This window comes from Pristis pectinata, chromosome 9, assembly GCF_009764475.1.
Source record: "Pristis pectinata isolate sPriPec2 chromosome 9, sPriPec2.1.pri, whole genome shotgun sequence".
NCBI lineage: Eukaryota > Metazoa > Chordata > Chondrichthyes > Rhinopristiformes > Pristidae > Pristis > Pristis pectinata.
In genome coordinates, this window is record NC_067413.1 from 101,417,628 (window position 1) to 101,539,523 (window position 121,896).

The window sequence follows — 121,896 nt, forward strand, 5'->3', positions numbered from 1 at the left end:
TTCAGTTCCGCAAGCCATAAGGTGAAACATGACTAAGGGCTTCTTCAACAACCACCGTTGTCAGAAGATAAGACGTAGATGTAGAAAAACAGAGAGAGAGTAAATACGAAATCCAAATGTTCCACGATGGAACCCAAACGACACTCCAGTGTTTACTCGGTAGTGACTTCCTCACCCCGAAAAGCATCCGAATCGTGGTCGTCCACACACAAATACCTGTTTCCTTCTACAGGTCAGCAACAAAGTGAACTCCACCGGATTACTTCCAACTTCCATACATGGATTTCATTGGTAGACACAGTTATTGTTTCTCATCCATTGATAGAGAAAACTAGCAGGCTGGTGTCTCTCTCCCTTCTCTCTCTCTCTCCCCTTTCTTCTCTCTCTCTCTTTCTTTCCTCTTCTTCTTCTGCTTCTTCAACAACATCATTACGTCCTTTATCTTCTATTGACGTAAGCATGCCACACACACAAATACACACACACTCTCTATCTTAAAGGGACATTCACTGAGTCCGTAACAGTGGGAAAACAGAAGACTGGGAAACTTTTAAAAACCTGCAGAGAGAAACTAAGAAGGTCATTAGGAAAGAAAAGATGAATTATGAAAGGAAGTTGGCGGATAACATTCGAAAGGATACTAAGCGTTTTTTTAAATACATAAGGTGTAAAAGAGAGACACGGGTTGATATAGGACCAATTGATAACGGTGCAGGAGCTATTATAATGGACGATAAAGAGATGGCAGAAGAATTGAATGAATATTTTGCATCGGTCTTCACCGTGGAGGACATCAGCAATGTGCCGGTTAGTCAGGAGTCTCACGAAATGGAATTGAGTTCAGTTAAGATTACTAGGGAGAAGGTGCTAGGAAAGCTAAATGGGCTAAAGACTGATAAGTCTCCCGGACTGGATGAGGTGCATCCCTGGGTTCTGAAGGAGGTGGCTTTAGAGATAGCGGAGGCATTGGTGATAATTTTCCAGAAATCGATAGATTCCGGCATGGTTCCGGAGGACTGGAGGGTTGCAAATGTAGTTCCGTTGTATAAGAAAGGTGGGAGGCAGCATAAAGGAAATTACAGACCTATTAGTCTGACGTCAATGGTGGGAAAGTTATTGGAACCTATCCTCAAAGATGGGGTTACGGAATACCTTGAGGCTCAAGGCAAGATAGGTCCTAGCCAACATGGTTTTGTGAAGGGAAGATCCTGCCTGACCAACCTATTGGAGTTTTTTGAAGAAATCACAGGTAAGGTGGATAAGGGAGAGGCGGTAGATGTTGTGTATTTAGACTTTCAAAAGGCCTTTGATAAGGTGCCTCACAAGAGACTGATTAATAAGATGAGAGGTCATGGAATTACGGGTAGGATAACAGAATGGGTGAAGCATTGGCTGGTTGACAGGAAGCAAAGAGTAGAAATAAAAGGATCTCGTTCTGGTTGGTTACCGGTTACTAGTGGTGTGCTGCAGGGGTCGGTGTTGGGACCGCTCCTTTTTATCTTGTACATTAACGATTTGGATGATGGAATAAATGGTTTCATGGCTAAATTTGCGGATGACACCAAAATAGGGGGAGGAGTAGGGAGTATTGAAGAGATAGAAAGGTTGCAGAGGGACCTTGGCAGTTTAGGAGAATGGGCAAGGAAATGGCAGATGAGATTCAATGTAGGGAAATGTGCAGTTGTACACTTTGGAAGCAGAAATAAGCGGGCAGATTATTATCTAGGAGGAGAGAAAATCCAAAGCACAGAAGTACAAAGGGACTTGGGGGTACTCGTGCAGGATACCTTAAAGGTTAACCACCAGGTCGGATCGGTGGTAAAGAAAGCGAATGCTATGTTGGCATTCATTTCGAGAGGTATAGTGTATAACAGTAAGGAAGTGTTGATAAGGCTCTACGGGGCACTAGTGAGGCCTCATTTGGAATATTGATAAGGCTCTACGGGGCACTAGTGAGGCCTCATTTGGAATATTGTGCGCAGTTTTGGGCCCCACATCTTAGGAAGGATGTGTTGACGTTGGAGAGGGTTCAGAGGAGATTTACAAGGATGATTCCAGGAATGAAAGGGCTTACGTATGAGGAGCGTTTGTCGGCTCTTGGACTGTACTCACTGGAGTACAGAAGAATGAGAGGGGACTTCATAGCGACATTTAAAATATTGATAGGAAAGGACAGAGTAAATGTGGCTAGGCTGTTTCCCTTGGTGGGTGAGTCCAGGACCAGAGGGCACAATCTTAGAATTAGAGGGTACAGTTTCAAAACAGAGATGAGGAAAAATTTCTTTAGCCAGAGGGTGGTGAATTTGTGGAACTCCTTGCCACGTACAGCAGTGGAGGCCAGATCAGTGGGGGCGTTCAAGGAGGAGATAGATAGATATCTAAATAGTCAGGATATCAAGGGATATGGGGATAAGGCCGGAAATTGGGATTAGAATAGTTTTTTTTCTTCTTCTTCTTCCCCCATTCCCCATTTCTCATTTCTATTTCCCTTTCCTTGGAGCAGACTTGATGGGCTGAATGGCCTGCTTCTGCTCCTTTGTCTTGTGATCTTGTGAATCCATGGAGGGGATGCTGGTTTCTGTGATGTGCTGAGCTGTGTCCACAGCATTCTGCAGTTTCTTGCAGTCCCAGACAGAGCAGTTGCCGTACCAAGCAGTGATGCATCCAGATAGGATGCTTTCTATGGTGCATCGATAAAAATTAGTGAGAGTCAAAGGGGACATGACAAATGTTTTTAGCCCACTAAGGAAGTAGAGGCGCTGGTGAGCTTTCTTGGCTGTGGCGTCTATGTGGTTGGACCAGGACAGGCTATTTGGTCATGTTCGCTCCAAGGAACTTCAAGCTCTCAACCCTCTTGACCTCAGCACCATTGATGTAGACAGTTACATGTACACTGCCCCCCTCCCTGAAGTCAATGACGAGCTCTTTTGTTTTGCTGACATTGAAGGAAAGGTTATTGTCATGACACCATGTTCCTCGGCTCTCTATCTCCTTCCTGTACTCTGACTTCATCATTATTTGAGATACTGCCTACAATGGTGGTATCATCTGCAAACCTGTAGATGGAGTTAGAGCAGAATCTGGCCACACAGTCGTGAGTGTATAGGGAGTAGAGTAGAGGGCTGAGGATGCAGCCTTGTGGGGCACCAGTGTTGAGAATAATTGTGCCGGAGGTATTGCTGCCTATCCTCACTGATTGTGGTCTGTTGGTCAGGAAGTCAAGGATCCAGTTGCAAAGGGAGGTGTTGAGTCCCAGGTCTCGGAGTTTGGCAATGTTTGCTTGGAATGATAGTATTGAAGGCGGAGCTGTAGTCAATAGACAATAGTCTAACGTAGGTGTCTGTACTGTCCATATGCTCCAGAGATGAGTGTCGGGCCAGGGAGATGGCATCCACCATAGACTGGTTTCAGTGGTAGGCAAATTGCAGTGAGTCGAGGTTGTCTGAGAGTCTGAAGTTAATGTGTGCCATGAACAGCCTCTCAAAATACTTCATGATGGTGGATGCCAGGGCCACCAGGTGGCAGGAAGAGGTTAAAAATGTCTGCAAGTACCCCTGCCAGCTGACCTGTGCAGGATCTAAGGACACGGGCAGGCCAGATGCTTTCCGTGGGATCACTCTCCAGAAGACTGATCTTACTTACGTCCTTGGCGGTGACTATGGGTTCAGGGGTGGGTGAATGGTGAGACATTCCAATCCCTTTCTGTTCAAAACGTGCATAGAATGTGTTAAACTCATTGGGAAGGGAATCACTGTTGTCGGCAATGCTGCCTGACTTTGTTTTGTAGCCCATTATAGCATGTAAGCCCTGCCACAACTGATGGCTGGTCTGGGACTCGATTTTGGACTGGAATTGTCTCTTGGCATCCCTGATAACTTCATGGAGGTCGTATCTTGATTTCTTCTGAAGGTCAAGGTCACCTGAATTGTCAGATGTAGGAACAGAAAATAATTGATGTGGCTAATGAAAGTCTAGTCTTTGTATCCAGAGGATACAACATTAGGATACAAAGGTTATCAACTCTTCTGCGTTGTCCTAGTTACAAGAGATGAGCTGAGGCACCCAAAAGATTAATCAATAATTCCAAGTTTAGGAGATTTTGTTATTAGGTAAGAGTGTTAAGTAAAGTGGAGCAAAGCCAAGTATAGAGAGTTGCAGAACAGATCAGCAGCAGATCCAGCTTGAGGGGCTGAAGGGCCTCTTCCTATTTCTAGGACAATCCAAAGGAGATGACAACCCTGGAATTAGCTCACTAACAGAACTTCCAAGCCTTAAGTTACTGTGGTTTGGGGAGAATAGAATTCTTCTGACATCTGTTGTTTGATATTAGAACTGCAGTTTTCAAGCTGTAAATTGCATTGAAATTAACAGACGATAAATTCTCTTCAAAAACTGGTTAGTAGCATTTCCCCAAAAGAACATTCAATGTATACTCCTTTTATTATAACACTTGTAGAGAAGGTTACAATTTCAATAATTGTAATTTGAACCATGGCACAAAGGGATTTAAGCTTTCTCTTTCAGTCCTGATGAAGGGTCTCGACCCAAAACGTCAACTGTTTACTTCCCTCCATAGACGCTGCCTGACCCACTGAGTTGCTCCAGCATTTTGTGTGTATTGCTCCAGATTCCAACATCTGCAGAATCTCTTGTGTCTAAGCTTTCTCTTATGCGGTTTGATGTTTGGTGCAATAATGAGAAATTCCATTACCCTAGAATCAAACATTTCTGCAATCTGCATCCACCTACAAATATTTCCAAATGCTGTTGTGTTGGTTTCCTGCTTCTCATGGATGGAAATTATTCCCAGAGCAATGACAACAGAAAAAAAGTCACCATACAAAGTTCAAGTTTTGAATTGACATTAAAATGGGAGAATCTTTGTAGGTAGTCTAAATGCAACAGAAAATGTTTCATAACCAATATGACCAGGAATTGAACTAGTCTGAGCTGGAAACTTTCTGGATATTTATTCTTTAGGAACTCTTATCAGTTAAGCACTTAGAAGATACAGCAAAGCTGCCAGGCTTTGGATTTATCTCATTAATATCTGAGTGTGAATTTGTAGCAATCACAATATCTGATCCCATGTAAGATTTGTCCAAAAATTACAGAGACAACTGACCAGTATCTGCAAATATGAAGGCCCTACCCTCCTTCCACCCTGGAAACCTTACTGAAGAATTCTAAGAAATATCTCAAATTTAGAGCAGACTTTCTGGAAGATTTTTTTAACTACTACGTTGGAAAACAAACATTGACATTTCTTTTGTTAATTTTTGTTTACCAAATATTGTGATGTGAAGTGTATATCGTAAATCTCCAACTGGAAAAAAGATATGCAACAGCAGAATGATTGTTGAAAATATCAAAACCTAGGCAGCAGGTTCCAAGAAAAGCAGAAGAGCAATGGTGTGTAGTTGAGTTCACTGCACTCGGAGAAGACACAGGCTAAGTTTATCCACCTCTGTGCACGCTGGCCTGTGATCTTCTTCCCATTCACTTTAATAAGTGGAGCACCATGAAACGGTGAGTTCAGAATACCCCAACCGTAAAGAATTATGGAGAAGCAAAACGTGTTTCATGAGGGCATGTTTTTGATTAACCAGCTGACAGAGGTTCTGGTCAAATTAGAAGCAAAATACTGCAGATGCTGGAAATCTAATATAAAACGAATGTGTTGCTAAGTCTTGATGAAAAGTCATTGACTTGAAATGCTAACTTTGTTTTCCTCTCTGCAGGTACAGCCTGATCTGCTGAGTAGTTCTAGCATTTGCTGTCTTTATTATACAGGGTTTATGATCATGATCATGATTCTGCACTTTTTACATTATGAGAAGTAATTGTTTAAAAAAACAACAGACTAATGGAGTCAAAGAAAAGTCATTTCTGGAGATTCCAGACTTCTTTAAAGTTTACAAAGTCTACAGTGAGTGATGTCTCAGAAACTCAAAGAATTTGTGTTGAGGTCAAGGCATCTTGGGATGGATACCTTAGAAGCCATTTTCCTTCATCTGCAACTTAACAGGGAGATTGAGAAGACGTGCAGAGCTGAACAAAGTGCTAAAGGAGAAGGGAGAAAAGAAGGCCAAATGTTACGTCTTCTTTATGTCAAACAATTATATGGATCTCAGCAGGAGTTTTTCAGGGATCAATTATCTTATGTCCATGACTATAAGGAACAAAGTGTGAGGCATCCAGGAATTAGTAAGATTATTTTTTTTCCAAAAACTGCTTTATTATTCGCTCCAGATTCTCTCCAGACTCCAGCATCTGCAGCATCTCTTTTGCCTCCTTTTTCATTATTCACAACATTGAGCATATCAGCACGTTTGTTTTGCAATATCTCAAGATGCCAACATGACATCATTTTTTTTCTTTCCCAAACACCTCATTTGTGAGGTACTTGCGCAGTTGTTACACAAACCCCAGCCCCTCAGTGTCTACTGGTGGGAAACTCCTGGACTATGGTCCTGCACAGCAGCAGCATCAAGGATCAGTGCACCCCCCAGCATATCATTCTGTACCAGTTGATAGCATTCAGCAGTGGACAACTACTTGTGCTGGAAGACTAATAGGCTCTGGGGTGGCCAAAGTGCATCTATTTCCAATTTGATGAGTGTCCAGCAGCAATCAATTTTTGCCTCAGTATTTCCCTGGAAGCAAGCTCCTAAGGTACAGAGTCCCATGGTACACCGCTGTACAGCATGAATCTCAGCAAAGACCATTGCATTCTATTTCCAGACATCCTTGGCAAGCAGACCATCTCATCAACACCACAACCCCCACGAGGACAGTGTACAGCGGCCTTGAGTCTCCAGTTATACATAAAAGATCAGACAGGGTGGGTCTTCCTCGCCACTAGCCAGGCGAGGTCTTGGTGCATGTCTGAGAGTTCTGGTGATGTGGCATTCTTCCAGATGATTTTTGCTTAGGAAACCATCCAATTGAATCCACCAACTCTTTTTCTCACAGGGCCTCACAGACATTCCATGTGAACCACTGACGGATTGATTTATGTTCTTCCGCAGAAAATTTTCTGAGGTACAGGTGGTGCGGCACAGTCCAACTGAATGGAACCTTCCGTGACAACATGGCCTGACCCACCACTGGGACACAGTAGCACTGGCGTTTGCATATGCAAGGTCTATGCACAGTTTGCATATGCAAGGTCTATGCTGCTGGAGATCGATAATTCTGAGCTCCTGCTCATGTTTGAGTCTCAGGAGTCCCTTCGCAAAGGTAGTCATTAGAATGAAGGCAGATAGCAGTTTCTGGTTAGAAAACAGGTGCAGTTCAATGTAAAAATCTAGAAGCTGCTACTTTGGGTGAAGTTGCCCCTGCACTAACTGGCCAAAACCAGCTCCTCTCTGGCTCACTATTCAACAGTATTGAAATGTGCTGAAGTTCCCATAATGACGGTGGAATATGGACTAAACTCTGCACAGAACATTAAGAAAATTGAAAAGCCCCTCACTTTAGATCTCCATTCTATTTCCACTCTGACCTCAGTGTTTCGTTGTTTACACTGTTCCAGTGAAGCCCCCAAATAAGCTCAAAGAACAGCTTCATCCTCCAACATGTTACAACCCTCAAGTCCCAACAGTGAATTCAACAATTTCAGATATTGAGCCTTTTTAGTTTGTGTCAGAATAGACTTGCAGTGTTAACTTGGTTTTTATCTCATCGCAGTTGCTACTTCCAGAATTCTCTTTCATTGCAGATTTCTAACTGCAGCCTTTCATATCTCACCATCCAGCATTGTTTTACTTCCTTCTCTCCTGTCTTCTTTCTCCTTCTATCTGCGTATCCTTCTATCTGCGTGTCCTTCTATCTGCGTATCCTTCTATCTGCGTGTCCTTCTATCTGCATATCCTTCTATCTGCCTGTCCTTCTATCTGCGTATCTTTATATCTGCATATTCTTCTATCTGCATGTCCTTCTATCTGCATATCCTTCTATCTGCCTGTCCTTCTATCTGCATATCCTTCTATCTGCATATCCTTCTATCTGCCTGTCCTTCTATCTGCGTATCCTTCTATCTGAGTATCCTTCTATCTGCATGTCCTTCTATCTGCGTACCCTTCTATCTGCGTATCCTTCTATCTGCATATCCTTCTATCTGCATATCCTTCTATCTGCATATCCTTCTATCTGCATGTCCTTCTATCTGCGTACCCTTCTATCTGCATATCCTTCTATCTGCGTATCCTTCTATCTGCATGTGCTTCTATCTGCATATCCTTCTATCTGCATGTCCTTCTATCTGCATGTCCTTCTATCTGCATGTCCTTCTATCTGCATGTCCTTCTATCTGCGTATCCTTCTATCTGCGTATCCTTCTATCTGCGTATCCTTCTATCTACATGTCCTTCTATCTGCATGTCCTTCTATCTGCATATCCTTCTATCTGCATGTCCTTCTATCTGCGTATCCTTCTATCTGCGTATCCTTCTATCTGCATATCCTTCTATCTGCGTGTCCTTCTATCTGCGTGTCCTTCTATCTGCCTATCTTTCTATCTGCGTGTCCTTCTATCTGCGTATCCTTCTATCTGCGTATCCTTCTATCTGCGTGTCCTTCTATCTGCGTGTCCTTCTATCTGCGTGTCCTTCTATCTGCATATCCTTCTATCTGCGTATCCTTCTATCTGCGTGTCCTTCTATCTGCGTGTCCTTCTATCTGCATATCTTTCTATCTGCGTGTCCTTCTATCTGCGTATCCTTCTATCTGCGTATCCTTCTATCTGCATGCCCTTCTATCTACATGCCCTTCTATCTGCGTATCCTTCTACCTACATATCCTTCTATCTACATATCCTTCTATCTGCATATCCTTCTAACTGCATGTCCTTCTATCTGCATATCTTTCTATGTGCATATCCTTCTATCTGCATGTCCTTCTATCTGCGTATCCTTCTCTCTGCGTATCCTTCTCTCTGCGTATCCTTCTATCTGCATATCTTTATATCTGCATATCCTTCTATCTGCATGTGCTTCTATCTGCATATCCTTCTATCTGCGTGTCCTTCTATCTGCATGTCCTTCTATCTGCATGTCCTTCTATCTGCATGTCCTTCTGTCTGCGTATCCTTCTATCTGCGTATCCTTCTATCTGCGTGTCCTTCTATCTGCGTGTCCTTCTATCTGCATGTCCTTCTATCTGCGTATCTTTATATCTGCGTACCCTTCTATTTGCGTATCCTTCTATCTGCATGTGCTTCTATCTGCATATCCTTCTATCTGCATGTCCTTCTATCTGCGTATCCTTCTATCTGCATATCCTTCTATCTGCTTACCCTTCTATCTGTGTACCCTTCTATCTACGTGCCCCTTTACTTGCATGCCCTCCAGGCAGACCAGCTGCGATCAACAAGCCTTCACCATTGTCTCTCAGCTGGTACCACCACCTTTTTGTTTCATTCGGAATCTCTTACTGCCACCTGCAGCAGGATTCCACCACCACTACAACCACCCCCAACCCCACCCCCCACCCCGCCGGCTGCCCCCCAACCCTCCCCCCCGCTACCCCCAACCCCTCCATCCTCAGATTTTCTCTCTTCACTTACACAGCCTGATCTGCTGCAACTCTACATTTTACAGCATTTACATTCCTTTATTTTGTGCCTCATTCTGTCTCAGTTACTGTTTTTGTCAATTTATCAATCCAATAACTTTATCCCCATGGAAACTCTAGCCTCACCCTGTCAGACATATTCTTTATTTCCTATCCACCCTCTTAAACCAATCCTTATACCTTCTGTAACAGCAACAGTGAACACTGGGCCATCAGCTCCCACACAGTCGCAGACCTCATTTCCTCAGGAGATATTCTCTCAGTGACTTTCAGACTCAGCACAGCCCACTTTTACTTCCTGCCCAAGATTCACAAGCAGGTCTGGCGCATTGTTTCAGCTTGTTCTTGCCCCACTGAACTTATTCCTACCTTCACTTCATCCTTTCTCCCCTGGTCCAGTCCTGTAACATCTCTGATACTCTTCACTACTTGGAGGGTTTCCAATTTCCTGGTCCCAAATGGCTCATCTTTCCCAGGATGTTCAATCCCTCTACACCACCATCCTGCACCAGAATGTAGGCCCTCTGCTTCTTCCTTTAACAGAGGCCCAACCAGTTCCCTTCTACCAACACACCCATTTGCTTGCAGAACTTGTTTTTATATTGAATAAATTTTCCTTCAACTTCACTCATTTTCTTCAGGTCTAAGGTGTAGCTATGAGAACTCAGGTGGGTCATATGGAGCAGCCTATGTTTCAGTCCTATTCAGGGCTCCTCCCTTAAGTGTTTATCCAGTAATCGATGGCTGCATTGGTGCTGCTTTCTGCACTGCACAGGACTTGAAAATTACATTAGTTTTGTTGCCAATTTCCACTTTGCTCTTACCTTCACATGGTTAATCTCTACCTCACCCATTCACTTTCTGAATTTCGGTCTTAATCTCAGCAGGTGGACTAACAACAAACTTCTATTACAGACCCCCTTGGTTAACTTGACTAAACTTCCTCCCACCCTGCCTCCTGTAAGGTTGTCCCAGTTCCTCTGTCTCTGTTGTATTTGCTCCAATGATGGGACTTTCCACATTAATCCCTTTGAGATGTCTTCCTTCTTCCTGAACCATGGCTTCCATTCTATCATTGTGGACAGAGCTCTTGAAAGCATCTCATCCAATTCTGCACCGTCTGCCCTCATCCCCTCTCCTCCTGAACAGAGTTCCCTTGGTCCCTTAGGCAAGAGGTTAACCAGTGAGGAACGACACTCTGGAATTTAAAAGGATAAGGGGTGACCGCATTGAGACATAACAAGATCCTGGGAGAAGCATGATAGGGTAAATACTGAGATGTTTTCACTAGTGAGAGAGTCTTGTATAAGTGGACATAATTACAAGAATAGGGACTGGTCATGTAGGATGGAGCTGCATAGAAATTTCATACAGTGTGGTGAATCTCTAGAATTTTCTACCCCAGAGGGTTCTGGAGACTAGATCATTGGAAGTATTTAGGATGGAGGTACATAATTTTTTGAAAGGTTGGGGAATTGAGGGCTACGGGAACTGGTAGAGATGAGGAGTTGAATTTAGTATCGATCACCCATGATCACATTGAATGGTGGGGCAGGCTTGAGGAGCCTGGTGCCTACTGCTGCTCTTATTTTTTTCTGTTCTTGTGATCCTCGCCTCCCGCCCCAGCAGTCTCTACATTCAGTTAAACTTCCTTTGCAAATTTCCACCAGCTTCAACAAAATTCCATCATGCAGAGACACAAAAAGTTCTGCAGATGCTGGAATCTGAAGCAACACACAAAATGCTGGAGGAACTCAGCAGATCAGGCATCTGTGGAGGGAAATGGACAGTCTGGGTCCTGATGAAGGGTCTCGGCCTGAAACATTAACTGTTTATTTCCCTCCATAGATGCTGCCTGACCTGCTGAGTTCCTCCAGCATTTTGTGAGTGTTGGTATTGGTTTATTATTGTCACATGTACCGAGGTACAGTGAAAAACTTGTCTTGCATACCGATCGTACAGGTCAATTCATTACACAGTGCAGTTACATTGGGTTAGTATAGAGTGCATTGAGGTATTACAGGTAAAAACAATAACAGTACAGAGTAAAGTGTCACAGCTACAGAGAGAGTGCAGTGCAATAAGGTGTGAGGTCACAACAAGATAGATCGTGAGGTCATAATCCATCTCTTTGTTTCAGGGAACCGTTCAATAGTCTTATCACAGTGGGGTAGAAGCTGTCCTTAAGCCTGGTGGTACGTGCCCTCAGGCTCCTGTATATTCTACCCAATGGAAGAGGAGAGAAGAGAGAATGACTCGGGTAAGTGGGGTCTTTGATTATGCTGGCTGCTTCACCAAGACAACGAGAGGTAAAGACAGAATCCAAGGAAGGGAGGCTGGTGTCCATTATGCGCTGGGCTGTGTCCACAACTCTCTGCCGTTTCTTAGATCAGATATCATTAGAGTTGGTTTGAGACACAATAATCAGGTTTATCATCACTGACATATGTTGTGAAATTTGTTGTTTTGCAGCAGTAGTACAGTGCAAGACATAAAAATTATTATAAGTTAAAACAGTGCAGAAGAGGAATAACGAGGTGGTGTCCACGGGTTCACGGACCATTCAGAAATCTGCGGGCGGAGGGGAAGAAGCTGTTCCTGAATCACTGAGTGTGGGTCTTCCGGCTCCTGCTGAGACGGCAGGTGCTGGAACCTGGAGCAATGCAAAGTGCTGGACGAACTCAGAGGGTCAGGCAGCATCTGTGGGGGCAGAGGGAGAGTCAGTGGTTCTGCCGAAACCCTTCAGGCTAGTTGGTTTGAGAATGATTTTGAACCTTTTAACAGAGAATAAGTTGGAGAAGGGTGTTACTTTCTTTGGTGGATATATGAAAATAGGTGAGTTGAAAAATGTGGCAAAAAACAGATTTAAAGTGAAAATCAAAAAGCTGGAGACACTATAAATCTGAAATACGAACAGAAACAAAACAGGTAATGCTGGAAACACTCGGCAGGTCAGGCAGCATCTTTGGGGGAGAGTTTACATTAAGTCAAATGGGAGGTGAGGATGTGTTTGATAATGGAGCAGGAAGTTGTGGACACAGCCCAGCGTGTCATGGACACCAGCCTCCCCTCCTTGGACTCTGTCTTTACCTCTCACTGTCTTGGTGAAGCAGCCAGCATAATCCAAGACCCCACCCACCCGGGTCATTCTCTCTTCTCTCGTCTTCCATCAGGTAGAAGATACAGGAGCCTAAGGGCACGTACCACCAGACTCAAGGACAGCTTCTACCCCACTGTGATAAGACTATTGAACGGTTCCCTTATACAATGAGATGGACTCTGACCTCACAATCTACCTTGTTGTGACCCTGCACCTTATTGCACTGCACTTTCTCTGTAGCTGTGACACTTTACTCTGTACTGTTATTGTTTTTACCTGTACTACATCAATGCACTCTGTACTGACTCAATGTAACTGCACTGTGTAATGAATTGACCTGTACGATCGGTTTGTAAGACAAGTTTTCCACTGTACCTCGGTACAGGTGACAATAATAAACCAATACCAACACCGAGTCATTAACCATGTGAAGGTTATTAGTGCTCTGCTCATTGACTCCTCCCACTCCCTCTGGCCTGGGTGATTGACGTCTCCGTTGACGGGGCTGCGCCTTTAAGAAGGCGGAACACAGCGGGGTTACTCCCTTGTGATTGGTTGGGTCACCGGATGACGTGGCTTCAAGATGGTGGCGGAGCGCCGGGGCGGGCGGTGAGGAGCTGGTGACCCGCCGAGTCCGGTCCCCGGGCCCCGGCCCCGGCCGTCGCTCCCCTCCCCTCCCCTCCCCTCCCCGGCCGTCGCTCCCCTCCCCTCCCCGGCCGTCGCTCCCCTCCCCTCCCCTCCTTGGCCGTCGCTCCCCTCCCCTCCCCGGCCGTCGCTCCCCTCCCCGGCCCTCCCCGGCCGTCGGGCCCCCGCGATAACCTGATGTGGATCAAACGACTGGAGCTGTTGGTCTCGCTGCTCTTCACCGCTTCCTACTTCACCAACAAGGTGAGGCGGGGTGTCCCGGGGGGGGGCAGCGCCCGGGGGGGGGGGGGTGTCCCGGGGGGGGGCAGCGCCCGGGGGGGGGGGTGTCCCGGGGGGTGGGCAGCGCCCGGTGGGGGGGGGGGTTTCCCGGGGGGTGGGCAGCGCCCGGTGGGGGGGGGGGTGTCCCGGGGGGTGGGCAGCGCCCGGGGGGGGGGGGGGGTGTCCCGGGGGGTGGGCAGCGCCCGGTGGGGGGGGGGTGTCCCGGGGGGGCAGCGCCCGGGGGGGGGGGGTGTCCCGGGGGGGCAGCGCCCGGGGGGGGGTGTCCCGGGGGGGGGCAGCGCCCGGGGGGGGGGGGGGTGTCCCGGGGGGGCAGCGCCCGGGGGGGGGGGGTGTGTCCCGGGGGGGGCAGCGCCCGGGGGGGGGGTAGCGCCCGGGGGGGTGGGGAAGGAAGGGACTGGGGGGTGCCCGCTCTGTGAGGGCGGCGGGAGGCGGCTCTTCGGACCCTCGAGCCTGTTCTGTCTGTGAAAGAAATCCTAGCTGCCGTTATCTCAGCATGGTGTGACTGTATCCTCCCTCCCTCCCTCTGCTCCTCGGATCCAGAAACCCATTCTCCTCCGGGACACAGACTTCTCCCCCCTTCACCACACTGAGTGACTTCTTACTAATTGCTAAATGGCTTGCCCCGTGCTTTGGGATTGTGGCTCCTAGCTCCACACTACTCCACCACCACAAACATCCTCCCTGTATCTAACCAGCTGATCCTCCTGTAAAAATTTCATTGAGATCATCTTTCATTCTTCTGAGTTCTGGAGAACTGAATCTAGTCTACTCAATCTTTCCTTGTAATGATGTACCTGCCACCTCATAGATCTCTATGGTGAATTTTATTGCACTCTGTCTGTAACAAGTGTATCCTCCTGTGTCCAAAATTGTGTATACTGTTTTTGGAGTAGTCTCACCAAGTCCTGATACAATTGTAGTTGGATATCTTTACTCTTGTACTCAAATCTTCTTGCAATAAAGGGCAACATACCACTTGTCTTCCTCATTGTCTGCTGCATCTGCATGTTGGCTTTCAATAACTTGTGTATGAGGACAGCCAGGTTTGTCTGAAGATCATTTCCCATTTTCTCCCCATTTGAAAACTACTCAGCTTTTCTATTTTTCTTCCATACAAGTGAATAACCTCGTGTTTTCCACATTGTTCTCATTTACCATTTATTTCTCACTCACTTTGCTTATCTTTATCCACCTCAAGCCTCTTTGCATCCTTGTTGCTACTCAAAATCCCATTTAGTTTCCTATCATCAGCAATCATGGATACATTGCCTTTTGCCTACTCGGAATAGTTGGGATCCAAGAACCAATCTCTGCAGTACTCCACTAGTTACATAATGCCAACGTGAGAAGGACTTGTATAATCCTGCTTTGTTTCCTACCTAATAATCAACTCTCAATCCAGTGTGATAACCTGAATTCCCTCTGCACCAATATCTTGAAAACCTGCTGAACATCCAGGTACAGCATATTCACTGGTTTCCTCCTCATCTTCTCTACTGGATGAATCCTTATAATTCTAATAGATTAATCAAACATGATGTCCCTTTCATAAATACATGTTGACTGCTCAATCGTGTCATTGATATCGCATCTGTTATTATATATTCTAGCACTTTCCCCAAAGTCAGGCAAACAAGTTGGCAACTTTCCCACTTCCTTTCTTAAAGAGTGGGATCACATTTGTTACCCTCCAATACACAGGAACCATTCCAGTTGCTGGAGAATCTTGGAGGAGTATTCATTGCCTCTGTAGCCACTACCTTCTAAATTCTGGAATTGTAGATCATTAGGTCCTTGGGATTTGGGTAGTGTAGTGATTAGCATAATGCTTTACAGTGCCAGTGACCTGGGTTCAAATCCGGCCACTGTCTGTAAGAAGTTTGTATGTTCTCCTCATGTCTGCATTAGTTTTCTCTGGTTTCCTCCCACATTCCAAAGACGTACAGGTTAGGAAGTTGTGGGCATGCTATGTGGTGCCAGAAGCATGGCGACACTTGCGGGCTGCCCCCAGAACACTATGCAAAAGGATGTATTTCATAGTGTGTTTCAATGTACATGTGACTAATAAAGAGATCTTATCAGGCTCATTAACCTCTCTGGTGGTATTTCACAATTAACACCAATTTACTTTTTCTCATTCACTGGTTCTCCAGTATTTCAGGAGAGTTTTGTTGTTTGTGAAGAGACATAAGAACTTGGTTAATTCCTCTACCATTTCCTTATTCCTGATTATAAATGTTCCTACCTCTGTCTATAACTTGTATACATTTACCTTGTGGGATTTTTAAAAAATATACTTGTAGAATCTCTTAGTGTGTTTTTTGTTCCATGACATCTCATGTTCTATTATTAATTTATTTGTCACCCTTTGCTGATATCTAAAACACCACCAATCTTCATGCTTATTGCTCTTTCTGACAAGTGTATAATGCCCTTGTACATAATGCATTTCCTATTGTGTTTTTGCCTGAGATGAATGTATATTTATTGCCAGCCATTGTCCAATTTTATACCTTTAATGTAGCTTCCTAATGTACCACATCCAACCTGCCCCTTGTACGTTCATAGGTCCCATGTTTAGGTTGATAAGTCTGATTTCAGATTGAACTACATCACTTTCAAGCTTAATTGACCACATTCTATCAATATTAAGATATTTTCCCACAAAATTATTAATTATCCCTTTCCTGGTGCACAATACAAAATCTAAAATAACCTGTACCCTAGTCAGTTTCTCAACATGCTGATCTAGAAGTTCATTTGCAGCGAGGCCCAGAATAACTGCAGCGTGATCTGGGGTATTCCAGCATATGTCTTAGGCAGTCCCTTGGTGGGGGATGACTTCCAATCCAGTGCTGAGTTCTGGAGTGGGACATACAAACTCCCACATTTCCCATGATATCGAGATAAAGAACACTTTCTTTGAGCTTCTGTTGTTGTGTACTTCTCACTGCACATTTAAATCTACTCTTAAAAATTGTTTTTCCAATTTCGGTTTTTGGCCTTGGCTTCTGTAAAGTTCCTTAAAACATTTTCTTATGTTAAAGGCACTGTATAAATACTGTAAATTGTGCTGCTAAAGCTGCATTTGCAGATTTACAGAAAGGACAGACTTGTGTTCATGTGGTACTTTTCAAGGTCTTCGTGCATCCTTTATCAGTTTCCTGCCAATGGACCTTTACAATTTTATCACTATTATAATCTAGCCTCCCTCCACAGCCAACTCCAATGAACAACAAAAGTGACCAGATGATTTGATTTTGTGATGTTGATTGAGTGATAAGTATTGACCACTACACTAACTTTCTTTTAATTTGAATTGGCAACATAAAATAATTTACAGTAGAAGTCTTGATAATCCAGTATCTAGTTGTCGGGAAGCTCTGTTCATTGGTCTCAAGTATAAACAGTGGGCCCAGATTGTGAACCAAGTATGTGGCTGAAGTCTAGTGTCCAAAGTGTGAGCCAGTTATGTGGCTGGGTCTGGCATTGAGAACAGTGTAATTTTTTTTAAATGAAATAAAATTGTGTTGGGATATTAGTAGGGGAAACATCCAAAAGTCCGGAAAATCTGCTACTCCAGAGATACCAGAGTTGTACAGTTTTTACTGTACATCCACACAAGAGAACAAACTGGACCTTGGTTTAACCTCTCATACATACATTTGAATCTTCAGCAGTGAGTTAATCCAACTGTAATAAATTGCAGTGTAAGCCTATGTTTTTGTATTCAATTTCTGGAGTGAGATTTGAACACATACTTGAATGAAGTATGGCTAGCATTCAGTGCTGAAGGATTGTTACCTACAATGTCTAGATAAAGTATTAAAAGCAAAGGCTATTGAATAGAATATGTGAAAGTCATATGCAGTACTGTTAAATGTAGAAGTTACAGTTCCAACATCTGCTTTTAAAAAGTAACTTCTGTGCTGAATTAGGGGAAGACAATGCCATTGTTTCAATTAACAAAACTTGCCCATTGTTACCTGAACTGCACCACTTCAAACATTTGCAATTACTCTTGCTGTAAGTCTTAAATGTCTAATCAACTCGTTCTTTTTCAGTATGTCCTTTCAATATTGAAGTTTACCTATCCAACACTTTTTCAAGGGTATGTATTTTTTCATGGATGATATTGGAATTTTTGAGTAGGTTCATGATTTTCTGTGAAATGTGATTTATTCTCTTGCCTTTTTTGTCTTTTTACAGATGGCAAACAATTGTGGGAACTTTATTGCTTCAGGTGGCCTGGAAACTAGGATGGGTGGAGATGAGAAGCTCTTTTCTATGGTAAGGGGACTATGGTAATATTATTGACTCCAACTAAACCAGATTTTGTCTTCATTGCTTAGAATTACTGATTTAAATTTAATCACAATTAAACAGAAACTTCCCACACCTGTCAAATCACTAGATCATGTGAAACCATTTTCTGGAAAATGATCCAAGATCTCCACTTTGGCAAAACTAGGGATGCTGTCAGACAGCTGGCCTGAGCAGTACTTGCTGACTTAACCAGAGGTGTCCACATGCTGAGAACCAATTGAAAACACATCTGCTGTAGATGATGAGAAAGTTGGAATGTCATAGCAGCCCACCTACTTTTGGATGGCCATATGAAGATTAATTTCAGCTGATTGAAGAGAGCATGAGAAAATTTGCCATATCTATGATATAGTAAATATATAAACAGAAACAGCATGATTGACAAAAAAGAAAATTATTGATTTTGATACATTATAACAGTAACATTTGACTTTTTGTGTTAATGATGTCATTTAAACGTCGATAGGTCTGCCAAGATTTCCTGGTTGCCTGGTGTATTGATATTTGTTGGTAGTATCTATGCTGGTTCCCGGGCATTGTCTAAACTGGTAAGGATGTTTCTTTGTTCTGGGAAGAATTGGACATGCATATTACATTGATGCAATTTACTGATGTTTAAATATATTTTGTAGCAACAAAAGAATGTTTAATTGTATATTTATAACATTGATATAACAAATAATGTAAGAACAGTTACTTTATTTGTCCACATGTTTAAAATGTACTCGTATTTAAGCAATAGTTATCAACACTGAAATAGATTGTGATCTTATGACCAGATTTCACTGTTAGGGGAAGCGACCATGAATGTCAGTAATATTTAATCAGCATCAAGTTTCCTGAATATATTGAAATATTATATTTCAGTGATATGATAGGGACATTTAAAAGGCTCTTAGATAGGCACCTGGAAGTAAGAAAAACGGACGGTTATGTGCTGTGCAGGAGGGACTGGTTAGATTGATCGTGGAGTAGATGTTTACATAGTTTGGCACAACATCATGGGCTGAAGGGCCTGTACTGTGCTGTACTGTTCTATATCCCAGACAGGGCTTGCCTTTCTCCCATGAGCCTGAAGAGAGATTTGGATTGAACCTACGTGGATCTCTCAAATTCTGCTTGTTGTTTGGCTGTGGTCTAACAAAAAGCTTTGTTCATGCCATAAATTGGTACTAAAATTTTACTCTTGAAGTATGCTAAACAATTCTCTCTGGCTCTGCAAAGATTTGATATTTTATGCTGCTGCCATTCTGTCTTTGAACATATTTCCATACCTGTGGATTGTAAAGGAACAGGATCTTTTGGACTTCAACTAAATGCAATTGTGGGGGCGGGGCAGAGATGTTGAGTGAGAGGAGAAGGCTGTTTGAAATCCCAAGGCTATTGATGAACTTGGATAAGGCACGAGGAAGGTGGCAGAGAAAAGCACAACCTTAGTAAGAACACAGTACCTTGGGGAGTTTCTCCCAGTGGATCAGAGAGAAGTGGTAGATTTAGCTGATGTACACTTTTGACCTTAATGATAATATTGAACTTGAGCTTCCCACAGTTGTTGGACATGAGGTTGGAGACATGGGATAGGGTTTTAAGAAGACATCACAGATTACCTTTGTATACCAAAATAATCCAGAGATATTGAACAGTTGTAGCAAGTGAGATCAAAATACAATAGCACTCTGTAACTTGCAATGAACAGCCATAGAACACTACACAGAAAACAGGCCATTTGGCCCTTCTAATCTGTGCTGAAACTTTATTCAGCTAGTTCCATTGACCTGCACCCAGTCCTTAACCCTCCAGACCTCTCCCATCCATGTATCTATCCAATTTATTCTTAAAACTTGAGAGTGAGCCCGCATTTACCATATCAGATAGCAGCTCGTTCCACACTCCCACCACTCTGAGTGAAGAAGTTCCCCCTAATGTTCCCTCTAAACCTTTCCCCTTTCACCCTAAAGCCATGTCCTTGTACTTATCTCTCCTAATCTAGGTGGAAAGAGCCTACTCACATTTACTGTCTCTACCCCTCATAATTTTGTAAACCTCTATCAGATCTCCCCTCATTCTTCTATACTACAATGAATAAAGTCCTAACCTGTTCAATCTTTCCCTGTAACTCAACTCCTGAAGATCTGGCAACATTCTAGTAAATCTTCTCTGAACTCTTCCAATCTTACTGATATCCTTCCTATAGTTAGGTGACCAGCACTGCACATAATACTCCAAATTTGGCCTCACCAATGTCTATTACAACCTCACCATAACATCCCAACTCCTATACTCAATATTTTGATTTATGAATGCCAGGATGCCAAAAGCTTTTTTTACAACCCTGTCTACCTGTGACGCCACTTTCAGGGAATTATGTATCTGAACTCCCAGATCCCTTTGTTCCTCTGCACTCCTCAGTGCCCTACTGTTTACTGTGTATGTCCTACCTTGATTTGTCCTTCCAAAATGCAACACCTCACACTTGTCTGCATTAAATTCCATCTGTCATTTTCTGGCCCATTTTTCCAGTTGGTCCGGGTCCCTCTGCAAGCTTTGAAAGCCTTCCTCACTGTCCACAATGCTTCCAATCTTAGTGTTATCAGCAAACTTGCTGATCCAATTTACCACACTCTGATCTAGATCATTGATATAGACAACAAACAACAATGGACCCAGCACAGATCCCTGAGGCACACGTCTAGTCACAGGCCTCCAGTCTGAGAAATAATCATCCACAACCACTGCGTCTTCTCCCACACAGCCAATTTCGAATCCAATTTACAACCTTTCCATGGATACCTAGTGTCTGAACCTTCTGAACTAATCTCTCATGTGGGACGTTGTCAAAGGCCTTAAAGTCCATGTAGGCAACATCCACAGCCTTTCCTTCATCTACTTTCTTGGTAACCTCCTCAAAACTCCACAAGATTTGTTAAACACGATCTACCACGCACAAAGCCATGCTGACTATCCTTAATCAGCCCTTGGTTGTCCAAATACTTGTATATCCAATCTCTCAGAACACCTTCCAATAATTTACCTACTACTGATGTCAGGCTCACCGGCCTGTAATTACCTGGTTTACTTTGAGCCTTTTTTAAACAGAACAACATGAGCTACCCTCCAGTCGTCCGGCACCACACCCATGGCTAAGGACATTTTAAATATATCTGCCAGGGCCCCTGCAATTTCTACAGTAGTCTCCCTCAATGTCCGAGGAAATATCATGCCAGGCCCGGGGGATTTATCTACCTTTATTTGCTGTAAGGCAGCAAGCACCTCCTCCTCTTTAATCTCTATATGTTCCATGACACTCCTGCTTGTTTCCCTTCCTTCCATATCCACTATGAAACTATGCCAGTTTCCTGAGTAAATACTGATGCAAAAAAAACTGTTTAAGATCTCCCCCATCTCCTGAGGCTCCACACATAGCCCACCACTCTGATCTTCCAAGGGACCAATTTTGTCCCTTACTATCCTTTTAATATACTTGTAGAAACCCTTTGGGTTTACCTTCACATTATCTGCCAGAGCAGCTTCAGGTCATCTTTTTGCCTTCCTGATTTCCTTCCTTGGTATTTTCTTTCTTTTTCTATACTCTTCAAGTACCTCATTTGTTCCTAGTTGCCTATACCTGCTATACACCTCTTTTTCTTAACCAGATTGCCAACATCCCTTGAAAACCAAGGTTCCCCATGCTTGTTAAATTTGCCTTTAATCCTAGCAGGAACACGCAAACTCTGCACTCTCAAAATTTTGTCTTTGAATGCTTTTACTGAACCCATCCTTGCAAGAAAACAACGTATCCCAATCCACTCTTCTTAGATTCTTTCTCATTTCTACAATATTGTCTTTTTTTCCAATTTAGAACCTCTACTCAAGGACCAGACTTATCCATAATTAACTTGAAGCTAATGACATTATGGTCACTGGACCCAAAATGTTCACCTACACATACTTCTGTAACTTGACCTGTCTGGTTCCCTAATAGGAGATCAAGTATTGCATTCTCTCTTGTTGGTACCTCTATATATTGATTTTAGAAAACTTTCCTGAACACATTTGACAAACTCCAAGCCATCCAGCCCTTTCAGTGTGGGAGTCCCAGTCAATATGTGGAAAGTTAAAATCCCCTACTATTACAACTTTGTTTCTTACATTGGTCTGCTATCCCTCTATAGATTTGCTCCTCCAATTCTCTCTGACTATTGGGCGGTCTATAATACAACCCTATTAGTGTGGTCATACCTTTCCTGTTCCTCAGCTCTACCCATATGGCCTCTGCAGATGAGCCCTCCAGGCTGTCCTGTCTATGCACAGCTGTGATATTTTCCCTGTTTGTAATGCCATCCCTCCCCCTCTATCACATCTGAAACAACAGAACCTGGAACATTAAGCTGCCAGTCCTGCTCCTCCTGTAACCAAGTCTCTCTAGTAGCAATAATGTCATAATCCCAAGTGTCAATCCACCTCCTAAACTCATCTGCCTTACCTACAATACTCCTTCAATTGAAATAAATGCACCTGAGAACAGGAAAAGTATGACCACACTAATAGGGTTGTATTATAGACCGCCCAATAGTCAGAGAATTGGAGGAGCAAATCTGTGGAGGGATAGCAGACCAATGTAAGAAACAAAGTTGTAATAGTAGGGGATTTTTAACTTTCCACATATTGACTGGGACTCCCACACTGAAAGGGCTGGATGGCTTGGAGTTTGTCAAGTGTGTTCAGGAAAGTTTTCTAAAATCAATATATAGAGGTACCAACAAGAGAGAATGCAATACTTGATCTCCTATTAGGGAACAGCCTTTGATTTCTGTCTCTACCTGCAGTCCTCACATGACCTATAACCTCCTCCACCTCACTATCTGCTCTAACACTCTGGTTCCCCTCCCCCTGCAAATCTAGTTTACCCCCCCCCCCCCCCCCCCCCCCCCCCCCCCCCCCCCCCCCCCCCCAGAGCAGCACTAGCAAATCTACCTACAAGTATGTTAGTCCCCCTCCAGTTCAGATGCAAACTGTCCTGTCGGAACAGCTCCCACCTTCCCTGGAACAAAGCCCAATTGTCCAGAAACATGAAACAGCTGCTCACAATAAATATTCACTTCATAAGTCAGAATTAAAGGAGTGGAGAAATGGGGCCATGTTAGGAGAATGGGTGAAAGAATGACAAGTGGGGAATCAAGGGTGATTCTGCAGGTTGGAAGCAACAGAAATGTTCTAGTGAAAGAATGCCCAGAGACTAGATGGTTAGGATTTTGTAAACTGCAATGGTAAGTGGCTTGGGTGAGAGTTTTGCCAATGATTTGGAAAAAAGACCAGCTGGATCAAGATTAAAGTGAGTGGTTATGAACAGTTCACAGGAACTGAACCCTGCTGTAACCTGGGGATGACCTGTATAATGGCCCTATTAATTTCCCCTTTAATATTTGTGCTTAACTCAACTATCAAAAATGAAGATGCTTCAAGTATAATCTTGCTTAAGTGGGTCACTTCATGTGTGGATCATGAATGAACAGGAATATGAGCCTACCTGAATCACTTAGTTACAAATTTAAAGATAGCTATTCACCTCAAGTGCAAGATTATTATGGATGAAAAATGCTACTCAACCATCCTTAATTCATCAATGCAGCATATCCCTAAAGTCTCCCCATTGCTCCCTGCAATTAATTCTTACACAATTTCAGAATCTTGCTACCACTGCATAGATTGATTACTCTTGATATGAAGGAGCATCCCTTGATGCTGAAGCTGAATTTACATTTTACTAGTTGGAGTGTGTTACCTCGTCGTCCTCTCCCAGTGTATTTCAAAATCATGTTCTGGATTTACATTTATACCTGACATTTGTATTTCTTGATTTAAAAACAGCTCTCAAGTAACTCCTCCAAGGCTGGAAATTTCCAAGGTTCCTCAGACTTCCTGACTGCTTGCAGCATTTTACCTCACTTGTATCTTTGTGTCTGGAGTTGGTGCAGAAAAGGTTGAAAGCCAAGGATAACAAGCAGAGGGAACACTGAATGTTGAAGGATTTCAAAGGTTGGCTAAAGAGGGAAAAGGAAGCACACAGTAGGTATACAGAACTAAGGACAGGATAGACCTGCAAAGAATATAAAAAATGTGGGGAAATACTTAAAAAGGAAATTAGGAAGGCAAAGGTGTCATATTACTGGCAGACAGGATTCAGGTGAGTCAAAGGAGTTGTTGACAGTGTGTTGGTGAAACGGGCAGATGGAAATAACCAAAGACAGAAGGTCCTGTAAGGGACAACATGGCAATAGGAGATCGAAGGTGATGACATGGCAACATGGCAATAGGAGATCGAAGGTGATGACATGGCAACATGGCAATAGGAGATCGAAGGTGATGACAGGACTATTTTTGTGATTGGAAGCCTGTTACTAGTGGTGTTCCACAGGACCTTAGCTGTTTGTAATGTATGTGGATTAGGTGGTGTGATCAGTAAATTTGCAGATGATGTGAAGATTGGTGGAGGAATTGACAATGTGCAGGGTAGTTGGGCTACAGGATGATAGTGATGTGTTGATGAAATGGCAGGTGGCGTTTAATCCTGATAATTGTGAGGTGATGCATTTTGGGAGTACTAATGAGGCTAGGAATGGTAAGGCCCTAGGTAGTAGTGAGAAATGGATCTTGGTGTGCATATCTAAAGATCAATTGAAGGCAGGAGCACAGGTAGACAATGTGGTTAAGAATGGGATGCAGACCTTCATTAATCAGGGCATTGAATATCAGAGCAGAGAGGTTATGCTCTAATTTAATAAAACATCAGTCAAACCTTGGAGCATTGTGTGCAGTTCTGGTTACCACTCTACAGAAGGATGTGATAGTGTGAGAGAGAATGCAGGGGTGATTCACCAGGATATTACCTGGGATGAAATGCTTTAGTTCTGAGGAAAGACTGGAGAGGCTGGGTCTGTTTTCCCTGGAGGAGAGGAGGTTAAGAGGGGATATGGTTGACGTATATAAAATAATGAGGGGTATAGCTGGGGTAGACTGCAGGAATCTTATCCCCTTATCAGAGATGACTAAAACCAGAGGACATGGATTTGGGTAAAGGGGTAAGAGATTTAAAGGGCATCTGAGGGAGACTGGAATTGCACTGCTGCAGGAAGTGGTGGAAGCAGAGTCCCTAACAACATTTAAGAGGTGTCTAGACAAGCTCTTGAATTGCCTGGGCATTGAAGGCTGTGGACCATGTGATGGAAGATGGGATTGATACTGATTGGTACCCACTGGTTGGCATAGACATTGTGGGCTGAATGGCCTGTTTCTATGCTGTATGACTGAGCTGTACAGATTTCCACTAACTTGCATTCTACATTTTCATTTATGTAGTTCAACATTTTTGATCGATTGCATTTCCAAACATACCTCAAGGTCTTTTAACATTGCATCACCATACTCCAAGATCTGGGACTCAACACCTCCCTCTGCAACTGGATCCTTGACTTTCTGACCAACAAGACCGCAATCAGTGAGGATAGGCAGCAATACCTCCAGCACGATTATTCTCGACACTGGTGCCCCACAAGGCTGTCCTCAGCCCTCTACTCCCTATACACTCATGACTGCGTAGCCAGATTCTGCTCTAACTCCATCTGCAAGTTTGCAGATGATACCACTGTAGTTGGCCATATATCAAATAATGATGAGTCGGAGTACAGGAAGGAGATAAGAGAGCTTAGTGACATGGCGTCATGACAACCTTTCCCTCAATGTCATCAAAACAAAAGGGCTGGTTATTTCCTTCAGGAAAGTGGGTGGTGTACATGCACCTGTCTATATCGATGGTGCTGAGGTCGAGAGCTTCAAGTTCCTAGGAGTGAACATCACCAATAGCCTGTCCTGGTCCAACCATGCAGACACCACGGCCAAGAAAGCTCACCAGAGCCTTTACTTCCTCAGGAGGCTGAAGAAATTTGGCATGTCCCCTTTGACACCAACTTCTATCAATGCACCATAGAAAGCATCCTATCTGGATATATCACAGCTTGGTATGGCAACTGCTCTGCCCAGGACCACATGAAACTGCAGAGAGCACAGCCCAGCACGTCATGGAAACCAGCCTCCCCTCCATGGACTCTGTCTATACTTCTCACTGTCTTGGTGAAGCAGTCAAAGACCCCACCCACCCAGCTCATTCTGTCTTCTCTCCTCTCCCATCAGGTAGAAGATACAGGATCCTGAGGGCATGTACCAACAGGCTCAAGGACAGCTTAAATCCCACAAGTGATAAGACTGTTGACCAGTTCCCTTGCATGATGGGATGGACTCTTGACCTCAATCTACCTTATGACCTTATACCTTATTGTCTACCTGTAATGCACTTACCTGTAGCTGTGACACTTTACTCTGTATTCTGTTATTGTTTTTACTCTGTACTACCTCAATGCACTGTAATGAATTGATCTGTATGAATGGTATGCAAGACAAGTTTTTCACTGTACCTTAGTACAAGTGACAATAATAAACTAATACCAATACATGCTGAGTTTTGCCAAAACATTCACATTGATGTCATCTGTTTTTAAATTCTTGGATATGGTGCTTTCCATTATCATTCCATAGCTCTGGCATATTTTCCGTAAAATGTTGTGTGCTAGGCTAAATTTCTCTTATTGCATCTGTATTTTATTTGTTTTCCCTCTTTACAGCAGTTTTGCACCTGGCTTTGCTCTCCCTCTTGTTGACTGCCAGTACAATTGACGGATCTCTGCTTGCTTTAGCTAGTGTTTATTTATCATTTAACTTTTAAGATGGAAGAAAAGTGACGGCACCATAAAAGTACAGCAGCTACCCACAGGGCTGAGGAATTCGGAGACCGAATCCGGATGCTGTCCTCCACAAATTCCGATTTCAGTCCTTCAATTCTTGGAAATACCAGTAGGTGGAGTTCCAAGCACTTGTGGCTAAATTCAAGGGGCCAGTCTCCAACTGATACTACAAATAAAAATAGCTTGAATGTAACTATGATAGCTTGTATGTATACCTGTCCAAATAAATTCAAAGCCCTTTTTTCACAACCTAGGTTTCAAACTGGGTGGGGATAAAGGAATGTTGGCCTAGATAATTGTATAATAAACATTGGATGAAAATTATCAGTGGAGAATTATTTGGGGGTGTGTTGGTTGCGTGTAGCAAAACACCTCTCTGAAATGAGGTACAGCAAAAAATGACTGACGCTGCTGTTCCACACTTTTCATTATTTAAAATACAAATGTAATATTTTGTTAAATGGCCTTGCACTTTATTGTCTGCCTGCACTGCACTTTCTTGGTAACTAGCATTATATTCTGCACTCTGTCATTGTTTTTCCCTTTGTACTACCTCAGTGTATTTGTGTTTTGAAATGATCTGTATGGATGGCATGCAAAACAAAGTTTTTCCACAGTATCTTGGTGCATGTGAGAAGAATAAACCAATTACCAAAGAGGCAACTTCCTATTTGGTTACAAATTATTTTCTCAACAGCTTTTTGAGATTTGAGCCTTGCTGGTAGAATTCTGGCAGGTTTCAAGTGATGGCCTTGATCTTTTCACTTTGTTTTTTCCAGCCTATTCCATTCTTCTTCATGCTTCAGAATGCATCAGAGGTTATTGCTAACATCGTCCTGAAAATTGCCAAAAAAGAGGTACTAATTAACAATAGTAGCATTTTCATTTTTATAATTGGAGGATATTGAGAACTTTTAATTTATAAACATTCAAAAGGACAGGAAAGACCAGAAAGTCTACAAAATTCACCATGTAATCATGATGGATGAAAACTCAGTACTTTTTCCACCCATCATTTTTCCTTAATATATTAGATTTTGTACTGTCCCACTTTTGATTCCTGAATGAGAGCTCTTTTGTATTTTAAGAGAATGCTGATTCTAAGCTTCACAGCAAGTGATTACCAGATGGACATAACAAATGATACAAGAATATTTGAAAAGTCTTCTTGGAAAAGTGCAACTTCCCCACTAACACTCAATTGCTCAAAATAATGGAGGAATGTTCAAAAAGGCATTGAAAACCTCAAATCCATTTGTCTGGTGCATACGCAAGCTCTGTGTGTGAAAGAAGCACATAATCTCCCAAACTGTCCAGACCCACTTGCTCCATCAATCATCTCATACCCATCTTTGGTAGAGTCTGATCCCATCTTGGAAACCTCAGAACTTCAATGGAAACTAGTCATCCTCGATCCTGAGAGATTGTGAGAAGGTGTTACCTTCCCTACATGTAAAGATGTGGCACAGATAAGGTGGACTGTAACAGTCTTTTCCCCAGGGTAGGGGAGCCCAAAACCAGGGGGCATAGATCTATGGTAAGAGGAGAAATATTTAAAAGTGACCAGAGGGACAACTTTTTCATGCAGAAGGTAGTTGGTATATGGAATGAGTTACCAGAGAAAGTAGTTGAGGCAGGTACAATAGTATTTAGGTATATGGAGGGGTGGGGCTTAGAGGGATATGGGCTGAATGCAGGAAATTGGGACTAGCGGTGGGGGGCACCAGGGTCAGTATGGACTGGTTGGGCCAAAGGGCCTGTATCCATGCTTTATTTCTCTATGAATCTGTGTATTGCATTGAGCAAAAAACAACTTTGTTGTGTGGAGTTGCTTCAATGTGACTCTAAGTCTAAAGTGTGGAGTGATATTGCTCTCCACTGACTCTTCGTGCTCTGATGAATGTAAGGTGTCCTGGTCCTGAGGGATTGTGACAAAGTGGATGTAAAGTGGATCTTTCCCTTTAAGGGAGAAATCTAAATCTTGGATCACTGCTTAAAAATAAGGGATCACCTGTTTAAGATGAGATGAAATTTACTTCTTTCAGAGAGTCTTGAGTCTTTGGAACTTTGTTCTTCAAAGGGCAGTTGAAGCAGAGTCTTTGAATATTTTTATTACGTAGTTGGATAGATGCTTGACACGCAAGGGGGTGAAAGGTTACTCTAGATTGACGGGAATATAGAGCTGAGAATATAGTCAGGTAAAACCAATTTATTGAATGGCAGCACATGTGAGGCCAAGTGGTCTAATCCTGCTCCTTATTCGTATGGTCATTAATGTCTTAACTGTATGTAAGGAAGTTGAAAGAACTGTTCCACAGAAAATGCTGTTGGAATATGGAAAGCATTAAATGAAGTAGCTCTGTAAACTGAGTGATTTGACAGTCAGGAATGATTTAGATGAATTCTTGAAAGAAAGCATTAAGGAATATTTAGAAATAGCAATGAAATAGGTTTAGATCAAATAGTACCGTAGAAACAGCATCACCATAGGCACAGAAAGTTAAGCTTTCCTCCTGAGTTTGAAATCCTGTGTTTTACATTTCTACATATATAGAGTTTTAAGTGTTATTACATTTGTTGCAGTTACAAACTGTCTCTTCTTTCACACAGAAGCTGTCTTGCACTAAAATCAGCAGGTACTTTTATTTCTGTACCATTGCTTATATTTTGCCATTCAAGTAATTTGTCAGATGCTAAAGATCAGGATTGTCAGTGCATGAGTTTTTGTTGAGCATTGAGCTGTTTTGGAGAGTAGTGAGGGTAAAAACTGAGCAAACCTAGGAAAAGGGGAGAATTAACTGGGTGAACTCCATGTGCAAGCTCAAATCCTAAAATTCTGTCATCACCAAAGAGATTTTAGAAATATAAATATTTGGGCTGATTTCTTGAGCTTCTTGTTTATATATTCATTTGGTATAAATACTCAGTTTCTTGGCACATTTTCAGTGTGGTGTTATTTAATTTGATCAGGGCTTTTCTTGAAGCTCAGTGAGTAAATCCACTGCCTGATGTGTTACTGAGTTACATGACCAGGGATATGCTGGTTCAGTTTGTGTGTTCTCAGCTTACTCAGGTTAAAGAGATGGAGGTTATAATTCACCTCTGGTGCAAAGTGTAAGGATACCCCCTTCTAAATGTAGCAAGCTCTGAAAACTTTGTGCACAGGGTGAATAGAGTATATGATCACAGGCAACAATCATGATCATGCATTAAGCTATCAAAGCAAGTTACCTGGAAGTCTGCTGTTATTTGGGCAACTGCACCACTCCGAGTTGCTGTCAGCAGGAACATGGGCTAAAGCAATTTATTTAAAAAAGTGGATCCAGAAAAATTCCTTCATGCAAACTGTTTTTGGAACTGGAATTACTATCACATAAATTGATAGATGAATAATAATGGTCTTGTGGTTTGGGTTAAGGGCAGAAAATTATTATTGTAAAGACTTCTGTAGCAAACTGTGACAGAGCAAGTTTCATGTTGAGGTATCTGCTTCCTGTATTGAGAAACAGTCTAACAGAGCTACAAGTATCCTTAATTATACCATATTTTAAAAAAAAGTACAGTATTTTACCCTGAGAAACTTAAGTTGCTTGTTTCTTTTGATTAGATGTAACTACAATTGAAATTTGCTCATTTGTTCTCTCACATCTGTTCCTTTTAGCATGCTGGTGATTTTCACAGCTTCTACTATTCTGCTGTTGAATATCTTTAAGGTAAATGAGCATCTCTGTCCTATGCATTATTTCCCCCAGTCGGTATATATTAATATGTTAAACTGTGCAGATGTGTTCCCATAATGTAATGCATCATGTATTGTATGCATTTTTGTTGTGTTTTGGCTTGTGCTGTAATGCTGTAACTTTGAAAGAAAATGGTAGTGTCTATTAGCCTTTCATACAAATGAATTGTAGTATGAGAGGGAGGTCTTTCTGCAGATATGTTGGTGTGTGGTGGTATCACAGCTGGAATATTGCATGTACAGATGGGGTCTCCTTGCCCAAGGATGGATACGTACTAATGGGAATACAACAAAGATTTGTAGGATTGATTTATTCTTTGAGGGTCACAGGAATAAGTGATAATCGAGTTAAATGTTTTAAGGGGCTCGACGGGAAAGGTACCTTTTTTTCTTGGTTGGGTGTTGGAGGAGTGGTTGGGGGTGGAAGGAGTGGGTTTTGGGATAGGGGTCAGTCACAAAATGTGGACTGGGAAGAACAGAAAATTCTTCACTCAGTTTGCTGTGAATCTTTAGCATTCTGAGTCCCCCAGGAGATGTAAACGTTCTGAACATTCAAGACAAGGATGGATAGAGTAAAGGAATTAGACTTGGGGATAATGCAGGAAGGTGGAGGTGAGGTAGAAAGTCAGCCACAATTGAACGGCATGAATTGTTCAAAAGGCTGAATGACCACTCCTAATCTTTACATTCTTGTGTTCAAACACTTCTTGAATTGTGTTTAAAATTGAGTTATCCATTAGTAATCAAAAGATTTAATTTTCCAACAAATCAAAATAAACCTTGTTCATTATAAATTTTATAATCTATTTATGGGACTGATTAAATTGGGATTAATTACAATGGCCCACTCTATTTCTGTGTTTTTAATTTGTGGGGGGAAAAAAGAATCAAAATGAGTTGATAAATAATGTTTGAGTGCTACAGCATGACTCTCTATCTATTCCTATTCCATCCAGAGCATTTTTAAGAAACAGTACAGGGGCTCCCTGATTACAGAAGACCTGATTTACAGAAATCAATCTTTATGCAATTCTCCAATACATTTTTAAGGAATTTTTCAAGATAATAGTAAAATGTTTTATGGTATTCATTCACAACTGGATACAGTATATGTTCTATTGGTTTAATCGGAGGTAGTGTTAGAGTGAACATCGAAGATATTCGATGGAATGAAAGAAATAAAGGAAGTGTACTGCAGAGCAAAGTGACTTGGACAGCTATAGAAAACTGATTTTTTTTCTGACTTGTGGAAAGATCGGTTTATGGACAGATCTCAGGAATGGAACCCTTAACCTAACCAGGGACTACCTGTATTTACCCATATTTCTGTTGCTCTTCAGCCCATTACTGTTTTTTTCCACCTACTTGAACTTTAATTGGGCTTTTTCCATTTAGTTAAAATGACTCTATCCTTTAACACTTATTTCATATTTGATTTCGGCAACCCTTTTTTGTTATCATTTTGGTCTCCCAGAATCTCTTTAAATGTATGGAGGTGACTGCATTTCTTGCTTTAAAAACTTTTGTGAAGAAACTTCAGCCTATTAACAGTCTGAGATGTATGTTACAGTATACATATATGCAGTAGGTAGAATTTCTTTCCATTATTCTCCTATCAGTGAATCACAAGATGTAACAGCTGACTGATTAATTGATCATTGGCATATCCTGCTCCTAGAGTGTAAGGCATTCTTAAAGAATAAATTCAAACTTAGCTAAGAAGTGCTAAGTATACCCATCCCTCAAAGGTGAAAATTATGCACAAATTTTCATTGAACCTTATTAGCAATGATATTTCTGTGCAATGCTTTGAATGACAATTCAAATGCATTCGGGAGCTGAAGTAGGAACAGTTGCGTTTAGTTGGTGATGTATTAAAATTAATTTCAGTGCAGTCTGAATTAATTGTTTTGTGGATTTGAATGGATTTCTGACATGCAGTTTTAATCTTGTCTCTCCACGTGACCTCTGCTGAAAACCACAGCATGTTGTGTGGGCAATTACATGAGGGAGAAGCAGTGTCTTGTTACTTTAGGCTGCGGCAAGCCCATGCACTTGTGTGCTAATTACAGAGTATTTTAAACTCAAATGATTCTAATCAGGCCTCAAAACCCATGGCTCATAATTATTTTTGCATGATATGAGATTTCGATCTATAAATTCAAATCTTTTTGTGCTGCAGTCCTCCTGTGAAAATTACCAAGTCTCTGTGATTGCTAGCTGATGTCCCATGACACAAGTGAGAAACTTGTTCAGAATACTTTCCCAACCCTACCTTGGGACCATAGGGGACTATTTTAGGTCTCCTGTTGTTGCCATCTAAGTTTGACAAGTCAGTCTGTGGGATGAATTTTCTCACCATTGCAATTTTTAAAATGATCTAATCACTTACAATGCCATTCCAACTAGTTCAACATTAAATCAAGTTAACACATTTTTTGATTTCAGTAGTAGACCAACACCATATTACCTTTTTGCTTAAAATTAATCTGGAAAAACACCCAACCAAATTCTAGTAATTGTGACAGGAATTACCTGCATAATTTAGTGCACTAACTGTCAGGGACCTCTGGCTATGTATAATCCATAGGACCTAGGAGCACAAATTTGTGATTGCATGTGCATATGTAATCTGCATCCAATTATACTGCCTCTGAGAAATGCATTACTGCATAAAGTGTTTCTTTACTCTTTTTGAAATCTTTAATTTCAGTTTTATTGGTCAGAACTGTTGAGATGCTTAAATTGAAGCCAAGGTGATATATTTTGAATTTCGATGTTGCATGGATATTTCTGTATTCAAAAAAAACTATTTGTAACAAATAAGGTAGATATTTCCTTTCCATTAACTTTCTTTTGTATGAAAAGCCCTCTAAGTATTGTTGCTTATTGTAGAGGGAGAAAAATATCTTTTATTGGCATGAAATATTTTGGGTAAATTTGCAAATTGCTGTTTGAGTTTTGACATGGTGGAGTGGTGCACAGCATACTGCTGTGGGCCACAACCAACTCAAAATATTTTCCTTTCCAGCCCAACATAAACACACAATACATTTTGTAATTAATTAAACTGCCAATAGTCAGCTTCCACTCACTCTACTACCAGTGCTAGTTGGAAGCACAAAGCCAATTCCAAACCATTCAACGTGCATCTTTCAATGAGTCATTGACTGTGTAACTTGTACCTCATCTCCAAAAAAACCTCTCTGTAATCAGCAGTGATAGATTATATAATTAAACTCCTTTTGCTCTCATGATGTCCAGCAAATTTTCCAGTACAGATTGAAACATTGTTGGGTCAGTTGACACGCACCTTATTACGAGGGTGGCATGAGTGGAGGTGAGCAGAGAATCTCCAGCCCACTTGTCAAGATGCAAAAGGTATATGAATGTTGTTATTTTATCAGCACTATTGGTTGACATTTTAGCAGTAGGGCATACTTGGAAAATTGCAAGTATCGGGATAGTTAAAACCAAGTTTGAGAAGAATCCCTCTTCAATTAGAAAAGATCCCGATGTAGTTGGAAAGGCTCTGACTGCTCTGCCGATTGCAATTTCCTCTTTTACCAGAGCCTTCCACGCCCCCATTCAGGGGCACGGAAAGCTCTGGAAAGAGGGAATTGCAATTGGCAGGGAGTGTTTTTCAGGCCCTGAAGTATCTGCAGAAGCACTGTTATATCAGATCCAGGGAGGAGTCTTGAGCAGTTTGCTCAGTTTCCAAAGTAAATGCACTAACCTGTGCTTTGGATCTGAAATTTCACTGGTGCCCTTCTGGGGTAAGATGTTTGATTTATAGTTTGCTAAACCAGTAGTATCCATGTACGTATTCAGTTGTGCCCCACTCAGCAGTTACTTCGTTTGTGAACTGGATGGACTATATTCAGAAAGCACAAGCAGTTTAATGACAGTGCTGGGATTTTGAAGGTGAGGAGGGAGTGGTTGATGTTTACTGTACATCAAGCAAAGAGAGGTTCGCGCAGTTCAGACTTCTCGGTACCTCAGTGGCTTTGTATTGTAGTCAGAGAAGAAATTGGCCAAAAATCAAATCAAATTAACATGTAGAACTTTATGGTTGGTGGGGATGGTAAATTTATATTGTTGTAATAACTAATTTGTAAACCAGTGACTATTTTAATATCCCAAAGATTGGATTTCATTTGGATATGGACACAGACTGCTGTTGAGACTTGTAATAAAACCTAAAATTGACTTCTAGCAAATTATTGCTGTCTAATACACAAATTACCATTATTCCAAGTATTTTAAATAAAAAAACACATTGATTTTCTGTTGGTTGCAATCTGAACAGAAGCTATCTTGTAAATAACCTCTAGCATTTGTGCATTCATACACATGATCAAAATATCAATATCTAATAACTTTTGGTTAAAATTAAACATGCTTCACTGTGAAGATACGAGTGCAAATGCTGGAATCTGGAACAACAAACAATCTGCTGGAGGAACTCAGCGGGTTGAGCAGCATCAGTGGGAGAAACATCTGTGGGAGTACAGTGGAGACACGAGACCACAGACGCTGGCATCTGGAGCAGGGTTTCGACCCGAAACATCATCAATTCCTTTCCTCCCACAGATGCTGCTCGACCCAACGGGTTCCTCTAGCAGATTGTTTGATGCTTCACTGAGTGGCCATCAGTTCATTTTGATTGATAATCTGGCCTCTGCAAATAAAACGTACACTTGTGCGAGTGGTGTTGAGAAGATAAATGTAACATTTCTTAAAATTTGTATTGTTAAGTGGATGCAGTGTCTGAGAGATGTTCTAAGTGTTTCTATTATGTTATCATGTAGTTTGCATCTACTGCTGTTTCCTAGAATTCTCATGTGGGGGAGCTACAGTGCAATGAATGTACATTTCCATACATGAAAAATTGCTTCCTCTGTTTCAGTATGAATCAGGCAGCTTTTCCTGGGCAGTGATACACATTGCATGTGCTGGTGAGTTAAATTATTTTACCGCATATTATCAGTTCGTCTTTCAGAGATTAATATTAGTGGTAGTGTTTGTGGATGTTCTCTACTCACTAGATTTTTCTTAAAACATCTCTTGCTGCACTGTTTTGTATCCTAATTTGAATCTTGTGTGTAATTTTTGGGCTAATTTCAGAGACCCGGCTTCAGTCCTGATCTTGGGTGCTGTCTGTATAGAGTTTGCATATTTCCCCCTGGCCACGTGGGTTTCCTGCAGGTGCCCCAGTTTCTTTGCACATCCCAAAAAAGTGGATTGGTAATTGGCCACGTACGTTGCCCTTGGTGTGATGATGAACTGTAGTATCTGGAGGAGTTGATGAGAATATAGGGAGAATAAAATAGGATTAATATAGGATTAGTTGTTGATGTTTGGCGCAAACTTGGTGGGCCGAAGGGCCTGTTTCCATGCTGTAATTTCCTCTCTCTCACTCTCCAGCATACGGCAATGGTATTACTGAATCATATGATCAAACCTGTAACATGGGAATGTTTCACACTTTTAAAAATAACCCTGCCCATTGACAGTAATACTGATTACACTGTTCCATTTTATAATTATTTTGAAAACTAAACTGCCATGCAGCCAGGCTGATGCTCATGTCAGCAAGATGAATCTAAGTCAGTTTGTGACTTGATATTGTGAGATTTGCAGTTCTTAAATGTTGTAATATTCTTCCACATTTACTCCTGTCACCACTGTCTCCCCTTGATCCATTCTCGATGTAAAACTGCTCTTTTATGAGAACGATTAATTTTCTCCAGCATTGATGATAGGGTCACATGGGTCAATCATCCTGATGTTGCGGTGAAGGAAGTGATCTGTCCTCGAACATAGTGTAGTTTGTATATTCACATAAACCGTAGGAGAATCTCCACTGGAAATAATTGGTGAGAAATAAAATTATTTTCAATTATAGATCTGGAATGCACTGCCCAAAAATGAGTACCAGGACATTCACTAGTAGCTTTCAAAAGAGAAATTTGATACCTACTTGATGATAAACATTTATGGGACAAAAGTACAAGAGCAGAATTAATTTAATACATTTTTCAAAAAAACAATGCAGATATGGTGTGCTTAATGACCTGCACAATATGAATCTATGATTAGCCTCCTAAGCCACTTCAGAGAGCATTATATGGCCAGAATAAGGTGCCAGGAGGAAGTCCTGCATGCATTCACCTCCATAAGATCTCCCCTCATTCTCCTCTGCTCCAGGGAATAAAGTCTTAACCTATTCAACCTTTCCCTATTATTTGGGTCCTCAAGTCCCAGAAACATCCTTGTAAATTTTCTCTGCACTCTTTCAAGCTTATTGCTATCTTTCCTGTAGGTAGGTGACCAGAACTGCACACAATACTCCAACTCAAGCATGGTAGTGCAGCGGTTAGTCTTCCCACAATGCAACACCTCACACTTCTGTGCATTAAGTTACATCTCCCATTTTTCAGCCCATTTTCCTAGCTAGTCAAGATCACTCTGCAAGCTTTGATTGCCTTCCTCGCTGTCCACTACGCCCATAATCTTGGTATCATCAGCAAATTTGCTGATCCAGTTTACTACATTATCATTGGTATTGGTTTATTATTGTCACTTGTACCGAGGTCCAGTGAAAAGCTTGTCTTACAAACCAATCGTACGGGTCAATTCATTACACGGTGCAGTTACATTGAGTTATACAGAGTACATTGATGTAGTACAGGTAAAAACAATAACCGTACAGAGTAAAGTATCACAGCTACAGAGAAAGTGCAGTGCAATAAGGTGCAAGGTCACAACAAGGTAGATCGTGAGGTCATAGTCCATCTCATTGTTTCAGGGAACCGTTCAATAGTCTTATCACAGTGGGGTAGAAGCTGTCCTTAAGTCTGGTGCCTTCAGGCTCCTGTACCTGATGGAAGAGAAGAGAAGAGAGAATGTCCTGGGTGTGTGAGGTCTTTGATTATGCTGGCTGCTTCACCAAGACATTGATATGGGTGATAAACAACAGAGGACCCAATACCAATTCCTGTGGCACACCGCTAGTCACAGGCCTCCAGTCCGAGAGATAACCACCTACTACCACTCTCTGGCTTCTCCTGCTAAGCCAATATTGAATCCAATTCGCTATTTCACTCTGAATGCCAAGTGACTTAACTTTCTGGACCAGCCTCCCATGCGGAACTTTGTCAGAGGCCTCAATAAAGTCCATGTAGACAATGTCCACCACCTTTCCCTCATCAATCTTCTTGATAACCTCCTCAAAAAAAACTCTAAGATTAGTTAGATGTGACTGACCATGCACAAAGCCATGTTGACTATCCCTAATCAGGCCCTCTCTATCCAAATACTTATATATCCTGTTCCTTAGATACCTTCCAATAATTTACCCACAACTGACATCAGTTTATAATTTACCAGCTTATTCTTAGAGACTTTCTTTAACAACGGAACAACATTAGCTATCCTCTAGTCCTCTGGCACCTCACCCGTGGCTAAGGACATTTTAAATATCTCTGCCAGGGCCTCTGCAATTTCTGCACTAGCCTTCCACAAGGTCTGAGGGGACACCTTATCAGGCCCTGGGGATTTATCCACCTTCATTCGCCTCAAGACAGCCAGCACCTCCTCTTCCATAATCCAAATATGATCCATGACCTCACTACTCTTTTGCCTCAGTTCTATAGTCTGTGTCTGTCTCCCAAGTAAATACGAGTGCAAAAAATTCATGCAAGATCTCTCCCATCTCTTCTGGCCCTATGCATAGATCACCACGCTGACCTTCAAGGGGACCAATTTTGTCCCTTGTTGTGACCTTCGCATCATTCAGGAGACTGAGGGTTGATAGACAGGAGTTACAGGGAAGCAGTCACCCCTAAGTTGCAGGAGGCAGGTAGCTGGGTGACTGTCAGGAGAGGGAAAGGGAAGAGGCAGTCAGTGCAGGGTCCCCCTGTGGCTGTTCCCCTCAATAACAAGTATATTGTTTTAGATAGTGTTGGGTGGGAACAACCCACCAGGAGAAAGCCACAGTGGTCAGGTCTCAGGCATTGAGTCTGGCTCTTTGGCTCAGAAGGGAAGGGGGAAGAAGAGGTGAGTGGTAGTGATAGGCGAGCAGACAGGAGGTTCTGTGGACGAGAATGAGACTCTTGGATGGTATGTTGCCTGCTAGATGCCAGGGTCAGATGTTTAGGATTGAGTCCATAGCATTCTTAAAGGGAAGGGTGAGCAGCCAGAGGTAGTCCATGTTGGTACCAATGAGATAGGCAGGAAAAGACATAAGGACCTGCAAAGTGAGTTCAGGGAGTTAGGTGCTAAGTTAGGACTTCCAGGGTGGTGATTTCAGGATTGCTACCCGTGCCACATGCTAGTGAGGCAAGAAGTAGGAAGATAGTGCAATTTAACACATGGCTAAGGAGATGGTGCAGGGGAGAGGGCTTCAGATTTTGGACCATTGGGCTCTCTTCCAGGGCAGGTGGGATCTGTACAAACAGGACGGTTTGCACCTGAACTGGAGGGGGACCAATATCCTTGTGGGAAGGTTTGCTAGTGCTGCTTGGGGGGTGGTGGGGGGGGGGTGGTTTAAACTAGAGTTGCAAGGGGGTGGGAACCAGAGTGGGAAGGCAGCAAGTGGAGGGGCTGTGGGGAAAGCAGATGTTAAGCCTACAAGCAGAGACACATCGACAGGTTGATGAGCATGGTGGGACTAATGTTCTTAGATGCCTCTATTTCAATGCAAGAGTATTGTAGGTAAGGCAGATGAACTTAGAGCATGGATCGGCACGTGGAATTGTGATGTTGCAGCCATTAGGTAGACTTGGTTGCAGGAGGGGTAGGACTGGCAGCTCAGTGTTCCAGGGTTCCAATGTTTTAAATATGATAGAGAGTGAGTTACTAAAGGGGGAGGGGTGGCATTACTCATCAGGGAAAATGTCACCTCAGTGCTCAGAGAGGACATACTGGAGGGCTCGTCTACTGAGGCAATATGGGTGGAACTAAGGAATAAGAAAAGGATGACCATGTTAATAGAGTACTACAGCACAAAGAGGCCTTTTGGCCCATCTAGTCAACCCTGGCCTGGTTTTCTGCCTGGTCCCATCTACCTGCATCTGGACCATAGCCCTCCATACCTCTATGATCCATGTACTTGGAAGAGAGCCCAATGATCCAGAAATCTGAAGCCCTCCCTCCTGCACAGTCTGCTTAGCGATGTGTTAAACTGCACTATCTTCCTATTTCTTGCCTCACTAGCATGTGGCATGGGTAGCAATCATGAGTTCACCCCCCTGGAGGTCCTGTTTTTTAACTTAGCACCTAACTCCCTGAACTCTTTGCAGGATCTTGTCACCCTTCCTGCCTATGTCAATGGTACCAATGTGGACCACGATTACCAGCTGCTCACTCTCCCCCTTAAGAATGCTGTGGACTCGATCAGAGACGTCTCTGACCCCGGCACCTAGAAGGCACCATAGCATCTGGTAGTCTCGTTCTTGTCCACAGAAACTCCTATCTGATCCCATAACCAATGAATCCTCTGTCACTATGCACTCCTCTTTACCTCTGCTCACTGAAGCCTCCTGAACCAAAGCCAAATCAATGATGATAAAAAAAATAAAATCCTTACCTGTTCTTACCTATGCCTTCTCACTGAAGTCTTCTTTCCTAAAGAGCTGCTCTCACTCTCCACATCTGGGCCACTTACTCTGCCTCTTCATGCCGAACCAAAGCCTCAGCTCCCCACTCTAACACTGACCACTCCAACAATTATAGTTAAACTTCTTTTCCACACGCAGTGAGCATACAACAAAACAAATTATTTTTTGAAATAATTACAGAACAATTTAGGGTGCAGAGGAGAGTTATCAGAATGTTGCCTAGGATGGAACATTCCTGTTGTGAGGAGATGCTGCATAGGCTAGGTTTGATTTCCTTGGAATGGAGGAGGCTGATGGGGACTTGCTAGTTTATAGCATTCCATAACTTTGAAGGACAAAAATAGGGTGGATAGTGAGAATTTTTTCTCCATCATGGAGACATCTAAAACCAGAAGGCAGAGGATTAATAGGGTTTGAGGGGATCTGAGGAAAATAGTTTCACCCAAGGGGGTGGTTGCAGTCTTGAATGCACTGCCTTAGAATGTAATGGAATCAGGTATTCCTATATTTAGGTAGTATCTATAAGTATGGAAATGTATAATTTGTTTGAAGACTCCAATAGTATCTAATGTTGCAATTTTGCTCCTTATGCCAAAGGTATTCCGAGAGTTCAGTTTATAACATCACCCTTTTACTTTTTTCTGTGGGTTTATAGTTAGTCAACTGGTCCACCTGTGACTGGTTGCTCTAAAAATTCACATGATTCAAATCACTTCTCTCAGAATAACACTTTTAACAGCATTTGTATTGAGATAGAAGAGGTAAGGACAGCCTGAATAAAGTGAGTGCCAGCTCCGCTGTGCTGAAGCAGGAAAATGTTGCAAGGTTGAGGGACGAATTGGGAGAGAATGTGAGATCACAAGACAAGGGAGCAGAAGTAGGCCATTCGGCCCATTTGCACTGGGTGGGCAGATGAGACTACAGACTTGGATTGAGAAAAATGAAAAGGCAAAAAGTTGAAGGTGGAACTGGCTCTTTCCAAGGTGCAATGCCTTTAATCTGGATCCACAATGTCCAGTGAACTGCAGCACTGGAGAATGCTGAAGTAGCTCCCGGGGAACTCGTGGTCCAATTGGTTGTCTGAGTTCAAATATAATTTTTCTCCCTATGTAATCTGTTATGACAGTATGTAAAATGGATCAGAGGTTTAAAAATAATTAATTAAAGATTCTTCAAAAAGCATGTTTCTCATTGTTCTCTAGCTCCTAATATATTGTCTAATGTCAAGGCTTCAGCTTTTTTATTTCTCCCTAGTAGTCTCAAAGTAATATGCTGAGGGAGGTTCAGGGTAAGTTTTTAAGTCTGAGGAGAAAAATCAAGGCTAAAGATCAATGCATTAAAGAAAGTTATGTCAGGAAGGGACAGTATAAAAACAGTAATCCAACATCAGTAACTAAGACTATATCTGGGAAAGATGGTAAAGGGTTAAAATTAAATTCACTATCTGAGTGCAGAAGACATTTATAACAAAATAAATGAACTTATGACATAAATAAGGATAAATGGGTTTGATCCCATGGCAATTAGTGAGACATGGTTGCAGTGTGACGAAGATTGAGAATGATATCTTCAGAATGTATGATTCATGACTTCCAGAAAACAGGTGCAAGATGAAAAAGGTGAGGTAGCCCAACAAATGCAGCAGAGATGTTAGAACACACATCCATGACAATGAAGCCATATGGATGGAGCTATCAGATAACAAAGGGCTGCATACATCAGTGGGTATAATTTATAGGCTCCTGGGCAGGAATTATTTTGGAAGAACATTAAGATATTGTCTGTAATGAGGATAAATGGTACTTATGGGGGACATTAGTCTTCATGAAGACTGTGCAAACCAAAATAGTTTGGAAGATGAGTTTATGAAATCATTTGAAATTTTTTTTGGTAAACTGTGTCAAGGCACCACTAGGACACAAGTCAGTTTATATCCATCATGTAATAAGACAAGGTTAATTAGTATTATAAGTGATCCTCTGGGGAAACATCATAAGGCAATTTTATATTAAGCTTGAGTGATATGATTAGGTTCAAATTAGATTCTTTAATTTAACCAAAGTTAATTGCTCTAAAATTCAAAATTCTCAACCTTGTTTTCAAATCCCTTGATGGTTTTGAACCTTCCTGTCTGTAATCTCCTTCAGCACTATGACCCTCCAGGATATCAGTGTCCTTTATCAGTTCCATAATCATCCCTGAATTTAATCGCTGTATCATTGACAGTGGTGCCCCTAAGCTCTGGAATTCAGTTTCTAAACCTAAATGAATTAGTACGACACCTGTACCTCTATTTTTTGTGGATGCTGCTTAAAACCTACTACTGATCAAGCTTTCATTTATCTGTCCCAATATGTGCTTGTGTCACTCAGCATTAGATCTTGTTGGATGATGCTCCTGAGAAATACCTTGGGGCATTTTGGTGTTAGAGGTGGAGTGAGTTGTAGTGCAATAAGTTGCTGAATACCAGATGATTGGGGAGTTAGTGGGTTGAGGTGAATTGGAAAATTAAATTAAAATATGATGGTAGATAAGTAATGAAAACATTTCAATAAATAACTTGTAGTTCTCAGAATGTCAATACCCTTAAGGAATAAAATGACTGCTTGGAAACTGATACTGCCATGGCTGACTAGAGAACTTGAGGTAGTATTCAACACTGCAATGGTTCCAATGTCACTAATGATAATAATAAGCCTGGGGATTGAGAGTGTTTTAAAAATCAACCAGAATGGTCAAAAAAGAATGATGGTAAAACAGCAAGAAATGTAAAAGCTATTACAATCTGTCTTTATAAGTATTTAAAGTATGTGTTATTGAAAGTAAACATGTCCCTTAAAAGCAGAAACATTAAAAAAATATATTGGGGACTAAGGAGCTGGTGGAGATTAAATCCCACTTGGGGTATGTCCATATAGTTGAAAACAGAGTCAAAGAACATAAGAATTCTGGGGAATCAAGCATCTCTCTCCAGATCAACAAACATCTGGAGGAACTCAGTAGGTCCAGCACATTATTTGTTGCTTTGGATTCCAGCATCTGTAGTTTCTTGTCTCTCCATCGCTCTCCAAACGCTTCCTGACCTCCTGAATAGTTCTAGCTTTTTCTAATTTTATTTCATATTTCCAGCATCTGCAGTTTTTTATTTATGCATTACTTTGTTGATTGTTGTACTCCATTAGTAACTGTCCAGCAATAGCCCCAAAGTGTTGTCCAGTCTCCTCTAATGTGTGACTGTTTATCTTGTGTACCTATTGCTTATTCTCATTCAGTTACCTTACGTAGTGTTTATCCATTTGGAAAAAATGTCTGTCATCTGAAGAGCCCTCCCCTCCACCCCTCAATCTGTGCAGATTGGTGTTTGGTAATCTCTCTCCCTGAATCTTTGCACTGCCATGCCCCGAAACCTCCCAGCTGGTTCACTAATGTAGGCAGATTTTCAAATTGTTTGTACTTTGGAAATAAAAAGAAAAATTGAACATAACACACATTGTTGCAAGAAGCCAGTTAATGTTTAATTATCATAGAGTTGTGAATACAGCTTGGAAACAAGTCCCTCTGCCCAGCAAGTCCGTGCTGACCATCGACAACCCATTTACATTCCTCCTACCTTATTCTTCTGTATATTGTACAGGAGAAGCACTTTGTATTATAATGTGTATTTCTAGTCTTTTCTTCTGTCATTGTAGATACCAATACTCCAGTACTGACCCCTATAATGGTAGCTCAAACTCCTAAAGTAATTAATTTGTGTTCTGGTACTTGGGTGAATCTAAATGCCATTACTGTGAACAGCAGAACCTGCCTAGTTGCATGTGTCTCTTTTACCAGACGCTAAAATTACACTTTGCTCTTTGAACCTCTGTAATCCTTAAAGCTGCCTGTTTAAATTTGGTTTTGTGGATAGTAGGGGCTAATGGAAATGTCCATTCTTCGCGTGCAAGCCTAGATGGTGAAGCATATGAGGCTGGTCACTACTAGGGGCAATAAGGGACCTAATCCAAGCCCACAGTGATACACCCAGCAGGGGATTTGAATATTATCAGAAGTGGAACCATTGCTGATTTATCCACTGACCTACCCTGGTGGAACACATCTACAAACAGACCAGAGATCTTTTTGTTTGGGCTACAGTCATATGAGCAGGGCATTTATGAAATTGACCATCTCTGGAGCTAAGACTTTGGTTTATAAACATAAACTTGTGTGGTATTTGGATCACGTATACTATGGATATCAAACAAAATTTTTGTTTGGCTCCTATGCACCCTAATTGGTATGCTGGAATAGTGTTAATATGTTGGAGCAGTCACCATTTTGCTTGTGGATCCAGTGCATCTGAATTAATTTATGGCTGGTCCCTTATTGCTTGTTTTTGTGCATGAAAATGTTCAACTGTTGTTTTCTTCCCAGGGCCAGTCTCAGCAGGTCAGTGTAGGCTGAGTTGAAAGCCAGCACTTGGATAGGAGGATCAGACTGAGATCAAGCTGGTCCGGCATGTGGGGCGGATGTGGGTTCTAGTGGGAGGTTGGCCAGCAATGTTGTGAGCTGGCTGACTACACTGCACCATCAGAAATGGGATTCTGGAGACTGCCATCAGGAGGTTGGGGTTGTGCAGAAGGTAGGGGGAGGCTGTTTGGAAGGAGGGCATTGATGGGTTGGGAGAATATTAAGAGGCTATGGGAAGGGAGTGCTTTGGTATTGGGAAGAAAAAGTGTGATGGGTGGGGTGGTTAGCCAAGTACTTTACTGATGAGGAGTGATTTCAACCTGTGAGGTCCTGGTGCAGAAACACTAGATTGGGATCGCAGTGATGACCCTGACTGGAAGTGAGTACCTGGTGAACTTTTCTGGCTGGTTAACCCCATGAAAGAGGCCACTAATATGATTTACACTGGGTTAAATCAATTTTCATTCTCATCACATTGGGGAAAAAAAACAGTACTATGCAATTAAATTTCTTGCACTTATGTAGAGGAAGACTTACATTTATACAACATCTAATCACATCATTCAGAAAAGCTTCATTGTGCTTTGGATTCAGTGAGCTACTTTTTAACTACATTATCTATCATGGATGGTGGGGCAAAATGTTGGCCAGAACCTCTGAGATAACTCTGCATTAAATTGTTCTATAAGATATCTTTATTAGTCACTTGTACATCAAAATACACAGTGAAATGCATCTTTTGTGTAGAGTATTCTGGGGGCAGCCCACAAGTGTCACCATGCTTCTGGTGCCAACGTAGCATACCCACAACTTCCTAACCCCTACATCTTTGGAATGTGGGAGGCAACCGGAGCACCCGAAGGAAACCCACGCAGACACAGGGAGAATATACAAACTCCTTACAGACAGCGGCAGAATTGAACCCGGGTCGCTGGCATTGTAATAGCATTACGCTAACCACTACACTACTGTGCTGCCTTCCTTTGTGAACCTTTGTGAAGCACAGCATTCCCTCAAAACTGTACAGCCTAGATTGTCTACGTGTAAATCACCTGTGTATGGTGCAGTTGAACTCCTCTTGGATTGGTTACTCATTTATGCAAAAATTCACCTGTGGACACATTGCATGAGTTGTATTTGAAACAGCAGTCAGTAATTTCTTCTTTAATGTTAGTGATTTGTTAAAATTGTCACAAAGCATGTACCAATTCTTAACTTCCATTTGCTACTCTAAATGCACTTTGGCAATGTTTCTGAAAGCAATGTTTTTGCAATAGCAGATACTTAACATAATTCAAGATTCACTTCTTATGTGAAATAATATAAGGAATAACAGCAGTTTACATTTAATGTTCTTTTTCTGCAGGTGGATATAAAGTATTTCAGAAGTTAAAATCTTGTTCACTAAGGTAAAATAGTACAAATTTTTGTGCACACACTAGCTCAATACTTCAGCCGTTACCACTGATGCAGTACCATTCGGGTTTCTAATTGGCAATGAGAAACATTGGATAGAACAAATAACAATTGCATTGTTTCAGATATTTCATAAAAATGATGTGTTTGCAATTATAATGGCTTCTTAACATATTGAAACATCTAAATTTCACAAAAGTTATTTTTGAAAAGCAAAGGACACTGAAGATGCTGGAAATCTGAAATAAAAATAGAAAATAATGGAAAGATCAGGCAGCATCTGTATAGAGAGAAACCGAGTTAGCATTTCAGGTCAATGACCATTCATCAGACCTGTTCCTCATCGACCTGAATCATGAAGACTATAATAGGAGTAATGGAGTTATTCAGCCCAACTCGTCCATGCCAACCAATAAGCCTATCTAAGCTAATCCCATTTGCCTGCATTTGGCCTATATCCCTCTAAACCTTTCCTATTTATGTACCTGTCCAAATATTTTTTAAATGCTGTACATTTTATCTGCTTCTACCACCTCCTCTGATAGCTTGTTCCATATACTGACCACCCTCTGGAAAAAGGTTGCCCCTCAGATCCTATTTAAATCTTTCCCCTCTCACGCTAAAACTTCTGTTTCAGTCTCCACAGGTGCTACTTGACCTCAATTTATTTTTGCAGTTCAGTTATAGTTAAAGATAAGGAAGCTTTAATCAGAAGTGCAAAAGTATCCTTGAAATCATAACAAATACAATTCTTGGTGGACAACTGTTTATTCAGTTTTTTTGTTGTTGTTTAAGATACTATTCTCTTCAATACATTGTAATATTTAGGGGACTGGCAAATGTCCAAACCACTATGCCAAAATGCATTAGGAAGAACATTCATTCATCCTGTCTTGCAAAGTATCTACAGCACAGAATAACACCCTTTACCTCCAAGATCATCTCCAGTATATATTACAGAAGTATCCGGAGTCTCTTTATCTAATCTTGTCAATATCTCCTTCTGTTTTTACATCAAATGCTCATCTAGCCTGCTTGCTATTGCCCGCAACCATTTTCCACATTTTAACTCCTCACTACAGGAGAAATATCTTTACCCATTCTCCTGAATACCTCGTGGAGTCATTAATGACCATCCATTCTATGACCTGTGGTTCTGACAGCTCCTGTACTCTGCTGGCTAACCCTCCATCCACCATTCACTCCATCACTAGCACTTACATGCACCCTCAGATTATCGTCCACTTCAGCTCCTTCATCTGCTGAAAAGCTTGTGTATACCTTTATTACTTCTGGACTCAAGTACTCCAATATTCTCATTGTGCCTCCTACATTGACTTGAGTGCATCCATTAAATGTTGACCAGAAACTAAATTGCCTATTCAAAGTCACCTTTGTGTTCAATAACCTAAGCTGGCATCTGATCCCTGCAACAACAACTCAGTTTTAAAATTCTCATGTTTGTTTTTATATCCCTGCATCATCTTGCTGCCTCCTATCTCTATAACCTTCTCCAGCCTTAAAACACACCCCAACCTCCTCAAAATGTATCCACGTCATTCCAGTTCTACACAATCCCAGTGTTGTTCATTCCATCAATGGTAGCCAAGCTTTTATCTATCTTAGCCCCGATCTTGAATTCTTAGGCATTTCAACCACCACCTCCTTTAAAATGCTCTTTAAAATCTCTCTTCACCAAGATATTGATCACCTGTCCTAATATCTCCTTACAACCATTTCCTGATTTACTAAGATGTTTTGTTAAGTGGAATTTCATAAATGAAAGGTGGGCAAAATGCTCTTCCAGTGGATGGAGCTTGGCGTGCTATAGCGAAGAATGGTTTGTAAATTGAAGATGTGTACCCCAAAGAGCCAGTGGAATTATAGTGAAAATTTGTGAATTGTAGAATATCCATATGTGCTTCAGCGTTTAATTTTGTTTGATAATGTTCATGTAAAGAACATGTGGACACTTTGGTACATTAAAGGTGCTGTATAAATGTGAGTGATATTCATAACAATCCTTCACTGCTCCAAGTACTCCCCACCAGTTAGATTACTGCTTGTAGATATTTCAAATTATTCCAGGCTTGATTGCATTTTCTAGTGTCAAATACAAGTGTTGATCACTCTTAGCAAGCACTTCCTGCAAGTGGCTTCGAAATTACCTTTACTTTCACCCTGAATCACTAACTCCCTCTCGGTTGGAATAGTCTGATCCCATTTGCTTGTTTTTTTTCACCCTATTTTTCCTTTCTAATTTTATCTATAATTACATTATAAATGATGCAGCCTCTTCCTTCACAGTCACAAAGTAAAACAGTCCTTGCTCTTTACATAGTTGTACTCAGAATTAATGTTTGTTTCAAAAAATATTCTTTCAGACTGCATAATTCATGTGAAGGATGGGGCTATTGGATACTATCCTGCTGAATAGTGTACTTTGGTGAGGAGATTTGAATTAGCACAGAGGAACAGCTAGTTAGTATTTGAGTGGAAATTTGTATGAATTTTGAAAGGGAAACTTCACCTGCAGGTAGTTCTGCTATAACACGGCAGTTGCATTCCTAAGAAACCCTGCATAATAGAAAATTGTGTTATATAAACAATTGTGTAAGGGGGTTAGGGGCTAGAGAGCTTCATCTCACAATAACAAAGCTACTTTTCCTGCAGGATTTTTCAAAAATAAAGGTGTTTTTAATAGCTATGTTTATTTTGAAGGCCAATGTACCAAAGTAACACAAATCAGGGCATTGAGTACAGGAATTGGGATGTTATGTTGAAGTAGTACAAGACATTGGTGAGGCCAGATTTAGACTATTGTGGGCAGCTCTGGTCACTTACCTACAGGAAAGATATCAATAAGCTTGAAAGAGTGCAGAGAAAATTTACAAGGATGTTCCCAGGACTTGAGGACCTGAGTTACAGGGAAAGGTTGAATAAGTTAAGGACTTTATTCCCTGGAGCACAGGAGAATGAGGGGAGATCTTATTAGAGGTATGCAATGTTATGAGGGGTATAGATAGGGTGAATGCATGCAGGCTTTTTCCCCTCAGGTTGGGTGAGACTGGAACTAGAGGTCATAGGTTTTGGGTGAAAGCTGAAATATTTAAGGGGAATCTGGGGGGAAACTTCTTCACTCAGAGGGTGGTGCGAGTGTGGAATGAGCTGCCAGCGGAAGTGGTGGATGCGGGTTCAATTGTAACAGTTAAGAGAAGTTTGGATAGGTACATGGATGGGAGGGGTTTAGAGGGATCTGGTCCAGGTGCAGGTAGATGGGATTAGGCAGAAGATCAGGTCGGCATGGGCTGAAGGGCCTGTTTCTGTGCTGTAGTGCTCTATGATTCTAAGCTAAAAATACTAAAGGCTGTTACATTGTTTAATAGAGTGGTGTTGTGCAAGTATTGGTAGAAGTGATAGTCAATTTCCAATGGCCACCTCCAGTGAAACTAGCAGCCTGTGTTATTAAGAGACAATGGTGTCTGATTACTGTGGGGAGGTTACATGGAAAGAGTTTTCTTCCCTCAAGACAGCTTTTTTTTCTGCTTGTCAATTTCCAAAGTAACTGTTGAGTTGTTCTCCACTTCCCAATCAAAATCATGTTATAAACAGTTCTGCCCAAATAATACAAAGATTGTTCCCTAATTCATCAGTCATGTTATATCCAACCCGAGTTATGGAAACACTCTTTATAGCAGAACTACCTGTATTTGTATTAAGGATTTAAATTAATTTATTATAATGATGTGCTTGTAATGGATATCCATTCAAATATAGAGTTGCACCCGTTTTATTGGCCTTGGATTTGTTCCGATGCTAAACCCCTTTGCTAATGGAAATACTGACAAGGAAGGATATTGAAGTTTATATTTTCTCTTTCAGTGAACTTGAGCAGCAGTACCTAAGCTACCTTTACAGGTAAACATCATTGACTCAATATTATTGACTAAAAAATTCCTAGTTTGTGTACCATTTTGTGCCAGTAAACTTTTCACGTTCCAAGAAATTGAATATCTTAATGTTAGCTTCAGCTTGCATTCCATGGGGGGCATTGCAGTGACAATCCTCTGTTAGGTTGCCTCAGTGGCCTTTTTTCATACAAGCCCGTACAAAAGTAGGAGGCTCTTCACAGTAAAAAGTAGAAAATACTGGAAACACTCAGCATGTCAAGCAGCATCTGAGGAAAGAGAAACACATGATTGGCTTTAATGTTGCAGGCCATCAAAGCCAAGAACAAGGCCAGTTTCGCTGAAGTTGTGTACTTTCTCAATACAGATCATCGCATTGCAATAAATAGCATGATGACTGCTTTCCCTTTGCTAGGCCCACTTTCTGGCCCTAGTCTTGAGATGATTTTATCATCACTTTTGTTGCTGAGGCATAATTCAAATTGCCCAATTTACAGAAGCCATTGAGGCTTGGCCCTCTGGTTGCCTATGTACAGCATAATACTGGAGACTCATGTATCAACTAATCCATCATGGGCAGGTGACTTGGAAGCTGCCTGCTTTCAAGGTATTTTTGTGGCATTTGAGACATTAAGGAAAAATACAAATGTTTATTTTAAATAAATGTTATTTTCTATATCCTTCTTTCTGAAATTTGTTACTTCATAACATTGGGGGGAGAAAAGAATGAGAGAGGGGACTGGTTCTCAGCACATTATCATCTATAACCATATGTTTCTTGCCTTGCCAGTTTTAAAGCACAAATTCAGGGTGTGGGGTGAGGCCCATTCTGAAATTGTAAGTGGTTCCCTTCTGCCTTGTCATGTAAACAGTTAGACTGAAACTTCTCTCTCTCCCCCGCCACAGATTCTACCTGACCTGCCGAGTATCTCCAACGTCTTCTGTTTTTACATCGTTTCTAGCATCTGCAGTTTTTTTATTACTTGTTTTTGAAGCCTCTCTCCACTGAAACTTAATCATGTTCGCTTAAGGAGCAGGTACTTCAGTGCCTTTGCAACTGGAAGGCTTTTCAAGACACAGCACATCAGCTGTTAACAGCAGGCAGTAACTGGTTTAATGTCTATCCTTCACAGAATCTAATGACAGGATTTGGTCACTGGCTTGTAATGATTTCTTTAGATGACACTATTTCATTTCCTGCTCTTTAAGTTTAAAATAAAATGAAAGTATAGGCCTACAATCTACAATTAGCCTTCTCTTAAACGCAATTAGATCATCCTTTCAGTCTTGCTTTGAAGTCATTTTAATGTTCCCTCAATTCTTTGGGATGGTCCTGGTTCAAGATCTGTCCTCAGTCCTCTGTCTTGCAGTGGTACCCCACTGTCACAGGTTGCCAACCTGAAATTATCCTTGCTGCTTTCTGCCTGTAAGCAAATCCTGTATCCATGCCAATGTGTTACCTCCTGCACCATGGGCTCCCCTGTGATGTGTCACTCTTTGAATCCTGACGTGACCTCTAGAGATCCACTTCTTGACTCTGAAATTGTCACTGTGACCTTTCAAATTTTTCCTGCCATTAATCTCTCACTTACCTAATTCCTGTTGGAGCTTAACTTTCTTTCAACTTAGCTCCTGGTGCACAGTGCCTGGTGCTCAGAAATATGCCCTTTTTATACCTGCTTCTACAGAAAACCTAGCAGCAGGGAATCTATTATTAAGGAAGTGGTAATCAGGCACTTAAATAGTAGTGGGATTGGATAGAGTTGCTATTAACTTATGGAAGGGAAATCATGTTTGAGCAATCTGTTAGTGTCCCTTGAGCTTGAAGCTAGCAGGATAGATGAGGGCGGACAGGTTGATGTGGTGTGTTTGGACTTCCAGCAGGCCTTTGAAAAGTTGTCGGGCACAAGATTATTAAACAAAATTACCACATGCAATATTGGAGTAGTATACTGACTTGAACTGATGACTGGTTCACTGATGAACTGAGTAGGAATAAACAGGTCAGTTTTGGGTTGGGAGTCTGTGACTAGTGGGTCACTGCAAGATTTGACGCTAAACCCCAGCTGTTCACAAATCTCACTGATTTGGATGGAGAAGGTCAAGTATCATAAACCTAGCCTTGCTGAAGGTGCAAAATAAGATGGTAGTCTGGGCTGTGAGAAGGATGCGGAGAGCTTCCAGGGGATGTGGGTAGGCTAGGTGGATGGGCAGTTTGGAAAAATGAGTTCATCCATTAGAAAAGCAGTTGTTAAAATGCTAAGTGATTGAAACGTGTTAATGTTCAGAAGGACTTTGTACATTATTCACTGTAAGTTAACATGCACATACAACAAGCAGTTAGGAAGGCAAACAGTGTGTTGGTCTTAATTGCAAGAGAATTTGAGCATAAGAGGCTTCTTGTTCAAATTTCAAAGGACCCTGGTGGAGCACATGTGAAATACAACGTACAAGTCTGGTCTCCCTACCTAAAAAAAAGGATATACCTGCATCAGGGGGAGTGCAGTAAAGGAATTTGATTCTCTGGATGATGGGTTTGTCATATGAAGAAAGATTAAGTAGATGAGAATAAATCTCTCCTGCTGGAGGAATGAGAGGTGATCTCATTGAAGCATACAAAAACATTAATGGGTCTGCCAGTCAATGTGGTTTATCACTCCCCTGTCCAGGGCTCAGCCATTCAGAGGTGAAAATAACATTTCTTTATTCAGAGGATAGTGAGTCTTTGGAATTTTCTGCCTGAAAGGGCTGTGGAGCCTCATTTGCTGAGTAAATTCAAGACAGAGTTTGATAGATTTTTAGATAAATCAGGGTGATCAAAGGATATGGGGTTAATGCAGGAGAGTGACACGGAAGTTAAAGTTCATCATGGTCTTATTGATGGCTGAAGATCCTGCTCCTACTTGTTTCTTCTCTTAACTCTGCATTTGTAGGTCGATTCATTGATATTACTTCAGTTACATTATCAAACTTTGTATATGCACTACTGATCAACGTAGATTTTGTTTGTCACACTTTGCCCAACATTTGTAAACATTTCTCCATCACACATTCCTTTGTCCTGTTTACACTGTAGAAAATATTCTCCCTCCTTGCTGACTCTACTCTGCTTCCCAAAGCACACTTAGTTTTTAGTCAAAACAAGATAATGACTAGATTGATCAGATGAATGTGCAAATGATTTAGTCTTACTTTTCAAACTGATTAAGGTAGTGGATAACTCTACAACTTAACATTTATCTTTCCTTTAATTTGCAGTATGGTGTTATTGATCTGTGCTGCCTATCCTTCAGGTACATCTACTATTTTAATTGAAGCAAATTTCATTTTAACCATGTCACCGGAAATTCAGTGCTTTTTGGGTTATTTTAACTCATTTGATTATATTCTGTAAGTACACTATTTGCCATGCTTTTGATTTCTCCAATGTCCTTCACTGGAGTTTTATAGAAATTTAGGAATTTACATAGTGCAAATGTTCTCACTTGTTGCTATTTATCTGTATCATAAATTAATGGAACAAATGCAAAGGACAGACTTAAGTGGAGCGTTTTCTCCCTCATCCCCAGTTCAGTTGTGTTGTCTACAATGCAGGCAGATTCTGGGACCTCTGATTATTTCCCATTAAAGTTACTTGAAAGGATCCACTCCATGGCTCTGGTGTGAATCATGGTGTGTAAAAGAAAGTAAATTACATGTCCCCAATTCACAAAGGATATAAAAGCATTGGTGAGGGAGTGCGAAAGAGTTACAAAGATGAGACTGGAGCTGAAAGCTTTGTAACTGTAAGAAAAGTTTGAATAATATGCAGCTTTTTCTGTTTTAATTAAAAAAGGGAAAAATGAAGGTCAAGCTGAATTCTCTAATTTTGGGGACCTTGATAGAGTGAATGGGGGAATCCTATTCTGGAGGATCACACTTATAAATATCTTCAATAAATCTAATAAGAACATAGAACAGTACAGCACTGTATGGGCTCTTCGACCCATGATGTTGTGCCGACCTATATAAACCTTATCTGCATTCTATCGATCCCCCTCTCTACTTCACCTCCCATAACCCTCTACTTTTCTTTTATCCATGTGCTTACCTAAGAGTCTCTTAAATGACCCTATCATATTGACCCCTACCACCATCCCCAGCAGTGCATCCTAGGCACCCATTACCTCTGACATCTCCCCTGAACTTTCCTCTACGAACCCTAAACGGGTGACCTCTAGTATTGGCCATTACCACCCTGGGGAAAAGATGCTGGCAGTCCACTCTGTCTATGTCTCTCATAATCTTATATACCTCTATAAAGTCTCCTCTCGTCCTCTATCTCTCCAAGGAGAAAAGCCATAACTTGCTCAGCCTCTCCTCATAAGACATGCTCTCCAATCCAGGCAGCATTCTTGTAAATCTCCTCTGCACCCTCTCCAAAGCTTCCACATTCTTTTTATGATGTGGTGATCAGAATTGAACACAATATTCCAGATGTGGTCTAACCAGGGTCTTGTAGAGCTGCAACATTACCTCTGCTATTGAGCTCAATCCCCCAGCTAATGAAGGCTAGCATACCATACGCCTTTTTAACCACCCTATCAACTTGTGCAGCAACTTTGAGGGATCTATGTACTAGAACCCCAAGACCTCTGTTCCTCCATACTGCTAAGAATCCTGCCATTAACCATGTCCTCTGCCTTCAAATTAGATCTTCCAAAGTGTATCACTTCACTCTTCTCTGGATTAAACTCCATCTGCCACTTCTCCACCCAGTTCTGCATCCCGTCAATATCCCGTTGCAATCTATAACAACCTTCTGCACTATCTACTACACCACCAACCTTCGTGTCATCTACAAACTTACCAACCCACCCTTCCACTTCTTCATCCAAGTCATTTATAAAAATCACAAAGAGCAGGGGTCTCAGAACAGATCCCTGTGGAACACCACTAGTCACTGACCTCCAGGTCAAATACTCCCCTTCTACAACCACCCTGTTTTCTGTGGGCAAGCCAATTCCGAATCCACTCAGCTAATTTTCCATGGATCCCATACCTCATGACCTTCTGGATGAGCCTACCATGGGGAAACTTGTCAAATGCCTTGCTAAAATCCATATATGCCACATCCACTGTTCTACCTTCATCGATCTGTTGTGTCACTTCCTGGAAAAACTCAGACTCGTGAGGCACGACCTGACCTTCACAAAGCCATGTTGACTATCCCTTAAGTCCAGATGCTCATAAATCTTGTCTCTAAGAATCCTCTCCAATAGTTTGCCCACCACTGATGTAAGACTCACTGGTCTACAATTCCCAGGATTATCCCTTTTACCTTTCTTGAACAATGGAACAACGTTTGCCATCCTCCAATCCTCCGGCACCACTCCTGTGGCCAGGGAGGACTCAAAGATCATTGTTAATACTCCAGCAGTCTCTTCCCTCGCTTCCCATAGTACCCTGGGGTTTATCCTTTACGACCCTGGGGACTTACCTATCCTAATGCTTTTTAATAGCTCCAACACTGCTTCTTTCTTAACCTCGACATGCTCCAACAACATTTGCCTGTTCTGTGCTAAACTCACCTTCATTTAAGTCCCTCTCCTCAGTGAACAGTGAAGCAAAGTATTCATTTAGGACCTCCCCTCCCTCCTTCGTCTCCAGACACATTTTCCCCCTTATCCCTGTGCAGTCCTACCCTCACCCTAGTCATCCTCTTGTTCCTCACGTGTAGAAAGCCTTAGGGTTTTCCTTATCCCTACTTGCCAAGGCCTTCTCATGCCCCTTTCTAGTTCTCCTAAATCCCTTCTTAAGCTCCTTCCTGACTACTTTATATCTCTCGAGCCCTGACTGATTTTTACTTCCTAAACCTTAAATAAGCTTCCTTCTTCCTCTTGACTAAACCTTCCACCTCTCATTAATCATGGCTTCTTCACCCTACCATCTTTTCCATGTCTCAGTGGGACAAACGTATCTAGAGCCCCGTGCAAGTGGTCCCTAAACAATCTCCACATTTCTGCAGTGCATTTAGCAGAGAACATCTATTCCCATTTACACTCCCAAGTTCCTGCCTAATAACATTGTAATTTGCTCTCCTCCAATGAAATACCTTCCCATTATGTCTGCTCCTATCTTTGGCCATGGCTATGCTAAAGGTCAGGGAGTTGTGGTCACTATCCTCAAAGTGCTCGCCCACTGAGAGGTCTGTCACCTGACCAGGTACATTGCCTAGTACCAGATCCAGCATGGCCTCTCCTCTAGCCGGCCTCTCCTCTAGCCAGCCTGTCCACATACTGTGTCAGGAATCCTTCCTGTATGCACTGAACAAATTCTGCCCCATCTAAACCTTTTGCACTAAGGAGGTGCCAATCAATATTAGGAAAGTTGAAGTCACCTGTGACAACAACCCTGTTATTTTTGCACCTTTCCAAAATCTCCCTACTTATCTGCTCCTTATTGTCCCAGTGGCTATTTGGGGGCCTATAGAATACTCCCAATAGGGTGATTACTCCCTTCCTGTTTCTGACTTCCACCCACACTGACTCAATAGACGATCCCTCTATGATGTCCTCCCTTCCTACAGCTGTGATACTATCCCTGATTAGCAATGCCACCCCCCACCCCTTCTACCTCCCTCCCTATCCCTTTTGAAACATCTAAACCCCAGAACCTCAAGCAGCCACTCCTGTCCTTGTGACAGCCAAGTCTCTGTAATGGCCATATCATCGTAATTCCATGTACTGATCTATGCTCTAAGTTTATCAACCTTATTCTTAATACTTCTCATATTAAAGTAAACACATTTCAACCCATCTAACTGACTGCATTTATGCCCCGTCCCCTGCCTATCCTTCCTCACATTCTCTGTACACATCCCATCTGCTTCCACACCAACTGATCCATCATCTAATCTAACACTCTGGTTCCCATCCCCCTGCCAACCTAGTTTAAACCCTCCCCAACAGCTCTAGCAAACCTGCCCGCAAGGACATTAGTCTCTCTCGAGTTCAGGTGTAACCCGTCCCTTCTATACAGGTCGTATCTACCCCAGAAGAGATCCCCAATGATCCACAAATTTGATCCCTGCACCAACTTCAGCCACTCATTTATCTGCCTTATCCTCCCATTCTTTCCCTCCCCGGCACAGGCAGCAATCCAGAGGTTACTACCCTTGAGGCCCTGCTTTTTAACTTCCCTAAGTCCCAAAACTTGCTCTTCGGGACCTCATCCCTTACCTTACCCATGTCGTTGGTGCCAATGTGCACCATGACTTCAGACTGCTCACTTTCCCTCTTAAGAATACTGTGCATTCAATCCGAGATGTCCCTGACCCTGGCATCTGGGAGGCAACATACCATCTGGGAGTCTAGTTACCAATGAATCCTCTCACTATTGCACTCCTCTCGCCCCACCCACCCACCCCACCCTTCCTCTCTGAGCCACAGTGCCAGACTCCGTGCCAGAGCCACCCGGCTGCTGTGACTCTCCACCAGTGATTCATCCCCTCCAACAGCATCCAAAACAATATACTTGTTATCAAGGGAAACACCCACTGGGGTATCCTGTACTGACTGCCTGTTCCTTCTCCCCCTCCTAACGGTCACCCAGCTACCTACATCCCTCACCCTAGATGTAACTGTCTCCTGTTAACTCCTATCTATCATCTCCTCAGCTTCCCGAATGATCCGGAGTTCATCCAGCTGCAGCTCCAGCTCCCTGATGCGGTCTGTAAGGAGCTGCAGCTGGATGCACTTCCTGCGAGTGTAGTCCTCAGGGTCACTGGAGGTCTCCCTGACTTCCCACATCCTACAGGAAGAGCAGACTTCTGCCCCGACTGCCATTGCCACTGTTCTGTACAAAGAAAATAAAGAAAGAAAGAGAACCTACCAGAAGAAGCCTCTGCTCACCTACTCCGCCTCTTTAGCCAAAGCCTCTGCTCCCCACTCTAACATCGTGCACTCACACAATGGCCGCTCCACTTGACCCTAACTTTTTATTGGCAGCTGCTGCCTAATGATCCAATTAGCTATTCTTCAGGCCTATCAACTCACCACAGCAACAAGAACTACAAAAATGGGCCTACATTTTTAAACTGCTTCCCATTCTTGTTTTCGTTCTCGCGATACTTACCATGGCAAACGAGACTTCCTGCTCCCACGCTCGTACTACTCACCACAGCAACCAGTATGTAGGAAAAACCTCCGACCAAAGAATGGGTAGGATGTAGCAGTTTGCTGTCGGAGGCAGTAGTTGAGGTGAATAAGATAGGTGCATGTAAGGGCAAGCTACACAAGTACATGGGGAGAGAGGAATAAGTGGGTGGGTTTAGATGAGTTAGGGACAGGAGAGGCTTCGGTGCTGCATAAAAATCTGCATAGGTCCAATGCACTTGATAGCTTTTCTTGTTGCTGTAATATTACCACACAGGCACTTTAGAATGGGCTGATTTCCCCCCTTCACATGACTTCCCACTTCTGGCACTCCAATGAAAAATCAGGCAGAAGCTGCAAGATCTCACAATAATCACATTTAATCACATGATAGCAGAACTAGGGAGGAAATTTACCAAACACCTAACTTAAAAATGATCTAGCCACCATGTTGGAAAGTGCACAAGCAGAGGGTTGGGATAGAGTTTGATGTTCCTCCTCACTCAAGCAATCTACTGAATCGAATTTTAAAGGCTTGCACATGAACGGGTTTATGTCATATTAATAAATACAAGAAGATGTGCTGATTGATATCCTATGGACATTTGGATGTGTTTTGGCAATAACTGACAATTAAAACTATAAAAGAAAACAACCTCTGCAAGGGTGGCTGGAGGAATGTTAATATATTCGAGGTGCCTTGAAAGGAGCTTGCACAAGGAATGTGTATTACAGTCATTAAGTGAGAAAGCAATTTTTCCCCAGTTGAGCTTTCAGATTCAGCCTAAGATTTCTGGTATTTCTTTCTTTAGTGTCTCCTAAATATTTCAGTCTAAGGTTTCCATGAGTTTGTTCTGACTTTAAGAACATTAGGCACCTGCAAGCAGCAAACTAGGGCAAAAGGTTATTCAGATTTGAACAAAATCGAACTTCACCATTGGTTTTTAAAAGGAAACTTTGCCGGAAGATCGAAATGAACGGCTCTGGTGAGATTCCAATGACTATGACTGTTTTGGGTTGGGTCTTCAAATTGGCCACATGGGAGCCCTTGCTCACGTGATTTCTGGCTTCCTGCAGTGATCAATCATTTCAGCAAGGCAAAAGCTTCCCAACCATGTGTTTGCAATGAGCCATATCAATCATAGAAATAAAGTTCAACATAAACTTCAAGAATGTAAGAAATAGGAGCAGGAGTAGGCATTAGAGCCTACTCTGCCATTTAACAAGATTGTGGCTAATCTTTTACTTCAACAAACCTTCCTGCACTATCCCCATCTCCCTTGATTCCTTTACTATGCAGAAATTCATCAATTTATGTTTTGAATGCAATCAATGACTAAGACTCCACAGTAGTCGAAGGTAGAGAATACCAAAATACTGAGTGAAGAACTGTTTTTCTCATTACAATCCTAAATAGTCTGTACTCCTTACTTTGATATTGTGCCCCTAGTTTTAAACACCTCAACCAGGGGAAATGTTCTCTCTGCATTTATCCTACTGAGTGCTCTAAGAATTTTGTACATTTCAGAAGTTCATCCCTCATACTACTTATAGAGAATCAAGGCCCAGCCTACTCAATCTCTTATCATATGACAGAGCTGTCATTCCCAGGAATCAAGTCTTCCCTGCATTTCCTCTGTAGCAAGGTCCCCAAGGTGTGGTCTCACCAAGCCCCTGAATAATTGCAGGAGGATCTTTACTCTTTTACTCTAATTCTCTAGCAATAAAGACCAACATACTGTTTGCCTTCCTAATTGCCTGCTTCACCTGTTGCCTTTCACTGACTTATATACAAGGACACCTAAGTCCTTTTAAACATCAACATTTACCAAATTCTCACCATTTAAACAAAAAAATGGTCAGCAGTTCTGTTTTTCTTACTGATGTGAATATCTCATGTGCTTTTCCAGGTTGTACTTCACTTGCGTGTCGTTGCCATCTCGATTAGTTGCAGCTCCTTGATGTCTCTTTGCATTCTCATTGCATTTCCACTCGCACTTCCATCAGCAAACAAATGTTACACACGGTCCCCTCGGCCAAATTGTTAATATGGACTATGACTAGTTCAGGCCCAAGCGCTAATCGTCACCCCAGTCATAGGCTGCCAACCTGAGAATGATGCATTTATTCCTTCTCTTTGTTTACTGACTGCTAACCAGCTGTCAGTCTACCCCCAATTCCATGTGCTCTACCCTTCATAACCCTTTGTAAGATCTTCTGAACATTGGAATACATCATATCCATTGATGCTCTGTTGTTTACTAGATACACTCTCAAGGAACCTCAATTGATTAGTCAAACATGATTTCCCTTTCATGAGTCTATGTTTAGTGATACAACTTTGCTTGCTATAGATTTCAGCATTTTCCCAGCGCATGATGGCATACAAACAGGTTGGTCATTACCTGTTTTCTTTCTTGCTCCTTTTGTTGCTACCGTCCAATCTGCAGAAGCCACTCCAGAACTTACAGAATTTTTAGAAGATGATCCCAGAGCATCCACCATCTTTGGTGCCATCACCTTCCAAACTCTGGATGTAGATCATTAGATCCTTGGGATTTGTTATTTTTCAAGCTCATTAACTTCTTTAGTACTTCAATACTTATTTCTTTTATTTCCTTACTTTCACTGGATCCTCGGTTCTTAATTTCTTTCAGGGAGTTTTGTGTCTTCCTTGAAGGCCGTCACATTTGTTTAATTCCTCTGCCTTTTCATCATTAAGAATTCCCCCTCCTCTGTATGAGAGAGACATTTTGCTTTTACAAGTTTTTTTTTTCCTTTTTATATACCTATAGAAGCTCTTGTCATTTCAATTTATTAACTTTCTCGTCAATTTTCCTAATAATCAAAAGCCTCAAGCAGCGGTCGAAGCAGGCACTGCACTTCCTACATTTCACCAAAGAGGCAATTTGTAAGCCCTGTGATTTCCAAACGAAGAACCTGAAGCATTGATTGGCACAGTCAGATACAACTCTCAGCAGCTTTTGTGATGTTCCAGACTTTGCCCATCACCCAAGCGGCAGTGAGGGCCAGCATCTGACTGGCAGATGACTGTTATGTAGGTGGATTACTTCATAAGCATGAAAGGAGCAGGCGAGGCCATAGTGTTTTTTTAATCAAATAGCTGGTTTCTCAAAGTTCCTTGGAGTAATCAATACCACCCACGGATCATTTAAGGTCACTAGGGAGAACTTAAAGTGACCCAAATAAAAAGGGATAATTTGATGATCAAGGTCTCAAAATGTTGTATGTGAATGCAACATTTGTATTCATGTACAACTTACTGCTTCAGTGCAGGGTTTTCACTGAGGAGCCCTGACATAGGTTATTCAGGAAAAGTAATTTGTCTGATCCAAAAACAAAATCAGTTTGAAATTTGATTTTGAATTAAAAACAGAAAATGCAGAAACTGCTGGCTGAATTGAGCAGAAACACAGCTAACATCTCAGAATGATGACCTTTCATCAAAAGGTCATTGACCTGAAGTGTTGACTCTAATTGACCTAACACTTGACTAGTTATAGATGAGGCATTAGAGGTCTAACTCCATTTGAAGCACCATGTACTTCTGTGAAGTTGAAATTTGAAGCTCTAGCATGTACCTGGCAGGTTGTGGAGATGCCATTGGAATACTGGAGAATGACTGTGCTTGGGATGATTTGAAGTCATGCCACAGTATTCCCTGGACCAAGTGTCCAGGATTATCCAAATGTATTGTGCCTTATGTGACCTTGTTGTTGACAAAGCTCTGGATAAAAGGGATGGTCATTGGGAACCAGAGCAGGGATGCTGAGCCTGTAAGAAGCAGCTTTTGGACAGGGCAAGGATGTCAGCACATGATTCATGGAACTTATCTTTGCATAATTCACATGATGCTCCATCCTCCCAGCAGAAGGGGATTCAAACTTGAGATATTAAAATCAAGATTTATTTGTTTCCTATTGTCAACATTAATCTAAATCTTCAGTACAAAAATGGATAAAATTAGTTTCCTGTTCACGTTTGCTAGTGTATTAAGGAGGTTAACTTTTTATAAATATTCTTTTAAACTAGAGTGGGTAAATTTATTCAAAAATGGATGCAAATTGAAGTCTAAATTGTTCAACTTCTATCACACAGTCACTAAACTTTAGGAAAATGTGAGCTATTAATAAAAATGTGGCCAATATACTAATAAGTTGGACAATCCAGAAAAAGTGGAGAAAGCAGATAAGGAAAGAAATTTTTTTTTTTCCCCAGACACTTTGCTTAGCTCCAGTGACCGGACTCCTTCTATCTGATGTCCCCAGCCCTGGCACCTCCTGCAGTGTGACATCCCTTTTATGGTCTGATTAGCCTTGAGCTGAGACTCGTCAACTCTTACAGCCAACTGCTTCTGAAGCAAAGCTGCTGTTCTCTGTACTTCCAGGACTGAGATCCTTTGCTGCATCGTGCAGTTGGTAATGCGTCTAATGCTCTAAAGCTGGAGTCCATGGTGTTGTCACCTCAGAAGTGGCATCAGTGACATGGACTCTGAGCCAACACACCCGTGTATATTACCAACAAGCTCCCTGTTTTAGATGGTTGTCAAGTGTGGGATGTGCTCCTGAACTACATTGTTGTAGTTGGAGGATTAATTTGTGCTGCTGTAGCTGGTAGACATCTGATTTGAATAACTCTGTGGAGGTGATTATTACTGAGCAGAGCAGATTTTGAGATTGGGCCAAACATAGTTTCAAGCTCCATGGACTAACTGTGGTGGCACATATAGTTCAGGCCAGTCTCACCAGCGAAGCAAATTTATTCTACTCCCCCAAATATTCCACGCATGTGGTGCTATTGGAATTAGGTGCCTCAGAGCCATGACAGCTTTGAATCTTTTTGATGATGTATGAGGAAAGTCAGGATGACTGACTTGGATCCTTTCTTAATACAGGGAGAAAACTGGGTGGCCTGGAAATATTATGTTGACAGCTGTAAAGGGATTGGGATGGATGGTCGTTCTCAGCCATTGACCTGTATAGAAGCATTAAATGACAGAGTAGGTATTTAATGCTTGTTGGACTTTATCATCCCCACCTCAGCCTGTGCTATGGATATGACAGTCCATCTCCCATAGCTGTACTGCCTTATGAGCTTGGGATGTCCCATCCAGTCATTGTTTCCTCAGGTCCACTGTAAACATTCTTGGCCATGAACACAAAGGAAAAATATTTGAATCTGCCGTGAGCAATTCCAGCATATTTGTCCTTTACTTCGCTTGAGTTTGGAAAATTTCCCAGCTCATCAGGTTGGTACATTTCTTCTGGCACTGATGTCCTGATCTGGGGCTCAATGTTGGGCTCCTCAATTACTTTACCACCCTTGTTCCAGACAGCTACCCACTGCTGTGAGGTCTGCACCCGAGGCAATCTGGCTCCCTCCATGTGCTGTGGTTTGCTCAAAGGGAACCTGCAGGTCATCATGCACAAACTTTCAGGCTCTCATAGCTAATTCAAATTTATTTTGAATAGGTTACTGCAGGAAAGGTTGCATAATACTTTGATTGCTTGATAGGCTTCTTGCAAACACTTCCACTGCTCTTAAAACTTTGCAGTCGTAGTCAATTAAATGAATGAGGTTTTTAAACAGCAGATCACAAACTTCACTTATCTTAACCTTGAATATTAAATTAATCGTATCCATGCATTTCCTTCAAGCAGTTTATACATTGTTCAGATTGAAAACTTGTAACTGCTCTTGAAGCTGTTGCAGATTAAAATTGAATTTAAATCAATGAGTTGGATCAATCTAGTCTCTTTAATCTATTAGTGCATTGGTTATATTGAAATCACTCACTAATGTTATGCATTAAATCAATCAGTTTGATGCAGTTCCCTAAATCACTTAGCATGGTGCTCAGATTAAAATCGCTCATTCCTGCAGTACATTAGGTCAATCAGATGTCAGGCCATGTGGCATTATTTCCAGCAAGAGGAATGTTTTAAAGTCAGAGCCATACAGCACAGAAACAGGCCCTTTGGACCACCATGTGCATGTTGACCATCAAGATTCAATGGGCTGAATGGTCTAATTCTACTCCTATGATCTTATGGTCAAATACTTATCAACCGTAATCCCATTTACCAGCATTGGTCTATAGCTAACAATGCCTTGGAAATGTTCTTTCACCATTTTCACTTTAGCCTCACTTTGGAGGTCAATCTGAAAGTAAAGATTGACTTTTATCTGATTTATCCCTAGGTAACTTTAGACCTGATTGACTCTATCCTCAGGCATTTGTTCATTTTGCACTTTATACTGCTTCAGTGCACTGATTCACATGGGCACAACTGATGAAATGCAAATGAGCTGTGGTAGAAATTTCGGTCTTAATTTGTGCCCGCAGCCATACCCCAAAGCACTAAAATCAGAGCAGGTAGTCAGGATTCCAATCTTGGTGGATAAGTTCAGAACTCTGAGAAAACAAAGGACTGCAAATGCTGGAATCTAGATGAAAAAAAACAAAAAGATGCTGGAGGAACTCAGCAGGGCAGGCAGCATCCGTGGGGAAAAGCAGAACTCTGACTTTTCTATCATCTGGCAGTAATTGACCCAAACCTAGCTACGTAAATATAGGCCCTCAAAAACAGCAGTTTTTGTTTTGCAATAGTGGGATACTTGGAGATTAGCTCGTGTGCAGGGAACCTCCAGTAAACACAGTGTGCCTGACTCTGGGAATGTTTGCTGGGATTGTATGAAAGGGGGAAGGATGATGTATTCCCTGAGCCAGAAATTTGTAAGAAATTTCTGGGGGGCTGCTAGTAGGCAAATTATATGGTTGTTGCTATTCTAGGACATCTGATGTTACACCAGACTATATGGTGAATAATCATGCTCCCTTCAAAATCAGGACCCTAATATTACCTTTCATCAATTTCAACATGGGGTTTATTCTCAGATATAAAAAAGACAAGAATATCAGCCAAAATCATAGCATTGTGTATCTTCATGGTAATAAATAATAAAAGACACTCACACTCTATATTTTGAATGATTGCTTTTGCTATATACAAAGGTAGAAATAAAAGCCTCATCCACAATGTGTGCATTGATTTAATTAAATTTTGCGACTAGTACTGTAAGTGTATTGTTAAAGATTGGATATCAGTGCACTGTTTTGCTAAAGCTTTCCTCTTTTGCTTTCAGGTGATGCATTTGATGTCTTGACATTTCCATTCCTCAACTCTTACCAATTTCATAGTGGTTGTTGTGCAAGGTAATGAAATGGTATTGTCTTCCTCAGTCAATGTTGACATATTGGTTCTTTCACAAGTAACATTACAAAATAGCTCAATAGATGTTTAAAGGTGCTATTCCATTTATAAATATGAAGACCAATGACTTAACAGCATACTGTGGATATTAGGAAAACCATTTCAGGTAATATTTTAATCGTGGCTTATCCTTTGTATATTGAAACAAACGTACACTCTATTAAAAAAATTACTCAAAATTGGACTGCACAGAAGGAACCATTTAGCCTATTTCTCTGAGGGGTATATTTAATTTTTTCCTGTATTGTAGACCTATGTGAAATATACTTTATGGTAAACATGAATAACTTCTAATTATTAAAATAAAAATCGGCAGACTTGTCAGCGCTCTGCATTTGCACTGGAGTGAATACAATAACACTCAGTTTAAGTTACCTGGAACTAAATTATAAGACCCAGGTAATGCCATTAAGCTGCCAATAAACAGGTTGTGCATCCATGTTTGACTGGATACAATGTCGTTCTTAGTTACAGTCTATTCCTGCTTTCTGAATACAAAGTGATTGGTTGGAAGGCATAGATTGGTGTTTTGTTTTATCTGCGCATGGTCCTTGTATTGATACAGCACAAAAGGCAACTATTTGCCCCTTTGTATGTGTGTCAGCTGTTTGTCATAACTATCCAATTAGTCCCACTCACTGGCCTATTCCCCTTGGCCCTGTAGTTCTTTATCCTTCCAAGGATTTATTCCACTCCCTTTTGAAATTTTCTGTAGAATCTGCTTTCAGCAGCCTGTCAGCCGGTGCATTCCAGATCAAAGCAACTGTGTATTCAAAGCATTTCCTCATATCGCTGATGGTTCTTTTTGTCAATCAAAACCATTTGTGATTATGGACGCCACTAATATTCTCTTTTCTGTCCTAAGGGGAATAACACTCGTTTTTTCAGATACCCCACGTAGCTTTTCCAACATGGTACCAATCTAGTAAATATTTTCCATACCTAGAATGTCACACTTCATATCTACTATGATGCTCAGAATTTAAAGTACAAGTTACCAAGTATTTATAAAACTTTAACATAATGTCCTTGCCTTTGAGCACTGCACAATGCTAAAGCAGTGGCGCTGCACATTTGGGAATCAACTCAGCCTGTAAAAGAGCAACATTGGGCTCATTTTTTGTGCTTTTGCATCAATAAGAAAGTTTTATTCTTGAATTTTTGACATGATTTTCATTTGCCTTGGTATAATTTTTCCAATGCAAAGCTCACCAAGTGATGCAAAAAATAGTGCTTTGCCCAAAATTCATCCTGTGCGATTTTTCAGTCCTGTTTTCTGAAAACCAAAATTTTTATTTACACATTGAATAACCAAGTTTTATTCTTTTCCCTGATTTCATCATGTTTAAAAAGCCAGTGCTGAAGCTCTTTCATTGCCCTTGTTGAAATCTGTGACTAAACATGACCGTGATCACAGACGCATTCATGCTTGTGCACTGTTTTGCCCTTTAAGGTTAAGCTCACAGTGACTCAGCTTCCTATCCAGGCTGCTGCTGCTTATTTTAGCTACGTCTCACTGTTTGCTGCTTACTGCTGCACTGGGTGGTCCCCAAAACTGCATGTTCAAGGAAAGAAGAGGTCATCTACTTTTCTTTCAGTCCATAGGGGTGGGCAGAGCAGACATGGGTACTTGACTATCCTCTGACTCCATTAAAGCATTTTCCCAACTCCTGTTCCATAATTGCAGAATCCATTCATTAAGTAGAAATACTTCCCTATAGCTAGAAGACCGCTGCATGTATTGTCTTTTTGAGAGCTGACTGCAGAGATCACACTGAGTCTAAATGCTGGCAACTGTGAGAACAATATAGTAACAAGCTGCAGATGAGACACTTCCTGTTTTGTAGGGACACACTACAATGATTATTTATATACTTTGGAAGGGACACCCTTAATCTTTATGGGACTAGCACAGACCAAGTCAGAGTGAAGCTAATGCCGATTTAATCTCATTAATAGGTAATAAAGCATTTCTGAGGCTTTAATCTTTATTTATAAACCAAAGCACTCTGAGTGTACCATCAAAGATTTGTACATCTTATCACCTTTTTTTCTCTCTCATTAATCTTTTTACACAGGTATTAAATTTTGTCTGCCAATTTCACCAGTTTACATCCTCCTGAAGTCAATTATTATATCCCTCAATACTATACTTCTGAGTTCTGTGTCATCTGCAAACTTTAAAGTTATACTGTCCATGACCAGGACATTATTAATCAAAACAAGATATTTTTATTAGTCACATGTACGTTGAAACACACAGTGAAATGTATCTTTTGCATAGAGTGTTCTGGGGGGAAGCCCGCAAGTGTCACCACACTTCCGGCGCCAACATAGCATGCCCACAACTTCCTAACCTGTACGTCTTTGGAATATGGGAGGAAACCGGAGCACCCGGAGGAAACCCACGCAGACACAGGGAGAACATACAAACTCCTTATAGACAGCAGCTGGAATTGAACCCAGATCGCTGACGCTGTAATTGTGTTACGCTAACCGCTGCACTACTGTGCAAAAAGCACTAATCCTGATAGTGAACCCAATTATACATCTCTGGCTTCTCTCCTGTCTGTAAAGAGCATTACCGTCTGGGCCAGATCTGTATTTCTGCTGTCTTTGTCATTTTAATCCCATGGGCTTTAGTTTTGGTTGCAAGTCTATTACATGGCACTTTAAGAGATGTCTTTTGAAAGAGCAACCCTATATAAACTGTTGCTTTATGATAGGGCAGGCACGGTAGTGTAGTGGTTAGCGTAACGCTATTACAGCACCAGCGACCGGGATTCAATTCCATCCGCTGTCTGTAAGGAGTTTGTACGTTCTCTCCGTGTCTGCGTGGGTTTCCTCTGGGTGCTCTGGTTTCCTCCCACATTCCAAAGACGTATGGGTTAGGAAGTTGTGGGCATGCTATGTTGGCGCCGGAAGCGTGCTGACACTTGCGGGCTACACCCCAGAACACTACACAAAAAGATGCATTTCACTGTGTTTTGATGTACATGTGACTAATAAAGATATCTTAAAATCTTAATCTTATTGTGTGACCTATCTGCTTTCTACTGTTAACTGCTGTGGGAAGGAGAAATCATACTGGTGGGTAAAGAGAAGAACAATCCTTCACATTTATGTAATTTGCTATGTTGGCGCCTTTAAGGTGTAAAACCTATCAAGGACTTTTATAGAGAACGGGAGTAGTCACTAGGCCATGGAAAGGAGTGCAGAGAGAAGTAAATAAACATTAGCTTGAGGAGAAAAAAAGGTTTTGATAGGATTTTAAAGATGGAGAGTTTAAGAAATTCTGGAGAGTAGGTTCCAGTTCAGATGGAAACTCCAGCCAAAGGTATGGTAAATGTATCTTTGGATAAGGACATCTCTCAGAAATGGTCTGCTTCTTTGCACACTGAAATGGTGGTTTGATCCAAGGCATTATTCAGTAATGGTCTACACCTGCAGTTCTCCACATTGTTGAATTTTATGTCTTTGGACCTCAGTCTAGACACTTACTAATTGAGAACCAGACATTTCCCCACAGGAAAACAAAAACCAAAATACTTGCTGTTCAATTGCTGGGCTGGTCCTGCTTCTTAATAGCCTTCCAATACTGAGCAAAAGCTTATGTTTATAGGGTACTTTTCATAATGTGTGATACTTCCCATATGGTCAGTTAAGCAGTAGTAGAAGGCTTGGGAAAGAAGATCAAAATATTTTTTCAGTGAGGTGTTTAAAGGTACCAAAAACAGAACTGTGTATGGTGTAGCACCATTCCTCAAGACAAATCATGGTTAATGCTCAATTAAACTATGATGTTTTCATGACGTCAGTAGAATTTAAGTAAAATGGTCGGACCGAAATTCTTTCGTGTGTATGCTTTTGTTTTTGGAATTCACTGAGCTTATTATATAGAAAGATTCCAGTAAAGAATTGGAAATTTCATCACTATTCTGAGAATGACCAGTAGTGTTCCGCAGGGATCTGTTCTGGGACCCCTGCTCTTTGTAATTTTTATAAATGACTTGGATGAGGATGTGGTAGGGTGGGTTAGTAAATTTGCAAATGACAAAGGTTAATGGTGTTGTGGATAGTGTAGAAGGTTGCTGTAGGTTACAACAGGACATTGATAGGATGCAGAGCTGGGCTGAGAAATGGCAGATGGAGTTCAACCCAGAAAAGTGTGAAGTGATACACTTTGGAAGGTCCAATTTGAAGGCAGAATGCAAGGTTAATGGCAGGACTCTTAGTTGCACTGCACTTTCTCTGTAGTTGTGACACTCTACTCTGTACTGTTGTTGTTTTTACCTGTACTACATCAATGCACTCTGTACTAACTCAATGTAACTGCACTGTGTAATGAATTGACCTGTACGATTGGTTTGTAAGACAAGCTTTTCACTGTACCTCGGTACAAGTGACAATAATAAACCAATACCAATAGTGTGGAGGGACAAAGAAATCATGGGGTCCACATCCATAGATCCCTCAAGGTTGCTGCACAGGTTGATGGGGTTGTTAAGAAGGCATATGGTGTGTTAGCCTTCATTAGTTGGGGTATTTAGTTCAAGAGCCGCGAGGTAATGTTGCAGCTCTATAAAACTCTGGTCAGACCACACTTGGAGTATTGTGTTCAGTTCTGATCACCTCATTATAGGAAGGATGTGGAAGCTTTAGAGAGGGTGCAGAGGAGACTTACCAGGATGCTGCCGGGATTGGAGAGCATGTCTTATGAGGATAGGTTGAGTGGGCTAGGGCTTTTCTCTTTGGAGAGAAGGAGGATGAGGGGTGACTTGATAGAGGTGTACAAGATGATAAGAGGCATAGATCGAGTGGACAGTCAGAGACTTTTTCCCAGGGTGAAAATGGCTAACAGGAGGGTGCATTATTTTAAGGTGATTGGAGGAAGATATAAGGGGGATGTCAGGGGTAAGTTTTTTTACACAGAGTGGTGGGTGCATGGAAAACAGAGCTGGTGGAGGCAGATACATTAGGGACATTTAAGAGACTCTTAGACTCATGAATGATAGAGAAATTGGGAGCTATGTGGGAGGGAAGAGTTAGATAGATCTTAGAGCAGGATAAAATGTCAGCACAACATCGTGGGCCGAAGGGCCTGTACTGTGCTGTAATGTTCTATTAATTCACTTTAAGGATTTCCAAATAAAGTTTGGCTGCAGAATTAAATGTCTAATTCTGTAGAGGGATGACTTCCAGTGTTTTGATATGTACTTTATATTCGCAATACTTATCACTTCTGCAGCTGCTTAGAGTGAGATTGATCATTTACTTAGACAATTTTTTTCTGGAGACAGTGTGTTTCTGCTTGTGAAAGGCAGATAATTATCACTGTCTTTTCAACTTTCTAACTTGCCTTAGAATTGTGGCAATTTACATTGAAGAATTCATAACTAGGTTGAAATAATTTATTGTTAACTATACATATCTGTACCTAGTATGTTAGGCAGGTATTTAGGAGCAACATATTTATTCCAAGTAGTATTTGCTCTCTATTAGCTCAGCTTCAAATTCTCAACCATACTTTGGATAGGAAAAGCAGAGCAAGTACTTTCATCTTTCCATTCTGGAGTAGATTCAAACCTGGGTCTCCAAGGCAAGACCATCAATTCTTGAGTGTGAGATGTTCAGTCACAAATAAAGATCTGAGAGATGACCTTGTCTTAGAAATTAATTTGTGTGTACTTTTTTAATACATAATGAAATTGAATTGTTCTGTAAACATAAGTACCACCTTTTGGCATGCGTAGTAGAAATGGAAACTTTGAATCACGTGATCCATTGTGTGTAACATTCTTATACACCAAGGACATTGGATATGGAGGTTAGGACAAACGGACAAAAATCTTTCCCTCATTTTCAATGGAACAAACTGGCATGGGTCTCTGCTCCCCACATCTGGCATGGGTCTCTGTGCGCCACAACTAGAATGCGTGATTTACGTAAAGGTGAATTTGTAGGTCCTTGTGTTACAGTTATAAGCATGACAAAGCATAGAAAACTGTATGTGTCGTGTCGATTATAGGTCACCTCCCAATCTTTCTCATGTTCACAATCCATGTTCATTGCCCTACAGGCACAATCACAAACCCTTGACTGAACTGCTCCAATTGATTGCTGCAATTCTGTGAGCACTGTTAAACTGCAATCACAAATGGTGTTTAATAGTGTTCACAGAATTACCTGATCTTTATATTCATGTGATTCTCCCACTAGGAGATTTCAATTCCATCTAAGACATTGGAAGTCATTTTTTGAAAGTAGCTTATACCGAACTGACAAAGAACAAATACTTGTTGAAGCATGTATTCAGCTTTTGGATTCCAAACTGCCTGTCTCATTAGGTTATGAATGCATGGTGCTGCAGAACCTAAGGAAAGGGAGGGAATAGATGGCAGGTGAAAACATTTATATTCAGTCTAGTTCCATAGAAATCATCATTGCTGAGGAATAGAATCATGAGACTATTTAAATTGGAGAGGGAAAATAAACAGGAGTGGTGATTTGTATTTCAAATACTATTTGATATACTATTGAGAAATAATGATGGGGCAGTGCCAGTTTTTCTTCCTGATCATTACTTCCTGTTTTGAAGGCAGCTAGGTTTTGCTGAAATGAAGTATTCTTCACAAATGTCTTCTGACTTGCATACTTTGGTGGGTTTCTCCCCTATTCATTGTACTCGTGAAGAAAATTTATTTCATCATTTTTGCTAGTCACAAACCTTTTTATTGATGATTTTTAAAATGTTGATCTCCAGTCCACTCCTCTAGCGTTATTACAAAAAATGAAATTGATCCCTTTTCTATATTAGAGTTTTCTTTAATGGATAGTCAAAATCATCACACACTACTTTTGCCAGAGTCCAAATGTAACCATATTCTACAAACACAAATTCTTCAATTACCATTTTTACTTAATGAGAACATTAAGTGGGTAAACTGGAGTCTGGAAGAACTTTAGATCTGGGGAAAATAATGTCCCGTAGAAATGTTGAATATTTAGAGTGGGAAGTTGCAGTTCTCAAGTATTTCGGAGATAGTGAACGGAACCTGGGATTGGTGCACAATCAGCTAATGAAGGTAACAAACCCCTCTGTTTTACTCATTACAGCTAAAAGCACAGAGCCTCCGTGAGCAAATTAGGTGCAATAAGCTGTATTGTTCATGTCCTAAGGTTCAATATTTAGGTCTCACATGGGGCCCCAAAAAGTTTCCTCAATACTTAGTTTTTGGTTGAGGTTAATATTTTAAAGTTCTGTGTTTCTTTTGCCATCACGTTTTGCATAATAACAAACTGATATGGTGCTGTAACCAGTGCTTCATGTAAAGAGAGGATTTCTATTGCAGTAAGTAGTACTTTTCCTTTCTACAGTGGAATTCTGGGAGTGTCTCTACAATTGGTCTCTGTAAAGTTGAAGAACTGTGTGTCCTCAGTACGGTATGGTGCATGGATACTGGTAACAAAGGTATGGAAATTGAACTTTACTTTTGGTTGTTGTTTAGCATAAAGTTAATCAATGTTTGAATTTGCTAGCCATTAGATGTACACAACTGTTCTATCCTCTCAGATCTGATATCCCACAAATTGAACACCCATTCATTCTAATGTAATAATTCATCAGATGCCATACCACACTCTTTCAAAGGAAGTTTCCTTTCCTGAAATGGTGCCATGGCAACATTTCTGGGATTGGGCAAGTACATCATCTGCCCTGCTACACTCCTGAAGCAAAAGGTGAGTGAGCGAAGCCCAGAGGAAATGAGCTGCAAATGCAAATGGTTTGGGGACTTAGATGTTATATTACTTTGCCAGAATAAAACCTTAATTATAAGCCTTAATTGTGGTAAATGCTCACAGTCTTGCAATATAATGAAAATTAAATTAATCATTATGCAAATTCTTCCACCTAGCCCACAAGGATGTATAATCCAGCCCTTGGGTTACTAATAGTGTACTAGTTTGGGAATCTGTAAAGTACATGGATGGCATTCTTTTAATTCTGATTAATCCTGGGTACCTATTCAATTTCAGTACAGCATTCAATGACATACACCATGAAGTATGTTAGAATCTGTGATATAATGTGCATAGGAAACATTCATGCTGCAGTAGGCAAAGAATGTTGAAGCATTCTGCCTTTGTGATACTTAAGAGGAATTCCAAATTTCATTAATTAGTTTGAACCCAAATCTTGATTTCTTTACTTCACTGGTTCCTAATCATTCCTCTAATGGGAACAGTCTCCACTTACCTGATCTGAACCCAGCAAGCTTTTGTGCACCTCTGTGCAAACTCCTGTCAGCCTTCTCTGTTCCAAGGAAAACAACACCTGCTTCTCCACCCTATCCTTCTTTCTGAATTCTCTCATCTTGGAACCAGCAATTTGAGAGGAGTCTGTAAAGAATCTTTTATGTTAAAGATATTATATAAATGTTACACAATCTTGGGGAAAAATATATACATAACCTAGCAAAAGGCTAATAAGCCACAGATGACTTCTAAGGTTTTGAAAAGAAATGATGTGGCAGCCCATCACTTTGCAAATCCCTTTCCAGACTCCATTCATAGTGACATTGATGCATTTCTATTAATTAGCTATCTTTTGGCCAGTGTCCTGGAATTTCTGGCCTAATGCAGTTGTGGGAGTGCATTTGCCAAAGAGAATCCAGTGTTTTAAAGAGATGACCCATCTTCACCTTCTCAGGGCAACCACAGATGGTCAGTAAGTGCTCTAAACAGTTTTAAAAAATCAAAGGGACTGAAGTTTGACAAGACAGCTGCTTTAAACTATTTTTTTCAACTTTTCTCTATTTTGCACAGCATTTTATATAACTTTTTACTTTTTTGACATTTAAGAAGAAATGCTGCAATATCTGAGTTCCTACATGTTCTTTTATTAATCAATTGTATTGCTCTGCTTTCATATTAATGAAGAAAGTTGTCTCTTTTTAACCTGTGGGCATTGGCATGCAGAGGTCATGTGATATTTTTTGTGAGTGTTGTCAAGTTAAAGTTCTGACTTCTGTGAACTGCAGCAAGCTATTTTCTGTCACTGATCTTCATGGCTGGTGTTGTTGCCTTCCTGTAGATTATGATCTTACCATCGGTACATTTTAGAGTAGATTTCAGTTTTTTTTATAAACAGTTAATCAGTAACTTATGGCATGTGAAATAGCCTCACATTTACTTAATTTTTATTCACACTTCACTTGGGTGGGAGAAGCTGTGAAGAGCTTTGGAAACATGGTAAAATTAATCATCCAATTTCTGTAGACAGTGAAATCTGTCCAAGCTCATTACCCATTGAATGATCATTTACCGATAATGAACAAAATCTGCTTTCCAAAGCTACAACTTGTATTTTATACCATTAGCATCATCACTTGTGCTCTGTACAATCTGATTATGTCTATGACTCATGTGATGGTTCCTTGTTGCTGGAAGAATATTGGCTTAGTTATAACAATAAATGTGACATGCAATTAAGGTAATTTTTAGATGGATTAACAACAAATTGAGAAGAATTTTTTTTTCACCAAACAATGTTATGAGTCTAGAGCTCCCTGCCTGAAAGGTGGAAGTAAGAATCCTCAGCACATTTAAAAATAATGGTTGAATGACTATTTGATTTTCTGTAATCCACAGTCCTACCAAATAATAGCTGTGAAGTGGGATTAGGCTGGACCTATTTTTGGCCAGCTCATCAGTATGGTTGAATAGCCTCCTATATCATAAATTTCCATGATTACAAATTTCCTCTTTATTATATGAAAGCCCTGTGATGACAATTAGTCCTAATCAACATTATCTTTAAAGGACCTGAGGGCAACTTGAAACCTAATTTATCTATTCACAGCAAAAACTCCATGTGCCTATTGACCTTTCAAAGGATAGAAAATTGCAAGCAGCATTGTCCAGTCAAACACTGGTGATAAGCAGGTTCTCCACTGCTGATGTGTACTTTAGCACACTAGGCTACTGAGTAGTCATTGATAATCAGCTAGTTAGTTAACAGCCACTTCTGTGGTGCACAGAAATGTTAGTGCTTTAAACTTGTATTTTGTTTTTCAGTACTGTCAATGGAAAGCTGACATTCTGAAAGGAGCTTTGGTTTTGCGTAATTTATCCTTAAGGCAGACATATTGCTTTTGGGTGCTAACATTGGGGTGAGAGGAAGAAGAAGTTCAGATTTAAGGAGCAAAGAAACAAACTGCTGGAAGAATTCAGTGGGTCAAGCAACATCTGTGGTGGCAAAGGAGTGGTCAACGTTTCAGGTCAAGGCTTAGCATCAGGACTCAGTTCATTCAGTACTAAGTCAGAATTTAAGGTGATTGGCAAATGAACCAGAGAGGAAAAAAACCAGAAAAAAGGGTTAAGATGATCTGGAAAACACTGCCTGAACGATGGTAGAAGCAGATTCTCAAACATTTTTGAAATCATATTAGGTGAATACTTGAAAGAAGCTCAACATTGATGAGTAATGGGAAAAGATTGGATAACTCTTCAAAAGAGTTGGCAAAGTGTGAATGCTTCCCCCCCCCCCCCCCCCCAACTACCCACCTATAATTCAGTGAAAGAATATCAGAAGATAAATATCAGTTACTTGCAAAGCAACTGTGTTTAAATTGGGAAAAGTGGCCCCTAGGTTAGTCAAGCAGTAGCCTGACATGGTCATACTCAAAATATTGTACCTGATGGAAAATGTGCCAGACTCCTCCATCGTAACCTCAGTGTATGCCTTGTCCCACGGTAGGTACAGTAGTGTACCAGTGGGAAGGTGTAGCTGGGAGTGTCCTCAGCATTAACTCCACACCCCATGAAGTCTCGTGGCATTAGGTCAGTCAGCTTGATAGCTAACTACCTTTGTTCCTCAGCTGATGAATCAGTGCTTCTCCACTGCTTCAACACTTTAGGGGAAAAAAATTGAAAGCAGCAAGGGTACTGATTGAACTTTGAGTGAGGGACTTTAAATGTTGGATGAGTTCTGAAATGCAGAGCAGACTAAGCAAGCCAACATAAGGGATCTATCTCATCCTCATCAGTCTGTGGGTTGGTGCATGAAGGAATGGTAGAAATGATCACTGCATAATCCTTGTGGAGGCAAAGGCCTGTCTTCACATTGAGGACACCCTCCCACCATGTTGTTCAGCATATCCAACATGCTGATTAGACCTGCCAGTTCAAAACTGGGAATTCACAAAATGTTGAGTCCCATCAGCAACAGCTGAAATGTGTGCTATCACATCCTTAAATTTGCGACCCAGCATATTCCTCTCTCTATAGACACAGTCAAACAAAGGGATCCACATTCATGTACATCCTAAATGTTAATGTTCCTGCCTCAATCACTTTTCTCTGGCAGCTCATTCCATATACTGTCTACCCTCTGTATTAAAAAGATGCCTCTCAGGTTCCTATTAAATCTCTCCCCTTTCACCTTAAAACCGTGCCCTCTAGTTCCTGATTCCCCAATCCTGGAAAAAAGACTGCATATTGACCCTATCTATGCCCCAAATGATTTTCAAAGCTCTATAAGGTCACCCCTCATTCTCCTACGCTCCAGTGGAAAAAGTCCCAGCCTACTCAACCTCTCTCCATAACTCAGTCCCTCAAGTTCCGGCAACGTCCACGTAAATCTCTTCTGCACTCTTTCCAGCTTAATGACATCTTTCCTATAGCAGGGTGACCAAACTGAACACAATGTTCCCAATGTGGCCTCACCAACGTCCTGTGCAACTGCAACATCAGGTATGGTTTTGACAGTGAGAAGTTTACCACTTGGTTCCCATGTTCTCCAATTTTACTTGCGCTTCTTAATCTGCAAACAGCCATTTAGATTCTGGAGAAATTGATGGGGTGGATTCCAACAGTCTAGCACCAGCAGCATCGTCTCAGGTCAAATAGTTGATTGATTGTTTAGAACTAAAATAAGATTTTATTTCCACTTAAGAAGTCTGGAATGATTGGAATTTCCAACCACAAAATCAATGAATGCTCAATCATTATTTCTAGATCTAAGGAAATCCAGGGATATGGGGACAGAGTGCGAATGCAGATTTTAAATAGGGAGTCAGCAGTGATCTTATTAAATAATGGAATTGGCTCAAGGGCTGTGTGGCTTACTGCTGCTCTCAGTTACTATTTTGCCTGTCAAATACCCTCAGAATCTTCATGTTTCAATGATATCACCATGCATTCTTCCAAGCTCTGCTGAGTATGGGACACTATTATTCTCTTCTCACAGGATAAGCCCCTCTTTCCAGGAATCAATCTGCTGAACGTGAACTGCTTCCATAGCAAGGAAAGCCAGGGCAGGGAATCATGCTCATGATCTAGTGCTCACAATAGTGGGTTACAGGGAAATAATTCATAGGCCTTTGTATATTCAAATTCCATGTCTAGCATACACTTTTTGCAAATGTTAAATTCACTTTCAGACATACTTCTGGATCGTGTGAACTGGTTCAAAGTAAAATAGCAGTAAATCAGAGGGAACATCTGAGTTAAAGAGGCTCCAATAAATGACAAGAATGTAACTTCTAACTTAATATTTCTCTTTATTTATCCATAAATCTCTAATTTCCATTAAGAAAGTAGTGGCAAGCTTCCTCCTTGAACTGGTGCAGTCTGGTTATGAGAATGCTAATAATATAACATAAATGGTATGTCTGATGCACATTTCCTACAGATAACAATGTCACGCTCAGAAAAATGTCTGCTAAGAAGTGGAAGTAGTTACTTGAAATATGTAAAGGCTTCAGCAAAACACAACTTGTATTCATATATTTATGATGTTATAATGACAGAATGGCTATAACCCATGGCTGACCTTAACAATTATATACTTAAAATGAAAGCCAGGGTTCTGACCTGTTAACTAAAAAGCAATGACCTCACCCAGGATTTATGGCTGTAAAAAGACAAAGCTTCACCCAAGTTGCAGAATAACATGTTGTGCATTGCATAGCAATGCTCCATTCCTTCAAGCATTGCCTAAACCTATTTATTACACTATAAGCAAACCATGAGTCACTAATACTGCACTAAAGAAATGCATCGCACACTGTCTATGAGACTGTAGATATCAATTTTCTCATAGGGAAACATGAGTTCCACTTGATTCTGAATGACTCAATTATTATATTGGTATTGGTTTATTATTGTCACTTGTACCGAGGTACAGTGAAAAGCTTGTCCTACAAACCGGTCGTACAGGTCAATTCATTACACGGTGCAGTTACATTGAGTTAGTACAGAATGCATTGATGTAGTACAGGTAAAAACAATAACAGTACAGAGTAAAGTGTCACAGCTACAGAGAAAGTGCAGTGCAATAAGGTGCAAGGTCACAACAAGGTAGATCGTGAGGTCATGGTCCATCTCATTGTTCAATAGTCTTATCACAGTGGGGTAGAAGCTGTCCTTAAGTCTGGTGGTACATGCCCTCAGGCTCCTGTATCTTGTACCCAATGGAAGAGGAGAGAAGAGAGAATGACCTGGGTGGGTGGGGTCTTTGATTATGCTGGCTGCTACACCAAGACAACGAGAGGTAAAGACAGTCTAAGGAGGGGAGGCTGGTGTCCGTGATGCACTGGGCTGTGTCCACAACTCTCTGCAGTTTCTTGCGGTCCTGGGCAGAGCAGTTGCCGTACCAAGCCGTGATACATCCAGATAAGATGCTTTCTATGGTGCATCAGTAAAAGTTGGTGAGAGTTAAAGGGGACAAACCAAATTTCTTTAGCCTCCTGAGGAAGAAGAGGCACTGGTGAGCTTTCTTGGCCATGGCATTTACGTGATTTGACCAGGACAGGCTGTTGGTGATGTTCACTCCCAGGAACTTGAAGCTCTCAACCCTCTCAACCTCAGCACCATTGATGTAGACGGGTGCATGTACACCACCCCCTTTCCTGAAGTCAATGACCAGCTCTTTAGCTTTGTTGACATTGAGGGAAAGGTGGTTGTCATGACACCATTCCACTAAGCTCTCTATCTCCTTCCTGTACTCCAACTCATCGCTGTTTGAGATACGACCTACAATGGTGGTATCATCTGCAAACTTGTAGGTGGAGTTAGAGCAGAATCTGGCCACACAGCCGTGAGTGTATAGGGAGTAGAGTAGAGGGCTGAGGACGCAGCCTTGTGGGGCACCAGTGTTGAGAATAATCGTGCCGGAGGTATTGCTGCCTATCCTCACTGATTGTGGTCTGTTTGTTAGAAAGTCAAGGATCCAGTTACAGAGGGAGGTGTTGACTCCTAGGTCTCGGACTTTGGTGACAAATTTGGTATATTGGTAATGGAACAATAACTTAATGGGAAGAAAACATATTAAAAAAGGGGAAAATAAGAACTATAATCATGGCTTAATGTATGAGAAGAATCAAAAACAATAATAACTAAATAGCTACTAAAAGTATACTGTCAAGAAATAAAATAATAACTATAGAAATCACTCAATTTTTTTGAAAATCTTTACCTTTTTTTGATTATGAAGGCAATTAATAAGAAACTAGTAAGAAGTGGGGTAAGACCTATCAGGGTCAAAGATTTAAAGGCACAGGGCAATGCTGGATAAAGTAAATGAAAACTTTATATCGGGTTTTTACTATGAAGAACTGTACTGATAAACTGTTGGTAGTTTATCAATAAATACCCAGGATAGAGAGAGTACAGGTAATAGATGGGGTGAAAAATGATAGGATGGGCTGGAAAAGGTGGCTATGGTTATACTGGACAAGTCATCTGGTCCAGATTTTCCTACACTGAGCATTTCTGGAGTACTTAACCATATAGACATCAGAGAGTACCTTAATTCTGTGAAGGGTCATTGCCCTGAAACATTAACTCTGTTTTTATTTTTGGAACAATGTAATTCAGATTTATCACCATGTTAGTAAGTTTGAGTCAGTAAATGAGTTTCAGATTTTTCTTAAAAAAAAGGACCCAAATACATTCAGACAGCATATGTTTCTTCAGTAGAATGGTTGCTAAAAATGCATTAATAGGAACGATAGTTTGGCTCCTGGGTCTAAACGTCTTGTCCATTTCATACATCTGGGAAACAACTATTTAAAAATAAACACTTCTCAGCCTAAATGGCTATGTATGTACTTCCAGACTCCAACATGCTCCACCTCAGACTGGGATTGCATTCTGCAGAAGCCCACATTATGTATGTTTATCTCTTTTGAATGATGTAATGGAAAGATGATGTCATGATAAACATTACTATGAAATATTAGATTGGATGCCTTATATCTTCTATGGAGGAGGATGTTTCTGTTATGATTTCCAACAAGAATAAGGGAGATAGTTTTACAATTAACAGCAAATTACATCAACTAGAGACTATCGATAATTCAAAGGAATAGTGATAATTTAAAAAGCAAGAAATAACTTACAATAGTCATTAATGGGCAGTTTGGCTTAATCTATTTGCCCTTTAATTCTGATACTCACAAGTTGAATTTTTAGAAAGGGTTTTAAGAAAAATGCACTGTGGCAGTTCAGGAGATTATTTTTGGCTGACACTAGTGGCAAGTATTCTGAAGGGGAGATGGATCGAAATGGTGACCCATGCTATATGATTACAATGACTTCAATTATTCAATGTGATCTTGCAGCAACAATCATAAAAAAAATGCACAGGGTGATTTGATAATAGCATGTTTTTCAGCTTCATGAAATTGCAGAAGCTCTGCCTTTTATTTAAAACAAAACAAAAGAGAAGTTCCTCTTGAGTACCTTGAAGAAAATTCTGCTTTGGGAATCACAGACCTGGATCATATGTAATGTACATCAGTAATAGCAACTTCACTTATGTAGTGCTCCTAGCATTGTAAAACAACCCAATGCACTTCACAGGAGCATTATGAAACAAATTGGACCCAAGCCACGTAACTATTGTCCTATGCTAATACTTTGCAGTAATAATATAATGCAGCCTTGTCCACAGTAAGAGTAGAAATAATACATCCCCATGTAGCATGGATGTTTATTTTGCAAAATAGACTATTATTTAAGTAGACATTTTGGGTCTTAGATTACCTACTTCTGATTCTGTAAGTTTTAACAGCTGGCTATGTTTTTCTTTCCTCCTTAAAATCTAGTAAATGGAAGCTTGTGTTCTATGTGTTTAAATGTCTTGGTTCTGATTTTGGTTGTGACCATTAGTTACTATTTGGCTTGGCTACAACTGTTGGCTTGTTTTCTCTAGTGTAATAGAATTCTTGTTGATGATTTATAGATTATAGAAGTGTGTCATTAAATATTACATATATATGATATTGTTATAGATTACTGCTTTATCCCCACGTGGTGTATTGCCTATGATTCCTTATGATAAGGATACTAGTCTGTGAATCAACAAGGGGAAGGGAACAGGAGGAGTAGGTCAGAGGAAGAAGGGAATGGGGAAAAGTTAGATCAAACAGGTACAGAGGCTTTGGGGAAGGAGAAGCAGAATACAGGCTATAGAAGTAGTAAGGTAGATGGACTGAAGTGTGTTTACTTAAATGCAAGAAGTGTCAGGAATAAGGGGGATGAACTGAGGGTTTGGTTAAGTATGGGGGACTATGATATCGTGGCTGTTACTGAGACGTGGCTGACGTCAGGAGAGGAGTGGATATCGAATATTCCTGGTTTTCGGTGTTTTAAGAGGGATAGGGAAGGGGGGGAGAAGAGGAGGAGGGGTGGCGATACTGGTCAGGGACACTGTTACGGCTGTGGAAAAGATGGATGTTGTAGAAGGATCATCTCTAGAGTCCGTATGCGTGGAAGTAAGGAACAAGAAAGGAGCAGTTACTCTACTAGGAGTATTCTATAGGCCCCCCGGTAGCAGTAGAGATATAGAGGAGCAGATTGGCAGGCAGTGTTTGGAGAGAAGCAGAAATAACAGGGTTGTTATAATGGGAGACTTCAACTTCCCAAATATAGACTGGAACCTGCTTAGTGCCAAAGGTTTAGATGGGACGGAATTTGTTAAATGTGTCCAGGAGGGATTCCTGACGCAGTATGTCGACAGGCCGACTAGAGGGAATGCCATGCTAGATCTAGTTTAGGAAATGAACCGGGACAGGTGAAGGATCTATTGGTGGGGGAGCATTTGGGGGACAGTGACCATTGCTCCATAACCTTTAAAATTGTCATGGACAGGGACAGGTGCAGAGAGGACAAGAAGATATTTAATTGGGGAGGGGCGAACTATGAGGCTATAAGGAGAGAACTTGGGAGTGTAAAGTGGGATGTCCTTTTTGAAGGGAAATGTACCATGGAGATGTGGTCGATGTTCAGGGATCTTATGCAGGATGTTAGGGATAAATATGTCCCGGTGAGGCAGAGAAGGAATGGCAGGGTGAAGGAACCGTGGGTGACGAGAGAGGTGGAACGACTTGTTAGGGAGAAGAAGGTAGTGTACATGAGGTATAAGCAGCAAGGTTCAGACAGGGCCCGTGAGGAATATAGGGTAGTGAGGAAGGAACTTAAGAAAGGGCTGAGGAGAGCTAGAAGGGGACATGAAAAGGCGTTGGCTAGTAGGGTTAAGGAAAATCCCAAGGCCTTTTTCACTTACGTGAAGGGTAGGAGGATGGTTAGGGTAAAGGTAGGTCCGATTAAAGACAAAGGTGGGAGAATTTGCCTGGAGGCGGCGGAAGTGGGAGAAGTTCTCAATGAATACTTCCCTTCGGTATTCACCGAGGAGAGGGGTCTTGATGACGCGGAAGGGAGTGCTGGTAGGGGTAATGTTCTCGAGGTTGTAGATATCAAGAGAGAGGATGTGTTGAAGTTGTTAAATAATATGAAGACAGATAAATCTCCGGGGCCTGACTGGATTTTCCCCAGGCTGCTTTGAGAGGCGAGGGAGGAGATTGTTGAACCGCTGGTAAGGATCTTTGAGTCCTCGTTGTCTACGGGGATGGTGCCGGAGGATTGGAGGGTGAGGAATGTTGTCCCCTTGTTCAAAAAAGGTAGTAGGTATAGTCCAGGGATTTACAGACTGGTGAGCCTTACGTCTGTGGTGGGTAAGCTGTTAGAAAGGATTCTAAGGGATAGGATCTATGAACACCTGGAGAATCATGGACTGATTAGGGACAGCCAGCATGGCTTTGTGAAGGGAAGATCTTGCCTCACAAGCCTGATAGAGTTCTTTGAGGAGGTGACCAGGAAGATTGATGAGGGTAGTGTGGTGGATGTGGTCTATATGGATTTTAGTAAGGCGTTTGATAAGGTACCTCATGGTAGGCTTCTTCTTCAGCTCAGAGGCCAAGGGATCCAGGGAAGCTTGGCTGTGTGGATTAGGAATTGGCTTGCATGTAGAAAGCAGAGGGTTGTGGTGGAAGGAGTGCCCTCGGATTGGAGGGCAGTGACTAGTGGTGTCCCGCAGGGATCGGTTCTGGGACCTCTACTTTTTGTGATATTTATAGATGACTTAGATGAGGGGGTGGAAGGCTGGGTTAGTTAGTTTGTGGATGACACTAAGATCGGCAGTGCTGTGGAAGGACAAACTCCAGGGCAGAGTACTGGGTAAATGGCAAGGTACTTGGCAGTATAGAGGAGTAGAGGGATCTGGGGGTTCATATTCAGAGTTCAATGAAAGTCGCCCCACAGGTGGATAGAGCAGTTAAGAAGGCCTGTGGGATGTTAGCTTTCATAAATCATGGGATTGAGTTTAAGAGCCGCGAAGTGATGATGCAGCTTTACAAAACTCTAGTTAGACCACACTTAGAGTACTGTGTTCAGTTCTGGTCGCCGCATTATAGGAAGGATGTGGAGGGGTTGGAGAGGGTGCGGAGGAGATTTACCAGGATGCTGCCTGGATTAGAGTGTATGGAATATGAGGAGAGGCTTAAGGTGCTAGGGCTTTATTCACTGGAAAGGAGGAGGATGAGGGGAGACATGGTAGAGGTATATAAAATATTGAGAGGAATAGATAGACAGCCAGCGCCTCCTTCCCAGGGCAGCAATGCTCAAGACGAGAGGGCATGGCTTTAAGGTTATGGGTGGGAGGTTCAGGGGAGATGTCAGGGGGAGGTTTTTCACCCAGAGAGTGGTTGGTGCATGGAATGCACTGCCTGGGGTGGTGGTGGAGGCAGATACATTGGACAGGTTCAAGAGTTTGTTGGATAGGCATATGGAGGAATGTGAGATAGAGGGATATGCGGGAGGAAAGGGTTAGATAGTGTGAGGGTGGTTTGATGGACGGCACAACATGGTGGGCTGAAGGGCCGTGTTTTGTGCTGCTGTATGGTTCTATGGTTTTAAGATGCTTGTTTTACCACTAGAGTTTAAATCAAGGGAAAACTGATCAAATGAAAATTTTAAGTCTTCCACAATTGTATATATATTAAAAATAAGTATGGCCTGTTGTGAAGTTATGTTCTTTTTCTACAGTATGGATGCATAGCATTCTATAGCACGGTAACAGGTCCTTCAACCCACCATGACTAGACAACCTTTTTGCCCATCTACGCTAATCCCATTTGCCCACACTAGGTCTGTATCTGTCTACGGTTTGCCTATGTAAGAGCCAATCTAAATGTCTTCTAAACGTAGTGACTGTATCTGACCCCACTACCTCCTCTGGCAGCAAGTTCCAGATATCAACTGCTCCCTATGTGTAAAAAAAACTTCCCCTAAATCCCCTTTAAAACTCCTTGCTCTCACCTTAAACCTATGCTGCCTTGTTTTTGATGCCTGTGGGAAAAAGATTTTGACTATCTATCCCATCTATGCCTTCTGCCACTCACCAAGCTAATTTTGGATCCATTTAGCCAGTAGTTATTGTCGAATTGGCTTCTGGATGGGTGAGGCAAAACCTGTGGAATTATTAAAGCCCAATTTGATGCTGCAACTAGAGTCATTGAAATGTTTCTATATCAATAGCCTAGGTTAGAGCAAACAGCCATCTTTGACCATAAATAGTGAATAAAATATGCTTGTTTTATATATTAAAAAAATCCTTTGGCACTGTGAATGTTTTGTTAAGCTAATTGTAGTGCTTTTGTGTTTGAATATGTTATAGATTGATCTGGTTGAACTGACCAAGGGGATTTTCAGAATTGGGTCTTTCACTTAGGTTTAAGTAATTGTAATGTCTTCTATAGAAGAAAGCTTACTCATCAGGGAACAACATTGGCAGTGAAGTGAAAGAAATAAAAACAGAAGAGGCTGGAAGTACTCAGCTGATTTGCCGGCATCCATGGAGGCAGAAGTAAATTTAATATTTCGAGTCAAAGGGTCTTCTGAATAAGATAGATGAGGTGAATTTTTTTTCTGTCAGAGGGTCGTGAGGCTTTGGAACTCTCTTCCTCAAAGAGTGAAAGTGGAGCCTTTGAATATTTTGAAGTAGAGGTAGATGGATTCTTGATAGACATTATACTCCATTTGCCACATCTTTTCCCACTCACTGAACCTATCTATATTTCTTTATGGCCTTGCATCCTCTTAGCAATTTATAATACTTTCCTACCTATTCTTGTGTCATCAGGAAACTTAGCAAACACATACTTGGTGCCTTCATCAAGTCATTTGTATATATAAATTGTAAATAATTGAGGCCTCAGCATTGATCCCAGAGTTACACAACTTATTACAACCAACCAGAAAAAGATCCATGTCTCCAGCATAAAATGTATCTCTTTTACCTTTTATTGAAGACATGTTTAGTAACCATATATCAGAAAGAAAGGGAGAGAGGTCAGGTGCCAGAAAATGTCACACATTTGCTGGACTTCCTGATGGTATAATTACATTTTTAGCATGAATAATTCAGTAAAAATATGAAGCAAATGAGATTTAATAAAAGCTGTTACGTGTTAAACTTGACCACTGATTAACTGTATGAAGTTTTTTAACTAGGTGCATAATTGTGTTTTATTGTTGCAGTAAAAGTATCTTACCTTGATTTTGGTAATTTTCCTTTAATTGCTAAATATTTTCCTTATGGTAAATCATGCTAGAATTCTGGAGTAATGATATCAAAGTTATGGTGTCTAATCACTGTTATCTGCCTGTCACTGATACGTAATGTTACCATTGATTTGACTATTACGCTTTTACCATTTCTATAAAAGATAGAAACCATAAAAACATTATAAATGGTTGGGAGAGAATGGGTTAAATGCTGTAATTTGATTTCCAGGTTCTCCAGAGACTGATGTCATGTGAAGCTTGAAATTAAACCAAGCCTCGTTACCCATTTCACTCCCCATAATTCTGGCTGAAATAGTCTAAAAACAGGAAATTGTTGTGCTGGAGTTCTGTAATTAAAAAATGTAATTTTCCTCATTTGAGATTTTAAACAAGCATGATTCGTAGTCTCTAGGGTAGTTATACATCAAGTATAAGTGGATGATATCATCAGCTCAAGGTAGCTTGATACCTAAAGCTGCTGGAGATATCCCATACACTTGAACTTCATGATTGTAAAAGTATTGATTCAGTAAAATGAATATGAATGCCACCCTTCTAATTTTAGTGTCTTGACCCTAGTACAACCAAGTCAGGCATGGAAGTTTCCTTTCTTATTTGTTATAAAACAAGTTATAAGCATCCTTAACTTGGCTTCTACTGGACACAAGATGTCTATAATCAAAAACATGAGGGTGATTGATATAGGGCTAGAAATGCCTGTTGAAACAGAGTCTGACTTTTGAGATCAATCCCAATTTGCATTGGTCTGTATGAAAATGCAGAATGAGAAAATGCTTTTCAATTTTAGTAATTATGTCCCCTCCAATAATCCTTCTATAATTAGCTGTAGTTTGAAGGAAATTTGATAAATAGCATTGAAGCTTCCAAAGCAAATGAAACATTATAACTGGCTGCTCAACGCCTGGAGATAATTGAAGAGGATATTAATCTGAAGTTGCAACTCCCATTTAAATGATGTAATGTGTGTATGTATTAGGTAAAGTTGAAACTACTTTGAATAGTGATAAGAATGTCAAAATTGCTGCCAGCAGCAGTAGTTGAGAGTATTAGCATTTATTCATTTAAGAGGAAACCAGACAAGCACGTGAAGGTGGAAAGACTAAAATGCTGTGGCAATCGGGTTGAATGAATTAGGGTGGGAGGAGGCTCATATTGACCTTAAATGCAGCATAAAGCATTTGATCCATATGCCCTCTTGAATACTGGAGATTTAATGTAATTGCAATGTACATTGAACTACCAAAGCAAATGGCATTCGGTGGGTGCAACAAACAATCTGTTGGAGAACTCGGCAGGTTGAGCAGCATCTGGGTGGGGAGGAATTGTCAGCATTTTGAGTCAAAACCCTATATGGGACCTATATTTGACCCTGAATGTTGACAATTTTTTTTCTACCGCCACCCCCACCCCCCCCCCCCCCCCCCCCCCCATAGATGCTGCTTGACCTGCTGAGCTCCTTCAGCAGATTGTTTGTTATTCCAGAATCAGCATTTTCTTGTGTCAGCGTTCAGTAGGTAGTATTTTCATTTAATGGCTAGTCTCCTGGGAAAATGTCTGTGATTTCCCAAATTTTGTCAGCTCATTGTTAAAGAATATGCCCTTTAACAAAAGGTATGTCTGTATTTCCTTTCAGTCACTATTTAGTAACATATACCTACCAAATTACATCTGTCAGTACAATTGTTTGCAGCCTAGGTTCAAAGTGCTGCTCAACTTCAAGATAATTTGGTAATGGTGTTAGATTTGGGCAGCACAGTGACACAGCTAATAGAGCCACAGACTCTCAATGCCAGAGACCGGGATCAATCCAGACCTCGGTTGCTACGTGTGTGAAGCTTCCACATTCTCCTTGTAATTGCTCTGGTTTCATAGAACATAGAACAGTACAGCACAATACAGGCCCTTCGACCCACAATGATGTGCCGATCTTTAAACTTCACCTAAGACTATCTAACCCCTTCCTCCCACGTATCCCTCTATTTTAAATCCCTTCATATGCTTATCTAGTAATCTCTTGAATTTGACCAATGTACCTGCCTCCACCACCGCCCCAGGCAGCGCATTCCATGCCCCAACCACAATCTGGATAAAAAACCTTCCTCTGATATCTCCCTTGTACTTCCCACCGATTACTTTAAAGCCATGCCCTCTTGTATTGAGCGTTGGTGCCCTGGGAAAGAGGCGCTGGCTGTTCACTCCATTTATTCCTCTCAATATTTTGTACACCTCTATCATGTCTCTTCTCATCTTCCTTCTCTCCAAAGAGTAAAGCCCTAGTCTCTCCTCATAATGCATACTCTCTAAAGCAGGCAGCATCCTGGTAAATCTCCTCTGCACCCTTTCCAATGCTTCCACATCCTTCCTATAATTAGGCAACCAGAACTGGACACAGTACTCTAAGTGTGGTCTAACCAGAGCTTTATAGAGCTGCATCATTACCTCGCGGCTCTTAAACTCGATCCCAAAACTTATGAAAGCTAACACCCCATAAGCTTTCTTAACTACCCTATCCACCTGTGAGGCAACTTTCAGGAATCTGTGGATATGGAACCCCAGATCTCTCTGCTCCTGCACACTACCAAGGATCCTGCCATTAACTTTGTATTCTGCCTTGGAGTTTGTCCTTCCAAAGTGTACCACCTCAGACTTCTCCCCTCACACTTCTCCAGATTGAACTCCATCTGCCACTTCTCAGCCCAGCTCTGCATCCTATCAATGTCCCTCTGCAATCTTCGACAATCCTCTACACTGTTCACACCACCACCAACCTTTGTGTCATCTGCAGACTTGCCAACCCACCCTTCTACCCCCTCATCCAAGTCATTGATAAAAATCATGAAAAGCAAAGGTCCCAGAACTGATCATTATGGGACACTGCTGATCACAGCCTTCCAATCTGAATGCACTCCCTCCACCACAACCCTCTGCTTTCTACAAGCAAGCCAATGCTGAATCCACACGGTCAAGCCTTCCTGGATCCCATGCCCTCTGACCTTCTGAAGAAGCCTATCATGTGGAACCTTGTCAAATGCCTTACTAAAGTCCATGTAGACAACATCTACTGCACTACCCTCATCAATCTGCCTGGTCACCTCCTCAAAGAATCCTATCAGGCTTGTGAGACATGATCTGCCCTTCACAAAGCCATGCTGGCTGTCCCTGATCAGAGCATGATTCTCCAAATGCCCATAGATCTTATCTCTAAGAATCCTTTCCAACAGCTTGCCCACCACAGATGTAAGGCTCACTGGTCTATAATTCCTTGGACTATCCCTACTACCTTGTTTGAATAAGGGTACAACATTTGCCACCCTCCAATCCTCCGGTACCATTTCCGTGGACAACAAGGACTCAAAGTTCCTGCCCAAAGGCTCAGCAATCTCCTGCCTCACCTCCCGAAGCAGCCTGGGGAATATTCCGACATGTCCCGGGGACTTATCTGTCCTAAAATTTTCTAACAGCTCCAACACATCCTCTATCTTGATATCAACATACTCTAGAACATTAACCTTACCAACACTGTCCTCAGCATCATCAAGGCCCCTCTCCTTAGTGAATACTGAAGAGAAGTATTCATTGAGAACCTCACCCACTTCCACAGCTTCCAGGCACATCTTCCCACCTTTATCCCTAATCGGTCCTACCTTTAATCCCGTCATCCTTCTGCTCTTCACATAAGTGAAAAATGCCTTGGGGTTTTCCTTAACCCTACTCGCCAAGGCCTTTTCATGTCCCCTTCTTGCTCTCCTCAGGCCCTTCATAAGTTCCTTCCTTGCTACCCTATATTCCTCAAGAGACCTATCTGAACCTTGCTGCCTACACTTTATGTATGCTGCCTTCTTCCTCCTAACTAGATGTTCCACCTCTCGTCACCCATGGTTCCTTCACCCTGCCATTCTTTCTCTGCCTCACTGGGACAAATTTATCCCTAACATCCTGCAAGAGATCCCCGAACAACAACCACATCTCCATAGTACATTTCCCTTCAAAAATGTCATCCAATTCACACTTGCAAGTTCTAGCCTTACTACCTCATAATTTGTCCTTCCCCAATTAAATATTTTCCTGTCCTCTTTGCTCCTATCCTTGTCCATGACAATGCTAAAGGTTAGGGAGCGGTGGTCTCTGTCCCCCAAATGCTCACCCACTGAGAGATCTGTCACCTGACCTGGTTCATTACCTAATACTAGATCCAATATGGCATTCCCTCTAGTCAGCCTGTCAACATACTGTGATAGAAATCCCTCCTGGACACACTTAACAAATTCTGCCCCGTCTAAACCTTTGGTACTAAGCAGGCGCCAATCAATATTTGGGAAGTCTCCCATGATAACAATACTGTTATTTTTGCACCTTTCCAAAATCTGCCTCCCACGTTCCAAAGGTATGGAGGTTAGTAGGTTAATTGGCCAGTGTAAATTGTCCCTAGCATATAGGTGAGTGATAGAATGTTGGGTGGGGGAGTTGATGAAAATGTGGAGAGATTAAAAATGGGTGGTTGATGTTCAGTATGGACTTGGTTGGGTGAGGGGCCTGTTCCCATGCTGTATCTCTCTGTCAATAGATAAAGGGTTATGCCTTCATTAAGAGTTATGTCACTGGCCTTTGTTGGTGGGCTGTGACTTTATCTCCATTTTGAGTTGGCCTATTTCTACTTGGCATTAAGTTGAGTTTGTGCATGCTTTGGTCACATGAGCCATCATCTTCCCCTTGTGCCGTTGTTGGGAAGATGATGTAAGATTGCAGGAGATCTACAGCTAGCCAAAAAGGCAGATTAATCAGATATGGTGGAAACATGAAGTAGAAATTTGGAAGTAGTCAAGAGCACTTTTCAGTGTTATTGCCAGACAGATGTCTAGTTCCATAGTCTTTGCTCTATTCACTACTCTAAGCTCTCTTTGGGGGAGAAGTTACCATGCTTCCAGTACCTTTTATTTGTGGGGGGAAAGTGGTTCCCGATTTCACTCTTGACCTGTCCAGCTCTTCTATTGTTGTGGTCCATGCCAGACCAAAGCAGTTTATCTCCAATAAGTCCTCTTACTAATTAAATGCTCAGTTAGATCACCCTTATTCTCTATACACACAGAAATAAATGCCATGCCTAATCAACCTGTCTGCTTGAGCTCACTTGCAGGTGGTTGCTTACCTATTTGGTTGTCTTTGTGGTTTCACCAGAACTGTAACTAATATAAATCATTATTCTTTTTGGCATAGTTACAATTATATTGTATGAACTTATTCTTAACAGTCATCTTTAATATTACTTTCAACAACAGTTGCTATTGATTTTTTTGCTGTGCATACTGTTTCTAAGATTTTTGTTTACTTTTATTTTTTGGATATTATATCATGTTCCAAAAGCCAGAATTACATTTTGTTTGAAAATTCAATTAAAGAAAATTTCAAAGAATAAGAATACTAAACACAAAAACCACGACAATGGGGTAACCGAGTTCAGAGAATAACCACTCAAAGCCACATACCATAATAACAGGCTGATCAGTACTGATTCTGCCTCCACCATCTCTGAACCAAACCACAAAGGACATGTTGCATTACTTAAACCAGTCTTTATTTTCCCTTAAAATACTTAATGATGAGTATTGTTTAACATCTGGTATAAAAAGAAATTAGAAAGACCCATGAGCTAGACATGCACAACATTCATAACACTAATGACTCACTTGCCACATAAGAAAATTCAAGGTTAGTACATGCCCATTCTGTGCATCAAAACCTAATTGTCTTAAACAATGGTGCAGCTGAATACTTTTGGAATTGCTGGGTCATTGTATTCCTAAACAAAAACCAAGTTCCCTGATGTTGATTTTTTGTTTGAATCAATAAAAGTGAGATGTGTATCAAAAATCATTATTCACTGCCAAAGGTTAAGGAACCTCCAGGCACCACCTACCTCACTTTTCCTACTTAAGTGAGAATTCATCAAATGGTTCAGTAATGAATCAGTGAAATCTCTTCCCACCAGTGTGACTTTCTAATATTGTGAACAGGAGCTAAAGTTTTGAGGCCCAAATGTAGGCTGTACCAAATTTGGAAAGAGTTAGGAGATAAAATTAAATTAATCAAAACATCATGGGAAGATGATTTATCTTCCAAAAGCCCATACTGGACTGAAATGGGAGCACAAGAAGTGTGGATCTGATGGCCAGTTAGGACCTGTGTTCATACCCAGATTGCCTGAATAGCATTCAATTACTGTACTACTTGAGTAGCCAGTGACTTGTTTGCCTACCAACAAGAAGGGAATGGATTCTCTGAAGCTTTATTGAATGGATCTGTTAATTTACTTTTATTAAATAACTTCTGTAAATCATATTATACTAACAAAAGTGTGATAACCATTGAAAGTTAAAGGTTATTCTTTTGTTACAACAGCCAACAGTTAGAAGGTCAATAACATAGAATTCCTTGCTGTAATAGGAGCATCAATACCTTAACATTGGCAACACTTCCAGCAGGAATCCTGCTAGTAATACCATTTTGGGCCATTAATGGATGGACAACAGATACTGGCTTGTTAAATGTTATCTGTGTCCTGAGAACAAATGGTTTCCTAAAAATTGGAACCCTGATTCAATACAATATCTGGTTTCCATTGTTATAGAGTGCACTTCTCCTTAACCTCAGAAAATCACCCAACTATAGTGTAGCATTTCTCTCTGTGACCCCATTCATTATGGCTTCTCTTAGCAAGACCGGCTAATTAGTGTAACATCATGAGGATTTTTCTTCTGCAACTCATCTGCTGGAAATGATGCAGCCAATTACCAGTCCCTGGTAAGTTCCGTTCCTTGATTTGGTGTTCCTTCAGTGCCAGGCCAGAGTAGTGAGAATGGCTCCAGGGTCAGTGGTGTGTTCAGCTTGTGAGATGTGGGAGTTCTGGGAGACATCCAGTCTCCCTGATAACTACATCTGTACAAGGTACATCCAGCTGCAGCTCCTTACAGACTGTGTTAGGGAACCAGAGCTGCAGATGGATGACCTTCGGCTTCTACGGGATACTGAGGAGTACGTAGACAAGAGCTACGGGAAGACAGTCACCCCGAAGCTGCAGGAGGCAGGTAGCTGGGTGACTGTCAGGAGAAGGACCAAGAATAAGCAGGTAGTGCAGAGTATCCCATGGCCGTTCCCCTCAATAACAGGTATACTGCCTTGGATACTGTTGGGGGGGGGGGGGGTGGGGTGGGGTGTGGGAACCTACCAGGTGAAAGCTACAATGACCAGGTCTCTGGCACTGAGCCAGGTCATGTGGTGCAGTAGGGAGGGGGGGAGAAGAGGAGAGCGGCAGTGATAGGGGATTCCGTAGTGAGGGGGGCAGACAGGAGATTCTGTGGACGTGAAAGAGACTCCCGGATGGTATGTTGCCTCCCCGGTGCCAGGGTCAGAGATGTCTCAGATCGAGTCCACAGCATTCTAGAACATAGGACGTAGAACACTACAGCACAGTACAAGCCCTACGGCCCACAATGTTGTGCCGACATTTTATCCTGCTCTAAGATCTATCTAACCCTTCCCTCCCACGTAGCCCCCTATTTTACTATCATTCATGTGTCCATCTAAGAGTCTCTTAAATGCCCCTGATGTATCTGCCCCCGCAACCTCTGCAGGCAGTGCGTTCAGCGCACCCACCACTCTGTGTAAAAAAAAAACTTACCCCTGACATCCCCTTATACCTTCCTCCAATCACCTTAAAATTATGTCCCCTCGTGTTAGCCATTGTCGCCCTGGGAAAAAGTCTCTGACTGTCCACTCAATCTTTGCCTCTTAACATCTTGTACACCTCTATCAAGTCCCCTATCATCCTCCTCCTCTCTAATGAGAAAAGCCCTAGCTCGCTCAACTTATCGTCATAAGATATGCTCTCCAATCCAGGCAACCAATCAATCCAATCTGAAGGTGGAGGGTGAACAGCCAGAGATTGTGGTACATATTGGTACCAATGACATAGGTAGGAAAAGAGATGAGGTCCTGAAGAGGGAATATAGCGAGTTAGGTAGGAAGCTGAAAAGCAGGACCTCAAGGGCAGTAATCTCTGGATTGCTGCCTGAGCCAAGTGCCAGTGAGGGTAAGAATAGGATGATTTGGCAGATGAATGTGTGGCTGAGAAATTGGTAAGGGGGCAAGGTTTCAGATTTGTTGATCATTGGGATCTCTTCTGGGGAAGGTACTATCTGTACAAAAGGGACAGGTTACACCAGAACTGGAGGGGGACCAATAGTCTTGCGGGCAGGTTTGCTAGAACTGTTGGGGAGGGTTTAAACTAGTTTGGCAGGGGGATGAGAACCAGAGTGATAGGCCAGAGGTTGGTTCATTTAGTGTACAAGTAGATGCAGAGTGTAGAAAGACTGTGAGGAAGGAGATGCAGTTGAAAGGGCAAAAACTGCAGTCAGTTGGATGGGCTGAAGTGTGTCTGCTTTAATGCGAGAAGTATCAGGAACAAGGTTGATGAACTTAGAGCGTGGGTAAGTACGTGGAACTGTGACGTGATGGCCATTATAGAGACTTAGTTGTCGCAAGGGCAGGAATGGCTGCCAGATATTCCGGGGTTTAGATGTTTCAAAAGGGACAGGGTCAGAGGTAAAAGAGGTGGGGGAGCGGCTTTGCTGATCAGGGACAGTGTCACAGCTGTAGAAAGAGAGGACATCCTGGAGGGTTTGTCCACTGAGTCAGTATGGGTGGAAGTCAGAAACAAGAGGGGAGAGATCACTGTTGGGAGTGTTCTACAGACCCCCCGGTAGCAGCAGAGACGCTAAGAAGCAGATCGGGAAGCAGATTTTGGTGAGGTGCAAAAATAACAGGGTTGTTGTCATGGGTGATTTCAAGGGGATAGATGGGGCGGAATTTGTTAGGTGTGTACAGGAAGGATTCCTGACACAGTATGTGGACAGGCCGACGAGAGGAGAGCCCATTCTGGACCTGGTACCAGGCAATGAGCCTGATCAGGTTTCAGATCTCTTGCTGGGAGAGCATTTTGGAGATAGTGACCGTAACTCCTTGACCTTTACCATAGCCTTGGAAAGGGATAGGAGCAGATGATATGGGAAAGTATTTAGCTGGGGAAGGGGAAATTATGATGCTATTAGGCACGAACTTCGGAGTGTAAATTGGGAACAGATGTTCTTGCTGAAGTGCACAGCGGAAATGTGGAGGTTGTTTAAGGAATACTTACATGTGGTTCTGGATAGATTTGTCCCATTGAGGCAGGATAAGGATGGGAGAGTGAAAGAACCATGGTTGACAAGAGATGTAGAATATCTTGTCAAGAGGAAGAAAGAAACTTACCTAAGGCTTAGAAAGTATGGATCAGACAGGGCTCTGGAGAGTTACAAGGTAGCCAGGAGGGAGCTTAAGAATGGACTTAGGACACATGAGAAGGCCTTGGTGAGTAGGATCAAGGAAAACCTCAAGGCGTTCTACACGTATGTGAAGAATAGGAGGATGACTAGAGTGAGGGTGGGACCGGTCAGGGATAAAAGAGGAAACATATGCCTGGAGTCAGGAAACATAGAAAAACTACAGCACAATTCAGGCCCTTAGTCCCACAAAGCTGTGCCGAACATGTCCCTACCCTAGTAATTACTAGGCTTACCCATAGCCCTCTATTTTACTCAGCTCCATGTACCTATCTAACAGTCTCTTGAAAGACCCTATCGTATCCGCCTCCACCACCGTTTCCGGCAGCCCATTCCATGCACTCACTACTCTCTGAGTAAAAAAACTTACCCCTGACATCTCCTCTATATCTACTCCCCAGTACGTTAAACCTATGTCCTCTTGTGGCCACCATTTCAGCCCTGGGGAAAAGCCCCTGACTATCTACCTGATCAATACCTCTCATCATCTTATACACCTCTATCAGGTGCCCCCTCATCCTCCGTCTCTCCAAGGAGAAAAGGCCAAGTTCCCTCAGCCTGCTTTCATAAGGCATGCTCCGCATTCCAGGCAGCATCCTTGTAAATCTCCTCTGCACCTTCTCTGTGGCTTCCACATCTTTCCTGTAGTGAGGCGACCAGAACTGAGCACAATACTCCAAGTGGAGTCTGACCAGGGACCTATATAGCTGCAACAGTACCTCACGGCTTCTAAATTCAATTCCCTGATTGATGAAGGACAATACACCATATGCCTTCTTAACCACAGAGTCAACCTGCGCAGCCGCTTTGAGTGTCCTATGGACTTGGACGCCAAGATCCCTCTGATCCTCCACACTGCCAAGAGTCCAACCATTAAGACTATATTCCGCCAACATATTTGACCTACCAAAATGAACCACTTCACACTTATCTAGCTTGAACTGCATCTGCCACTTCTCAGCCCAACTCCGCATCCTATCTATGTCCCTCTGTAACCTCTGACAGCCCTCGAAACTATCCACAACACCCCCAACCTTCGTGTCATCTGCAAACTTACTAACCCACCCCTTCACTTCCTCATCCAGGTCATTTATAAAAATCACAAAGAGTAAGGGTCCCTGTACAGATCCCTGAGGTGCACCACTGGTCACCGACCTCCACTCAGAATAGGTGGGGGAGGTCATTAATGAATACTTTGCTTCAGTATTCACCAGAGAGAGAGAGACCTTGATATTTGCGAGGATGATATACGACAGGCTGATATGCCAGGGCATGTCGACATGAGAAAAGAGGATGTGCTGGAATTTTTGAAGAACATTAGGATAGATACGTTACTGAGGCCGGACGGGATATATCCAAGGTTATTACGGGAAGCGAGGGAAGAGATTGCTGTGCCTTTGGTGATGATCTTTGTGTCCTCACTAGCCACAGGAGTAGTGCCAGGTGATTGGAGGGTGGCAAATGTTCTTTTGCTTAAGAAAGGGAGTAGGGATAACCCTGGGAATTACAGACCAGTGAGTCTTCACTGGTGGGCAAATTACTGGAGAAGATTCTTAGAGTCAGGATTTATGGGCATTTGGAGAAGCATAGGGTGATTAGAGACATTCAGCACAGCTTTGTGAGGGGCAGGTTGTGCCTCACGAGCCTGACTGAATTCTTTGAATATGTGACAAAGCACATTGATGAAGGTAGAGCAGTGGATGGGGTGTACATGGATTTTAGTAAAACGTTTGATAAGGTTCCTCGTGGAAGGCTTATTCAGAAAGTCAGGAGGCATGGGATCCAGGGAAACTTGGCTGCTTGGATTCAGAATTGGCTCACCCATAGAAGACAGAGGGTGGTGGTAGATGGAGCGTATTCTGCCTGGAGGTTGGTTGGTGACCAGTGGTGTTCCGCAGGGATCTGTTCTGGGACCCCTGCTCTTTGTGATTTTTATAAATGACTTGGATGAGGATGTGGAAGGGTGGGTTAGTAAGTTTGCTTATGATACAAAGGTTGGTGGTGTTGTGGATAGTGTAGAAGGTTGCTGTAGGTTGCAACAGGATATTGATAGAATGCAGACCTGGGCTGAGAAGTGGCAGATGGAGTTCAACCCAGATAAGTGTGAAGTGATACAATTCGGGAGATCGAATTTGAAGGCGGAATACAAGGTTAATGGCAGGACTCCTAGCAGTGTGGAGGAACAGAGGGATCTTGGAGTCCATGTCCATAGATCCCTCAAGGTTGCCGGGCAGGTCAATAGGGTTGTTAAGAAGGTGTATGGAGTGTTGGCCTTCACTAGTCCGGGGTATTGAATTCAAGAGCCGTGAGGTGATGTTGCAGCTCTATAGAACTCTGGTCAGACCACACTTGGAGTATTGTGTTCAGTTCTGGTCGACTCGTTATAGGAACGATGTGGAAGTTTAGAGAGGGTGCAGAGGAGATTTACCAGGATGTTGCCTGGATTGGACAGCATGTCTTATGAGGATAGTTTGAGCGAGCTAGGGCTTTTCTCTTTGGAGAGGAGGAGGATGAGAGGTGACTTGATAGAGGTGTACAAGATGATAAGAGGCATAGATTGAATGGACAGTCAGAGACTTTTCCCCAGGGTGACAATGGCTAACACGAGGGGACATAATTTTAAGGTGATTGGAGGAAGATATAAGGGGGATGTCAGGGGTAAGTTTTTTTTTACACGGAGCGGTGGGTGCAGAGGTTGTGGGGGCAGATGCATTAGGGACATTTAAGAGACTCTTAGACATGAATGATAGAGAAATGGAGGGCTATGTGGGAGGGAAGAGTTAGATAGATCTTAGAGCAGGATAAAATATCGGCACAACATTGTGGGTCAAAGGACCTGTACTGTGCTGTAATATTCTCTGTTCTCTGACTCATTTCACTTCGTATCCTTGGAAGTCAGAAGTATTCTCTGCTTTCTGTCCAACTGAATTGAAACTCTAATACCTGTTATTTATTGCTTTACTCCACTATTTTCTTATCTTCTGAGCTTGATTGATTCTGCATCTCAGCAGGAGCAGTGGAGTCGGCAATATAACAGTACTTTGCTCAAGTGTCCAAGCTTCCTGTAGAAGCTTTGTTAAATGCCAGATGATTGTGACTACCCAGAACCAAAGGTTGGGCTATTTAGAAGTGATATCAAGTTGGTTAATCACAAAGAAGACATAAAATTCTATGAAGACTCAGGAGGTCAGGCAGCACCTGTGGCAAGAGAAACAGTTAACATTTCAGGTTGATGACCTTTGAGAACTGGAACAAAACAAAATTTAAGTTGGAGAGAAATTTGGGAGAGGGTGTCTGCAGCAGATGTTAGTCCTTTTCCTCAGTAACCTAAAACTATTTTTTAAATTTAATAATAGAATAAAACAGAAAACACCAGAATTCTCTCTTTGCTTTTTCTATTCTGATGGAAGTATTTTGACCAGAAACATTAACTGTGTTTGTCTCCCTAAATGGGATACTTGACCTGATGAGTCCAGAATTTTCTTTGTATTTGAGATTTCTGACACTGGCAGTCTTTTGCTTTTAATTAAACAGAGTTTACCTTTAAAAATTGCTTGCTGGCTTTTTCCATTAATCCATAGCTGTCCAAGGCTATTAACTTTATTCCAGCAACACACACAAAATGCTGGAGGAACTCAGCAGGTCAGGCAGCATCTATGGAGGGAAATATACAGTCAACGTTTTGGGTCGCGACCCTTTGTTCCTCCAGCATTTTATGTGTGTTGCTCTTGTGTCTAACTTTATTCTAGATTGTTATTTCTAGAAATCTTTCCACCACCATGATAAGAATGTCCTATAGTTGCTTGGTGTATCCACAGATTGTCTTCTCCAACAGTGTGTAGCACAAGCAATTCTACAGTCCTCTGAGGAACTCAGCAGTTTCATAAATTTCACCACAAATTTTCACCCTGCTCTCCAATTCACTTGGACTATCTCTGACACTTCTCTCTCCTCCTCGATCTTTCCATCTACATCTCAAGAAATTCCTTATACATTGACATCTTCTACAAACTCACTGACGCCCACAGCTATCTCGATTACAGCTCCTCCCACCCTATCTCTTGCAAGGATGCAATCCCTTTTTCTCAATTTCTCTGCCTCAGCCGCATCTGCTCCCATGATGAGGCTTTCCACTCCAGGACATTCGAGATGTCCAACTTCTTTACTAACCATGACTTCCCCCCCTACTGTGGTCAAAGCTTGCACCTGTATCTCTGCCATTTCCTGCACCTCTGCTCTCACCCCCACCCCTTTCAGACCCAACAGGAATGGGGTCCCCCTTATCCTAGCGTTTCATCGCACTAGTTTATATGTCCAACGCATCATTCTCCGCCACTTCTGCCATCTCCAGGACCCCACCACCAAGCATATCTTCCCCTCCCCACCCCTTTCTGCCTTCTGCAGGGACTGCTCTCTCTGCAACTCCCTAGTTCACTCCTCCACCCCATCCCGCTCCCATCCCAGGAACTTTCCACTGCCCCCACCATAGGTGCAACATCTGCCCCTACACCACCTCCATCCAGGGACCCAAACAGACCTTTCAGGTGAGACAGAGATTCACCTGCACCTCCCTTAATATCATCTACTGCATTCGATGCTCCAAGTGTGACCTCCTCTACATTGGTGAGACCAAACGCAGACTAGGTGACCATTTCACAGAACATCTGCACTCTGTCCGTAACCGCGATCTGCATCTCCCCGTTGTCGGTCACTTCAACTCCCCCTCCCACACTATCACTGATATGTCTGTCCTCGGCTTCCATTGCCAGGAGAATTCCAAGCACAAACTGGAGGAACAGCACCTCATTTTCTGTCCTGGAACCTTGCAGCCTGATGGCATGAACATTGAATTCCCCCACTTTAAGTAATCCCTACACACTGCCCACCCCCAACCATGCCACTTCTTGTCCCTTTCTTAGCCTATCTCTTTACTACCCCCCTTTTTTCCTTTCCTTTTGACCCATCTTCTAGTGGATCTGCTCTCCCCTCCTCCCCCACACCTTCCTATCACTATCTCTCACCTGCATCTACCTATCACCACCCTGTGCCCACCCCACCTCCCCTCTGTTGTCCACCTATCACTGCTCTGCTTTTCCCTCCTATATATTGGGTTATTTCTACATTCCAGTCATGTGCAGTTAACTTCCCAAATAAGCAGATATTAGAATACAAGTCGACTCCGCAGCTGAAAGGTTCTCCTCTGAAGAACTTTGCACTTGTGTTATTGTAGGAAATGCTGGTTGGTTCAAATATATCTCAGCATCTGAAGAAATTGATAGTTCAGATCGCAAGAGTTATTAGTTTAGCATCCAGTGGTGTTTGACACTTCCAGTGTCAGGACTTATACCAGAACTCATGGTACCATAGTTATTCAACACTGAGTCATTGACTGGGAGAGTTACAATAAGTTACAGGAATTCACCCTGATTTTATACCTCTAACATTGCTATATGTTTTGCTAGAGGTGATTTGTGGAGGAAATAAATGATGGTGTGCAAGACCACATTAAGGTCTTGCTTTCAATGTAGTTGAATTTTAAGGCAATTGAATGTTCTGATATTTTTTTTTGTTTTCCTATGACTAGCTGCAGGTTAATTTTCTTTTTGACAATGTTTATTGGGTAACAAGACAAATAACACAAATTGAGTCACTATAATTTTATTAAAAGCTGTATTTCTCTCATAATTCTGGGGACAGCTCCAGAACTTTAGATTTTTTTAAATGTTTTCTGCCCTGTACAATGTTTGCACACATGACTGTAATATTCTAATGGGATTTAGCATTCCGACACTTTCTTATATCCCCCACACCAATTTTTTTACACATTAAATAGCTATGGATTAACATCATCATCTGTTTGTTAATTTCCAGTGTTAGAGTGACCTTTCTGTTAATTTGACATTGTAACGGTAGAATAAATGGTTTAACATCTGAATTTTACTGGTTCTAAACAGTGATTGTGAGATTTTTTTGTCGCTTGTGGTGACTGTTCAGTGGGTAAAAGTATTCATTCCAAGAATTGCCAATCCCTTTGTTATAATTCAACATATACTTTATAGTTGATCTTTCCAATAAAGTAGAAAAGACATGATAGATGATGAGAAAATCCTAATTATGTAATTGTTTTTGGTTGTGCATTCAGGTTTTGGCTGCATGTTTGTCATTGGCTGTCTTTGAAACTGTTCTGAATATACCTACAGGTTGCTGGTAAGTAAACAATTCATTATCTAGATATGTTTAAGGCCCTGTTAATGGTTATTATGTGTATAAATTATAAATTAGTTGCTTAATACTGATGATATAAAGCTTTCCTTTACATTGACAAAATTGAAGCAGTAACCATCAATGATTTCAATCACATTCTATGCAATCCAGTTCTGTCACAAACACTTGCAATAATTTATTGCCTCTCTGCAGCCCCACTATACTGCAGAAATATATCAGTCAAATCTTGTGATGTCCCAATGGTGCTGATGTCTTCACAGAAATTAAAAATGTGTGCTGGACATGGGCATCATCTCTCTATTTTGAAAATCAGACAACCATGTGCTCATCTTGTTGACCTTTGCTGTCATAAATTTGTCTGTGCAAAGGCACTGGAACCTGGTAACAGAGTCTTGTAACAAAGTAGTCGCATCCTTCTGCTGGTGAGGAGAACTACAAAATTCACACACATCCACATAAGCACTTCCCATTATAAACTTTATTTATACAGCACAGTAACAGGCCCTTCCGGCCCAATGAGCCCACGCCGCCCAATTACACACATGTTAATCTACTAACCTGCACATCTTTGGAATGTGGGAGGAAACCGGAGAACGTACAAACTCCTTACAGACAGCGACAGGAATTCAACCCTGATGACTGGCGCTGTAATGGCATCACGCTAACCGCTACACTATTGTGCCACCTAAATATAGAAAATAAATTATAATGAAAATCCTGACTTCCAAATGAATACCCAAATGGATTTGTATACTTAAGTACAATTATCCCCACCCTACAATACCATTTCACATATTGGTTCACAGGGTGCAGAGGAGATTTACTAGAATTGTATCAGAGATGAGACTTCAGTTACGCTGAGAACTGGGGATTGCAGTCCTTCTCCTCACAGTGTTGTTGGGGGAGAGAGTTCCAGGATGTGGTTCCAGTGACAGTGAAGGGCTGGTAATGTGTTTCTAAGTCAAGCTGGTGTGATAACACCTCACCCTAATCCCTTCCTCTCTGCCCTTCACTTCCATGTTTATATTCTCTTTCCCTGCCATATCCTGATCTCTTCTGCACCCAGGCTCACACTGTGTACTCTTTAAAAACAGATTTGTAAGCTGATAGGAAATCAACTGAGCTTCAGTAATAATGTACCATTTGTCTTTCAAAATATACTCCAGTATATGCAAAGTAAGCCGTTAGTAATTATGCAGATGGACTGAAATTTAAAGTTCCTTGTAGTTGAAAGGAATAGTGTTATAAGTGATGGGCAGGAGGACAAATTGAATTGGACAACACCTGATCAATGCTCATCTTTGCCACATTTTGGCATTATTGGGAGACATTGATTTTAACCGCATGGCACCAAATCCACCACACTTGCAGCAATCTGCTCTATAACGATGTTTGCATTCTATACTGGCCATTCAGGGAACAAATTACATCATAGACGCATGAGAAAAACTGAGTATAAACTTGCTTTCAGTTTGAGGCTGTTTGTTCTGATAAACAAGGGGATGTAGTCCTGCCTGCCTGTTCTGTCTCTTTATTATAAAGCAGATCCCAGCTCCTCTCGAGAGAGCTTCCTAATCCAGGCTGTAAAATTTGGATACATACTTAATGAGTCTATTCTGAAACAGAAGAACTTCATGTTGGGTGGTAGCTGAAAGATAGCAGTATACACTCCCTTAGATATTTGGCTCCATTGAGCTCAGTATAACTGAATATCAAGAGAATATCAAGCACTACAAAATGCTGGAGTGATACTGATGGTTTAGTACAAGCAGTCAAGTGCTTCTTCATTCAGTGTGATGGCACCAAAAGAGAATAGGAACTTTCATAACCGGGTAACAGAAGTTAAATCTGCTTTGTATTTGGGAGAAATGATGTGTAAAAGGAGGATTGTGTGATAGGTACTGAATAGGAACCAAACAGAATTATATTAATTAAATAAAAATTGGGAGTGGTTAACCAGTAGCTTTTACATTGGCTTTCTGCCCTAAATTTGAACATAACCTAAGTTCGTTGCTTGCTTTCTATTGATCTCTGGCACACTTTGAGCCTCCCAAGTAGAAAATGTTTCATTGTGATTTGTTTATTGAAATGCCTTTCTCATTTTATCCTCCATAAACTTTGGGCCTTAAACTTCTGCCGGAGTCCTGCCTCACATCCTGTTCAGTTTGCCTTTCACTCCTGAGTCTCCTGGCCTACGTTTACTCCTGATTTAGGAACAGCTCAACTTTGACTCTCACTCCTATATTCCAATTACTCATGAACTCATTCGTCCCTTTTCCTGTAATCTCCTCACACCTGCAACCCTGTGAGATAACGGCTCTCCTCAAATTGTGCTTTCTTGATTATCCCAAATAGATGGCTCCATGATGGTGCCTTCAACTGCAAAGCCCATGGGTCTGGAATTCCCTTCCTTAAAGTCTTCATCTTCCTACCTTGTTTTTCTTCTTTGAAACAATACTTAAACCCCTCTGACCAAGATTTTGGTCATTTTGCCCTAATATTTCCTTATTGTGGCTCTGTATCAGGTTTGTTTGCTAACTCTCCTGCAAAGCAAAAATTAGGACTACATTGAAGTTGCTAGATAAAGTCACATGGTGTCACATAGAACAAGAGCAAAGCAGAAAAAAAATACAAGTTTGCAGCCTGCTGCTAGGGCCAGCACCCAAGGGAAAAGTGCTCGAGTCATTTCCAGGTGCAAAACTGAGTGAGATTTTTAAACTTTTGTGTTTAATGTTGCATTTGGAAACTCTAGGTTCTCTGATAGAATCTTGTTACTGTTGTGAAACAGATTCGGGGTCTCAGAAGGCGAGGACTCTGAACACAGTCTTAGAGATAAATGATTTATTTACAAAAGACAAACGCGGGGAAAGGGTAACGGGAACAACACGCACGCGCACAGTTGATGGCGAGCGTGGGAAAATCGCAACGGGGTAAAATACACACGCACACGCGCACACACACACACACACACACAAAACACGAACTGGGTACAGACAATCGAGGAAAAACAATATGATACCCACCACCCCTTGATGGGTTTATGCTACCAAGGATACTAACTAAGACGCCCCCAACCCTTTTAACATTGCACACTTTACCAACGATTTCTCCAGTGCCGTTCCACGGTCCTCGGCCCGGGATGAAGCAGGGTGATCCCTCGGGGCAGGCAAAAGAGAGAAAGCCGAGCGCATGTGGCGCCCTTTATCGTGCTGGAGGGCTGGGGGGTCCAGCCCAGGTAATTTAAAAAGGCCAATAGTCCAGTGCCAGCAAGGAGTAACCGATCACAAAGGCCAATGGCCCAAGGCCAAGTGCAAAGGTGCTTAAAGGGACCAATGGTCAGGTGTGCACTGATGGGTGGGGTAGAGCCAAACCTTGATTGGCAGTGGTGTGTCTTTTGACCAGGTAATGGGCAGTGCTGTCACGTGACAGCCATGACCCTCCATGATACAGTTACTCAGTGGTATTTGTGAATTATATATTGCGGACAACCTGTGGGTTTCAAGATCGTTTGCCTGTGATTTTTATGTGAAGACGAACAACAGATTTGAGTCAGATGATGCATAAACAATAAAATACTATGAAACATTAGTAACTATTGAAGACCAGCCATTGACTGATCCTGGAGCACTGTGTATTCCAGTCTCCTACAGGATGCATTATCATTGGCAATTAAATAAGTGTACACCAAGGCCCCCTTTAAGAAAAGCTGGTCGTTTAAAGATCTGGCTGCATTAAATGAGTTTAATAATAGGAAGAAGTTAATGGCAGTCGTAAATGATTGAGTTCTTGCTCATAAAGTTCAGTCATTTCACCATTGTAGCTTAAATTTCAATATAATAAGGTTTACATTGGCTCATATGTCGGGTGCCCATATTGACAAATCAGCTTTGCTTCCTGGCAAGCAAAGGACTCGGTGTGTATTAATCATTGTGCAGAGGCACCTTTGCCAACAGTACTATGCTACACTTTGCCAGAGCTATAAATATTATTCATAGCCTTTGACTTCTGGCAGTCAAAGTAAGACTTCATTCTGTTTCATACCTGATCTTTTTGTTTTCTTTGTTTTTCTTTATTTCACTTTGTTCCTTTTCTACTTTGACCATTATTCTTTCTGTAGGGATAACAAATGTTCTAACATTTCAGGCCAGTGGCATTTCATCAATTCTGATAAAAGATCATTGGCCTGAAATATGAACAACTTTCTCTCTCCACATTTGGTGTCTGACCCATGGAGTTTTTCCATCAATCCTGTTCTTTTCTTCAGATTTCCATCAGCAGCACTAATTTACATTTGTTCTGGCTCTGTTTCAGTGTAGGTTGTGTGGGAGATTAAAATATTTTTTAAAAAAGTGCAGGAATCTGCCCACTTCAGATTTGAGTACAGGTGGGATAGAGCGTGAGAGTACAGTTCAATCTCAGAACGTAGATTTGTCATGAAGAACTTTTAGGAGGGGGCTGTTTGTTTTTTTTAAGCATTTTTAATTAAGTTATATCAGTTGGATTATTGGGGCCTTGGCAAACTCTGCAGTTAAAAAGGCTATGAGAAGGCTACTTCTATCAGATATGTCATGGAGTACTACAGAACAGAAACAGGCCCTTCAGCCCACCTAGTCCATGCTGACCTGATCTTCTGCCTTGTCCCATCTACCTGCACCCAGACCATATCCCTCCAAACCCCTCCCATCCATGTACCTATCCAAACTTCTCTTAAATGATACATTTGAACCCGCATCTACCACTTCTGCTATGTCTTTACAGTATTGACTGTGGGCCTGAGAAAACAAGATTGTTTTGTCCCAGGCACATTGAGCAAATCCAGTAAAGACATAAGACATCTCCACCTTTGTTCAGAAGCAACCCCCAAGCGATCCCCCAGGACACCCCCTCCCCCTCTGCCCCCATGATTGTAGTGATCACGGGAGTGGAATTAATTGCACACCTGACACAGGCAGGAAGGACAGAATAACTCTGGTCTGTGCTGTAAAGTAAAGGTGTTGGATCTCACAGGCTTATGGAATCATTATTTGTATGGCCTGGGAATGGGAATGGTTGCTTTCTGGCGTCCTAGATAAATTAAGGACGTGATTTCCAGCAATCGTTTTTAGGCTTCCTGATAATTCCTGGGTTGTCAGCAAGTCCATGCATTACCATCTGCACTGAACAAATTCTCCAGAGGTTTTATGCAGACCTTGTGAGGAATTTTGTGCTTCAACATTTGGATCTTGTTGGAAAAGGAAGGTGGCAGTGGGGTTCAAGTGCCTGGGATGAGTGTGTTTGGCAGTGGGCTAAAAAAAGAATTATAGCTTTTATTTGGATTGTTTTCATCTAAAGTTCATACCTTTTTACAGTAAGCTGACTGAGAACTGTGGTCGTTTAGCTCTGCAGATGAAAATTGGTTATTTCCAGACTGTGAGCACCCATTACTTCTGGATCATATTGCACCATTCTAGAAATTTAACTTTGCACTTTACGTTACACACCACATTTATCCCACTGAGGTGATTTGTGCTTCAGACACCTAGTCAATGATGTAATTTCCCATGCAACACTCCTTCAGAGTATTGCCTGAGAAATTTGGCCACATTGGTCTGAGGTGTGCCTATCAACACACTTTCTCAAAACAACCTATGCAACAGGGTGATTTTAAAGTGAGAGCAGGTCCTACCCTGGCACTAGAAAACCAACTAATTATGTTCCCTTTAATTTAATTACTTATAGGCTCTCAGTGGGTGTAGTTGGGCCTCTTTCCTTTGTGACCTTCTAAATCCAGCCCTGCTCCTGAACGTTGCTCCCATTTTTAATTGCACATTCTGCAATAAAACCTTAGGACTCAGGCATTGCTGAATTTTACTGAAAATGGCCATTAGTGCTCTGAACAATGGCCATCTAGTATACTTTCTGTGGCTCAGACACATTTCTAGGCAGCTGGTTTTTACTTTTCTTCCTAATGACTAATCAAAACAATGGATGTGGAATGGAGACACTAGAGACTGCAGGAATCTGGAGCGACACACCTGCGGCAGGAACTCAGCGAGTCAAGCAGCATCTGTGGGGGGAAAGGAATTGTCGACATAATCATTTGCTCTTGTAGTACAGAAGGAGGCCACTCTGTCCATTTGCGTATGCTAGCTCTTTGGTAGAGCTATAGTACCTTGTTAGTTGAACTCCCCTGTTTCTTCCCCCATAATTCTGAAAATGTTCCTTACTATATATGTATGCAGTCTCCTGTTGAATGTTGCCATTGAATCTGCTTCCACCATTTTTTCAGTCAGTTCATTCCAGGTTATTACAGCTGAATTTGTAAAATGATTTCTCCTCTCTTTATGCCAAATATCTTAAATTTGTGCTCTGTAACTGACTATCCTAATGATGGAAACCATTTCTCTCTATTTACTCTAAAAGAAGCCGTCATAATTTTATACATCTTTTCAATTATGTTAAAATTTAAGCACTTTTGCTCTAATAACAATCTCAGCTTTTTGTCACACAACTATAGCTCCTCTTCACTGGTAAAGCACAAAATCTCCTCTGCAGAGCTTCACTCTCCTCCCTGAAGTGTGGCTCCAGAAGTGGATGAAATACTCCAGCCTGGGGCCTGATCAATAATTTGTAAAGTGGGGCTCGGGTTCACCGTGCTTCGCATGGTGCCATTCTCAGGGATTCACGCTGGAAGGTACGCACATGTGAGCTTGGGTCTTTGATCCTTCAAGAAGAGAACATCCTTGTTGCTGGAAATGAGTGATGGCCCAAGAGCCAATATTCACTGGAATTACAGAATTTTTATTTTAACCACAAACAGTATGAGATCCTGTTTCGTTTATAGGTGCCAGAAAAAGAAATTGTTTTCCCTTCAGAATTGGGCACTGTTGTCTAAATTACAATTCCTGCCAGCAACTCTGAAATTCTAAGTGACAATAGCTCTGATCTCTGTCATCTGTGGATGAGGTGAACTGCAGGCATCAGTGCAGTTATGAATGTGCTGCTTGTGAATAATAGATTAAAAGCAATGCACACTGTTCATTCGCACTGTCCATGAACTCTCCACAATGTGATTGTACCACCAGATGCTCCAAATTGATATGAACTCTGAGCAGAAAGTGGGTACCTACTCATCTAAACCTGCAAATTGTAAACACGTGCAAAACTTCATCTCAGACCTTAAAATTTTAATTAACTATTAGAAGGACTGGTTAGTATACTGCAGTTACTGTCCGTGCTTCACTGGTCTTCATGAAATAAGACACCTTGGTCTAATACTGTTGTAAAGCAGCTACCTATACATGCCTACTCTGAATCAGATTATATAAAAATAATTTCTCAGGTGTGTTTTGGAGAATATTACCTGTGTTTGCGTGTGTGTGTTATTACCTCGTATGCCTATTTTTTTGGTTGGATGTCTAAATCTTAACATTGCAGAACCCAGTAGGTTATATTGTATGAGATGATTTGGAAGGTGAAGCAAATGAAGAAGTTATCAGTAACAATTATATTGAATTAAAATCTACAGTGACATTTTTCTACAAAGCTAACATACATCAGAAGAGGATCAGGGCATCCAGTCTCTCTTCATTCAGTGAAATTGTGGTTGGTTGGTGTTCTAACTTCATTTGCCTGGCTTCATGTACCTCATTACCTATGGCTTACAAATATTTATCTGCCTCTGATTTAATATTATTAGTTGAGCCAGCATCCTCTGCCATGTGTGAGAGAGAATTCAATACTACTCTTATATAAAGAAGTGTTTCCTAACTTCTTTAGAGGAATGATTGGAGCTTAATTAATTGTTTGAATAATGTATTGGAACAAGCTGGGACTTAGCACCAGCTTCCAGGTTCTAGCAATCAATCGCGATTTTCTACCACCAGTGGAGATCACGTAACATTTCACATGAACAGCATGCAGAACTAATCCTTCACTTGCATCCCACGGGTAATTATCTTTAAAAGATTGCGACATTGAAGTTTTCCCAGGACAAGATTTTGATGCCAGTTTATGGGAGCAGTAAAACATTCTTAATCACTAAATACCAAATATAAAACTGCCCAAAAAGCTTTCTAAATTTCCAATAGAAAAATAAATGTGCTTCAACTTATGAAATTGATATCTTATTATTTATATAAGTCACAGGAGATATAATCAGTTCTGCACTGACTGTGCAATGTAGGTACTGTACTGGAAGTTTAAAGACTGTGTGCTACTGAGTTGGATTCCAAACATTTCAGAAATGCAATTTGCACATTGTTAATTGCATGTTTTTATCTAACTGTTTGAAAACTTGCTTCACTTGCATTGGAATTAGGAAATCTGCCAGAATATTTTACTGCTTTAGTTATTCTGATTAAATTAAAAATTGCACAGTTATTCAGCAAGAAGTAATAATGATATCAAGGCTGCTTAGAGGGAGTACGAAGTTTTGGGAACTCTATAGTAACATACCAGTTTATTTTAATTTTTTTCATATGGCATTCTCTGCTATTCCAGATCTCAGGGTATAAAGCATCTGCATTTAAAAGTGACATTCACTTGCTTCAATCCAGAAAACAAAATCCAATTGCCATTTGCATTAACATTTTAAAGCTTTGTTATAACACCTTTTGTGTTCTGTTTATTTCAGACAGAAATAGTTGGAGGCCAATTTTACTGCAGAATAAGCCCATAACTGATGCCAGCACTCCAGATTCCTGCAGCCAAGAGCTAGCAGGGAGACAGCAGAGTTTTTATCTTGCTTTCTCGTTTCCTTTTGCTTGCTCTCTCATCATCAGAACGGCCTTGTTTGCCTCCCATCCCTGACTGAAACTCATTACTTCCACTGTTTCCTTAATTGAAAAAACTTATAAAAAGGTGTCACGTTTGGAAATTCTCTCTGGAAGTGGACCAGTCAGTTTCCTCACTGACCACAGAGTGATTAAGGAGAAATACTCTTAGTGATACTGTGTGGGAGAGAGGTTATTTATTTACTAGTCTCGTGTACATCAAAACGCACAGTGAAATGCACCTTTCTGCGTTACTGAGAATGTGCAGGGAGCAGCCCGCAAGTGTCGCCACTCTTCCGGCGCCATCCCCTGTGAGTAGCTGAGAGAATTACCCAATGAAAACTGAGGGGGAAATACTCTGAGTGTGACCACAAAATACCCCCATTGACAGCAACTGAGCGGAGGGCCCCAGTGACTAAGAAATAACCATAATGAATGGAACTGACTAGAAATATGCCCAGTAGAAGCAACAGAGAAAAATGCCTAAATAGTGAGGACAACTCTATTTAGCATACAATGGCCATTTACATTTACAAGATCTAACCTGTCATGAGTGGTGGAGACTAGAACAGGTAGTTCTTTCTTAGAAAACTGATTAAATGGCAGAGCTGATCTACAAAATGTGGAAAAACTCAAACGTTTCTGGTGCTGGAAATCTGAATTTAAAAACAAAAAGTAATGCAAACTTGTCAGGTCATTTGGTGTCTGTGGAGAAAGAAATGTAGACTGAGCTTTTGACAGAATTACACAATGTACAGTGTAATTATTGGCTGTGTGACCAAATGCACGTGTGCTCTTCCCATTCCTTCTGCCATGTCTCAGTCTTACACCATACCTCCCTATTTGCTATTTTTTCTTGTGCATGTGGTACCAATCTATCCTTTCCTAGGGTATTTATCTACAATTGGTTGAGTTTGGACTGTTATTTATTTGATCTCTCCCTAGTCTTGTGTTGGGTATACTCGGAGAAGCCCTACTCATTTATACCTCAATAAGTGAACCAGAAGTAAAGGGATGAAGATGGTCCCAGGATATTTGCCTCTTTTTTCTCACTGATCACCTGTTATTAAAGGAAAAGGAAATGATGTACAGGTAACAAGCTTCTGTGGAAAAGTGATTTTCTCCTTCCCATCTTTGTACAAGTGGACAAAATTAAATGACGGAAAATCACCACAGTGATTAAGATTTTACCTCAAGACCTTGGACAACATAACTTTCTACTTTGTCATATGGTAACCTAAAGGGGAAGACTGCAGCATTGTTTGATGGCAATTTTGTGTACTTCTCTGCCTGTGAACCACAATTAGCCTTACCTTCTCAGGCTGGGAATTGGATTACTGCAGTCGGTTCACAGCAGAAGCAGGAAATGTACAGCTCACCTCTAGAGCCCCAGTCTTGCAACAAGGCCTCTGAGAGGAATATTGTGAACAATGGAGCAAATCCCATAAAGATCATTTCAAAAGATTGTGGATTTTTCCCAGATTATAAACATGAACATGATTTTTAATGGACTGTCTCGCTGCTCTGAGGTCATCCTGCTAAATGAGATGCAACAGCAACAAGAAATCGTTGGCTTTCATGAATTGTATGGATTTTAATTTCGGATGCATCATGACATATAAAATATTAACCAGTATTTCTCAAATAACAGTCTGCAAGCCAAATTTAGTTTTTCATTTATTTCTCATAAATACTAACTATTTTTCAGTGAACACATGACATCTAATTTAATTTTCTTAACAGTGGAACAGCCAATAACAATGTAGTCTTTACAGCAGAAAACAAGAAGCAAAGCACATTGAGGTGTCATCATTTACAAATGCATGCATTTGGTACTAATGGTTAAAGTAAGTGTACTTCCACCCTTATTTTCAAACTATTTTATTGTGTAACATTTTATCAGGTTGTTCACTGCCTCTTTTAAAAACAAAAGTACAGCTACTGATCCCTGGTCACATTGTTTTAAAATTTACAAAAGGAACACAGAATTCCTTGCCTGTGACGCTAACAGTTCAAGCAGTACTGCAACACCATCCCACTGATATTTTAATGCTATTACTGAGAGCTGCCCAACTGGTTACAAAATGCAGATAGGTCAACACTTAAGTATGTTTGCAAGACAACTTGAACTCCCAACTGAGAAGACACAGTAGAGGTAAATGGAAATCTTTTTGTATTGGCCTAAGTGCTGTCCAGAATATTTGGGCAGCTGCTCTCAGCAGACACTTTAACCCCTGCTCTGACCTCACTGATGTACAGCTCCCTAGGGCTTTCCAATTGTCATTGATCCCTTAGGGACCAGCTGTACTGAGTGTCCTATGCAGATCAGCCTGTGCACTGTGGCCTCCATGTGGGTAGGTTATTTTTCCTGCTAACATTCTTCCCAGAAATTACTGCAGCCCTAATCATTTATGAATGGAGTATAATTGTAGAAACTTCTTGAGAGTTAATCTGATGTAACATCTTCACTTTTCTAACAGTTCTGACTAGAAATGATCAATGATAAACAGTTCAATAAATTGTTTCATAAAACTTAATGTAATTGTCTTTAATAATTTGTAGTTTTGTCATCTCTTATGCAGAGCAGTGGTGGTTTGGTGTACGGTTTACACAAGCCTGATGTGGATTCTTGTCCCCAAACGTCGACCATCTCTCTGCCTCCACAAATGCTGCCAGACCTGCTGAGTCCCTCCAGCAGTTTTTTTGAACATGGTCAGGTGTGCAGCAGGAGTTTATAACCCAGAAGGTGATTATCTGTACAGTTGGAATCAAGGACCAGTAACGTGGTCAGGGTCCAAGACTCACCAGTGTGCAGGCAAACTGTGGCTGGAGATCAGATCTTCAGACACAGGAATGCGGCAGAGCCAGGGACCAGAGTGCTGAGGCGTACGTTTGCAAACAGAGACCAGGAATTTGGTTGGGTGTGTGGCAGAAGTTGGAGACTGGGAACATGGAACGTCCCAGTCAGAGCCAGGGACCGAGGATATAGGACGGCATATGACCGGAGTCAGGGACCCCAAACACATGTTGGGGTGCCAGCAGAATGAGAAACAGGGCACCGTATGTGGCTGGTCTCAGGAGCTGGCAACCGGAATGTGGGCAAGGGGGTGAGAAGTCACACGTACTCACTAAAGCATAAGCATTAACTGCCGTGTGTCAGAACCTGATATCCAGTTGTGGTGGACTCCTCGGCACTGGGTTATAGACCTTGCACTGCCAAGTCCAAGAGATACCTGATGTGCAACAGCTATCCCATATTCAAAGAAACCAAGCGCAAGTAACTTCCACTTTGCAATGTGAGGTATGGGACCTGGAATGCTAGAGTTTTGTAATGGGCTGCCAAAAATGACCAACTCCACATTTATTTTAAGAACCAGCTCTTCATCCATCAATTGAGCATTAATTTCAGTTGAAAAAGAGCAGCAAATTTTAGATTTGTTCTTTTCGTCTCTACGATAAATGTTAAGCAGAGGAGGAATATTTTGCTTTAGGTTCGAAATGGACTCTATTTCCTTGGTGCACTGAGGCAACTATCAAACATGGTGGTTGGGAGCTGCAAACCAGTTTCACCTTTGGGTCTCGTTGTTTCTGTTTTTATTTCAGATCTCTGGCGTCTGCAATATTTCGCTTTTGGATGAGAAGCAGATCATCCTTGACCCTAAGGGACTGCCCATTGTTCATGATTACCTGTAATTACCTCACTGTTTTTCCCAGTCAGGGTGTGACGGTGGTGCTGCAGGTAGTGTAGCTGTCATACAGCTCCAGTAACCCGGTTCAGTTATATCAGAATCAGGTTTATTATCACTGACATACGTCATGAAATTTGTTGTTTTGCGGCAGCAGTACAGTGCAAGATGTGGGGAGTTTGCACATTCTCTGTCACTGCATGTGTTTCTCTGGCTGCTCCAGCTTCCTCCTCTCTCCCAAAGGCATGCTGAATTTTAGGTTGATTGGCCCTTGTGAGTCACGGCTGGTGGGGAAATCAGGTCGGTTTTAATGGGTGTGTGTGAGAGTATAGGTTACAGCAAAGATAAGTGATGGAATCGAATGCTCAGAGAGCCATTGTAGGTCTCCTTGTGTGTCACATAACTGTGAAAGTGATGATCTGTGAGCCAATGGAAACAAGGTCTGTCACTTCTGTATGATGCATAAAACACCTCCATGCCCCCAATGAGATAAAAGTGTTAAACAGATGAAGTTTCAGATCACAGTTACAAAATCTGGCACTCTGGTATCTAGGGTAAGTGTTGGGTCATTGTGAAAAGAAGTAAAGAAATTTGACCTGCTTTAGCTTGTATTACAATTACTTTTGTACTTTTATTTCCTTGCCTGTTTCACCTCTCTTTCTCAGTGCAGACTGCTTCCAGCTGGTCAGTACCTTGGGAATTTGAATGCATAGCTGCTGGTGAACTATTTCCAGCTATATCCAGAAATGCTGTGGCACGTCTAATTCAGTTTCAGCACACTCTAGTTTCCCTTTGATAACACTGACACTTCTTCATCTGGAGTGAGTACTTATCTAATCGTGGCAATGTGTTCAGTTGGAAGTGTTTATGCAATCTCAAGAGGAGGAGATGGGTATAGTCGCACCAAAAGGAAGTAAATAAGTTAAAGTTGAACTTACTTAGCCATTGGGATTTGATTGTTAACACAATAGGCAAGGAGATCTTCAATGCCGCTCTGCCAGAATTCACAAAGTAAAAATTCATTTATTTGTGTGTTCTCTCATTTTTGGTAATATTGGTTTAGAAATTGGACGTAATTGTATCTTTACAGATGTTAAATGGACACGATGTGTGTCCAGGACGGATTCCTGTCACAGTATGTTGACAGGCCGACTAGAGGGAATGCTATATTACATCTAGTATCCGGTAATGAACCAGGTCAGGTGACAGATCTCTGTGGGTGAGCATTTGGGGGACAGAGACCACTGCTCCCTAACCTTTAGCATTGTCATGGACAAGGATAGGAGCAAAGAGGACAGGAAAATAATTGGGGAAGGGCAAATTATGAGGCTATAAGGCTAGAACTTGCAAGTGTGAATTGGGATGACATTCTTGAAGGGAAATGTACTATGGAAATGTAGTCATTGTTCAGGGATCTCTTGCAAGATGTCAGGGATAAAGAATGGCAGGATGAAGGAACCATGGGTGACAAGAGAGGTGGAAAATCTAGTTAGGAGGAGGAAGGCAGCATACATAAAGTTTAGGCAGCGAGGATCAGATAGGTCTCTTGAGGATTATAGGGTAGCAAGGAAGGAACTTAAGGGCCTGAGGAGAACAAGAAGGAGACATGAAAAGGCCTTGGCGAGTAGGGTTAAGGAAAACCCGAAGGCATTTTTCACTTATGTGACGAGCAGAGGGATGGCAGGAGCAAAGGTAGGATCAATTAGGGATAAAGGTGGGAAGATGCGCTTGGAAGCTGTGGAAGTGGGTGAAGTCCTCAATGAATAGTTCTCTTCAGTATTCACCAAGGAGAGGGGCCTTGATGATGCTGAGGACAGTGTTGGTAAGGGTAATGTTCTAGAGCATGTTGATATCAAGAGAGAGGACGTGTTGGAGCTGTTAGAAAATATTAGGACAGATAAGTCCCCAGGGCCTGACGGAATATTCCCCAGGCTGCTCCGTGAGGCAAGGAAGGAGATTTCTTAGCCTTTGGCTAGGATCTTTGAGTCCTTGTTGTCCACAGGAATGATACTGGAGGATTGGAGGGTGGCAAATGTTGTCCCCCTATTCAAAAAAGGAAGTAGGGATAGTCCAGGGAATTATAGACCAGTAAGCCTTGCGTCTGTGGTGGGCAAGCTGTTGGAAAGGATTCTTAGAGATAGGATCTATGGGCATTTGGAGAATCATGCTCTGATCAGGGACAGTCAGCATGGCTTCGTGAAGGGCAGATCATGTCTCTCAAGCCTGATAGTGTTCTTTGAGGAGGTGACCAGACAGATTGAAGAGGGTAGTGCTGTAGATATGGTCACATGGATTTTAGTAAGGCACTTGACAAGATTCCACATGGTAGGCTTCTTCAGAAGGTCAGAGGACATGGGATCTAGGGAGGCTTGGCCATGTGGATTCAGCATTGGCTTGTCTGTAGAAAGCAGAGGGTTGTGGTGGAGGGAGTGCATTCAGATTGGAGGGCTTTGACGAGCGGTGTCCCACAAGGATTGGTTCTGGGACCTCTACTTTTCGTGATTTTTATTAATGACTTGGATGAGGGTGGGTTGTCAAGTTTGCAGACGACACAAAGATTGGTGGTGTTGTGGATAGTGTGGAGGATTGTCAAAGATTGCAGAGAGACGTTGATGGGATGCAGAGCTGGGCTGAGAAGTGGCAGATGGAGTTCAATCCGGAGGTGGTACACTTTGGAAGGACAAACTCCAAGGCAGAGTACAAAGTTAATGACAGGATTCTGGGTAGTGTGGAGGAGCAGAGGGATCTGGGGGTTCATATAGGGCAGTTAAGAAAGCTTTTGGGATGTTAGCTTTCATAAGTCGAGGGATCGCGTTTAAGAGCCGCGGGATAATGATGCAGCTCTACAAAACTCTGGTTAGACCACACTTAGAGTACTGTGTCCAGTTCTGGTCACCTCATTATAGGACGGATATGGAATCATTGGAAAGGGTGCAGAGGAGATTTACCAGGATGCTGCCTGGATTAGAGAGTGTGCATTATGAGGAGAGACTAAGGGAGCTAGGGCTTTACTCTTTGGAGAGAAGGAGGATGAGAGGAGACATGACAGAGGTGTACAAAATATTAAGAGGAATAAATAGAGTGGACAGCCAGCACCTCTTTCCCAGGGCACCAATGCTCAATACAAAAGCGCATGGCTTTAAAGTAATGGGTGGGAAGTTCAAGGGAGATATCAGAGGAAGGTTTTTTACCCAGACTGGCTGGGGCATGGAATGCGCTGCCTGGGGTGGTGATGGAGGCAGGTACATTGGTCAAATTCAAGAGATTAGTAAATAAGCATATGGAGGAATTTAAAATAGAGGGATACAGTGGCATGCAAAAGTTTGGGCACCTTTGGTCAAAATTTCTGTTACTGTAAATAGCTAAGCGAGTAAGAGATGACCTGATTTCCAAAAGGCATATAGTGTCATCTTTAACTTTATGCCTTTTGGAAATCAGGTCATCTCTTACTCGCTTAGCTATTCACAGTAACAGAAGTTTTGACCAGGGGTGCCCAAACTTTTGCATGCCACTGTATGTGGGAGGAAGGGGTTAGCTAGTCTTAGGTGAGGTTTATAGGTTGGCACAGCATTGTGGGCCAAAGGGCCTGTATTGTGCTGTACTGTTCCATGTTCTACGATGAGGGCAATCTTGTGGACTTGTGTCATGTTCAAGGGGTACCTGAAAGTTAACATTATTAACTGTTGATACTGGCTGTTCTCACACAGAGTACCTCCCCTCATAGCTGGCAGAGAGATGACATGTTGTCATCAAACAGTTGCAGTTATCTGCAAATTGTTTGAAAAAGGTGGCCAGGCCTTTCAGCCCAGTTATAAGAGCCTTGTCCAAGGGGTAGAGAGGTTCATGACCACGATCTTTGGTCCACTATGCTTCATCTTCCACATTCTTTATATAATTCTTTATACTATTGGAGGAAACTATTTCAGCCGATTGAGTCAATGCAGCTCACAGCAAACCCATAACCCCACGAATTTTTTAGTGTCGTATTCTCCCCACATTCCCATTACTTCCACACAGCCCATCCCCAAATGACTCATCTACACACTAGAGGTAATTTACAGTTGCCAATTAACCTATCAACCCGCAAGTGAGGAGAAAACAAGATCATTGGTGGGACACCAATCCAGGTCACAGGGAGTATGTGCAAACTCCACACAGATAGCACGGGAGGTCAGGATTGGACCTGGGTTGCTGGAGCTGTGAGGCAGTGGTACTCCTAGTTGTGTCAATGCGCTGCTGCGTCACTTAGGCACTCCTTCAGGATGGCAAACAACTTGCTTCCACTGCAGCTCTGTGGTCTGAGGTGACCGCTGTGTATGGGCAGTAAATGCAACCTATCCAACTTTGCACAATAAGATGCTTATTATCTTTATTCTTAAAAATTGATATTTATTTTTCATTTGAGCTTCTCAGTTTATTTTGTTCAAGATGTTGGCTCACAATACTGAGAAGGAATGACTTGCATTTGTATTGTGCCTTTCACATTCCTCTCGGGTTGCTCCAAAGTACACAACAGCCAGAAAAATACTCGATGCGCAGACTGTGTTGTGGGAAATGTGACGGCCAATTTGTAAATAGGAAAATCTCACCAACAGCAATTATGATAATAAGCAGTGTTTCAAGTCTTTCACATTACTGAAATAAAAGACTTTATATTTTGGACCTAAAGGTAGATGTTATTATCAAATGAGAATAACCAATAAAAAGATAGATAAAGAGAACCTTCGGGAGAGGTTCCGGAGGATTGGAGGGTTGCGGATGTTGTTCCTTTATTCAAAAAAGGGAGTAGATCTAGCCCAGGAAATTATAGACCAGTGAATCTTACTTCAGTGGTTGGTAAGCTGATGGAGAAGATCCTGAGAGGCAGGATTTATGAACATTTGGAGAGGTATAATATGATTAGGAATAGTCAGCATGGCTTTGTCAAGGGCAGGTCCTGCCTTAGGAGCCTGATTGAATTTTTTGAGGATGTGACTAAACACATCGATGAAGGGAGAGCAGCAGATGTAGTGTATATAGATTTCAGCAAGGCGTTTGATAAGGTACCCCGTGAGAAAGTATTGAGAAAGTAAGGAGGCATGGGATCCAAGGAGCCATTGCTTTGTGGATCCAGAACTGGCTTGCCCACAGAAGGCAAAGAGTGGTTGTTGACGGGTCATATTCTGCATGGAGGTCGGTGACCAGTGGTGTGCCTCAGGCATCTGTTCTGGGACCCTTACTCTTAGTGATTTTTATAAATGACCTGGATGAGGAAGTGGAGGGATGGGTTAGTAAATTTGCTGATGACACAAAGGTTGGAGGTGTTGCAGATAGTATTGGAGGGCTGTCAGAGGTTACAGTGGGACATAGATAGGATGCAAAACTGGGCTGAGAAGTGACAGATGGAGTTCAACCATGTGAAATGGTTCATTTTGGTAGGTCAAATATAGAACCATGGAACAATACAGGCCCTTCGGCCCACCATGTTGTGCTACCCTTCAAACCACACCTAAGACTATCTAATCCATAGTCCACATGTTGGCAGAATATAGTATTAACGGTAGGACACCTGGCAGTGTGGAGGATCAGAGGGATCTTGGGGTCCGAGTCCATAGGATGCTCAAAGCAGCTGCACAGGTTGACTCTGTGGTGAAGAAGGCATACGGTGTATTGTCCTTCATCAATCGTGGAATTGAATTTAGGAGCCGAGAGGTAATGTTGCAGCTATATAGCACCCTGGTCAGACGCCACTTGGAGTACTGTGCTCAGTTCTGGTCACCTCACTACAGGAAGGATGTGGAAGCCATAGAAAGGGTGCAGAGGAGATTTACAAGGATGTTGCCTGGATTGGGAGCATGCCTCACGAAAACAGTTTGAGTGAACTCGGCCTTTTCTCCTTGGAGTGATGGAGGATGTGAGGTGACCTGATATAGGTGTATCAGATGATAAGAGGCATTGATTGGGTAGATAGTCAGAGGCTTTTTCCCAGGGTTGAAATGGTTGCCACAAGAGGTCACAGGTTTAAGGTGCTGGGGAGTAGGTATAGAGGAGATGTCAGGGGTAAGTTTTTTACTTAGAGAGTGGTGACTGTGTGGAATAGGCTGCCAGCAACGGTGGTGGAGGCGGATATGATAGGGTCTTTTATGAGACTTTTGGATAGGTATATGGAGCTGAGAAAAATAGAAATTCGTAGGCTTACCTATAGCCCTCTAAGTTAGGGACATGCTCGGCACATCTTTGTGGGCCGAAGGGCCTGTATTGTGCTGTAGGTTTTCTATGTTCTATCTATGTTCTAGATTGCATATTACCAGCTGAGCAGTTCTTGCCTCAGTCGTATGTCAGTGATAATAATTCTGATTCTCAATCACAAATATTTCCGACAGAGTTGTTTGCCTGAAAAATCTCATTTCTAAAACTAACAAGTTCAATGTCAAATGTTCATACAACCTCATGCTGGAAGATTGTTTAGTCAGCAGTTGAAGGGGCGTGGGTGGGGGAGGGGAGCAAATGCTAACATAGACTCAATGGACCCATCAGAAACAGGTTTATTGTCACTGACATATGTCATGAAATCTGAGGGCAAAGGGGAAGAAACTGTTTCTAAATTGTTAAGTGTGGGTCTTCAGGCTCCTGTACCTCCTCCCTGATGGTAGTAACGAGAAGGGGACAAGTCCTGGATGGTGAGGGTCCTTAATGATGGATGCTGCCTTCCTGAGGCACCACCTCTTGAAGATGACCTTGATGGTGGGGAGGGTTGTGCCCATGATGGAGCTGGCTGAGTCTACAACCCTCTGCAACCTCTTTTGATCTTGCGTATTAGAGTCTCCATACCAGGCAGTGATGCAACCAGTCAGAATGCTTTCCACAGTACACTTGCAATTTGTAGAAATTTGCAAGGGTCTTTGGTGACATACCAAATAGAACATAGAACTCAAACTCCTAATGAAGTAGAGCCACTGGCGTGCCTTCTTCGTGATTGCATCAATGTGTTGGGCCCAAGATAGATCCTCTGAGATGTTGACACCTCGGAACTTGAAGTTGCTCATCCTTTCCACTGCTGACCCTTCAATGAGGACTGGTGTGTGTTCTCCCAACTTGCCCTTCCTGAAGTCCACAATCGATTCCTTGGTCTTGCTGACGTTGAGTGTGAGGTTGTTGTTGTACATAAGCAATGTTGTTTAAACCTATTTTGCTGGCTATCGTGCTGCTGCTTGTGTTCATAATTGTGGCTAGGGGATCTCATTGCCAATTGTCTTGAGATTGCTTTGATTAATTGTATAAACCAGAGCAGTGGATTTCCTAATGGGAATCTCACTCCCACGGAGAGCAGGTGTAGTTTGAACAAGTAGGCGAGCAGACGGTGGGCATAATGATCAACAGTGGTCCCAGTTACGATCCTCGGAGAACACCACGCCCCACCATTTCCCAGTCTGGGATTAATTTAAAGCCTTATCTTTGTGTCTTCTATTTTCATTGTACCTGTACCTCACTGTACTTGTGCACATGACAATCAACTTGACCAGTTTGGTATCCATTCTGCTATACATTTCCCCAGACTGCACAGTGTCTGACCTTAGGCCACAAACAATGCACCTATGCAGTGCAGATACGTGATTTCCATTGCACTGACTTCATCAATCAAATCTATTACTTCTCTTTGGT

At 41.8% G+C, this 121,896-nt stretch overlaps 1 protein-coding gene across 1 annotated transcript; it reads left to right on the plus strand.

Annotated features, from left to right (window-relative positions):
• The first annotated feature begins 13,438 nt into the window (after positions 1 to 13,438).
• Positions 13,439 to 113,061, plus strand: LOC127574618 (transmembrane protein 241). The gene is made up of 15 exons (XM_052023767.1): positions 13,439 to 13,564; positions 17,665 to 17,711; positions 17,810 to 17,890; positions 18,393 to 18,474; positions 27,501 to 27,578; positions 29,335 to 29,357; positions 30,383 to 30,434; positions 35,370 to 35,418; positions 45,899 to 45,941; positions 49,831 to 49,866; positions 53,115 to 53,149; positions 65,159 to 65,228; positions 72,664 to 72,757; positions 101,734 to 101,798; positions 111,515 to 113,061. Exons 1-15 carry the CDS (start codon positions 13,499 to 13,501, stop codon positions 111,585 to 111,587), a joined length of 894 nt encoding a protein of 297 aa, XP_051879727.1. The 5' UTR covers positions 13,439 to 13,498; the 3' UTR covers positions 111,588 to 113,061.
• Positions 113,062 to 121,896: the final 8,835 nt, after the last annotated feature.

Bases quoted from the DNA above. Each gene is read 5' to 3' on its own strand.
- LOC127574618 (XM_052023767.1), top strand. From the start codon at position 13,499: ATGTGGATCAAACGACTGGAGCTGTTGGTCTCGCTGCTCTTCACCGCT. The intron at 17,891-18,392 runs GTAAGGGGACTA...AAACGTCGATAG, and splicing joins ATGAGAAGCTCTTTTCTATG to GTCTGCCAAGATTTCCTGGT. The intron at 29,358-30,382 runs GTACTTTTATTT...TGTTCCTTTTAG, and splicing joins TCTTGCACTAAAATCAGCAG to CATGCTGGTGATTTTCACAG.